Source organism: Camellia sinensis, chromosome 10 (genome assembly GCF_055761805.1).
Source record: "Camellia sinensis isolate YWXY chromosome 10, ASM5576180v1, whole genome shotgun sequence".
NCBI lineage: Eukaryota > Viridiplantae > Streptophyta > Magnoliopsida > Ericales > Theaceae > Camellia > Camellia sinensis.
The window spans coordinates 19,188,838-19,311,601 of NC_138970.1; the positions used below are offsets into that span (position 1 = coordinate 19,188,838).

Sequence of the window (122,764 nt, forward strand, 5' to 3'; positions counted from 1 at the left end):
CAAGGGCAAAGGCAATTAAAATGGTATTCGGTGATTGGGATGAATCATATAGGCAGTTGCCTAAATTCATGCATGCATTACAGACATCAAATCCTGGCACCATCGTGACATGGAAGCACAGATATACCGAGCATACAACCATTATGCCCGTCTTCCACTTTGTTTTCTGGTCTTTCAAACCCGTCATCGATGGCTTTAGATATTGTAGGCCTGTTATAACTATAGATGGTACATTCTTATACGGTAAATACACTGGTGTGTTGCTTGTAGCAAAGATTGTCACTGCCAATGGCAAAATATTACCGCTTGCATTCGCTGTTGTCGACAGGGAAAGTTTGGAGTCTTGGTCGTTCTTCATTCAAAATATCAAGGAACATATTGTCATGGACCAACAGGGAGTGACTTTGATATCTGATCGAGCTGAGAGTATTTTAGCTACTGTGAGGCGGCATTGGCTGAATCTGTCGCTCCAATTTGTTGGATATCATCGGCACTGCCTTCGACATGTTTGCAGTAACTGTAACACACATTTCAGAAATAAGGAGCTCAAATAACTTCTGTGGAAAGCAGGGAGTGCTAATCAACGACGAAAGTGTAATGGTTACTTAGATCAGATACAGGTTATTAACCAAGAAGCCATCAATTGGGTCCACAAGATGAATCCTGAGGACTGGGCCCTTGCATATGACGGTGGATATCGCTGGGGGGTATTGACTAGTAATGATGCAGAGTGCTTCAACAGCGTCTTGAAAGGTCCAAGGAACTTACCTATTTCAGATATGGTTGAATTTACATTTCGACGACTCGTCAAATATTTTGACGAGATGGGAGCCCAAGCTGAAACAGATGTACGCAATGAGTTCCAATACCCTAGAGAGATGCAAAGAACTATGGAGGAGGGTATCGCAAGGGGAAATACTTTCAAGTTGATATCGTATGACAGGTTAGTTTGTAATGTGAAAAAATTGTTATTATTATGTTGTTAAGTTAATTACACCTAAAAACATGAACTTGATTAGTTTGTATCAATATTGTCTTATAGGCCCCGCCATGTATTTGAGGTACAAACATCTTTTCGCCGTGGACGAGGTCGCAATAGACAGATTGTGCGGATGAATCAACCCACATGCAGTTGTAGGAAATATGAGATAAGGCACTATCCATGTTCCCATATGCTCGTTGTAATGTCTGAATGCGGTGACAATCCATTCCAGTACATTGATCCAATATATAGGCTTCCTGTATACATGAGGGTTTGGGAAACTAAATTCAACCCAATACCGCATCAAGATTATTGGGATGATCCGCAGTGGACCTTATTGCCTAATGAAGTTCGTCTGCGAGAAGTAAAACGGTGTCGTACATCTATGGCTCGTATTCCGAATGAGATGGATATATCAGACAGGCGTTTGACAGCTCGTTGCAGTGAGTGCCACCAGACAGGTCATGACAGGCGAACATGTCCGGCGCGACTTGGTCGATGAAGACTATGTAATACTTACATGTTGTAATATATCATTTTGAAATTCTTCATTTGTAATAGATCATTTAATTATGTATTTTTAAATTCTGTATTTGTAAACGAGGTCGTACATTTAAAATGTGTATTACAAAATGTGTACTTGATTCAAAAATGTGTAATGCAAAATTGAAAATATGTATAATTTATTCAAAATGTGTACTAGTTTTTCACCGTGTACTTGATTGAAAATGTGTATTACATGATTCTATACTTAATCACGTAGTTCTTCTACCATTTCAAAATTTCATATTTTTGAATAAATTAAATATCGAATGCTTCAATCGTTGTTCACATTTTATAACTTAAAAAAAATTACAAATTTTAAAAAAATTAACCTATTATAAATTAAAATTTTAAAAATTGGAATGCTGCAGTCATTGTTCACAATTGCAAAATTGTATATGTATTTTGCAAAATTTATAATTTATTAAAACTTTTAGCATTACAAAATCAATATTTAAGTTTTGTCAAATATGCCATAAATGTAATCATTAATTTCGAATTGCTTCCGTGTAAGTGGCACATAAATTTGTCTTTTCTCGAACCCATAACATTTACTTCATTGTATTTTACATCGTTAAGTACAAAATCAATAATTACAGTTTTCTCTGTTATTATGTTATGATTAAATGAGATTTTGATATGGATGATCTAATATTTCAGTTGTACAGGCTTCATGGCACATGTACCTGAGAAGGTTCCACTGCTCAGACAGGCACATCGGGCTGATAGTATGTGGGACCGTCCGGTATGCAATAACGTTTGTTGGACTTTACGCCTACAATTAAAATACATTGTATTCTGTTGTATATTTCGTGATAATGTTATTACTTAAATTGGTCATTCTGTTGTGCAGGATGAGGCACGCACCGTGTTGACATGTCGTCAAGCAGATTCTGGATTGTGGGAGCATCCGTTGGACCATAGAGTCTTGCAGTATCTATTACGCGCGGGATTCTATGGTGTGTATCGTATCGGGCATATTCAACTGGACCACACACTCATCACTGCTCTCGTCGAGAGGTGGCGCACAGAGACTCATACATTTCATTTCCCGATCGGGGAGGCCACCGTCACGTTGCAGGACATATCCGTCCTATATGGTCTTCGGATTGATGGCTGAGCAGTTACTGGAGTTGACCCATCTGTCGCGACGGAGCAGTAGGTAGCCCTATGTGCTGAGCTATTAGGAGTAGCACCTACACCAGCAGATTTACAGGCAGGTAGAGTGAGGGTGAGGTGGCTGGCCGAGCACTTTGCTCATCTTCTAGATCATGCTCCATATGAGTTGGTACAGCAGCATACCCGAGCATATATTATGTGGCTTATTGGGGGGGTACTTCTCCCTAATAGGTCACAGAACCTGCTCAAGCTGATGTACTTGCCATTGCTGAGAGACATTGAGGAGATTGGGCAGTACAGCTGGGGTAGCGAAGCTCTGGCATGGTTGTATAGGATGCTATGTCGAGCAGCTCAGGTGGGTACGAGGGAGATTGGAGGACCACTTGTGTTGCTACAGGTTAGTAACAATTTTATTACATGTCAATTCATATTGTATGTCATATATCAGTATTGTAATTGTGTTCAAACTATTGCAGATTTGGGCATTGGAGAGATTGATTCGCATTGCCCCGTCTAGGCGGCAACTAGTTGGTCCTGGTGAGCTGCCTATGGGTGAGGGGGACATGCAGTTGCCCACCGGACCGCGAGGTAGCCGGTGGAGGGTTGACATGGGCCACGAGGTCGTCTCGACCCACGTAGTGGTAGTTTATAGAGACCAGCTGGACCGGATGATCGAGGGCGAGGTATGAAATTTTTTGATTGCGTCTTAGTTGTCTTCTTCATTGTATATGTTTTCAGTTCACGAGCAAAATTTAATTTATTTGTCATCATTGTAGTTTATCTGGCAGCCTTACGTTGGGGTCCTCGGTACGCTCCCCGACTACTGCCGACTAGGTCAGGAGATATGGATGGCGAGAGTGCCACTTATTTGTTTTGACGTGGTTGAGTGGCATCTCCCCCATCGTGTCCTCCGACAGTTTGGTCGGGTGCAGTCCGTGCCGGATCGGTTCGACACTTAGTGGCAGTTGGACGTCACTGATAGGCGTGGCCGAGCTGGCACTGACTGGCATCTGTTTTATATGCGATATATACAGTTATGGGATGCCTGCCGGGATAGTATTGTACAGGCTGACTACAGCAATGAGGTGATCTCCTCTTCCGACCCTTACATGTTGTGGTATCGGCGACATACACACCTACTAGTCGGGAATCCGAGCCACATGTCTGAGTCTGGATATCAGGGAGTTGGCCCTTATCTTGAGGCATTGGTGAGTATCATATTATGTGTCAGATAATTATTAAAATCATACTTTATTTACTTTCAGTCAACTGTAGCCTAATAATACGTCTGAATGTTTGTTCAGGTGGCTGGAGCTGGGAGGTCGTTTCACTTGGCTGAGGACGCCCATTTGAGACGTGATGCGCAGCATGCCTTGCAGGTCGTTGTAGAGATCCGGGAGTTATTATACCAGGCATTCCATCTTGCCCATCGGGAAGATCGTTTGCATTACGACCACTACGGTGTACACACTTCAGCAGCTGCTCCAGACACATCAGCGCCGTCCACGTCAGCGCCGTCCACGTCAGCGCCTTCCACTTTAGCGCCTGCCACATCAGCTCCTTCGACATCAGTCACCCCACCACATACTACCCCATACATATCTGCAGATTACCTCGACGTACTTCCTACGCAGCATACTGGCATACCTTATGTGCCTGACCCTGATTGGATACCGCCCCGATACATGCATGGCGTTGTTACCCCACCCACCCAGTTACCACCACCAAACAGTTCGACCGCGACCATGAGTACACATGATGCAGTTCTCACTGACATCTCCCACGTTGACGCTGAGGCCCATATTGAGCCCCCACCCAGAGCGCGCTGGAGAGGCCGAGGTATTGGTCGTGGCAGACGTCGCGGCCGAGGTCGGGGTGCGGGCAGAGGCAGAGGTCGAGCTCCAGCTGCAGATCGTGATACAGTTGCACGAGATAATGGAGTTTCACAGCTCACAACAGTATCCGATCTTCCGCCACAGACAGGATCAGGGGCAGCACATGCAGTAAAGGGGGGGTCACACTCACAGGCTCCACAGGATACACATTTACGATTAGGGGAGCCACATATTCAGAGAGTCTACCGCAGAAGACCGAGGAGGGAGGTCCACGGTCGGGATTGTGGGACTGGGGGTAGGTTAGGGCATTAGCGGGTGTGATGTGGAGTGTATAGTTTATTTTATTTATAGTTTTTGTTATAGTTTTTGTAAATCAAACTTGTACAGATGATGTAAATGTGTCATACTTATTTATTCGAAAAATATAATTTTACAATTTTTTATTCTTACTTGTTTTGATGATTTCCATAAAAATGAAAAGCAAAACAGGAAAAAAAGGATAAGAATTGATAGGATTTTATTATTGAGCGAGATTGGAGGACCACTTGTGTTGCTACAGGTTACTAAAAATTTTATACAAAAAAAAAATGGGAAAAAAATGTAAACATTGCATAATGGATAGTTGTGGGGAAAAATATGAGTAAACAGGAAACAAAACAAATATCTAAACAAACACATAATTTTGTTTTCCCTTTTGTTTCACTTTTCTGAATAATTGCATTCACTGTCTTCTTTTCATGTACAAACCAATGATAACCAAACAAAATGTAGACATATATATTTGTTGTTCATATAGCTTAAACGTGTATTTCAACTATTTGTTATATGAACATGTACTTCATAAAGTATCATTATTATATTCCACATCAATAATGCATGAAATCATGAAAGTTTAGTTGAAGTAGCGTTCTTCAAAATAACAATAACGGAGAGAAAGTAAACGTAGAATTACAAGAACTATTCGAAAGCAATTGAAATATCTCCCTTCATTGATAAGTCGTGGATAAGCATTAAAAACTGCATGCATTACAGAAATGGTTTGGGCGTTCATCCAAACAATTTCATTCATTATCATCATCATCTGACATCTCAATATCAGATTCATACATAACATCCATGCTCCAGGCGTAGTACTGGTGTGCATCATCCATTAACCCATCTTCGGCACGCTCATTTGCGGTCTTCATTAGTCCGAACCTTTGCAAACGTTGGGTCATGCGATTAACCTCGTCGCGGATACGATGCAATGCCCTTTGCAATAACTGTGGAGTGTCAGTTGGCATACGCATGGCTAACCGGCGAGGAAATTTAAGATTAACTTCACGACATAGCTCAACGAGAACATTTGCTCGAGTTTTGCGAAATTCCCACTCAGCTCTCATGGTATTGACGGTGGCACGTGAGTAACGCAAATTTGGATTTATTGGGTATTCAAATTCATCTCCATCTGCAACCCAATACCGATACATTGCTGAATACAGATCAACCACCGTATATCTCATGATGATATCGCTCGAAATAGCTGTAAAACTTTTGTTGTGGTATGATGCGATATTTATACCATATATACACATGGTAGCTGTATGTATGAAATTATTATAAACAACTATGCATCAGAGTTGTCACGTCAACTTTTATGACCTGAACAACTATGCATCAACTTGATAGGAGTTGTCACTTCGACTTTTATGAATTGCATAATTTACTGTTATTCCAAAACAAAAAGTAAAAACATAAAAAAATAATAATAAAATAAAAACCAAGCTGATCAACCGACTAAACGTCTGAATTAGTCAAATTTCTTTGCCTGAAATTTTTTTAAAAAATAAATGTGAACTCACAATTTAAAAATCTTTAAAATATTTTTAAATTTTTGGAAATATTTATTCACAAATTTGTTTTACTTTTTAGGTGTATTGACACATTTATTAATTTAATGTTATTTTGTTATGACACCCCCTCAAAATTTTAATGGATTGTATAATTCACAAGGGCACAGTAGGTATGGTACGATAATAAATTGTAGCTCGGCGCAGTGATACGTCCAACATTTGTCAGTGATGCTTGCCAATGACTTGAATAGATGTAATAATTTGGATGCTTTGTTTTTTCCTCAGATGCTATGTGACTTTGTGCAGCGATGCAGTGCTGCATGTGACTTTGTGCAACGATGCAGTGATGCATGTGACTTTGTGCAGTAATGCAGTGATGCAGTAATGCATGTGACTTTCTGACTTTGCGACCACATGGCACATCAATACGACCACATGGCAATAGTGCTGACAAACAATTATGTGATGGACTGAAAGAGTAAAGTGTAATTTACCAAATATAAAAATAAGCAAAAAATGCAAAGATGAGAAAATGGGATGACTGTGAAGTTCACGAAGTGAAAATAAGATAAAATATAGGCTGTTTACGAATAATATTACTTTAAAACAAAGAAAATTTAAGCATTTAATTTCATTTATAATTTGTTGAAAACACCAATTTGTACTGAAATCGTCAATTCCAAGTGACTACTTATGTATTAAAAAAGTAAGCATGAAAAAATAGTTTCATGTGGCGATGTGACAACTCACTGCATATTGTTTTATTTGACAACTCACTGCTTTGTTTTATTTGACAACTCACTGCTCCAATATGAAGGGATTGCATTGTCATCCTCTGGCCTACAATTATGATTTTATCTGACAACCACGTCCGTGACTACATCACAGGTACACAAAGTCACGGGTACTCAGGATTGCATGAAATGAAAAGCTAAAAAATAATATCACGGGTATCACTTATTCCATAGTGCCCCTGCATGCATTATCGTCACTAGATCATCTCTAGTTAACCCTCAATATGATGTCTATAAATAGCGACACCCCCAGTATGATGTTTGTTCAAGGCATAACAATAGTCATATATCTACAATTACTATTATTATTTGTTTGTTTATTTTATGAACAATGTCTTCAAGAGGTGTAGGAAGTTCACGCCAGTAAAGAAATCCGAAAGTGTGGCTGCTACCTCCATTTACTTATGACTACAAGAGCGAAAAGTACTCGAGTCCGAAGGATTATTATGCTGGTATCCGAGCAGAATGGGCGTTCAGGGTAACGAAGCAAGAAGGATTGTTTAATGATCTACGTAACTTTGGGGCACCGGTACCTCATCGTCGTTTATTGACCATGGCTAGACGAAATGTGAGTGACTATGAAAAAGCAGTTAGCAGAATTAAGAAGGAGAACAATAGAATGTTGATGCGGAGATGTCGACATTTCATGCTTCAGCTAGCCACCGAAATGGCAGAAGCAAGCAACAGAGATTTGGCAGTGATTGAGCGAAATAATGTCTTAAACAATGAAAAATATCTCTCTGACTACTACATGTCAGATGAGGAATGAGAAATCAAACACCTTTATCTGTCATATATGTTTGTATGTTGTCTCATATCTTCGCTACTGGAGTGTAAGACAATGTTGTTGTTCATCTAACGTACGGATGTATTTCAAGTATTTGTTTTATGAACTTGAAGTTTATGAAATAACTACATTTATAACTGCACATTTATTAGTTCATAACTTTCTTTATTGAATTGCAATGAGTTAATGAATGTTCTGGATTAATGAATGGATTAATGTATGGATTAATGTATGTTGAATGATGTAAATACTTAAAACACATAAAACAGAACAGGTAGCTCGGTGAAAAGTTTCCCTTAACTGGGGCTCGTGAAATAGGGATTCTGTACGTAAAGAATTTCAATATCCATTGGGAAAGAAGAAAGAGTCGCCTTCCAATTCCTGGAAGTCCAGTCAAAATGATGACTGTGGTAAGGAATGGGGGGTTGACAGATAACTAAACTTGGGGGGCTGGACAAACAAGCTCAAAGACAAGTGGTTGGTCCAGTTGGGGAACTAAATAAAGTTCATATAAACGAACTACCGCCTTGAACAACACATAAAACAGAACAGGTAGCTCAGTGAAAAGCTTCCCTTAACTGGGGCTCGTGAAATAGGGATCCTGTACGTAAAGAATTTCAATCTCCATTGGGAAAGAAGAAAGAGTCGCCTTCCAATTCATGGAAGTCCAGTTAAAATGATGACTGTGGTAAGGAATGGGAGGTTGACAGATAACTAAACTTGGGGGGCTGGACAAACAAGCTCAAAGCCAAGTGGTTGGTCCAGTTGGGGAACTAAATTTAAAACCCAATTGGTTTTACTTGATTTGCTTGTCAAAATCACTATTTACAATTAATTATACACAAACAGATTTACCTCAACACCAATTTGATATATGTGGGATTCTCAATTCAAAAAGTCACATGGAAACAGTGAATTCACTGATTTACCTTACAGTGAGCATGCCCTTATTTTGTCGGTATATGCAGATGGATTGTCAAGTCATGTGACTTGGTGCATAGGCTTTGGTTTTCTTAATTTTTTGCTCGATTTTTTTATTACAGTGACAACTCATTTGTAATTAATATATTTGGGATTCTCAATGCAGAAAGTCACATGGCAACAATGAATTCACTGATTTACCTTACAATGAGCATGCCCTTATTTTGTCCGTATATGCAAATGGATTGTCAAGTCATGTGACTTGGTGCACATGCTTTGGTTTTCTCAATTTTTTGCTCGATTTTTTTATTACAGTGACAACTCATTTGTAATTAATATATGTGGGATTCTTAATGCAGAAAGTCACATGGCAACAGTGAATTCACTGATTTACCTTACAGTGAGCATGCCCTTATTTTGTCGGTATATGCAGATGGATTGTCAAGTCATGTGACTTGGTGCACATACTTTGGTTTTCTCGATTTTTTGCTCGATTTTTTTTATTACAGTGACAACTCATTTGTAATTAATATATGTGGGATTCTCAATGCAGAAAGTCACATGGCAACAGTGAATTCACTGATTTACCTTACAGTGAGCATGCCCTTATTTTGTCCGTATATGCAGATGGATTGTCAAGTCATGTGACTTGGTGCACATGCTTTGGTTTTCTCAATTTTTTGCTCGATTTTTTTTTATTACAGTGACAACTCATTTGTAATTAATATATGTGGGATTCTCAATGCAGAAAGTCACATGCCAACAGTGAATTCACTGATTTACCTTACAGTGAGCATGCCCTTACTTTGTCAGTATATGCAGATGGATTGTCAAGTCACGTGACTTGGTACACAGTATTTGCTTTACTCTGTTTTTTCATTCTAGTGACAACTCATACCTTGTTCGTATATGTGAGATTGTCATGCAAAGGCATCTTTCTAAAGCCATTCATAACCAACTATATAAACAACTAAAGGTGAAGATACAACCTTACAACTCATTTCGCCCTACGAAATTATCATTCATTTGTTTTAAAAAATTAGCATGGCTACATGGCTCATGGGAGGGAGTGGGAATCGCAGAGGTAGTAGGAACTTGCAAAGGGGTGACATTTCACGACGAGGAGGGGGAAGACGAAGTGGCGATGCTGAAGATGAAACACCATTTCCTTTGTTAGACGCCTCTTGTGCTTATCATGATAGGTTTGGGAAGCAACATTTTGTCATGCCCAAGTACTATCGAGATCCATGTGGTTTGGTGGAGGATCCATCAGATAATCAAACAGGATATGGTTTAGCAAACGCTAGACTTCTGAAGTGGCCCGCACTATTTATAGAGCGAGTGCAAATGGAAAGATTATGTCGGGAAAATCGACTGAAGGTGCCAAAAGCACGTTCTGTTGAGATCCAAAAGGAAGATCCTGATAATGTTGATCGACTATGTGAAAGATTACAACGTGAGATTTCTCAAATGGGCCGTAGGTTAGCCCGCGATGTGCAGCTACACATAGTTAAGATGGATGCCCAGAAGAACAGAACAGAACCAAATGTTGCGGCTATCAAGGGTATCATGGAGGATCCTGAACTTGTCTCTGACGCTAAGCTTTCGGATTATTCAGACTCTGAGCCACCTGCCGATTTAAGCGCAAATTAGATGTTAATGTCTACACTTCGGCAATATTAGGTCATGCATTAATATGTAATGTCTGTGTTAGAGTAAGTGTTTCCGTAATGAGTTTGTTAGATTGTCTAACTAATATTTGTCTGTCTAACTGTTATGTTTATCTATGTATTGTGTGTTCAGTTCATGGTGTCCACAATGTATTGTTGCCCGAGACTTATGTCTGTACTACCTATGTATTTTTGTGGGAGACTTATGTGTTTTTTCCTCAAGGTTTTATGAATTACATTATCACCTTCTAACCCAAAACAAAGACAACAGAAAAAAAAAATTTATTTAAATGAAAACGGCTTTAGTAAAGCCAAAACAAATTTCTGAATAACACATTCTAACCCAAAACAAAGACAAGAGAAAAAAATAAAAAATAAAAAACTTTACATGAAAACGGCTTTAGTAAAGCGAAAAGAAATTTATGAATTACATTATCACCTTCTAACCCAAAACAAAGACAACAGGAAAAAAAAATTATTTACATGAAAACGGCTTTAGTAAAGCCAAAACAAATTTCTGAATAACACATTCTAACCCAAAACAAAGACAAGAGAAAAAAATAAAAAATAAAAAATGAAAAACTTCACATGAAAATGGCTTTAGTAAAGCGAAAAGAAATTTATGAATTACATTATTACCTTCTAACCCAAAACAAATACAAGAAAAAACAAAATAAATCTACTTTAGTCAAGCCAAAAAAAAATGTTGAATTACACATTCTAACCCAAAATAAAAACAAAAGAAAAGAAAAAAAATTAACATGAGAACGGTTTTAGTAAAACAATTGTAACCCAAAAAATTATTCTGAAATACATTATCACCAAAACAATGACAACAGAAACAAACAAAAAAAACCAAAAAAAAAAATTTACGCTAAAAGCGTGGTTCATAATTACGATTTTAGAAGAAAATAATTTTCGCCAAAAAAGCGTGGTTCGAAATAGCGAGTTTAGAAGAAAAATGTTTTTTGATAAAATCGTGGTTAGGAAAAGCGAGTTCAGAAGAAAAATGTTTTTTGATAAAATCGTGGTTATAAACACCAAATTTAGAACAAAAATTTTTTTGGATAAAATCGTGGTTTGTAACAGCGAGTTCAAAGGGAAAAAAAATTAATTAAAAGCGCGTTTTGTAACCGCGATTTATTAATCAAAAGCGTGTTTTGTAACCACGATTTTAAGATTTCCCCACTTTCACGCGGGACAGGCGGAAAAATGTTGAAATCGCGATTATGAACCGTGAGTTAGCTTATTTTGGAAATTCTTTGAAAACTAGGCTTAGTTTAGGAATTGACTTACAATTTTGGCTCATTTAGGGAAATGCCCAAAGAGAGTGATGGACTGAAACAATGGAAGCACAGAGAGACAGCTTGTATGGTTAATTTTTTAAATTGTTTTCTCAAATTTTTTTTGAGGCATTTTGGATTATTTCAAGCAGAGAGAGAATTTTTGACTATTTAATTATTTTAATAAATTATTTTAATTTTTATATTTAAAAAGATGAGTTGAGTTTGTATAAATTGTTGTATTGGAAAACGTATTTGAAATGATGTTAAACAACGAAATGACAAAAATGTTCCTAAGAAGAGTATGACCTTGTTGAATGCCATGGCATTGCCACTTGAGAAATGTACTTGGGTTCCATCAATTGGCGTGAATCTCAATCTTCACAATGGACAATTTAGACATTTGACGACCTGGGCTAACAACAGGGTCATTTTTTCTTTTTCTTTTTTGTATTTGCTTTTCTATTATTTCAGCTGCGAGGTTAAAGTAGCCTCCTCAACCTACTTTCCAAACACTAGCTAAATGTGTTGCACTTAGACTATTTTAAAAAGAAGGTTAAAAGTTAATTTATTATTTTTTTTTATTTTTTTTTAAATATATAAAAAAGTAAAGAGATAATGTGACTCAAAAAAGTTAAAAAATCATTATTTTAATTGAAGTTGCACTTAAATATGAATTTGATTATTATATTTGGATTCACGGCCTCGTCACGATTTTCATTTCGATAATTTAAATCGTTGATATGATTCATCACCTGAAATTGTCGATGACTTTTTTAATAATTTTTTCAGTGATCTTTCTAGTGATGGTCGGCAACTGCAGCAATGGTTATAATGATATGGGTATATAGGTAAATAATAATGGGATGATACATGAACAATGTGAACAAACAAATAATATATGAACGAATAGTGAAATGATACATGAACAAATAGATGACATGGACATACAAATTGTCCAGTAGTCGAGGTACAATTGAAAAGGAGAAATTTAAATTTCGTTTATCACCAAAGAAAGATCAAACTGTAAATCATAATATACAGCCTTATGCTTGTAAACTTTTCACCAATTATTCATTGATTTTGTAGTATGAGTTGAAAATTTGTTGACTTTTTAATTATTTTTTTAGAGATTTTTTTTAACTAAAATATGCAATTGTCAAACAAACCATTAAGCATTGGAACCATGACTTAAATTAATTAAGGAAAAATTATAATTAAAAAAATCATAATTTGAACTTTGTAACAAAATAATTTTGAATTTTTTATTTTGTTAATTTAAACTTTATTCTTTCGATTTTTTTTCAATTTAAACTATCTATATATTTTTATTAAGTAAAATTGTAGAGAAAAAAAAAAAGTGCATTTTTATCATGTAAATCCATAAAAATGGGTATTTTAGATATTTTTTGTATATTTACATTGAATTTAATAATTAAAATATAATTTTTTCGACAACTGTACTTGACAAAAATAAATAGATGGTTTCAATATAAAACAAATCAAAAGATCGTGATTCAAATTGACAAAATTAAAAATTATTTCATAAGGCTCAAACCTTTATAAAATAAAATAAAAACACAAAACACAAAACACAAAACAAAACAAAACAAAACAAAATTGTAATTTCTCCATTATTCGATTCTTGGTCTAGTCTTTTAAATTAAAATTTTGTAATTTTAAAGAATTATTCATTTCAACACCAAAAAACTAAAATTGTAAAATTTTACAGTTTTCATCGCCTATAATTAAAATACGAAAATAACTTATTCAGAACTTGAAAATTTTCTCCATTAAAACAAAAAAATAGAAGTGCGTAGAAGAGAAAATGTAGAAAAATTGAGAGATCGAATGAGAGAAACAAATATAGATAGAAGATTGTACTTCGGCAATTATTTTGGTTTAGATATAATCAGATCTGATATAAATCTACTCATCTTATTCGCCGAAAACTCATCTCCTTCGTTGTTGGTGAGGGTGAAGTAAGGAGTACGGTGGTTGCCGATGAACCCTAATTAATGATGGTCGTCGGTCACCAATGACTATTTATCAAATAAAGAAAGAGAAGAAGCAAGGTGTGATCGCTAGTCGCCAATTGCCGAAAATTAGGAAGAGAAAGAGGCAAAGAAGAATGAAGGCGCAGAGAAGAACGAAGAAGAAAAATACGTAGTGGACTTTTGAGAGTATCCAAAAGATTGTGAGACTAAATAGACTTCTCTTATTTCAAATAGGACTTCCAAGTAATTTTTCCTTTTTGTATTTGACAAAAATCCGATTAGGCCCATTATTATTACTTTGATGTTAAGTTACATATAAAAACAATAAGAAATTTGGTTAATTACTCACCTATTCTGTTATGAAGACCTATGCACCATTAAGTCCTACAAGTGTTTGTGTGAACCAAAAAGACTTTTTGCATATTAAAAGACTCCTTCATTTTTCTCTTTCTTTTTCTCATTTTTGACAAGGAAATAATCGACAACCACGGACCACCGAAAGCTTGCCATAGCCACTCCTCCACCTCACTGGCTTTGTCCTCACTTGCTTCGCCATCAGCGAACCCCTCTTTATGTCCTCTTATACTCCCCCCGTCTTTCTTTACTGCCATTATCAATTGGAGCTCCATCATCATCATTCTCTGTCAAATTTAGACCAGATCTGACTAGATCTATATTAGATCTGGCCAAATCTAAACAAAAAATAGTCTTTAGAGTACATTCCTCTCTCTATGTATTTCTCCTTCATTTGATCTTGCTTTTTCTTATTTTTATCTACTGCACACTTCTTCTTTTTTTCTATTTTAATGGGAAAAAAATTTCAAGTTTAGAACAAATATTTTTTCAATTTTAGTTATAGGTCATGAAAAGTAGAAAATTGTACAGTTGAAGATACATTTATGCTATCCTCTATGACTCTAGTTTTTTTCCCTTTTGTTAAAACAACAAAAAAATAGTAAATATTGACAACCTAAAAAATTACAAACCATTAGAAACTACTTATCTGAGATCTTCACGATCACTGCAACGTGAAATTGTGTTTTGATAAATTGTAAATGAGCAAATTGATAATTTTTATAGTTTTAAAACTGCAAATTTATGCAGTTTGATAAATAATAAATTCAAACTCCAAATTTTTACAATTTTGTGAACTAAAAATTATGTGCTCTGTATGATAAAGAGTTTTTTGTTTTTGTTTTGTGTGCGTGTGTGTGTGTTTTTTGTGATATTGAAGAGGATGTGATTAAATGTTGTTATGTTTTCACTCTAATTTCTCCCTTTAGTTTTTTTGCCAGCAATGTTTTGGACATTCCAGTAAGTCTCCGGTGATATTCTCGACGTCTGGCGATTCTCAGTGACATTCAAAACATTTTAGAGATTCTCCAATGACTTTTCGACAATGTTATGAATATTCTGTTGAGTCGCCGGTGATTGTCTGGATTAAGTCAGGTGATGATTTGACGATGGTAAATGTGGCAGCGACATGACAGTGGAATATAAAGATTTATTGGTAATAATTAAAAATGAACAGGACTTTTTGGTGTACTAAAAAATCATGAGAACTTATTGGTACACCTATTTCCCTCACAAGACTTTTCAATCAGCCTACCAAAAAAGAGAAATTATACTTACACAACATATTTACCTATTTACACCCTCCATTTGAGATTTTTTTTTTTCCAATTTTACCCATGTGTGAAATTACTTTTAAGGACAAAAGACAAAAATTAAATAGATTTGATGATCTCTTTACACCAATTACACTTCAATCACTACTTCTTTTCTTCCTTTCTCATTTCTTCTTCTTTGCTATACATCTACTTTTAAAAAGTAAGAATCATAGTGTTTTGATCATAAAAAAAGTAATGGATGAAGTAATGGTGGTAAAGGACCAACAAAAAAGTGAAATTGTGAGTTTTTATGTTTTCGTTTCATTTTTAAAGAGAGTTGTTTGACTTTGTTCAAAGTTCAAAACTGAACGAAATCAAATAGTTCGGAATTACACTGCCGAACAAAATATATATATCCAGTAACCCAATACCAAACATGAAATACTTGTTCAGTAACCTATTGTTGAATACAAAGTACATGTCTAGTATCTCACTGTCAAATATTTTCAATTTTATTTTTTTGACATTTTTTATTTTGAAGAATTATGCTTCTACTCATTATAATGAGGCTAGTAGCGCATTGTTAATGGACTATAGATGTTTGTACACTTCATATTTTTATGGATGCTTGATATTTTAAGGAGAGTGAATCTGTAAACATGCGGCAACAAATGGTTGGACAAATTTAGTTTGTTCGGTAACATGACACTAGAATAATCCAAATTATTTGGCAATGTATAACCAAACAAGCCCATCTTAAATTTTTTTTAAAAAAAATGATACTTTAAGAAAAGTGAATCTGTAAACGTGCGGTAATAAATGACTGGACAAATATAGTTTGTTAGGTAACATGACACCAGAATAATTCAAAAGGAATAGGTGTAATGAGAAAAATCTATAGGAATTTTAAAAAGGATTTTAATTTAGGGTTAGTTTTAGTATTAGAAAATGTGTAATGAAAATTTTAATTTTTTTTAAGGAAAATTTAGCCAAAACCCTCCATTAGACCCTTGTTTGGTGAAAATGACAGCTTAATTTATTTTGATTCATAAACCCCCCAGGAAGGAAGCGCATAATTGAGTAAAGACATAATAAAATTTCTTTTTTTTTTCTTGAATAATATTGCCCATGCATATATATATATATATATATATATATATATATATATATATATTCACAGAACTCTTTTGACTAGAAACACTTTTATTTTATTTTATACAAATTTTAAAATATTGTGTATGTATATTTTTTGTTGATTCATCTAGTATGTACTTTGTTTTTTGTAACAACAAATTTTAACATATTACTGTTTACATCAATTTCAATAGTAATTTTTTTTTATTATTTTTTTAAAAAAAAATTTCATAGTCAATATGGATCGTATTTGATAGATTTTGATGAGAGGATTCTAAAAATACTAATTTTATTAAAAATCGTTATTTAGATCAAAACATTTATTATTTTAAAATTTAAAATATTAAGGCCTCGTTTGGGAACAGGCTAATTTAGTAACTTTTTGGCTATTTGGCTAAAAAGGTAGGTAAAAAAAACTTGTATGTTTGGGATGACTTTTTGGCTAATTACGAAAAGATGTGCAAAAAGTAGAGAGAAAAGAGAATCTTTGACTTTTTGGTATGGGTTGTTAGCTTTTTGACTAATTTAGTAACTTTTTGGCTAATTGGCTAAAATAGCCTCTTGCCAAACGAGGCCTAAGTATTGTAGACATCCCATTTTTGACCGACCTTAAGATTCATACGTCATTGATTGAGCTCTCGGTGATAACGCATGTTGTGCTCGTTCTGAGGTTATAGAGTCTCGGCTGAGAGCCTTGCCTCCGGACCTCGGGACTCTTTTGTGCTTTGCCTCGGTTTGTGAACCAGGTTCTGTTTTCTCTTCCCGAAGGGAGGGAGAGGTCTCGTAGACCATCTCTCAGTGGCCGTAGGCTAGTTTTCGTGGTCGTAGACCACTGTTCCTGTTTGGAGACCAGTTTCCGATTTTCGGAGCCGTCGGCCGTGCGCCTCGGTTCGGGACCGCTTAACTTTCTCCGTTTGGCACGGTTTTTGGAGAGCTTGAACATTTTGAACCTTCGTTTTAGCTTCTTGAGGAAGCTTGAACCTTTTGAACCTTCGTTTTAGCTTCTTGAGGAAGCTTGAACCTTTTGAACCCTTGTTTTAGCTTCTTGAGGAAGCTTGAACCTTTTGAACCTTTGTTTTAGCTTCTTGAAGAAGCTTGAACCTTTTGCTCTAACTTCTCCAAGAAGCTTGAACCCTCTTGTTTCTCTATAAGAGAGGGCCTCCCTCTCCTTTAGAGAGGTTGAAAAAAAAATTGTCTAAGGAAAAGCACATATATCTCTCTATATATCTACATTCTACGCTTAGAAAGAGTGTTTGTTCTTGGCCTTTAACACCACACCTCATAGCCATACACCTTCACCATTGATCTAAGGTTCTTGGAGGGTCTTGAGAGGTCTCAAAAAGCTGGTTTTGCTGAAACTACAAGGGTAACACACTATTCCCTCTTTTAAGCTTTATTTTGCTCCATCTTTTATCCATACTTGCAAGCATATTTGAGTTTTGGTGTAAACTGAAAAAAGTCTTATTTTGAGGTCCTTTTCGTGTTTGTTTAAGGTCACTTTGTTGTTGGGGGTCATCTACCTCCTTGCATGCTTCATTTTGCCTTGTTTTGAGCCATGCATGAAGGCCTTTGTATTGATCTTTGTTTGGCCTTTTGACCCCTGAAATCCAGAGGATTTTCAGTGGTTAATATGCTGTTTTGAGAGCCAAAATCAGAGAGGGGTGACCCACTCTCTCCTTGTCTTGTTTTCTAGCATATTTGGCCTAACAAAGGAGCCTATACTTGCATGCCTCCAAGCCTTGTTTTAGGCCTTTTTTGGTGTTTTTTAGGACCTGCAGAAGCTCTTTCCAGAGCTGATTTTGTCATATTGGATGTCCACCTTGCATGTGTAGAACAATCCTCTTCATAGCTTATCAAAGGAGCATGTCATTCTTGCATGCATTGACCATGTTTCAGTGGATTTTTGGGCTTTATTTGGCATGTCATACCTCTATCTTATGCTGGTTTAGTGGCCTCTTGAATGCTTCACATGCTTGTAGTGTAAATCCTCTTCACTAGCTTGTAATGCATGTTGTTTTGGCCTTTGATTCTAGCATATTTTGGTCATGTTCTAAATTGATTTTATGCATGTTTTGGATTGCCTCAGCTCTGGTTTTAGGCCTCATGGTCGAATGATGTTTGCTATGCATGGTTGTAGTGCAATACCCTTAACTAGCTTTGAGTTTTGAAGCCTATTGCATGCTTATATTGAGGTGTTTGCAAGTTTTGGGGTCATTGTGCATGGTATTTCAGAGCATGTAAGGTTGTCATATTCCCATGTTTTTCACTCCTTATATGCATTTGAGGGTTGTGCTTGTATGCCTCATTTATGGACCATTGCATGAGCTTCATTTCCGTGCCTTTTGAACCACCATTTTAGTCCATTTTCCTACTATTTTGGGCCAGCATAGGGACTGTTTGGGGCTGGTTTGGTCATTTGTGCATCGCTTTGCATACCTCTAGTGTAATGCACTTCACTAATTTCGGTACTTGAGTCATCCAACATGCATCGGGTGAGTTGTTTGCATGATTTGGGACCGCCTTGTATGCTATTTCAGAGCTGGAACTTGTGTCATTGTATGCCATATTTCATGCTTGCCATGCTTTGGTAGAGTTGCACTTTGTGCCTTAGGTTTGGTCCCTTGCATTTGTGCATGTTTGCACATATTTTTGTTGTCTCATTTTCGTCCTATTAGCCACTGATTTGGATATGGCTGAGGTCCATCCATCTTGGTTTAAGTCCATCTTGCATTGCATATGCCATATAGTCCATGTTGTTGCATGATTGACCATTGCATTGTGTATGCCTTGATCATCTCATTAGTAGTCTTGATATGTACATTGCGTATGCCATGTAGCGTCATGTGCATTGAGTATGCCATTCTTAGTTCATAGCATTGCGTATGCTAGTCGCACCCTTGTATGTCATCCCTTGCATGTTTGCATCATTTAGTCGCATTGCATTTAGGTTGCATGCTAGAATTGCATTGGTGTGTGCATTGTGTGTTGCATCGTGTTTGGAATAGGAGTTAGTCCAAACACGGGAAACGAGGGACGTTTCGTACTCAAAGTGACGAAACGTGCTTCAATTCCCAATCGCCGACACTCTTGACTACCCATGATGGAGTTTAGGCCTTATTATGTTCATATATGCATTCATTTCATATCGAGTCGTGCAATTCGATTCCTCGGCCATCGTGCATCGAGATGCATGATTGGTGGCCCAAGGATCGAGGACTACCCTCCCTAGAGCTTATGCAATAATGGGGAGAGTGGTCGTGCACACATATGTTGAAAATACTTTGCCATGCCCCTTTCTTGCTCTCTGTTGCAGCAAACCAGAAACCAACAGCAAAAACTGGTCAGCAGTATTCCTACAGGTTCCCATGGTGGAGTTTCAGCCTTCTGGAGCTTTGTACAGTATTCTGGGACCAGTTACAAACAGAGGCAAATTGGGTACCGCGATGGATTTCCCGACGAGGCGACTCGAGCATGCATGCATCCCTTATCATTCAAAGCAGAGCTGAGGTGGTCCATCATATGTAGTTTGCATACTAGTTCATTTGCTTATTTAGTTAATTTGTTAATTAGCTAATGTTGTGTAATAATTAGCTTGATTAGCTTAGATTAGCTAGTTGGTTGTGTATTATTCATTCGGACCCTCTGAGGAGGGCAATGTTGTAATAAGTGTGCGTGTGTGTGATGTATGTCTTCTAACCCCACGTCTTTCTCCCTTTTATTTACCAACTTATGATGGTTAGTCTTAGGGCACGTTTCAATTAGCATCCTTATGCTCATATGTTTGCATCCATTCATCTGTTTTGCATGCACCGGGCTCGGCGCATCATACTAACTGCATCGTATTTCAATTCCAAGTTGGATACATGTTACCTGTAGCATCTCATATGCCATCTTAGAATAGCCGAGCCTATCTTAGTTGCATTCTTCCATGTGTTGCATTAGGAATCTCAGCATAGCTAGGATTCATGCATGTTTTCTAATTAGCTTCTTTCTTTGGCTCGGAGTACTCGGTAAGTGTTTATGCTTTAGCATCCTTGCATGCATGTGAGTAACTGCCATGATAGCATGCTTACCATAAGGCTATGTGCTTATATGATATAATTGTCTGAATGCCTGTGGGTGAAGGTTGGCTTGCTTGAATTGGAATAATTCGTCGAAACTCGTGTTTTAGCCTACTTGCGAGTAGCAAACTTCAATCCATTTTCAAAACAAACGGATATGTGATGCTTTGTTCTAACTTAGGCAATCTAGTCTATACTTGTATGCTGTGCGCATCACATAGTTATTCTAGGTTAATAACCGGAATAAGAGCACATGTGTTTTCAAAAACAAGATATCATGCTTAGTAGTGGCCGATCTTTGATCGGGCGAGCGGGGATACTCATGAAATGACCTTCCCTAATCGTACCCAAGTTCCCGAGTCGAGGCAGCTTTGGTGATGACGGACACGTGGTCTTAGGCACGAGTCAGGGTTTCCTAAATTCCCCCAAAATAAAATATTTAGGTGGCGACTCTGTATCTGGCAAAGCAGTCCATGTTTGGCATTTCTTTTTAAAAATCAATTTTTTCAAAACGATTTGCCAGATTTGGACTCTTTGGTGATCTATCGGCCTCGCATTGCACTTTGCGAGATTAGATTCAGAACCGTGACATTTGAGTCCAAACTGTAGTAAGCCCAATGAACAAAACGGGATTTTCCCAAGACGTTCGGGCGCATCTACAAGTATATTTTAAAAATAGTAGTATGTGTTAGACTTTTAAAGAAATTTTTTTTGTGCTTATCCTTAATGCATTAAATTTTTATTATGAGGGACTTTTGACTAAATCTCATTTTTTTTTTAAATGATATTGTGAGAAAATATGTATGAAAAGATAAAATTATGGTGTAGATAGAATTTTCCACCAAAAAATTCCTTTTCTAGCCTCGTTTGGCATCCAATGATTTTAGTTTAAAAGTCAAAAAGTCACCCAAAACAATTAAAAAATCTACCATTTTATCCTACAACCTATCTACAATTCGAAATCATGTGGTGTTTGACAAAAGCCTATCATCCCATAATTTTATCCTAAAAGTCTAATAGTACTAATGAGAATTTTTTCAGAATAAAAAAATGGTCAAGCCCCACAATGCATCTTTATGCTTTCCCAATAACCCACTAACTCTCACAGCCAAACGGAAGGCTGTCACATCATCAGCATCATTTCACCTGACAAACGGTTCAGTCAGTACAAATTCACGACCAAAACTATCAATTTACCTATTTCTTTGTTTTATAAATTATTTTATTTCACATTTTTTTGTAAAAAATTAAAAGATTATTCTAAATATACATATTTTTTTTACTTTACCTTTTAACTAAAAAACTAAAAATTTAGTAAAATAGACGTTCAAAACGAGGCTAGTGTCTCAAGAAATTTCCTTCCCATTTCTTATCCTTACACTACATGTGACTTGATCTTTGTCTTGTGCAAGACAACTAGATATAGGTGAATGAGATTTATCTGAGTCATAGCTTAGCAAAGGCCCATTGAAGGTTGGGGCTAAAATTTTCAAAAATGTATCATGAAATTTAGTGAGAAGTTTCTCAGAATTACAGGTGAAAGACTGAAAAATATAAAATTGCAAATGCGTGAAAATTTAGGATGAAAATATGAAGAATTTACCTAATTGATCCAGACTCGTGCCAACAACCTAACCTCCTCTCCCCTGCAGCCAATTTTAAGTAGAATATGTGCAAGGTACAAGTATCAAGTTCGCATAATTGCACATAGTTTATACTCGCACCGTGTACATATTCCCAAAAGAAATAGGGAAATTTACGTATAAGTTCTAATAACTGGATTTATTGTCCAAAGACAATAACATCAAGTAGTAAACAAATACAAATACTAACAAACACCAGTGATACGTTAATATTATCTTTTAATATTATATTTTATTTAGGTTGATTATTATTAATTAGTTAGAAATTAGGGGTCTTAGTATTAGTGAGTTAGTGGGTTAGTGGGGTTATATGTGATGTGGGGTTAGTGGGTTTATAGGTAATTATCTAGTTGTGTATTTAAAGAAGTTGTATTCAATGAAAAAGTATGCCGAATGTTTCTAATTACTTCTTGTGAAGTTTATGGAAATCAGATTCACCTCGAATTGAACTAACAAGAGGTTTCCCCCCTCGAAGTGGGTCTCTACTGCTTTATTTCTTCTCGCCTTCCAGCTGGTTGTAGACGTCCCCGAACGTCCCGGGAGGGAATCGCCCCCCGTTTTGTTCATTTGGGTTCACTACAGTTCAGGACTCAGAGTCACGGTCCTGTATCTAATCTCGCAGAGTGCAATGCAAGACCAATGAGTCATCAAAGAGTCCAAATCCGACAAATCGTTTTTGAAAACAGATTTTTTAAAAGAAGTGCCAAACATGGACTGCCTTGCCAGATACAAAGTCGCCACCTAAATATTTTATTTTGGGAAATTTAGGAAACCCTGACTCGTTGCCTAAGGCCACGTGTCCGTCATCACCAAAGTTGCCTCGGCTCGGGAACTTGGGTACGATTGGGGAAGGTCACTTCGTGAGCACCCCCGCTCGCCCGATCAAAGATCAACCTCTACTAACCATGATATCGAGTTTTGAAAACATTATGCGTTCTTATTCTGATTAATTAGCTAGAATTACTATGTGATGCGCACAACATACAAGTATAGACTAGATCACCTAATTTGGAACAAAGCATTGCATATCCGTTTGTTTGGAAATGTTTGAAGTTTGCTACTCGCAAGTAGGCTAAAATGCGGATTTCAATGAATTATCCCAATTCAAGTAATCCAACCTTCACCCACAGGCATTCAGGCGGGTATATCACATAAGCATATAGCCACATGGTAAGCATGCTATCATGTAAACAATCACACTCATGTGAGATGCTAAAGCATAAATACTTACATCGTACTCCGTGCCAAAACAGAGAACTCGTTAGCAATCATGCATGATCCAAGTCCATGTTAAGTGCCTAATGTATCGCATACAGAATGCAGTCTAGAATAGGCTCGGCTAATCCTAGGACGGCATGTGAAATGCAACAGATAACACGTATTCAAGTTAGATTTGAAATACTATGCAGTTAGTATGATGCGCCGAGCCCGGTGCATGCAATACAGATGAATGAATGCACGCATGCATAGCATAAGGTATGCTAATTGAAATATGCCCTAAATCTAACCATTATAAGCGACTAAATAAAAGGGAGAAAGAAATGGGGTTGGAAGACATGCACACACGCACCCACACTTATTACAAATTTGCCCTCACTCGGATGGACCAAATAAATAATACAAGCCACCTAATTAACTAACTCACAAGCTAATTAATTATTACAGAACCAAATTAAATAACTAGCTACAACTAATTATTACACAACTTAATTAATTAACGAATCAATTAACTAATTAATGAATGACAACAAGCAGGTAGGGAAAGCAGTAAACGGTGCTATTCCAACTCTGTTTGAAGAAGGGAGGCATGCATGCTCGCTTCGGTTCTTCGCCTCGAAACACCTTCCGGTTGCTCTTTAGAGGCTCTGCTTGCAGGGTGTCTTCCAGCGCTTGTTGCTGGACCTTACCAAAACACTGCAGGGGAAGTCACCAGTGGCCTGCCGGCCATGGAAGGATCACTGCCGACCAAAGGTGGTCCATTGCTGGCCAAGGGTGGCACACTGCCGGCCATCAGTGGCAGGCTGTCGGCCACTAGTGTGCTGTGACACCAAACTGCAACGAAACACAAAATAGAGAAAATGAAGGGTTTCCCAAGGATATGTACGCACCGTGGCACTCCAAATCACCTCAAGACATCAAGGGAGAGGCCTAGTCGGATCCACGACCATCAATCACGCATCCTGATGCATGATGGCCAAAGATCCAACTTATGCCAATCAATATGAAAATGAATGCACAAATAAAGCAAGTAAAGCCTAGAACTCTATCATGAATCATCAAGAGCTTCAGCAACCGAGAATTGAGACACGTTCCATCACTTGAAGTATGAAACGTCCCTCGTTCCTCGTGCTCGGATTAACACTTAATCCAGGCAATGCAACACATAAGCATGACAAACATGCAACATGACCTAAATGTGCAAACATGCAACTAAACCACGTATGCAACAAGCATATAAGCATGACGTGAGGTGATGACCTTGGACAACATGACAAAATGCAACATGAACATGTGAGCATGCAAGGTATGCAAAGCTAAACAAGTATGTGACAACATACGAAATGAAACAAGCATGCGACAACATGGTAAGATGGGCTTACACCAAAGATGGACGGCTCTCAACTAGGTCCAAATCAGTAGCCAAAGCGATGAATTAAGCCATACAACACACTCAAGCATGCGAAATGCGAAAGGTTCATCAAAGAGGCCTAAAAGGGCAACTCTCAAAGTGCCTAAGAAGTGACAAATGTGCAAGTGTAACAACACTATATGCACTGAAATGAGATGATAAAGGATGCCAAATCATTTAAATAGCTCAAGGATAGCATGCGCGAATCACTGAAACACGAAGCTTGCAAGGCCAATTACACTACAGCTATACGAAGCATGAAGAATATGGCAAGGGCAACCCAAAATAATCCTAGTACATACTGATATGAGACTAAAACGTGCATGGAAGTAAGCCAAAGCAAGCTAGCATACAATGCTAAAACATAGGACATGATGCACTACACCTATGAGAACCAATCATTGCATGACTTGGACAACCAAAAACAGAGTTACATCATGGTATATTAGGACCCAAAATGTACTGAAATGATGAGCCAAAGGCTTAGGCTAAGCGACATGCGCAAAAATCCATTCTTGAAGCATAAAGCACAAGCTATACAAAGCATTCAAGGCATGTCAAATGCAAGTGTATGACAACATTTCATGGACTGAAATAGCATGTGGAATGAGGGCAAGGCATGCAAACATCACATGTATGGCATGGTAGGGGCCTCAAAACCTAAGACTAGCCTAAGCATTTGCACTATAGCTATACAAAGCATGAGTGATATGGCCATGGCAGCCCAAAACAGTCCTAGAACACTTCAAAATAAGCATAAAATCAAGCTTGAGTAAAGCCAAAATATGCTAGGAGGATGAGTCAAAACACCATGCACAAAAGGTTAGTAAACAAGATTTGTTCTACACCTATATGGAGCATGCAAAGGATGATCGAACCAACTATGGATAGGGTCATAACATGCCAAATGATGACCAAATATATGCTGAAATGTAAACCAAACAAGCTAAAATGACATGGCATGGCATGGATCATATGAAGCTAGTTTAGGGGATTTACACTACAAGTGCATCATGCAAGCATGGGGTAACAAAACCAACCCAAAACAGGTTCATGGCATGGTAAAACATCACCAAAAATGGACTAAAATGGACTCAACAAAAGCCAAGCACACATGCGACTTTGATGAGCTATGGATGGAGTTACACTACACATGCTAGATGCAAGCAAGACATGACCAAACCAGCCATGGACAAGGCCAAGGCAGGTCCTAAAAGTCACAAAAATAGGCCTGAACCAAGCCTCAAAAATGCATAGAGGGATGGTCCTTTGGAACAAAACCAACCCAAAACAGGTTCATGGCATGGTAAAACATCACCAAAAATGGACTAAAATGGACTCAACAAAAGCCAAGCGCACATGCGACTTTGATGAGCTATGGATACAGTTACACTACACATGCTAGATGCAAGCAAGACATGACCAAACCAGCCATGGACAAGGCCAAGGCAGGTCCTAAAAGTCACAAAAATAGGCCTGAACCAAGCCTCAAAAATGCATAGAGGGATGGTCCTTTGGAAGGCCAAAAATGCAAGCAAGGAGGAACACAAAGAGAGGGGAGTACCCCCTCTGATTTAAGACCTCAAAACCACACCTTTATCACTGAAAATCCACTGGATTTCAGTGGTAGAAAGGCCAAACCAAGGCTAGCTCGGGGGCTCCAAGATATGGCTTAAAACAAAGCTAAACAAAGCAAGGAAATGGGTTACATACCCTTAATAGCAAAGTGACCTTAACCAAACTTAAAAAGCACTTAAAAAAAAGACTTTTTCCAGTTATAAGCAAAGCCTAAATCAATATGCAAAGAGGGCTAAAGCAAGGTGCAAGAAAGTGCAAAAATGGGAGAAATGCTCGTCCTTGAAGACCCTCTTTGAAACTAGCAATTTCAGGGGATGGAAGCTTGCTTTTAGACCTCAAGAAGACCTCCCAAGAAGCTTGGTTCAATGGTGGTGGTGTATATCTATGTGTTGTAGTGTAAAAGTGCAAGGAAATCCAATCTCTAAGCACAAAACTCAAGCAATATAAAGAGAAAGAGAGGTTTTGCCTTTCCAAAACTCAGAACCTTGATATAGAGGGTGGCCTCTTGCTTATATAGAAGAAAATCAATTCAAAGCTTCTTGAACAAGCTTGGCAAGAGCTTCATCCCTCCATACACGTGTATGGAGAGGAAATTAAAGGATTCCAGCTGGCTCAAAAGATCTGCCGTGAAACCTGCTGAGAGAGGGGTACTACCGGCCATTAGTGATGGTAGGTAGTGGCTCATTGATGGCCGGCAGGGGTCACTTTTGGCCGTCATTGGCCAATCATGGCCGGCACACTCCCATAGAGGCCGGCAACAAAAATCAGTCCTAGTCCTTGTTTTGAAGAAAGCCTAAATACTTCATATGGATGCCTTTTCAGGTCATTCTTGAGCCTAAACTGTAGCCCCGGAAGTCTTCTTTCCAAATTTGGCAGCCTCACCTCAAAATTCCATGTGTGCTAAGAGATATCCCTCTTTTAGTGAAGACTGCTCAGTTTCGGTCCAACCGGATTGATGTCCGAATTCCAACAACCATATCTCTCCCATCTGAACTTGGCTCGAGGAGATTCTTGAATGAAAATTGAAGCCCTGGAAGTAAGCTTTCCAACGGTGGTGGCCTCATAGCTGAAATCCAAGTATTCAAATGGATAGGCCTGATTTAGCGAGGGCTGCTCAGCTTTTTCTTAAAGGTTCATGCCCAACTCCTTCCCCAACTGGGTTTCTTCTCTCCTCTCCTCTTTTCTTCAACTCCAAACCCCTAGACAAGGTGTTTTGAAAGATTTTTCAAAAGATTTCATCTCTCCTTCATTCATTTCCACTTTATCCTTGCTCGGTTTACCGAAAGGCGCGACATTTAACAAAATGTGAGCGTCGGGACATCGTAAGAACCTATTTTCAAAAAGGTTTTGAAAGAGAGGGTTTTAAGGTCTAAAAACCATTCAAAATAGCTTTGGTCCAAAAGGGGGTGTGAGGTTAGGATTTGACTCTCCTCTTGCCAAAGAAATCGAACTTTTGCCCTGCACACCTTTCACCACCAAGTAAACCATCAGTAGTGCCCAAGTCTTAAGGGTGGTCAAAAATGGGGTGTCTACACTGGTTCACTTAGAGGTGACCCTGACCTTCATAAACTTCACAAGAAGTAATTAGAAAACATCCAAAATAATTTTTCATTGAATGCAACTTCTTTAAATACATGACTAGATAACTACCTATAAACCCACTAACCCCACATCACATATAATCCCACTAACTCACTAATGTTAAGACTCCTACTTACTAACTAATTAATAATAATCCATATAAATAAAATACAATATTAAAAGATAGTGAAATCTCTCTTCCGAGAGGGTTGGGTCAATGCTATCTACTATCTGCTACTATTATAAAAGTGTGAAGAGCCTGCATGTTTTCTACTTTTTTTTAGAAATTATTTCATTTTTATCCCTATACTTTTACACGATTTTCAATGAGCCCCCTAGACTATTCTTATTTTCACGCGTACCCCCATACTATTTAAGTTACTATCAATTTTACCCCAGTCGTCACATTTGAAACGAAAAAAGTTAAAAGAATTATATTTTGGCCCCAAATTTCAAAAGAAAGATGCAGACACACCCTTTTCTACCAGCAAACCACCACCACCAACCACCACTTCAAGCCTTTCTATCTCCCTCATCATAACTCCGTTTCGCCTCATTTTTACGTCGTTAGATTCAACTCACGGTCTAGTTTTCGTATCACATCTCACACGTCTCATTCTTCCTTTTTTGCATGCTATCGGAGCTCCAAAAGTTGATAAAAAAAAATAAATAAATAAGACTTTTCATCTCATTTTCAACTTTTCTTCGAGCCATCTTTCAAACTTCATATTTTTCTCGATTCTTGACGATTCTACTTCATTCTTTCGTCATTCGCTTCACCTCACTTCCTACTTCGCCCTACATTACTTGCTTTCTCACTTCTTCGTGTAATGAGTGATTTTGGTATGCCAAAAGTTGTCTAAAAGCTAATTTTGAAAATTTCAAAATATTCATCTTTTGTTTCTTTCTTCTCTATCTTCCTCATTCTTCTTCTTCTTCTTCACTTATAACATGATATGGAACATGGTTCTAGGTGGTAACAGAACTGGTAATAGTGGTGGTGGCGGTCCGACGATAGCGGTGGGTTTGGTGTTGTACAGTGGTGGTGATAGAACTGCTCATAGTGGTGGTAATGGAGTTCGGTGGCGGTGAAGTTGGTTGTTCGGATGGTGATGTTGATGAAGGTGATGAAATTAATAAAGAGATATATATATCTTTCTATATATATATATATATATACATACATATCAATAATCTATCTCCATAACAACCTTGTTGAAATTGAATAGCTCTATGATTTTCTTCTTCTTCTCTTCTTCCCCAAAATTCTTTATTGTTATCACCCATCATCATCATGTAGCCTTCTCCGATTACGAACCAAGACAAATACAATAGAAAACAAGTTGATTGCTTGATCACTTTCAAACCCATTTTCATTTTGTCTTGATTTCTTCACCTTTCCCTTATACTCCTCTTCAACCAACATAGCAATATCCGCCATCTCTCTTTCTCTCTCTCTCTAGATCTCTTTGTGGTGGAAAATATGATATTATGATTATTCAATTGTGTTTTCTCTTATATTTCTCACTAAAATAAAGAAAAAGCTTAAATGGATAATTGAAGAAGAAGATCACTACCCAAACCACCAATTTCACCACCACCAAACTATATTACCGCGACCACTACCATCACCAGTTTTGTTACCACCTAGAACCATGTTCCACATCATGTTATAAGTGAAGAAAAAGAAGAAGAAGAATGAGGAGAAAGAAACAAACAATAAATGTTTTAAAATTTTCAAATTAATTTTCGGATAACTTTCGGTATACCAAAATCGCCCATTACACAAAGAAGTGAGAAAGCGAGGTAGTGTAGAACGAAGTAGGAAGTGAGGTGAAGAGAATAGTAAAAGAATGAAGTAGAACCGTCAAGAATCGAGAAATGTATGAAGTCCGAAAGATGGCTTGAAGAAAAGTCAAAAACGAAAAGAAAAGTCTTATTTTTTTATCAACTTTCGAAGCTCCGATAGCATGTAGAAAAAGGAAGAACAAGACGTGAATTGAATCCAATGACATAAAAATGAGGTGAAACGGAGTTATGACAAAGGAGATAGAAAGGCTTGAAGTGGTGGTTGGTAGTGGTGATTTGCTAGTAGGAAAGAGTGGCTCTGCCTCTTTTTTTTTTTTTTAAATTTGGGGCCAAAATGTAACTTTTTTTAACTTTTTCCGTTTCAAATGTGACGGCAAGGGCAAAATTGATAGTAACTTAAATAGTATGGCGGTACGCATGAAAATAAGAATAGTCTGGGGGGTCATTGAAAATTGTGTAAAAGTATAGGGGTATAAATGAAATAATCTCTTTTTTTAATTTTAATTTTACCCTCTCAAATCTACTATATTTCTAAAAGTGATGAAGAATCCTACATAAACTATCTCTTTATTTTTTGAGTTGAACATTTGTGACAACCCTCACTTCTAATTAGCGTTAAATTGTGATTAAGCATAATAAGTAATTGATTAAGACGAAATCCTAAATTGATTACATGAGAGTGTTGTTTTAAATGCGATTCTATCTGTTTGTTACTGAATGATCTGTTCATGTTTTAATTTAGAACTGCGAATTGAAAGCCTTATCGGCGACCGATTCAGAAATTGTTTAGTGTTATATGTTAATTAGGAATTATATGATTTTATGGTAGGTTTAATCAAAATTCAATTTGGAATGATTAAATTAAAATAAATAATGTTAAATTACATTAACTTGAGTTATTATATTTTTGTCATTGAGTGGGCCACCTTTACAAACCTTGTTTGGGGCTTAATTCACACATTTGACACACCATTCTTCATCTATTTTCTTGAGCAAACCGTGAGTGAGAGAGAGTAGGAGAAAATTGAATTCATCTAGAGATTGGCTTGGAAAATTAGAGGAATTGAAGGAGAATTGCATATTTGAGCTACCACATTTGGAATTCAAGACTTAAGGTAGGAAATTCACTCCCTTAATTATGAATTTAAGTTGTTCTTGCTTGGTTCATGGAAAAATTGATGATTAGAGTCAAGAATTAGCTTAAAGTGTTGATTTGAGAGTCCATTCATACATACATGTCCATATTATGGAGTTTTGAAGTTGTTTTGCATGAAATTCTTCCATGCATGTCTAGATTATAGTTGTAACTAAGAATTCATCATGTTTTTGGAAAGAATGGCTCATTTGATCATGTGTTAGAAGCTTTGAATTCAATTAAACACATGCATGGCATATTTACATCATGTTCTTTTATTTGAAATTGGATTGGTGTTCAATTGTCTTACCTTTGGGCTTTGATTTTATGAAATGATCTTTAAAACATGTTGTATTATGGGTTTCTAAGTGTTTTCTAGAAAATTGGCCCAAAATGATGAGTTTTGGTATGTTTGATTCTTGATTTGAGCTTTGGGAGCAAATCTGAAAAACCCAGATTTTGGCTTTCACGCTCAAGCGAAGGATTACACGCTCGAGCGACCACCTTTGTTCTCAAACTCTCACTCGAGCGACGGAATGCTGGCTCGAGCGTAGATTGCAAGCTCTCAGGTTTTTGCGTGTGCAGACGCACGCTCGAGCGACGAGACCTACGCTCGAGCAAGGAACTGTGTCTCACGCTCGAGCGAGTATCGAGCGGAGAATTTCAGCAACCAGTACTTTTTGCATTTTTACAGACCGCTCGAGCAAGGGAGTCTATGCTCGAGCGACCTCTCTGTTTTGGTAAGCTCGCTCGAGCAGAGAAAGCCACGCTCGAGCAAGACCCCTGTTTTCAGCAAAATTTGAAAAGTGTTTTAAAGTACATTTTTGCATCCTCATTCCATCCTAGGCATTCCTAGGCCATGTTTAAGGCAACTTAATGAGGATAATATTATAGAACCACATGAAGTCAAGTTAGGGGCTAAGTTATTAATCCCAAGTGTGTAACTTAGTGTGCGTTCGTTCTGCAACTGTGTAGGGTTGGCACCCGAGGACGCTGATTAGCCTGCCATAGCCCAGTAATTTGTGAGTAACAATGTTGTAAAGATATGTTCGATTATAATTATTTTCTGAACGATCGATCGTACTGCTTCCTGAAATGATATTGTTTACTGAATGAATGTTTGTCCTATTTTATGAACTGTACTCGTGGTAGGGGTGCAACTCGGGCGGGCTCAACCCGAGCAACCCGAGCCCAGCCCGAGTTTTTTTAGGGCTTGGGCAACTATTTCTTGTAATCTGGACGGGCTTGGGCAGATTTTTGATGCCCGAATTGCAATTCGGGCCGGGCTTGGGCAGAGCCAATGGCCAACCCGAGCAACCCGAACCCAAATTGAATTTAATATATTATATAAATTATATAATATATATAAATTAAGTAAAAGAGTTAGTCTTAATTTTTATTTTTTATTTTTTTTTGGTTAGTCTTCTATTAAGTAAAAGAGTTAGTCTTAATTTTTATTTTTTATTTTTTTTTGGTTAGTCTTCTACCATTAGATTAGCATCTTTTATGTCTACCCTTAGATCTACCTACAGGTTTCTGGACTCGGACAATTCGGGCAATTCGGGCTAACCCGAGTTCAAGATACAAAGCTTGGGCCGGGCTTGGGCAGCAATGCTCGGGTTCATGGTCGGGCTTGGGCGGGCTTGGGCACTGCCAAATACAATTCGGGTCGGGCTTGGGCAGACTCCCAACCCAACCGAACCCGCCCGAGTTGCACCCCTAACTCGTGGCATCCATAGCAACTGACTGTTATTGTTACTGCTACTACTACTGTTACTGTTACTGCTACTGTTACAGAGATCTCTGTCAGTTCCAATGTTTGGAACTACTACTGTTTACTATTTTGATGGCCATCAACTGACTGTTCGGTCTATTAAGACCTACTGTACTATTTTGCTATCGGATGTACCACGTATGACTGTTATGATTTCTAATCGACTGATATGGCATGAAATATGAGCCACTGGTTGAATAACTGATCTACTGATGCAAATGATTGTTTTAATTACTAAAAGGACATTCATTCTTAACCCCTTTACACAGTTGTTATTCACTGGGCTTTAGCTCACAGTTTATATATGTGTGTAGATGGCCAGGCACCGGACCGAAGCTAGAAGTGTCAAGTTAAGCTCATGTTTTGTCAAGCCAACTATTGTGCCTCACTTCGAGGTTCCGAGTCCGTTCAAGCCAAGGCTGTTTTAGGGTGTTCCAAATTCACCCTTTTGTCTCTGTTATGTAATAAATGTTTCAGACTCTTGATTGTACAGTTATGGTAGAGGAATTGGATCCCTAACCTGTATGTTATGTGTATCCGATATGTATATATGTTTATGGTTATGAATGTGGACTAGTCCATAAAAGTCTTTTCCATCTAGATTTTCACAGCTCATTGGATATCTTTTATTTACTGTTTGGCTTCCGCCATCCCCTTACTCTATATTATTGTCATTACTGTTAAGCAGGCCTTTGGTAATCGCGGATTACTGGCCGGTTACGATGCTAAACCCTTAGGGGCGGGTTTGGGTCGTGACAAAATTCAAAAATGATACATCTATTTCGAAGAGTCTTATATAAATATAAACAAACCCTCTTTTTTCTTATATATATATATATATATAATCGTCTCTCTATTTTTTACATTGATGATGATTGAAAAACAAAAAACAATTACTCTTTCTTATTTTTGTATCTGCCTTTATGTTGATATACATAATATTTATAATTGTTTATCATAGATCAAATCACTATGAGTGATTTTGGTTGAATATTAAAGTTGCATGCATTCGTTCGAATCTAGACAGAAAAAAATGCATGCGTTTTTAAATTAGAGATTTGTGCTACATCTCAAAAATTTGCAGGTTATCTTCATACACTTTCTTTTTGTTTAAATTATATTTTATGAACTATAATATTTTACATGATACTTTAATAACCAAGGTATTAAAAAAGTATTAAATTAAGTAAATCTAAAAAGAAAATAAAAGCATTATTAAAAAAAAACAGTGTCAAAGACAAAAAAACATAAAACCAAAAAAATTCAAAACAAAAGTTTAAAAAAAAAAAAAAAACAAACAAACAAACCAAACCAAGCCAAACCAAACCAAACCAAACACTATGAATTTCTCTTCTTCTTTTTTTCTTTTTTTTTAAAAATTTTCTTTACTAATTTTTAATTTTACATAAATTATTCACAAATTCCTTTCAATTTTTATGTAAATTTAATAATCTAATTAAAAAATGGTACATACACACAAAAATGTAACACTAAATATCACCATTATGAACAACTATTTAATTATAAATAATTAACTTCTCATTGTTACCTGTATTATATTGTTACAAAATATTTTACATATTATTTTTAGGATATCTTATATATGTCAATATTTACATATATAAATGTAAATTTATATATGTTATTATATTTATACACTGTCAATCTGTAATGCTATATTACTACCAGATACTTTAATTTTTTGACATTTATTGCTTTAATAATATAATTATATTTGCTAGGAAAAAACTGCAGAATTGTGTATTGTTCTCCTATCAACTTATATTCAATACATATATATATATGTGTGTGTGTGTGTGTGTGTGTGTTTGTGTGTGTGACATACAAATAAGTGTCAATAACAAACACTTTCAATAACAAATCAAAATTTTGCAAAACACCTCCATCACGATAATAATTGTACTTTTTTTCCTTCACAAAAAAAATCACATTATTAAGGAAAAATGAATTTTGAAATTCATAACAATATGATATCACCTCAAACTCTTAATCATCAAAATATTTTAATTACAATGAGTTATAATGGTGAGCAAGAAGAAAAACAAGAAGATGGTGAAACAAAAATTATAGAAGATCTATTGCAGAATTCTCTCCAAGCAAAGTTAGACGAGTAGCAAGAATTGTCCTATCTGTTGTGAAGTTCAAGAAAAATAATGTACCTTATGCACACATTTTAGTCAAATTATAAGAAAAAAAATCAAATGATGCCCAAACATTATCGCAACAACTCAATGATGCAGAAAGTAAGTATATCAAATAAAAAGTTTCGATTAATTTTTGTCATATGCTGATTATTTACATATGACATAATAAATTATGTAATTTGACAGTTTCACGAAAGTGACCCCACAAGCAGTTATAAGTATGGATCTATAAATATCGTGAAAACAATTATGAAATCCATATATCAATCGAAATATTAAAATATAATATCATTTCATTTTCTTAAAAAAAATTATTCCACATTTTCTACATAAATAAAAATATACTAATAACTAATGTTATATTTTTAATCATACAAAATATTTGTGGTACAGGAAATAAGATTCAACAACTCTTAATGTATAAAAATATATTACATATTGATATTAATTCATTCTTACATCAATAGTATGCAAATAATATATAATAGTGAGTTTAATGAATTTGTATTATGAGATGAACTATTAAACAAATTGATATTAATTCATTCTAACATCAATAGTATACAAATAATATACAATAGTGGGTTCAATGAATTTCTATTATGAGATGAACCATTAAACAAAATTGTGTAATTAATTTCATACCTTCAATTGTATTACATGTACAGATTATGAAAATTTGAAGTGGGAAGTTTATAGAAATTTTTTTTTGTAATATTATATATTTAAAAGACCTGTTTATTACTTATTGGAGAAAATATCATTTCGCCACCCAAACTTTCACGCATTTTTTAATTTGACCCCCATATTTCGATTAATATCAATTTCACACCCAAACTTTCCAAATTTTAATCAATTTGACCCATACCGTCACATTCTGTTTACAATTGGACAAAATATGCTGACGTGGGGGCAAATTGATTTTTAAAGTATAGTTTGGGAGATAAACATTGATTTTTAATTTGGAAGGCAAATTAATTTTTAAGGTATAGTTTGAGGGGTAAAATAAAATTTCAAATGAACATTGTTACCATGTCAGCACATTCTGTCCAATAACAAAATGTGATGATAGGGGCCAAATTGATCAAAATTTTGAAAATTTGGTTGTAAAATTGATATTAATCGAAATCTGGGGGTCAAATTGAAAAACGCATGAAAGTTTGGGGGACAAAATGATATTTCCTCTATTTATTGTTTAAGATAAGATTATGGTCTCAACAATCTAGTTATAAATTAATGTTTATATTTATAAAATTTCTTATTTATCATTTAAATTTTTCAACCGTATATGTATTCATTTATTACTTAGTTATATTTTAATATAAATCAATTTATCCATACAAGTTTACATACTTTGTATACATCAGCTTTGTTAGAGAGCTCCAGTAGAGCTGCTGTAACAGTAGCTCTACTGAGCTAGCACACTTCCCAAAAAAAAAGAGAAAAAAGACAAAACAGAAAGAGGAAGAAGACAAATTAATGCTACTTTAGAGCTCTTTTTTTAGAGCTCTAAAATATTTTTGTTGTATACATATCACATATCAATTTAAAAAATACGTATAATTACAATATTAATAATTGATAAAAAATTACGTGTCACATGAAATAGTTAAACTAAAAATCCATCATAATAGTGATTATATATATGTAGCACACATTTGTTTTCTTCTAACCAAATCAAACATGAAAATAAATATCTTAACAGAATTATTATTCTATTTCAATATTCATTTTAATGAATCAGATATATATATATATTGATATTGTGGAAATTGCTTGTAGCTCACTTTATGTTTGTTTAGTGACGACAAAAAACAAAAAAAAAAAAAAATTTCTCAATCATACATTAAAAATATTGTTGACATTTTTCTGTGTACGTAGAATTCCGCGTGTAAAAATGGAAATGAGGTGGTGGTTGCGTTGCAAATTGCAACGGTGGATGGGGCATTTATGGTTGTCGGTTAGCCTCAGGCTAATATATAAATGAATTCGCTAATTTATAATAAAACATGAAAATAAGTAGACGTATCCAAGTTGTAATATCACAGGATGTACATAAGTGTTGAGATCAAAACTCAAATTAGGTAGAATAATTGATATATAAAGCCAGACTTGTTATAAAAGTTTTTAAGCAACTAATTCGTGTAGACTTTTTTTATATTTTTTTTCTATGATTACAAGATCTATATCTATTACATTATCAATTATAGTGGTTAAAATTTTCGTTATTTCAAAATTCAGCAAGTTAAAACACCTTTTGGTATCAAGCACTTCGAGTGTTTGGGAGCTTAGTTAAGAAAGTGTGTAACTTAACGAAGTCTCTTTGTGGCTTAAAGCATACTCTTAAATGATGGCATGAAAATTTTAATTCTTACATAAGTGAGAATAGTTGTAAAACAATAAATATGATAAATTTATTTATTGTAATTTTTTTTAATAAAAAATTGTAGTTTGTTTATTCTCTATGTGGAAGATTTGCTGATATTTAACTCAAATTTGCTTATTATAAATGAAAAATGCTTGGGAGCACTAAAAGGGGATCACTAAAGGGAGCACTAATGATGTGGCAGTGGGCCCCGCCCACTTTCTATGCCTTGTTTTTATTTTTTTATTATTTTTTTTGTCATTTCCAATGTATATTTAGTAATCATTTTGATGTGAAAAAATTAGGGAAGTTTATTTGGGGGGAAAAAGTGATAATTTTTTTTTTTTTTTTTTTTTTTGGATAAGTTACATCATGATGAGAAATTTTTTAGAAAAATCATCAAATGACTTTTGTTGTGTAGAAAAAACATGCAAGATAATGATGTGATACTCATTTGTGCAATTAAAAATATCTAAATAGATTCATTGTACTATAACCATAGGCTCAAAATTTAGCCAAATCATTACGTGAGAGGGAAATTTGTGTATAAATTGAGTCGAGTTAGGACAAGTCTTCTTTGAAAGTTGGGTCATGCAATGGGCCAAGGAAATATTTTGTATTTCGGCTTTGGGCCGAGGTAGGTACCAAGACGGTTGAATGTATTGCTGGAATTGGGACCTATCTGGGGACAAACCTTGGTCTGACCGATATGATAACAGGGCGATGGGCCGAACTGGGTGTAGCTTGGTAGGATGCCAACTGGTGGCAGGGTCATCACGGCTCGCCCATGTTGAGCACGGAGCCGAAGTAACTTTGTTGACCGCAGTGTCAGTCGAGGTAAAGGGTTCAGCCATCTCAATTGGCTTGCAGTAATGGGAGTGTTTTAAGGATAAGCATTATCATTGGGATTGAGACTTCTAGGAGGACTCTGCTAAGGAGAGTAGAGTCCTGCTAAGATTATGCAAACCATCTCACTTGGTTGGTAGTGAATAGAGTGTTATCAGGATAGGCACTCTTCACTGGAAGTGTGATTCCCAAGAGGACTCTTATAAGAAGAGTTGGAATCCTACTAGGATTGTGCCAGGCAGAATCTATAAAAGCTCATAGCAGGACCTATGTACAGGTATTCCAATTCTTACTCTAGAATACACAAAACTTATTGTCCAGTGGCTGACTTAAGCATCGGAGGGGTTTCCGGCACACACCCGCCGGTTAGCTCACGTTTGTGACTGACTTAAGCATCGGAGGGGTTTCCGGCACACACCCGCCGGTTAGCTCACGTTTGTGTTTTCAGGTGGCAACGAGTGCAAACTTGATCAATAAGATTATACGAGAAGATTATTTTATGCTCGTACATTATGTATAAGATTTTTGTATAATTTTTTTTTATATCTCACCATTCAATGAGGAAAGGAGCTGCCAAATGAAAGAAAAAATAAATACATAGATGTATTAAAGTCAAAAAAGAAGAAAGACAAAGGTGTGTCAAAGTCAAGAAGATAACAATGAAGAAAACAAGCGAAACTATAACCGTTAGGAAAGTAAAATTTTTAATTAAAAAGTCATTATAAATTATTATATTGCACTTTTTATTTTTTTATATATCTATTCATTAAAAATTATAAATTTAACTAAAATAACCAATTCCTATAGACATCTTAATTCGTGGTTAAAGTTTAAAGTACGAAAGGGTTAGTGGGTTGTTCTCTGCTCATCACATGAATAATTCATTAAATCAATTAATGCATATGTATTCTTTTTTTCCCTAGCAAGTCATATGCACAAACGATAGTTATATAATTAACAAATAAATAAAATGGCTAATATTAAGCAATGGGATCCAACTAGCCTATACTAATATGTAAGAAAAATTATATGAAAAAAATTCAAAAACAAATCTTAAGTTTTTAATGTTATCAATTTAAATCTTAATTTTTTGATTTGTTATCAATCTAAATTATTTGTCTATCTTGTAAACATAAATTTCAGAACATGAAACTTCATGTTTCGGATCATCTACCATGTATATCATCAAGAAATCAAGACAAAATGACATACCTGAATCCATTGATGAACGGTTAAACGGAAGCGTCTGATTGTCAATAAAACCTTTAATATTGACTTTGTTAGAGCCTTCTAATCCTTTCCCTTTGGTGCCTTATGTTTCTCCTTGAGAGGATTTAGAAAAACAAACAGTGTTCTTATTTTTTTCTTTTTTACCTGGGAAGGAATAGGGACCATAACCTTTTAAAGGTTATAATTGGTTTTCAAAACTGAAAGGTAATGAAAACTAATAAATTAACCATTATTGGTTTTAAAACTGAAAGGTAATGAAAACCAATAAATTAACCATTATTGGTTTTAAAACTGAAAACCAACTTTAACCAATATGTTTTAATTTCTATTTCTGCCCCTCATAGAAATAGAAATTATACAACTAGTATCTACACATTAGGTCCATAACATATATACCCTTAAGCTTATTAACTAAATTGAATCACTTAAATTGTAGGCTTCTTATAAATGATAACACCACATTTAATTATGTGGTCCCATTGAGACATTATCTAACAATCTCCCACTGGACCACATATGTATCCTGAAAAATGTACTTAACTTTAGTGAGCTCAGAAATTTGTTATCATAACTTGAGGGTATTCAAACAATCTTGTCCATTAACTATAGTAATATAGGATCAAAGCGGTCTTCGTTACATCAATCATAACTCGACCCACCAATGGTCACGTATACTAATACAGCTAAATGACATAGATCAATCATGGATGCGTAGCATGGAAATTACATGTGATGTGATCCATACACGCCTATTTCCAACTGGTCCTACTTAACTTTATTGAGATCAATACTTCACAATACGTAACAGAGCGTAATAAACTGAATATTTCATTTCTGCAGAAATTAATCTAATTACATAGATAAAACTCAAAGCTGACATGAAGCAGTAATATAAATACAAACTCCTACTAAACCAGAATGTTATCAAATAGAACAACACCCATCTGAGCAGTGTGCTCATGAAAAACCTTGGGTGGTAGTCCCTTCGTAAGTGGATCCGCTATCATGGAGTTTGTCCCAATGTGCTCTATGGAAATCTGTCCACTCTGCACTCTTTCTTTTACAACTAGGAACTTGATATCAATATGCTTTGATTTTGTCGAGCTCATGTTGTTACTGGAATATAAAACTGCAGACTTATTGTCACAATATAACTTAAGTGGTCTTGCAGTGCTTATATTCTTCATTCATGGCTTCTATCCACTTATGAGAGTTGGAACTTTCCATGGTTTGACGAAAGTTGATTGGATCATCTTTCGACATTCCATTTTCTACCTCATGTTCCTGGAGATATACAATATAATCATCTGAAAATGCAAATCTCCTTTCTCTGGTGGATCGCCTTAATGGCACAGATTCTTGAGGTTGAGGTTGTAGAGTTTGTTCCTCAGGAACAATTACCTCATCTTGAATAATCTCTAAATAAATTAATTTAATGACAACATCTCAAGATACCTAGCACAACATTAATACCAAGCCTTTGGGTAGTGATATTAACTGTAAGTGGTATTCTTGTTGTAATGATCAAACATTGACAATAAGTTATGTCAAATAACAAATCTATCTTTTGATGGATTTATTATTCACATTAGATTTTCTTGACAATTGGCACATGTTTATCACCACAAAATGTGTGTGTAATTCTGTCAAGTCTTAATCATGTCTTTGGACCGATAAATACCCGCATGAGATACACAGACATGAACTTCAAAACATTCCATATAAAACAATCTAGACAAGAGAGATCACTTTTGTGACATCTTGTTTGAATTGACTTATATTGAGAATGTTAGAAAATTAAATTTCTGTAGACGTTGTATGAAATTACATTAAATTTAAAGATTTCTAAATTTGTGACCTCGTATATTTTATATAATCTGAATCCATTTGAAAAATGAACCGCTCATCCGAATTATGTTCCATTTCCAGAAAACAAAACAGAATTTGCAGCAGAGAAAAACAAACAGAAAAACAAAAAACAGAATCTGATTCCAGGAAACTAAATAGGATGAATAAAAGCATATCTATTCTGATAATACACATGATATAACCGCTCTGATACCACTTGTAAACATAAATTTCAGAACATGAAACTTCATGTTTCGGATCATCTACCATGTATATCATCAAGAAATCAAGACAAAATGACATACCTGAATCCATTGATGAACGGTTAAACGGAAGCGTCTGATTGTCAATAAAACCTTTGATATTGACTTTGTTAGAACCTTCTAATCCTTTCCCTTTGGTGCCTTATGTTTCTCCTTGAGAGGATTTAGAAAAACAAACAGTGTTCTTATTTTTTTCTTTTTTACCTGGAAATGAATAGGGACCATAACCTTTTAAAGGTTGTAATTGGTTTTCAAAACTGAAAGGTAATGAAAACCAATAAATTAACCATTATTGGTTTTAAAACTGAAAGGTAATGAAAACCAATAAATTAACCATTATTGGTTTTAAAACTGAAAGGTAATGAAAACCAATAAATTAACTATTATTGGTTTTAAAACTGAAAACCAACTTTAACCAATATGTTTTAATTTCTATTTCTGCCCCTCATAGAAATAGAAATTATACAACTAGTATCTACACATTAGGTCCATAACACATATACCCTTAAGCCTATTAACTAAATTGAATCACTAAAATTGTAGGCTTCTTATAAATGATAACACCACATTTAATTATGTGGTCCCATTGAGACATTATCTAACATATCTCCATTAAGTAAAACTTATATAAAAAAATAATATTTTAGTCATTAAACTCAATATACATCAAATGTCTAAAATATTATTTTTCATTGAGTTTAATAACTAAGAAAATTTTCTTCCATTGATTTTAGTTAACGAAAATAGGTAAATGATTTAAATTGAAAACAAAAAAAAAAATTAGAATTTAAATTGACAAAATTAAAAATATAGAGGATTTTTTTACAAGGTTAAACCCTTAATATATAGGGAATTTTTTTTTAAGGTCTCTCGTATTAAGATTTTATAACATAAAAGACATCTAATATTTTCATAATGTCTAAGATCCCTCACACATTGATCTAGAGAAATTTCAATCTAGAGAAATTCTCTGAACTTTCCAGAGAAATTCTCTCCAAATTTCGTTGGATTTTCTCTGGATTTCCCTTGCCCATTTTATTGTCAATAAGCAACATTTTAATAGATTTGAAAAACTACTTGCCAAGCTTAACATGTAAGGTTAGAATTGAATGGCTCATTATGGTATGACAGAGGCAGCTACCAATGACAATCAACCACATATAAAAGACAAATGCATATGCAAAAAGATTAGATATGGAAAAGTCTTAGGTCAGCTAGAAACATGTTCTTTGCATTGGACTCTATTAAGAGACATTTAATTCTGATGCCTTAAATACATTACTGCCACACACTGTTTACCAATAATAGTTTTATCATATCCAGAGAAATTCTCTCTAAATTTTTCTAGACTTCCAACTCTCTAGAGAAATTCTCTCCAAATTTCTCTGAACTTTCTCTGGACTTTCAACTCTCTAGAGAAATTCTCTCTAAATTTCTCTAGACTTTCTTTGGATTTTTCCATTCTCTAGAGAAATTCTCCAAATATTTCTAGACTTTCTCTAGATTTCCCACTCTGCAGAGAAATTTTAGACTTCCAACTCTCCAAAAAAATTCTCTCCAAATTTCTCTGGACTTTCTCTGAATTTTCCTTGCCCATTTTATTGTCATAAGCAACATTTTGATATATTTTGAAAAACTAGAACCTGATTTTGCACTTGCCAAGCTTAACATGTAAGTTTAGAATTGAATGGCTCATTACGGTATAATAGAGGCAGCTACCAATGACAATCAACCACATATAAAAGGCAAATGCATATGCAAAAAGATTAGATATGGAAAAGCCTTGGGTCAACTAGAAACATGTTCATTGCATTGGACTCTATTAAGGGACATTTAATTTTGATGCCTTAAATATTTTACTGCTACACACTATTCACCAGTAACAGTTTATACTACTATTTTAAGATCATCCCATTCACCACTATTGCTTTTACCATATCCAGAGAAATTCTCTCTAAATTTTTTTGGACTTCCAACTCTCCAAAGAAATTCTCTCCAAATTTCTCTGGACTTTCCAACTCTCCAGAGAAATTCTCTCTAAATTTCTCTGGACTTTCTAGATTTCCCACTATCCAGAGAAATTCTCTCCAAATTTCTCTGGACTTCTAACTCCCCAAAGAAATTCTCTCTAAATTTCTCTAGACTTTCTAGATTTCTCACTCTCTAGAGAAATTCTCTCTAAATTTCTCTAGATTCCCACTCTCCATTGGCATCGAACTTGAGCAATGGGCAAAGAGATTTCTTGAGTGGTGCCTGAGCAAAAGTAAGTTCAAACAAGAACCAAATGGGTGGTTCAGTAGTAGAATTATCAAAAGCTAACAAGGACATAAAACAAAATTCTAATCAATTCCTCATAAAATTCAGTGTATTGAACTCTAAAAAAGTGTTAGTTATCTTTATGAACATAGAAGAGTACCTGGAAATCAGTTTGAATACTGATAATTAGGGTTCAATGATTGATAGTCAAAGAGGTTTCTTGAGTAGTGCCTGAGCAGACGATGAGTAGCTCTACAAAGTCCTAATCTCACGCTCCACCGTAATCTCTCTCTCTCTCTCTCTATATATATATATATATATATACACACACATACATATATTCTAGGGTTTGCTAATGTTGTATATCAACGATGCGTTCCAAGTTCTTATGGAAATTCATAAATTCATTACTTCGCCTTCAAGACTCTGCTGGTAACAAAATTTCTCTATGATATACGGGTGTGGGATTGAGGGACTTTAGACATCATACAATAATATTGTGGGTCTCTTCCATTACTAAAAATGTGAGAGGGACCTTAGACTAATTTTTCCTAATATATATATATATTGTAATTTTCCCTAACATATAAGTAATTTAATTCTCTTATTATTTAAATAAATAATAAATCATCTTAAAAATCAGATTTGAGATCGTTTATTTACTTAACGAACCGAATTCCTGACTAGCCGAAACTTGTCAAATAATTCAATCATTTATAATCCTGTACAGCCCTATCCTATAGTAACCTGACACTGTTTTATTATGAAAAGACAAATATATCTCAAAATAAAGATATAAAATAGAAAGGAAAAGAAAAACAAACAAAATAAAAAGCTACGCAGCTTCACTGATTTTCCACACCATTTTCTCTCTAGAATCAATGTTAGTGAATTCAATTTATTATTTAAATATATTATTTAGAAAAAATAATTGAAAACTTTATTTTCTCAAAAATTAATATTACAATCATCCCAATTAGTTAAACATTTCTCTCCAACTTTTATTAATAAGAGAAGTAAAATATGTTTTTTTTTATTAGCTAAAATCTCTTAATAAAATTTCACTGTGATCATAATAGAGAAATTTCAAAATTTCTTTGAGAAATTTCTCTGTAAAAATATTGAAGAATCCTAACTACTATGAAAATATTGTATGTTTTCTTTTGTCTTTTTATCTTGTAAAATATTAATATCAGAGATCTTAAAAAAAAAAAAAAATTCCTTTTATCAATTATCATCAATAAATAGTAAATACTATTTAATAATTTATGTTATCTTCTACTTTGCTAGCTTCTTTAAAATGTGCTCAAGGAATGTGACTTTTGAAAAAAGGTCTTTACATTTGTTTCACCAAACACCAAAAATTTCCATAAAAGGCCTTCTATTGCCAGAAAGCACTTTGAAAAGTGCTGCCAAACGCTACCCAAATATATCTTCTTGTTTTTTAATGATTTTAAAATTCTTTAACGTACATTAGTCTTATTAATAATCTTTCACCTTATTGTGTATTTATTGAAAGTAAAATCTAACAGTTCTCTATTAAAGAATTGGGCAACGTTGTTTATTTTCTTGGCATCTCAGTCCATCATACATTTACTCACTCTTTCCTTTCTCAGGAAAAACATGCCGAAAATCCTTGTATAGGGCAGGCATAAGAGGATTTACAAATTGCAAACAATACTAACCTCATGTGAAAGTAAAATTTTCCAGAGTAACTTGTTATATGTATATATAACAATTATGATACACAAATTACAACACAGTTCACCCAAGTGCAAGACTCGCACAAACAGAGACAGGGAAAGAAAATTAGAGATCAAGATCGAGGCTTTCAGATTTGGCTATGCTCATCCTGAATAAAAGTAGAAAAATTTAAGAAAATACCATACAAACAAGCCATGAAAATGTATTACAAAACAAAAAAACCTCTTCAGGCCTAAAAATTGACAATATCACAGCTACCTAGAATTTACAGTTTTCCACACCATCGCTATACAGGACACTTGATTGCTTTTCAATGAAGTGATCAAAGTCTCAGTCACCAAGTAATAAGATGATTACGAAATTTCAGTCACCTGCAAACCGCTCCAATTAATGAGTAAGATTTTCCATCATAGAAACTATCCCTGCTCTGGCCATGATCGATGTGGTTGAAACTTCGTAGTTATATATAACTGCACTTTGTGTATTGTGTGGTGCTGTTCTTCTATGCAGACTGCAAAGTCACCGTCCCAGAAGTAGTTTTCTCATACTCTGCACAAGCCTCGGGGGTGTCTTCTTCACTAGGTGGAACCAACTGCCAGAATAGCGGTAGATATTTGTCCCACTCCTTCAAAATAGAAGAGCCTATGCCACTCCCAGTTTTTTCCTTCATCAAAAGCAAAACAAGCCGTTCATTGAACTAAGAAACGAATACACATACCAAATGCTTCTTTCTACACTAACATATATAAAATCTTAAAATCCGAGGGAGCCACACAAAAAAATATCGACGCAAAGGCAATCTAGAACTCTACTCATTGCAGGCAATAGGCATAAGATTGGAACTTGGTAAAAGAACACAAGATTACAAGATCATGGCAAATATTTTCCAAAAAACTAAAGGAGAACTTACGTGTAGGTCCTAATATGTGGACTTATAGTTCAATGGGTCCTATGATAATTAAAGGTGTTTTTCATCAAATACTATTAAAAAATGTCGCTAATTGTTAATTTTCAGCGACAGTTTGAAAATTGTCACAAAAAATGCCAGTAATTATAAGTTTAAGCAACAATTTTAAAAAATCATCACAAAAAGTCGCTAATTTTCAAATTTTAACGATAGTTTGAAAAATTCGTCACAAAAAAAATCCGTAATTGTAAGTTTCAGCGACAATTTATAAAAACCGTGACAAAAAAGTCACTAATTGTCAATTTTTAGCAACACGCAAAAAATTGTCACAATTATTTTTAGCGACGATTTTACTAGGATTTATTTTCAATAAGAGTTGATGAGAATTAAGTCTAACTATTAGGACCAATTGGTGGTTTATCCAAAACAAACTAAAAAGCTCTGACACCTAACAAGAATTTCATAAATAATTTAGCAATTAAACTTGCATTTTTTACTTTTGAATACCTAGTAACTTACAGAAAACAATGTAAAAGGCATTTTATGGAGAATTTGAATGTGTTACAAGGCATGTAATTGCATTTTGGTGTTGTGTACGTGTGGTCATGATCGTGCAGTTTGTTTAGCACACTTACAACATGGGCTTCGATCAGGCACTTTAGCTGCATCTGCCCCACAGGGGCAACCACTCTCTGGATCTTTACAATTTCCTTATTTACCTGGTCCACAATTATACAAGCCATGACTAGAGAATCAACAGACTAAAAACTAATATTACTTGGTGGAAAATAAAGCAGTGAGGACAAAGCAAGTGCTCAAACTAGTTGTACAAAAATCAAGATTTTGTATACTAGCTTCTGTTTCATGCGTAATTATTAAGTAGTCCAGGAGCACCATGTGGAATTGCCTATGTGGTGCTCCAAACCAATCACATGTTGACCCACTTAGTGTGGATTGTGGTTTTTCTTTTGACAGAAGTACCAAATAAACAATACCATGTGGTTACTCCAGGAGTATTTAATAAGTTTCCACTGTTTCATAGGGGTGAGAAAGGTATTTGACACAAACCTTCTGGATAAGAGTATCATTGTCATCAAGAATGTATGCCAAACCTCCAGTCATACCAGCAGCAACATTTCTACCCACTCTGCAAAAAGAACATTGAATATGCATGTCAATTAATAGGAAAATTCTGAATACAGAAATCGATCACAGAACATGACACAATTCTCACATGAGGTGGATCCCACCTTTTTGTGGGTCTCACAACCATGTGAGAGAGTTGCGTCCAGTTCTGTGATTGGTTTCTGTGGAAGTAGAAGAACAGCAAGTAATATGGCAGATGAGGAGACAATACTTACTTTCCAAGAACAACCACACAACCCCCTGTCATGTATTCACAACAATGGTCGCCGGTACCTTCCACTACAGCTTCAGCAAGTGAGTTTCTCACTGCAAAACGCTCCCCGGCTTTCCCTCTGACAAAGACTTGGCCACCTGTTGCCCCATATAAGCAGGTGTTTCCCACTATAGTGGCTTCCTCAGGGCAGAACCCAGTATTCTCAACGGGAGTTACAACCAATTCCCCTCCAGCCATACCCTGGAAATTAACTGCTAGTGTCAGATTTTACAAAATGATTTTTTTCTTTTAACAAAATGATATAGAAGGTGGAAAAGGTAATGACCGTTCAAACCTAAAGAAATCAAACTCCACTAAAATGGTAAGGTAGCTTGACCGAAAATAACCAAATTTACACTTCATTAGCATAAATGTATAGTTGTATCAATATGAACTAGTTGAATTGAACTTGATTGATTGATCATTTTCATACTACAATACAGTGTCAACCCAACAACACTCCACTTTTGAGTGAAATAAGATTACCTTTCCCACATAGTCATTAGCTTCTCCCACCAGCCGAATGTTCATTCCAGGTGTCAGAAAACAAGCAAATGACTGTCCAGCACTCCCTAAGAATCTAATACATAAGAGAATTTCTGATTATTAATGGGATTGCACTAAACTGAACAGACAATGCCAATCCCACACACCGAATACCACAAAGCAAAAACCTACGTTATATTCAGCTGCCCAGCAAAACCAGTGTCACCGTATTTCTTTGCAACTACACCTGCTATACGCCCACAAACTGCACGGTCCACATTGTATATCCTTATGCTTTTATTGACAACTTTCTCATTCTCAATTGCATCTGATATCTGCATGAAAAATGAAAATTTCCTTAGATTGTGACCAGTGACCACAATAAGCAAAATAGAATAATGATGCTAAAAGAAACTAACAAAACAAGAAACTACTTTGGAAGCAAAACTCTCAAAAACAACTTTCAAGAACTATTGCCACCAACAATTACTTATACATTCAACTCTTAAAAATTAATCTTAGTCATTAAAAAAATTCAACAACCACGCTATCACGGTGATAGAACTTCACATCAAGCTTTTCAGTTAGAAGTTCCAGTTGCACACATGCTTATTAGTTGGTAGAATTAGTTTTTTTAGCAATGGCCCTGTAATTCAAAAGGAAAAAAAAAAAATTTGATTGAAAGCGCAGAAATTCTTTTATGTTCATTGCTCAATTACAAACTGTAATCAAATAATTGTTTACCTCTGGATCTGAGAGTACAATATCATCCAAAACGGGGCCATTACTATGAACATCCTGAAGCCTGATTCGAGTACTGCTCCACTTTGGTAATCCAACACACTGTCAAAAAATGAAATGTAAAAAGGAATATTTTATATACATAATAAGGCAAGAACAAGTGAATGTTGAGATGATAGGGAAAACACACAGCTTTCTGGATACATACAGAGAGAATATAACTGAGATCAAGATGCTGTGTTTTCATCAACGATACATCTCGTGGTCCTAGTAGATCTGTTCGGCCAATTATGTCATCCAGCTTCTCATAGCCCAGTTGTGCCAAGATGCCCCGTACCTGACCCAAAAACATATCGATGACCATTGGTGAATAGATAGTGGACAGAGAAAAACTAAAGATATCAAAATTTGTGGAGAGAATAACACGCGGCACACCTACAGGCCTAGACAGATTCACAAAAATAGAGTGGAAAATTGAGCCAAGAACAGAATTGGCTTATGATGCTCTTTTTTTTTTGGGGTGAATTAATTGATCTTAGGATTTGACACAATCATAATCAAAATTTGAATTTTATTATCAATTATGAAAAAATTGGATTCACTTAATTAAGAATGAAGATCAAATTGTTTGCGGTCCACATTTCAAAATTCAAAATCTTACATGCTTGGAATTTTTAAGATAGCTGATCCTCTGTAATACAAAAAACAACACGTCCCCCAAAGTTTAGCACTTCTGTTCTCATCCTCACAGTACCTTACAAACTTATATTCGCCCTTTCCACAAAAGCAACTTTTTTCCCTAAATTCCACCAACTGCATAATGCAATATGGGAAACTTGAAAGTAATTTCAAACCCATCTATATTTGTATTAATTCTAGTTTTCCAGTACCCTCGAACCTCATCTGGTTAGATTTCTTTCTCCAGCCCCCATTGTTTATGCGGTGATCCTTATTACAAATAGTGGATTTGATCCTTATTGTTTCCATTGTACTGTCTAGCTTTAGCAGGTGAGGAATCTTTGTTTTTATTATTATTATTTTTTTTTTAATGTACATATAACATTGAAACATCCAATTTAAATCACCATCAAACTCTCTCTTTTTTCGCTTTTTTCCCAATCTTAGCCCCAATCCCATTTTAGAAAGAATTTCATGAACCTTGAGTGGAGATGAACAAATTTTGATTTGCTGCAATGCCAAGAGTTTCTTTATTGGATGAGTACTGCGATATGGTCTATCACCAGCAATGAGTTTTTATTCAGTGCCATGTTGTGTATTTGAATAAAAGACAGGTCCATATTTAATCAGGAATCTAGTGTCAAAATATAAGACACATGTAGAAAGTTCACCCAATTATACATGACATTATTGACAACACAGTTTGGAATTTATCAAATCATTTCATAATCCAAACATCATCCCAAATTTCAAATTCTACATTAGGTAAATTTTCAATGAACTCAAACAAAAATTATTATTACTTCAATTTTATTCTGGTAGAACTAGAACTAAAATGCAACCAAAAACTCAAATTCCAATTCCATGGACCATTTATAGAACCTAGTAATGTCACAAATTGAACATAACTCAAGAATTTGGTTATATAAATCAAGTGAACAGTCAATTGACATAAAATAAAACTAGGAAGGTGCCATCTGTTATGCACATTGTTCATGAAATGTTTTTCAAGTGCAGCTATACCCCCATTACCTCTGCCGCTTTTTTTTATCACACATTATAAGAGATTTTTCCAAGTGGCAGCATTTGGCTTTTAGCCTCCTGTCAGACCATAATTTCTCCCATGCCAAACTGCTGGTCAGACAACCTCCAGTGTTGTTTTATATAACATAATAGATGAAAAGGTCAAACTGGAGACTCTAGGCATGGAAGCGCTAAATCCATCAAACATCCAAAAAGACAGCATATAGTTACCTCTTCAGCAACATATAGAAAGAAGTTTACAAGATCGCCAGGCAAGCCAGGGAAACGAGCTCGTAGTTCTTCCCTCTGAAATATGCAATTAGTCATTAGACAAGGGAAATGAGCAGACATCCAGGTATCTTAGAAAGAGCGTAGGAATTTGGACACAATATATTGTTGTAAACCTTAATACCTGACTGGCAACACCAACTGGACAATTATTTGTGTGACAGATGCGAGCCATAACACATCCAGTAGCAATCATTGCTACAGAACCAAACCCATACTCATCAGCACCCATTGCTGCAGCCATTAGGACATCAAAACCACTTTTGAAGCCTCCGTCAACTCTAAGAATGACCCTCTCTCTCAGTCCATTTTCAATGAGTGTCTGTACAGAAGTCATCTCTAAACATTTAGAACCTGAAGTAATTCAGGAGAAATAAAAGGAAGAAATCTGAACCATTTATTTAATGTTGTAAGCAAACCTGATGCGTTTCTGTAAGCCCAAGTTCCCAAGGACCACCAGCATGCTTGATGGAACTTATAGGGCTGGCTCCGGTTCCCCCATCATGCCCTGATATCTGCAAACCAAATTACATGTATCAGTCAATTGATAATATTCCTACCTTCTCTAATACATCACAGAATTTTGGTTACTGTGTTGGAATGAGAGCAAAAAATGTTACTTTTACAAGATGTGTTCTCGTATGTCCAACTGATACTATATATAGTTATGAAGAAGTTATGTAGATGACAGTATCTAATAAACAAAACTTTTCGAGTTTAATTGGTTCAAAAGCTGCACATGTTCTAATTATGTGAAGTCATTAACAAATGAAAATGAAGTTCCAAAGAAAAAAAAAAGAACTACATGTTTAGAGCGCAATTACCAAGTAAAGGCAAAGCCTATGATGTATCAAGTTTGAGTTGAAAAGTTTACCCTCTAATGTCGAGTTCACATTGAGATCAAGTTATCTCTACCAACCATCAAATATTCCCATTTTCTGCTTTGATTGGTAAGATTTACACTATATAAAAATCTTGAGACCTAAGTAGCCTTGTAGTTAATCAAATAAATCCAAATTTGCAACCGCCTAAGAAAAGGTAAATCACCTTACTAGCACAACTACAAATATTAAAGAAACAAACTTATAATATTATGCACAACTAAGAAAACACGGGCACGGGCACAGGTTACATGGGACACAATGAATTTCAAAAAATAAGGATACGGACACAATGAGCATACAGCATTATATATTTTTATTTTCTATGTATATCAACATAAAATCCAAAAATAATAGAAATTAACACCAGTTCAACGAGAAAAATAATGAAATGCATTTAAGTTCCATAATATATGGATCATCCATAAAAATGCATAAATCATAAGTCAAAGAAGATATCATCTAATACATCAAAGAAAAATTGATGACCTAATGGTTGGCTAACGAAGGGGGTGTTTGTTATGCGATTTACACCACAGGGGGTGGGATGTATTTTCTAGAACATTGAGAAAGTTAAATGTATTTTGTCAAGGGGTGGGGCGTGTTTGTAATTTACACAAAAATTAACTTTGTGAAAAAGCTTTAGCAAAAGGTGGTTTATGATTCTATTGAATTCCTTACAGCCACCTGACATTGCATTTGCTCTGGCACAAATTGCTAAGCACAGAAACAATTTATCCAAAAACTTTGTGACTTTTATATTCCATTTTTATGGATTTTTTTTTTAAAATTATGTAGCAACAAGAATCCATTGAAACAATTTGCCTAATTACAGACATTGATGCGTATCATTATGTTCTCAACCAAAAAAATATATATTATGTTCGTAAGAAACTCATGCAGTAACAATGTGAAAGAGAGTTATTCATCCTCTGCCAGTCAACCATTTGTCTTTTTCTATTTTTTTTTCTTTCTTTTTTTCGAACAAACATGGTGTCCAGGCCTCATAGAGGACATGCCCAACGCATGGCACACGCAGATCCCCCCATCGTACACACAAACCATGGAATTATTTTAACCAAATAATTTTCTTGTACTTCTGAAAGTTCATCATTACCTGAAAGTTAACAATATTGACAAATCTGTTAAAAAAATGTACATGGGAAAATTTTCAAAAATTTTAATTGCATTACTTCTAGATGACAAGCCGCTCATAATACCTGTATAACATCAGCGTTACCCTTTGCAACCCCAGAAGCAACAGTACCTATTCCAGCTTCTGCCACTAGCTTTACAGATACCTTGGCCTTAGGGTTGACCTGTCCATTGATCAGAACATAGAGATCATTACTATCATGGTTTCTAGAATCACATTTCTAATTATGATAATAATCAGATCCAATATGACAGAATTTTCACCTGATGGAGGTCAAAAATCAGTTGGGCAAGATCCTCGATAGAATAAATATCATGATGTGGAGGTGGGGATATAAGGGGAACCCCAGGCTTAGAATTTCTTAATCTTGCAATATATGCACTAACTTTTTTCCCAGGCAACTGTCCGCCTTCACCAGGCTTTGCACCTTGGGCAATTTTGATCTCCAATTGATCAGCATTGACCAAGAATGTTGGAGTGACACCAAAACGTCCTGAAGCAACCTGAAGAAGATGCAACAATTATTTTGTGAAGTATTATTGGTGTACTAAAAGCATAACAGAAGATGCACCCTATCTGGGTATTTTAAAGACAGAGTAATGTCCTATGATGGAAACATCATTACTTTTCGCAATGCACTTTCTGTCCGTTTTTAATTCTATATATATATATACACACATCTAAACAAGCACAGTAACAAAATTCTAAAACAATGGATGTTAGAACGCATAATGAAGTTGACCAAAAAGAAAATATTAAACACTTTTGACCTGCTTGATAGCACTTGTAGCAGTATCCCCGTTTTGAAGACCTTTGAGATGAGGCAGTGTTGGAGAGTAGCCATCAACAACATCAGTAAGTGGGCTCCACCGAATTGGGTCCTGGATTAAAATAAATATTGCATATAACATAACACCCATATACAGTTCATGGTGGAAGGAATAAATCTAAGAGTGGATAAAAAAAAAAAAAAAACTTCTCGAGTTGGAAGGATGAAAAAAAAGAGACGGAATATGATTGTGCAATGCGCTTAAAATAAGTACTGAATACTACCTCACCACCTTCTCCTGAATTAGACTTTCCACCCAATCTATTCATTGCAATAGCAATTGCTTCATGAGTTTCCCTAGATATAGCTCCAAGTGACATGCCACCAGTGCAAAACCGTTGAACAATAGATACAGCAGGTTCAACCTTTCCAACTGGAATTGGGGCACGATCACTTCTAAACTCAAGAAGATCACGAAGAACCTACATTGAAAAAGAACAAAATAAATGTTGCATGAGATTCTTTCCAAAATATTGGTTTTTAATTATCTAAGAAAAATCAGAAAGGTCACACAACAAAGAAAAAGAAATGACTACAACAATTTACATTGACAGGTCGATTAGCCAAATGCTGCTGATACACTGAATAAGCACTTTCACTCTTTTGGCGAACAGCTTTGTGAAGCAGCTTTGACATCTCTGGGTTGTTTCCATGATATTCCCCTTTACATAATGTATGACAGTACGAGAAATAAAGCTTCAGCGTCATTAACAAGAAAAAAAAATATACTAAGTTTTAATAATTATAAATCATTAAGTTATGCTGCAGGCAGAAAGGTAGTGCAGCAGGGAAATATGATCCAAGAACCATAACATCAAAGAAGCATGTTACTATCCAGGATCCTTGAAACAAAGGCAGGATTCTGATATCTTTATTGTAAAAATAAATGTATTATTGATTGATTGATTACAAGATTGTTGTGTATATATTTTGTACAAGAATGCCTATTATATAGGAGATGATTCTGGAGTAGGTGAGGAGTGAGTAGTGGAGAGTAGGTGAAGTGGAGGTGGTAGTGGTGTAGTGGGTTAGGTTTAGTGGAGTAGGTGAGGTGGTAGTGGTGGTAGGTTTATGGTAAATTCTAACAGCCCCCCGCAAACTCAAGGAGGATAGAAACTAACCAACTTGAGTTTGAAGAGAGGAACAAAACAAGAAAAATACATAAAAATAAAAAAGGATAGGAGACACTGTATGGTCGTGTCAGACCATTGGTGAAGACACTGAAAGGTGGTGTCATAACGTTGTAGAGGACACTGTATGGGGGTGTCATAACTTTGTAGAGGACACTGTATGGGGGTGTCATAACGTTGTAGAGGACACTGTATGGTGGTGTCAGACCGATGTAGAAGACAGTTTATGGGGTCATGTCGGACCGTTGTAGAAGACAGTTTATGGGGTCATGTCGGACCGTTGTAGCAGACAATGTTGTGACAGTTGTTGTGACAGTTTACGGAGTCTTGCTGGACCCTTGTAGAAACTAACCGGAATCAATGTCGGGACAGTTTACAGAGTCTTGTCGGACCCATGAAGGAGCTAACCGGAATTAATGTCGGGACAGTTTACAGAGTCTTGTCGGACCCATAAAGGAGCTAACCGGAATCAATGTCGGGACAGTTTACAGAGTCTTGTCGGACCCTTAAAAAGTCGCACCCTCAAAAGGTGTGCCCAATTTTTTAAAAGGCGTGCCATCAAAAGGCGTGCCCATTGTATCAAAAGGTGTACCGGACATGATGGCGAGGCGCGTGACTTGACTTGCGCGCCCAGGTTGTCGTCTAGCGCCGAGCGGCGCATGATACGCGTGGCTACTTTGGCTATATAACCAAGACGAAGGCAGAGGCTGAGGCAGAGAAAAACTGAGAGAAACCTCTGAAAAAATCCTTCGTGTTGCTGAGAAAGAGAGTTCCTTGTGCTGAGAGAGATAGTCTGTAACACTTTGTTGCCCAGAAAATGGCCTCGTCTTCCCGTGGACTGCTCACCCTCTTTCCCGACCTCAACGAGTCAACAAGAGAGAGAACTGGAGCGGTGGCACTGGAACCTCAACCGAGTGCCCCGGAGTTTGCTCCGTTGAACTTTCCGATGCGGTCGGTGGAGCAAAAAATGGCAGTGCAAACGGATGTGGAGGCTAATCAGTATACTTTGAAGGCATGTGTGGAGTCCATGACGGCGGTCACAAACTTGTCGCACCGGCTGCAGAGTAGGACAAATGAGGTGCAGCAATTAAACGCCCAGCTGGCTTTGCTCCAACGCATGTATAAGGATGCGCGAGCAGAGATAAGCGTGCTAAGGGCAGAAAACAAGGAGCTGAAGCGGAAGGCCACCGTGATGTTCCGATTTGGAGGGCCACCATATGCTGTAGTGGAGGAGCAGGGAGGAGGCAACTTGCTTGGGGGTCTAGGAAGCACGGAGGCAACACCGTCAAGGGCCGCACAGGACGGAGGCAAGAAGAAGAGACCGGCGGCAGAGTAGATAAGAAAAACTCCCGCCTGTGGATGTGGTGTTTGTTTTTGTTGTTGTTGTTGTTGTTGTTTTTTTTTTTTTTTTTTTTTTTTTTTTTATGTAAAAATGTGATCGGGGTTGATCCCTGAGATGAATAAAATGTGGTTTGTTGTGCAAATTTGTAAATTGTTTTTTTTTTTTTTTTTTTTTTTTTTTTTTTTTTTGAATGGAAAAATTATGTGTCAAAATAATATATTATAACAAACATATATATATATATAGTGTTAAAATTTATCACCTACTTCACCCACTTGAACCTACTCCACTAAACCTAACCCACTACACCCACTTAAACCTACTCCACTAAACCTAACCCACTACACCACTACCACCTCACCTACTCCACTAAACCTAACCCACTACACCACTACCACCTCCTCTCCACCTACTACTTCTTACCTACTACATACCTACCTCCTTTAAATCTTCTATATATAGAACTCATTGTAAACACAAAAAACAACAATCAATAATACAATCAATATCTATACAATTCTCTATTTCTCTTTATACATTAAATTTTTCTACATGGTATCAGAGCAGGTTTAGAACCTAGTATTTTCGCTTCCCCGGCGGGCGGCAACCTCACCTTAGCCGCCCGCCGGACCTCAACCTATTCCGCTGTCATCTCTATCAATACATATAGCTTCCAGTTCGCCGCCACCAGAGGCGACTTCTCTACATACAAAGATCAACCACCTTCTCAACCTTTTAGTTCTACTACTGTGACCCTCTCTATGATGGTTTTGGTGTCTCTGCAATGTGGGCTGTTCTTACTATTGTTGTTGTCTTTGACTTCTCTGTGGGTGCAACACTTGGAAGGGGTGTAAATAGGGGTTTTGCAACACTGCTTGCTAGTACTCTTGGCGTTGGAGCTCATCGAATTGCTAGTTTTTCTGGAGAAATATGTGAGCCCATACTACTTGGGCTTTTTCGTCTTCATACTAGCTGCAGTAGTGACATTCATAAGATTTTTTCCAAGAATGAAAGCAAGATACGATTATGGGCTGTTGATATTTATATTAACATTCTGTTTAATATCAGTATCTGGTTATAGAGATGATGAGGTGTTAGAGATGGCCCACAGGAGGCTATCCACCATACTCATCGGTGGTGCCAGCGCTGTGATTGTGTGTGTATGCATTTGTCCATATGTGGTGCTGGTGTTGTCAAGGGCTTCCAACCATCTATCTATCAGGCAAATAATGGTGGGGCCAATTTTGTGGCACATGGTTAGAACCTTTTCAGAGGACTACAATGATTTGAATGTTGAGCCTTCGTTTGGAGAGACCAATCTCGACTTTGAAGGCAGAGAGAGGAGCACTAAGGAAAGCACACTCATTCTTCTTTTATTTATTTAATCACACTCACCAAGTTTGTTTCACTCTCATTATCACATCCATACACACCGGTATCATGTTGTCTTCAACTTTCTTTTATTTATCATTTTAAAATACACCCTTATCATGTTGTTCCCCACCTTCTTTACTTTATATATATATATATATATATATATCTTTTTATTATATTCTATTACTCAAACTCTCCTCCATTTGATTTTAAAATCACTTATTTTTTATTTATTTTTTCCAAATCACTTTTCCTCCTTTTTACATACCCCCACTTTATTTTTGAAACAATCACCCTGATATTTTTCATATAATCCATCTATACATATTTTTTTTATCTATTTTCTTTCTCCCTTGTTTTCTTTCATTTTATTTTTATTTTTTCAACACAACACTCCCAAAAAAAAAAAAAAAAAAAAAACATTTTACAAACTTGTCATTTCTTCATGCCGGGGATCAACCCCGATCAGCATTTTACACCAAAAAAAAAAAAAACAAAACAAAACAAAAAAAAAAAAAAAAAAAAACACACACACACACAAAACAACCACATCCACAGGCGGGATTTTACTTCTCTACTCTGCTGCGGGTCGCTTTTTCTTGCCTCCGTCCTGGGCGGCCCTTGCCGGTGCTGCCTCTGTGTTTCCCGCACCCACTCCACTGGGCACGATCACTACTCCCTGCTCCTCCACTGCAGCATATGGCGGACCTCCAAATCGGAACATAACGGTGGCCTTCCGCTTCAGTTCCTTATTTTCCGCCTTTAGCACACTTATCTCTGCTCGCGCATCCTTATACATGCGTTGGAGCAGAGCTAGTTGGGCGTTTAACTGCTGCACCTCATTTGTCCTACTCTGCAGCCGGTGCGACAAGTTTGTGACCGCAGTCATGGTTTCCACACATGACTTCAAAGTATACTGATTCGCCTCAATATCTGATTGCGCTGCCATTCTTTGCTCCACAGACCGCATAGGAAAGGTCAACGGAGCAAACTCAGGGGCGTTTGGTTGAGGTTCAAGGGCAACCGCACCGGTTATCTCTCTTGTGGACTCGTTGAGGTCGGGAAAGAGAGTAAGCAGACCACGGGAAGAAGAGGCCATGTTCTGGGTAGCTGGACGGGAAGAAGAGGCCATGTTTTTGGGTTGCTAAGTGTTTCAGAGAAGCAGCGATTACCGATTGGTACTGTCAGACAAGGTTGGTTACAGAGTGTTTCAAGATTTGCAGCTCTTCGAGACAAGCTCTCTGAGAATGCAGAGGTTTCAACTGGTTTGTTATGCTTCCAAGCCTCAGCCTCCGCTTCGGTTTATAAAGACCCTGACGAAGAGGCCGACACGCGTTCTGTCGGTCACGTGCATCGCCGCGTGTCTGGCGCGCCTTTTGATGGCTCGCCGCTCGATGATTTCTGTCGGGCACATCTTTTGATAAAGTGGGCGCGCCTTTTGAGGGCGCGACTTTTGCGGGCTCGATATATATATCTACATGTATATCTTTTGGGCAGCCTATATACACACTCATAGAGTGTCTTCTACATCGGTCCGACTTGACCCTATAAACTGTCCCGACATTAATTCCGGTTAGCTCCTTTATGGGTCCGACAAGACTCTGTAAACTGTCCCGACATAGATTCCGGTTAGTTTCTACAAGGGTCTGACAAGACTCTGTAAACTGTCCCGACATAGATTCCGGTTAGTTTCTACAAGGGTCCGACAAGACTCTGTAAACTGTCCCGACATTGATTCCGGTTAGTTTCTACAAGGGTCCGACAAGACTCTGTAAACTGTCCCGACATTGATTCCGGTTAGTTTCTACAAGGGTCCAGCAAGACTCCGTAAACTGTCACAACAACTGTCACCACATTGTCTGCTACAACGGTCCGACATGACCCCATAAACTGTCTTCTACAACGGTCCGACATGACCCCATAAACTGTCTTCTACAGCGGTCTGACACCGCCATCCAGTGTCCTCTACACCATTATGACACCACCATACAGTGTCCTCTACAACGTTATGACACCACCATCCAGTGTCTTCACCAATGGTCTGACACGACCATACAGTGTCACCTATCCTCTTTTATTTTTATGTATTTTCTTGTTTTGTAACTCTCTCCAAACTCAAGTTGGCTAGTTCCTATCCCCCTTGAGTTTGCGGGGGGCTGTTAAAATTTATCACCTACTTCACCCACTTGAACCTACTCCACTAAACCTAACCCACTACACCCACTTAAACCTACTCCACTAAACCTAACCCACTACACCACTACCACCTCACCTACTCCACTAAACCTAACCCACTACACCACTACCACCTCCTCTCCACCTACTACTTCTTACCTACTACATACCTACCTCCTTTAAATCTTCTATATATAGGACTCATTGTAAACACAAAAAACAACAATCAATAATACAATCAATATCTATACAATTCTCTATTTCTCTTTATACATTAAATTTTTCTACAGTTAAATATAAAAGAAAGTGCGCTGGATTATGGCTCCAGGCCTTCTTTTTTTTTTTTTTTTTTTTTTGTAATGAAAAAAAAATAAAATAAATAAATAAATAAAAGAAAAGAAAGAAAGGAGAGTGTAAAAGGGGGACACTGCCAGCGGAAAACATGTGCTTCCGGGTGAGGTCGGCAGGTTTGTTTGTTTGTTTTTTTTTTTTTTTTTTTTTTTTTTTTTTAATGACGAAAAATAAAATAAAATAAAGAAAAGGAAAGTGGGGTGTGGATGAGTGGGGATAATATTTGATAATGATTACGAAAAATAAAATAAAAAAAGGAAAAGGAAAGTGGGGTGGTGGATGAGAGAGAAAGAGGCTTGAAAACATAGCAGAGGAAGAGGTTCAAGTGAGCTGGCTTCCTGCGGCGGCGGCATGTCCACCGCCAGAAACGCCGACGGAGTCGATGGAGTTCCTGGCTAGGTCATGGAGTCTGTCAGCCATGGAACTCTCTAAAGCTCTTTCTCATACTTGTATACCATTGGTCTCTAATCATCATCATCCAGCAGAGAAGTCACCACCACCACCACCTGTGAGTTCTGTTGGTGCTGTTGATGATCAACCACACCTCCTAATCTCCACAGCTCCAAAGGAACCTCAACTTCAACCTTTACCAAGTGCAGATAGCCCTCCAACATCTCCAAGAGGAAGTGATGATACTAAGGAATTGTTCCTACTCCATCAAGCTCTCAACCCAGATTTCCTCACTATTCAGCAGCTGCTAAAAAATGGGCTATGCAGGAACATCATGAGGGGAAGAAAAGTGGGAAGATGGCTGAAAGATCAGAAGGAGAGGAAGAAGCAGGAGCTTAGAACCCACAATGCTCAACTTCACGCATGACAATAGGAGCCCTGGTCATAGCATCCCTCAACACGACGCTGCTTGCCCCACCGGAGACGTAAATGGCTTTACAACCCCTGTTAGTACTGGCCACCAAACAACCCTCTGTTGTGGCCATCGGAACAGAATACTCCTTGCCGTCCAGCAAGAGAGGACCCGCTATACCCACCGGGATCTGAACATATCCTAGGAGAATCTGGTCAACGTCTTGTTCTTGAAGGTCGAGGTCGTCATCGGAGCCCCAGACGTCGTTGTGGGAAGAGCGGAGAAACAAAGACTGGACAAAGCCGATGCCAAAGAAGCCGAGGAGGTAGATGAAGGAAGCAACGAAGGCAACGATGGCGGCGATCTCGGAGAGGGTGATGAGGTAGAGAGATAAACATGAGGAGCTCCGGTGATGTAGAGTACGAGGAAGACTTGGAAGAGGATGACGAGGAAGAAGAATGTGCGGTGGCGTAGGGAAATGTTGGATAGGGCAGAGTTGAATGTGGGTTTGAGTTCTGGGGTGGTTTGAGTTGGTTGAGATCCGGCGGGCGGTCAAGGCAAGGTTGCCGCCCGCCGGAAGGCGAAGAACACCAAGATTTTTAACCTTGCTCTGATACCATGTAAAAATAAATGTATTATTGATTGATTGATTACAAGATTGTTGTGTATATATTTTGTACAAGAATGCCTATTATATAGGAGATGATTCTGGAGTAGGTGAGGAGTGAGTAGTGGAGAGTAGGTGAAGTGGAGGTGGTAGTGGTGTAGTGGGTTAGGTTTAGTGGAGTAGGTGAGGTGGTAGTGGTGGTAGGTTTATGGTAAATTCTAACATTTATGTAGTTATAAATAAATATGATCAATAATGGATTTTCAGTGATATTCTGCTGAGTCAGTCGTAATTAGAACTTGGTGAGTGTTCTCTTTCCTTTCTCTAGTTATGAACAGTAGTAAGAATTTCCTCTCTCTAAATAGAACTTGATGAGTTTGTATTCTTTATTTGATAAATAAAAATTATTTCATAAAAATAAGGAAGGACAGCAAGGCACCCTAAAGGAACCCACAAAACAAGTTATATACCCTCACCAAAATGTGCCTCCCCCAGAAAATCTATTTTTTTAAGAAAATAAGGTGGGGAAAACTCAAACTTTCCCTTCATCCAAAAATGAGAAGCCCTCAACATATTCAATTACACCTATGTATCAGCAACTGTACACCTTCCAAAGAAAAGAAAAGAAAAACATAAAAGAAAGTTGCAAAGCTTTATTATTTAGAGAGCTCCATTATCCCCACTTCAGCAAATATTTACAACTCCTAAACATTCCCCTTGAGAAAATTAATTTTTACCAGATCCAACGTTATATAGAATGGGCCAAAAGCACTACATTCCTCCAAAAGTCAAACGGAGAGCACACTACTGCAGGCTGCAGCTATACTCCACCGCCATTTGGAATACACTATCATAGGAATACAAATGCTATACTCCACCACCACTTGGAATGCCCCACTACTTGTAAAAGTTAATTCCCATATTTACTAAGGTTTGGGAGGACGAAGGCTCGGCCTGGGAGTGAAAATAAAACACAGGATTTCTCAGTTGATCCATGAAAGACATCACCTATGTTGGTAAAAAGTATGCGTCTGCAACCAGTGTTCTCCTTTTGGCTCACAAAAGGGAAGAGGGTGGTTGTTTTAAAATGAATAACATCAAATCTTACCCTTAAAAAGGCACTCAGATTATTTTGCTCTATTTTTTACGTGATCTTTGGAAATTTAAGAACAAGATTGAATCATTTGAATCATGTATGAAATAATTTAAACCAATGAAACTAAAGTAATTTACTATTTCCCTTGTCCTAACTATCTGTCCTACAATTTCAACAAGGTCTCAGTACCCAGAAAAAGAGAAGTAATTTGAACACAATTTAACTATGCATATTCCCAACAGAAATTAGTCGAAAATACTAGATGTTTAATAACAAAAGTTCACCTCCTGGTCTGAATTGTATAAACCCAAAATTTTCTAGTCTTTTAGCTGTATCCTCGGAGAAAGCCCTCACCCAAAATGATAAAGTCTCCCTTGCCAGCTGCAGGACATAAATATTTCACGAACCTAAAATTAATGAGGGGCTCAAATATCCACAATGCAATACCAGCATAGTAAATGCATTAAATGTTCCAAAGTTATCACCAAAAACTTTCAGGAAAGAAACCATTGGATATAGACCTACTACAATTGGTCATATAGTTAGGTTTAAACGCTGATATATTGCTTATCCACGGGAAATATACATGCAAGTCTGTGCAGGCAACAAAGTTTTGACTAGTTAAATTTGGAAGCTTTATGTATTTGCTGAACAGAGCATAAACCATTGGTTTCTCAAATTAGACATCTCCATCCAAACTATATTCCAGGTGATTAAAATAATTACCAGGAAGATGCTAAAATAGTGATCTCTAGCATCCAAAGTTATATTGCAAGCATTGTTGTCAAATCGCAAATTGAATCGTGAATCGTAAGATTCGTTTTATTTAGCATAATATCCAAAAAAAATTATATGTATATACATATAAAAATATACACGGTGTTTAAAATAAAATAAATATCAATATAACGAAATTGTATATATACATATAAAATCATGTATATCAATAATTGATAGACCACTTTTTTATTTTTGCAAAAACGACTTTGTTTCATGCATTATGCAAACAAAACTAAATCGCAGTGAATCACAATTGAATCATACGATTCACTCAATTTAAGATTTAACGACACACATCAAATAATTTTGGTTGAAAATCATATCAAATCGTCTGATGAATAGATCTGTAAATTGTAAGATTCTAAATACCATGATTGCAGGTGATCAAAATAGCAACACAAAGGTATTAAATTTCTACATTTAAAAGATATAAGTGATAAGAAGACATGGAAGATCAATATTCTGGCCTCCTAGTTCACCAGCTAAAATAAGTAATCTCCGTGCATTTAATACTAAGTAGAATACAAAACATGTAGATCCGTGCTAAGCTATATACTTCTGGTATAATTAGATAAATAATTCCACTTTTTATAATAACATCCACTTGACCATAACAAAATGTCTGCGCTGCCATGTCCAAAAGTAAATAAATGGATACAGCAGGACAGATCAATGAGTTCTAAAAGAGTAATTTTTTTTATTGATAAATGAGTTCTGAAGGAGTAAATTGGAACACATCAATTAACCACATGTTTGTGAAACATCATACTCTTAAATAGAGAACTACTCCTCCTGTCGGATCGAATGAGTTCAGACATGAAATTTTTAAATAGCAATACACATTGTGTTTGTTAAAAATGAACGTAGAGTTAAACTAAACCAAGAAGTTGTAGAGGTCATGATCCTTTTTGTTACATTTCTTACCTCATCAAGAGTTAATCCACCAATACTAGATACACTGCCACAAAATGCAAGATCAACAACCTCCTTTCCTAATCCATAAATTTCAAATATCTGTGCACCACAATAACTAAATCCAAGAAACTTGTCAATGAGATCTATCGTTGGAACCAAACGAGAATAATTACGGTTGTATAAGGTCACTATTCAAAAGAAATAAGAATTTGGACACGTACCTTGAAAGTAATGAGATGCCCATTTTGGAGAGAATTTTCTGTAGGCCAGATTTGACAGCCTGTAATGTTGTTTACAATCATCATATTCTCTTCAAGATGATGAGTTAAAAATCATTTACTTTCACTAAAGTAAGGTAAAGTAAACAATCAGACAACAATCCATACTAACAGAAATCATTAACCAAAGTCATGACTAAAAATAATAAAAAAATAAGGATTTTATTTTTTATTTTTTATTTTTTAAAAAAGCTGAACGCAGATAAGTACAATTTTGCCCAAAATTTGAAGTCACAATGTTCATCGAAATGCGGATAATTAAAAGTAGCTTGATATCTGAATGCTGTTCCCAACTTTGTAACTGCACTTGTTCAATGATTATTGAACTTCATTTGGATGTTAAAACAAGAACTGATAAGACTTGTATATGTATTTATTATTACTCCTCTTTTTTTTTCCCCATTTTATGTCAAAAACCCCTACAGTCAATCATAAACATCTGAACACAAGAAGTTGGAGCCACCCAATTCATATCTACCAACTGAAACAATTTGTGCCATACAGCCATAGCTATTGGGCAATGAAAAATAACATGGAAAATAACAAATCAGTGGGAAAAAGGGACAACTTATTACAAATAAGTGGGAACCTTTTGACAGCCTGATTTGTAATAAATGCCCCTTTCCGCACCGATTTGAAATAAATTGGCCCTGTTCCCACTGATTTGTTATTTTTTCAATAAATTATCAATAATATCTTTCTTACTGAATATGAAAAAGAAAAAACATAACCATAGCGGAATCAAAAGACAATTAGTCCTCCTTTACTAAATATGAAGTAGTTGATCATCATGTTGGTCCAAATTGCTAAAATCCCACCAAGCATGAAGCATGGATACAAAAGTTTTCTTGACAAACAGCACTCAAAACCCACTTTATATTCTTTTTATGCTCCATGGTCCCTAATCCCCAGTCACAATAAGCAGTGGTTTGGCTAAAAAAAGTGGAGGAAAGAAATTGAGACTATACAAGGGAACTAAAAGGGATTGGTTAGGAAAAAATACTTGGCTAGTGAGATGTAATATATAACCATAGGTGATGTCGTGTAGATACATGGTTGTCATTTGGATGATAAATCACAGGAATTTGATTGATACATCACAAAATTCCTGTATCAGGCATATAAAAACACATCTTACATTTCCTATAACAAAAAGAAAGTTAGGAGCACTTCTAATAAGGTATATCATCAAAGTCAATCTAGAATTCCATTACATTGTACCGCATTGCATTCAACTCCAATCCTGTATATTAGTGGCTGAAGTCACTAGATGGTAACAAGATCTTTGTCACAAGTTCACTGCTCCCACAAAAATGTCTTTGATGAATTTATTAATCCACATCACTATGGTTGACACTATCTATGGATTGCAATAGCTGTCAAACTACAGATTATAACGAGCAAAGCTACCCCACATGCAAGCTATTAAGAAGGACATCTAGCTCCAATAGTTTATCATCTCCAAGTACTCACGTCAAAGTAATGAAATAGAAGCAATAAGGGAATAAACAAGTAAGTGACACCTAAATATCAAGAACCAAAAGTTAAACAATGCTTGATTAATTCACCACCTAAGGTGTACAAAATCAATCAAAGTCTGCCCAGATACTTAAATTGACATAATTAATGGATGCTTCAGTACTTATGTACAACACAAAAACATTCCAGACACAATGCACAGACCTTGCAGAAGTTCTTTTGAGCTTGCTCAATTGTAACAGTTGGCATCTTGCCATTGCGCATTAGGTTTACAGTTTTATTGCTTAAACGCCATTGCCTGCATGTCTCCAATGCCAAGTATGGACACACGGCACTGAAAAGAAAATTATAAAGAAAAATTAAATGCATTGTCAGGATGATAAAGACATGCAATGATTTTAATGTGTGCACTGTGATCATTCCTGCTGGTGCAAGAAACAAGCTGAAAGAATGGAAACAACAGAAGATATAAAGGATCCTTTCCATTCAAATTTCTGAAAAAGTTTGGAAGAAGAATATAAAAGGATTCACAATTGTTATTAGCAGGATTAGGTTTCTGCCACTGTCACGTGATGAGCCTGGCAGAGAATCCTTCGACTACTAGCACTGGCAAAACAAAATTGGACCAAGGTGGGAAAAATTGAAAGTTCCGATTTTACAGCTTATTTCTGAAATTTCTAGCAAGAAAGGCTTGAATTCCGCACACAACAGATCTCTGAGACAATCCCTAGGAAGGAAGACTTGAAATCTGAATCTTATTCTTCAAATCATTTTCCCTAAACCCTAAAACCTCTTTCATTAAGCAGATTAGACTTTGGCTTAGGTGAGGCACTCGCTGCAGAATTGTTATCAATCCACATGCAACCCATTAATTTAGACCATTACCAGACAAAACTCATCAACATCAATTGGTTGACTACTCAACCTAGCAATGAGATGGACATATGTCTGGTCAAGAGAGTGCAGTATCTTTGAGTTAAGGAACAACTTGACTTATGGAGCATATGAGAAAACTGAACAGAAATAAAGATCTGAGATAAGTTATAAATAAATAAATAGGACTAAGGAAATGGACATGAATCAAGAAACCAGTATCAAAACCACCTTATTTTTATCTTTTGAATAGACTTAATCTAAGTTTGAAGATAATGCACATAAGAATACATAATTTCTCCAACATATACAGCGAAAGAACTAATATTATATCAGCATTAAGGGAAAATGCTGGAAGCGCCATAGTCAAAGAGAAGCAAAATAACCTTGCACCATATCCTATCAAACAAGCAAACTGATGAGTACTGAAGCACTGAGCAGTTTCTGCTACAATGGAAGCAGACATTCGCAAGCCACTTTGAATCAAGTGTTGGTGCACAGCACCTACAGCAAGAAGTATTGGAATGGCAGGCCGAGTCGGTTCCTGAAAAAAAATAAAATCAATAAATTAATAATAATAGAAAAATGTAAATATTTGTCCAGGCATAAAAGAACAAAAAAAGGTATAAAGCTGCTTGGCATGAAATAAGCCTACTATCCATATCTAATCAATAAGAAATGACTGATAAGAGCTCAATAAAGTGGTCGCACTCAACAAACTACAAAAACTTGGCAGATTACAACATCGAGGAATGCAACATTTTTTTATGCTACTCAATTAAAAGAACTGCCTTGATCCCAATTACTTAGGGTCTGCTACATGGATCCAATTCCTTCAATTGACTTTGTTAAAAGCAACGTCCTCATTTAACAGACTTCTACCCTATTATTTGAAGACATGAACCAAACCCTTCAATGAGGATTTAAAAAGGATGTTATGAAATAGTGCTCCTAATGTTAAGTCACCAATTTTCCCAAAAACTTAAGCTATTAAAAAATGGGCCCTATAATGTATATCAAGCTATTCAACAGCTAACAGAATTCATAAAACTTAGTACAACAACAAAATTGGAATACATAATGATATTGAAAACAAATATACAGAAAAATTATTAAAAGAAACTGGAGATTACCGAGAGAGAGAGAGAGACACAAAGAGAGAGGCATAAATGATCTCCATATTTAAAAGGCATATTATAGCATAGACAACATTGAAGGGTACTCACCAACTCATCAGACCTGTCAGAGAGAATAAGTAATTGACAACCATTTCTTACAGCTTCATCAGCAGCTTTACAAAGTTTATTAAGTGTCTTTTCCAAGGAACCTTCAAGCCCTTTTCTTATATCAAAAAAAGTTTGTAGGACTTGGGGCTTCAGGTAGGGATCTTTCAGCAACAACTCAAGCTCCCCTTCATTCAATACAGGACTAGACAAAATAACCTGGTACAAAGAATAATTAAGTTCTACAAAAAAAAATTAAAAAAAACTAAAAGAGAGTTGAATGAAAGAGAATTGAGCATTATACAAAGCCAATATTAGCAGACATGTCCGGGTGCTGCAAATAATAAAAAGCCATGACAATTGAAATGCTAACAGACCTGAGAGGCATTCTCAGGCCCGACCTCCAATAGGTTTCCACGCTTCCCAATGTTGACTTCAAGTGACATTACCAATCCTTCTCTTAGAGGATCAATAGCTGGATTTGTAACCTGGTATATATACGAAAGAAATAATCGGAAGGACGTAAGATTCAATAAATATAGTCAAAAGCCAAGTCCATTATAGAATCTACAAAATATGATGCCAAAAGAACTACATTCAAAGTGAACTTTTTCTTAAAACGTCACTCAAACATACTAATTTAACACATTGGCCAGTGGCAGATAGCATGCTAGAAGAGAGATGTAATAATTATTTTGTTTTCATAAGTAAATAAAAAAATAAAAAGTAACTATTAGTGTTTTATAGCATAATGATACAACAATTATTATATGATTCATGATGCAAAACACTAATTTCTGGGTGGAAATTTTTTTTCTTAGGTCCCCTCCTGCAAAGCAACTCACATGTAACACAAAACTCAGTAATGGTGCTTCCAATTAAAAGGAAAAACATATTTCCAAGTTGAATATGGATTAGTTGCCAATCCAACCAGTGCAATTAATTGGCAAGAAGCTGGAACATGACGGCAGAGAATCCCTACCTTCTGATTCTCTAAGCTCATAATGCTAGATAAAGATAAGCATTGTGTTACTAGAGACATGTTTGGGAATAACCAAGAAACAAAGTATCGATAAAAAGGAAACAATGCAGTATTAAAAATAGAAAATAATACAATCATATATCTGTATAATTGTTTTTCAGGTGAAAAGAGGAAACGAAAAAAAAAAGAGAGAAGAAAAAAGTATATACTGTAATAGCATATAGGGTAAGTTTTACATGAAGTTTTCTAAAGCATCACTCCAGATAACAATGCATAATTTGGATAATACACCACATTTTTAAGCATGTCAACATCAAATTCAGGTCAAATACAAGCATAACTATCAAATAAAATTCAAGCGTAAATATATAAATTGCATAAACATAAATGTAGATAATAAGGCAGGTCTTTTCTGCACCTTGACTAAAAGCATGCAACTTTGGAACCTAGGCTCATACCTTGTTAATAGTTCCACACTTGGACCCAAGCAAAGCTCAAAACCCAAACATCAATGCACCTTGTCCCTTTAACGATTATGGACTATGTAGATATCTTAATTAATAAGCTTAGACGTTTAGGAAGTTCTCCAAGTGCTGAATCAATTTTTTTCTAGTAGGGTGCCAATCATTAGAGTTACTTAAGCTAACCTTCCCTGCGACCATTAAGACTGTTTTGTGAGTCAGGTGAGGTAACTTCCATTAGTATGATATGAGACCATACTATTGGCCAAGGGGGGATCAGGTGGGGGCAACTTCCATTGGAAGTGGGGCTTGGTATTAACGGTTGCTTGTGCCACAACTGCCCACTGCTACCACTATCCAACTTGTAAATTACACCTTTGACAAATTAACCAACAATTAAATCACCTATTGTTGTCACGTCAAGAATAATTCCTAACCATGACCCCGAGACATTATTTTACTACCATCACAATTCAGTCAAATATTGTTATCGTAACAAACAACTAGCCACACCATTAGAATATTCAGGCTCATCTAAAACCAAAAAAAAAAAAAAAAAAATTAAAAACAATTGGCAAACCTGAGCAAACCGCTGCTTGAAATAATCATAAAGCATATGTGACTTCTGAGACAATATCGCCAGTGGAATATCATCCCCCATGCAAAATGTAGGCTCCTTTCCTTGTGCAGCCATAGTTTCAATGACCATTTGGACATCCTCACTGGAGTAGCCATAAGCCCTGTTTCCATCAAGTATAAGAACGAGTACCTTTAATACCTTCTAAGATGGTTAAAGTTGCAATAATCAAACACAAAGTAAACCTTTCATCAAAATCAAACTACAAAGACACAGTTGACTTTTCCTTGTCAAAAAAAAAAACTTAGGATACTTCAACCAGGATGGATAAATCAAAAAAATCACTCAAATCAATTGATACAGACCCAATATGATATTTTTACGTAGAATCTCTTTAAAATCATGACCTTCTGGATATAATGCTGTCAATATTTTTCTTGCACTACACCATTAATAGTTAGTAGACAAACCATATAATTATTTCGCTCCAAGTGTTAGTGAAGCACATCTTAAAACATGACATCCATTTATGCAGATACTAGGAACTGGTAACACACATCATGTGCATACTCTCTCCTCCCTTCTCAATTCTTCCCCAAAAACATTTTGAGGAACCAACTCTATTTTCAATCCAGGTTAACCCAATTACAAATTTAATGTAACATTTCAATTCATGATAATGTAGGAAGGCTTTTAAAGAAAAGAAAGGGTAAAAATTAGAGAAAGCCCCAAAAGGTAGGATTTATCTTTTTATAATATGGAAACACTATGGTTTACCCCTATATTATTATAAATGTTATTCGCCATTTAGGCATCATTCTTACTGCAAGTCTGCAAATATATTTCAAGGCATAAGACCGGTGCTCTGATGTTTGGTTGGAAAAATAAGTTATAAACACTGACAACACATGTGTTTTAGAGTGCTGCCATGTTCCAACATACGAGGTATTCTTGTGAACTTCCAGATTCGCTTTATGATATATATATATATATATATATATATTTAGCAACCAAATTCCAGCAATCTGTCCTATGTCTAAGGGGATTTTTTTCTGTATCCTCGTATTATGATGTGTGTTCATGAGGAGGCTGCGGTTTTCCCTTGGAAGTGTGTTTGGGTGCCAGATACCCCATCCAAGGTGGCCTTTTTTGTGTGGATGGTCATGTTCGGGAGTATCTTGACTATTGAAAACTTAATTCGTCGTGGCCATATATGGGTCAATTGGTGATGCTTGTGTTGTGGTAATGCGGAGTCGGTGGATCATTTGCTTGTTCATTGTCCGGTTACTTCTCAACTTTGGATGCTTCTTGTTGCAACGTTTGGGTTGGTTTGGGTGCAGCCAGTTTCGGTAAAGGCAGTTTTGCAAAGTTGGGTTGGGGATTGGGTTGGGAGGAGGCGTCGGAAGGCATGGATGCTTGCTTCTCATTGTATTATGTGGTTGATTTGGTTGGAGCGTAATAGGCATGTTTTTCAAGGGGTGTCTCATCCGGTCTCTTGGTTAGAAAGACAGCTTCTTACGGTCTTACATAGTTGGGTGACAAGTTCAGTTGATCCTGATGTTCTGGCTTTTGTAGATTTTGTGGAGGATTTGATTTATTAGTTTTGTTGAGTCTTTGTGGCTCCCATTTTTATATTCTTTGCATCATCTGGATACTTTTTAATAAAGTTTGGTTATTTATCCAAAAAAAAAGAAAGAAATTTGTCCTATGACAACGACCCCTTCTTTTGTTTTTTGATAAACAAAATTAATTTTATTGAAGAAGCATCAAGATGATGCAAAGAATACAAAATTGCTCAAACATCGAGCGAAGACTAAAAAACTCGTAACAAACTCCGAAGGAATAAACACCAACTCCTAATCAAGAATGTCATCTAAAAAATCTAAAAAAACAAACAAATCCGAATCAAACTTCTATTCCATCCAACTATACAAAACTATAAGAAGACGACTCTCAAGCCAAGAAACGCTATGATGAACCTCTTTACAAGTTCGCTTATTACGCTCTAACCAAACTAACCACATCAAACAAAAAGGCACCAATGACCACACTTGCTGCCGCCGGTGACCAACCCAAGCTCGATGCTAACTCCACAGCATATCCATCACCCTCCGCGGCTGAACCCAAACAATCCCAAAAAGAGAGCAAATAAAACCCCACAAATGGCTAGCCACAGGACAATGCAAAAACAAATGATCTATGGACTCCCCATCTGCACAACACATATAGCACCGATTCGCTAGAATATGACCACGCTGCACCAAGTTGATTGTAAGATTCCGACTTAAGGCCGCCATCCACGTGGAGAAGGCCACCTTTGAAGAAACCCCCAGCACCCAAATGCTCCTCCCGAGAAAAATCCTCCATCACCACCCCTACCAAACTCCTGTAGTAGGACGAAACAGAAAAATGCCCCTTAGCCCCCACCACATTCCGCCCCAAGACATCCACTCCCTCCCTAGTCAGACCCAACACATACAAATAACCCCATAACTCCAGCAGTTAATCAAACTCTCAATCCTAAACCAGGCACCACAAGTGAATATCTCATACCACCACATCCCCACCCCCCAAATAAGATGCCACCATAGCTTCTTGATCCCCCGCAATGCCAAATATCAAAGGAAAACAATCCTCCAGCAAAGCCTCACTACACCACCTATCCTTCTAGAAGCGCACCCTCATCCTATCACCCACCCGAAACCCAACCCTCTCCCAAAACTTCACCCTCCCCAACCATATTCCTTTCGATAGACCACAACCATGAGAACTAGTCACATTCCCTAACCCCTAACCCCCCCCCCCCCCCCCAATCCAGCCCATACTTACCAACCACCACCCGTCTGCATAGCCGCTCCAGCTCCCAAGCAAAGCGTCACAGCCACTTGCCCAACAAAGCTCTGTTGAAAGTCACTAAACTCTGAACCCCCAACCCCCCAGTGTTGACAGATCTGCCCCCAATCCACCAAATGGTATCAAAAATCATCCCCCCCACTATCCCACGGAAAATTCCTTTGAAGTTTCTCCATCCGTCACACCACCGATACCGGAATAACATGCAAATTCATTAAAATTGAAAACCAAATAATAGCAATGACCCCTTTATATTGCATTCAAAATAATAGCAATACAAACAATTCGCAAGCTTGTATTCTAGCCAACTTTAGTTTACTTAACTAATCAACTTGAGAAGTATTGTGTCCATCTTCTTTCTCTGGTTTCCCTTTTTTCATGTAAAACAGGTATGTCAGACAAAGTTCAAAGATTCTACTCTCTGACAGAACTTTAACAGCTTAGAAAAATTACTTGACTGATTTAGACCAATTATGCAAGAGCCAAATATTTAGAATGGAGTTCCAGAAATACTTATAGATCTAAATATGGAAAAAAGAGGGTGTTTGAAGCTGTTTGAAACACGTAAAGAAATTAAAATGCTTACTGTTGGCGTCTTAATATTGCTTCGTTCTCCAAAATTGTCACAGAGAGGAAGTTCACAGGCTTCAAGGATCGCAAGTTTTCATTCACCCACTTTCCATAAGGATATGATGAGGCAACTCGTTTCTTTACTTCCGTATTCTCATAAACCTGCATTTCATATTGTTTAAGGTGTGAATTAACCTTTCCAAAGCAGCATCTCCTTCAAATCAGGTGCACACTTTCCTCAACAAAGTTGATTGAAAAATAAAGAAGACTTATCATAAGTCTCCATATTCTGATGAACCCACAATTTCACACATATAGGCTGGACAAAAGTGAAGTATTTAGAATTCTAGATAAAGAATCACATTTCTATCTCATACTAAAAATCTTGAGAAAACTACGTGTTCTGTCAGATGCACATGGCTTTAGGACCAGATTTGACACAATTAACTCTTAATGCATCACAGTTCTTCTATAAGAAGTGGTCCAAGGATCTAAACCCTTATTTCGATTTTATTTTATTTTTTTGAGTGTGTGCACGCATGCATGTGTGTGTTGGGGGATAGATAAAGTAACGAACCGAACCAAGCCGAGCCGAGCTTAGTATGTTTGGGCTTGTTTACTAAGATTTTAACAAGTTCGAGCTCAAGAGCTCAATAAAAATTTAACGAACTGAGCTCGAGCCGAGTTGGCTTAGGCTTGGCTCGAGCTCGAGCTCGAGCTCGAGCCTGTTCACAAGCCTTAATGGGCCAAAAAATTTATAAATTCATACTTACATATGTGACTAAAGTTACAATTAAAACTTTGATTATGTAATTATATATACAATATATATATATATAAACATACCAAAAAAAAGTCAATATTTTACTAAAATAATAATATCTACCACCACTATTATATAAATGTACTATCTATAGTTAACTATTATTTAAATTTATATTTTTTAAATATATAAATAACATATTTATCTTATTTTTTATTCATATTTTTATATTATTTAACATAAAAATAATAAATGTTAAATGAGCTAGCTAACGAGCCGAGCTTACGAGCCGAATTTTAGTATGTTTGGACTTATTTATTAAAAATTTAACGAGCTTGAGCTAGAGCTTGAGGTAGAGCTCGAACGCAAAAAAAAAATTAACGAACCAAGTTCGAACAAGCTCTTGCCGAGTCGAGCTCGAACATGTTCACAAACGGCTCGGTTCCTTTGCAGCCCTATGTATGAGTATAACAAAAGCCCCTAAGTGGTGCATTATGTGCAAGGGGTATGAGAAGAGCATCAACCATCTTTTTTGCATTGTCCTGTTCCCTTTGAGTTATGGTAGAGGCTCTTTCTTGAGATACAAAAGGATTGGGTGACTCTACATTCTTTTACTCAAATGCTTACCCTCAAATTTTGGGGTTTTGATTCGAGTAAGAAGCCACGTATTCTTTGGAAGTGTCTGACTTGTGCTATGTTTTGGTTACTGTAATTAGAAAGGAATACAAGAGTATTTGAAGATAAAGTTAAGGGTCTTAACAGGATTAGAGATAAGGTTCACTTCGTGGCATTTTTTTGAGCTCCAGCTTCCCTTTAAGGAGATCTATTTGTACTTGATTAATCATGATTGGAGAGCGGTGTGTAATTTGTAACTAGTCTTTTTCTTCTTATAGAGGATTGCTTGTCCTCATTTGTAGTCTTTTGATTTTCATGAGGGGGAAAAAAAAATTTGTTTTCTTGCTGAACAAAAAATACATGTCGGTTTACTTGTAAGTTTGCATAAATAAAAGGAATCTGTCACACCACAATTTACCTAACAGCAAGCACAAACATGGAAAAGCAATTGCTATATTGCTGCATGGTGGCTCATAATAAATATATTACTTCTACTTATTAGTTTCTTGGTTTTTTCAGTCGTACACTTTCTTTGTTATAGTAGCATTTTAATGTTCTTATAAATTCTTAGTGTTGAACATTTTAGCATAGTGATTCAAAAAGATTTGAAAGCGCTCTTATTGCACAGAAAATGTATGCAAAGATAAATGGGATCAACATAGATAAAACAGAATGGCACACAATTATAAAAGCAACAGTAAGGAAAAAAAAAAAGGAAGAAGAAGAAGAAAAAAAGAGTGTTAGATGTGCATCACTTATCCCCTTTTCTTTATCAGCAACAAAGAAAAAACTGTAATACAGAACATGCCGAGGGGGCATGTTCATAATTTTTTATGATAAATGACATATATCCTTCATATTTTTTATGATTAGTGGCATATATTCTTCATAAAATGAATAAATTGATATTTTGCAAAGGAAATCTGTCTAGAAGCTTTTAAATGAAAAACCAGTAACAAGTCAAAGTGGATATTGAAAGCTGAACAGCAAAGTCGACAAAAAACCTCTACTGTGTGGATGCAAACATAATCATCAAAAGGCAATACCATCTTGCAATTTATGCACCAAGTCATTAACAAATTACTGTACAAACCTGACCACTAAGTAGATCAACCGTTATCATCATTCCTGGACCAAGACGACCTTTTGCGATAACTTTTGATTCATCCATAGGAAGAACACCAACCTAGATAAAAGTATGTTACCACTTGATTAGTGTCATGAGTTACTGTTGTTGTAAGCCATTGTCAAAAGCAAAATGTGATAAAACTCATGAACAGGAGATAATATAAGCCAAACCAAACCAAGCCTTTTTATTATATTAACCATTATTCTGGTAACACTGCTCTGGAGGGTTGGTTTGTTACTTTGGGTCATCTCCTAAGAAGCACAAACACTTCTAATTTCTAAATATAACAAACCAACCACGTATGACTGACCTAAAGCTCTCCAGATAGTTAACTTCACATCATATCAGCATGATAAATGGCAGAAAAACTATTGAGAAAACTACAGGTGTTCTCAACCAACAACATGAGCAACTGCCTAGCACTTAAATCACACAAACTTCCAGAGTCCCTCTTTAGGACAACTGCATTCTGTGCAATAAGAGCAAGAAAATTATATATAATCATACAACTGCACTCTTAAAGCCTACCCTTTGAAGTTCAACATAGGATCACGTTAGAATAGGCAACAAGTTAGAATAGGAAATATGTGATTGTATTTTCTTCTTATTTATTCCTTGATTGGTGTAATGGGCTATGAAGCACGGACACGGACACGCATACGGACACGGACACGGACACGGACACGGGACACAAAAATTTCTAAAAAATAAGGACACGGACACGGCTGGGGACACGGCAAATCTTTTTATTTTTTTATAAATATTTTTATTTTAATATACATTAATTATTTTATTTATTTATTATATTTTTTAAATAATTAATTTTTTTATTTTATTTTACATACATGTGTTTATTTATTTTTTATTAATATGTATGAGTATATATTATCTTACAATATGTATTATATATTATCTTATAAATATATTATATGTTATATAATAACTATTATATAATAATAATAATAATAACGATTATATAATATATAATAATATGTTATATAATAACTATTATATAATATATAATAATAATAGTTAGACCCTCAGATAAAACGACAGAAGCAAGGGAGAGAGAGAAGGAGAGAGAGAGAGGGAGACAGGTCGAGGTCGCGATCGAGAGAGAGAGAGAGAGAGAGAGAGAGAGAGAGAGAGAGAGAGAGAGAGAGAGAGACAGATTATGAAGGCGAGAGAGAGAGACAGATCGCGATCGTCTGGGGTGTTTGATTGTTCGATCGATTGATGGAGCTTGGAGCTTCGATCTTCGACTGGATTCATGGAGCTTCGATCTTCGATCTTCAACTGGATTCATGGAGCTTCGATCTTCAATCTTCGACAGGTTTGTCTCTCTTCACTCTCTTCCTTCACACTCTCTCCTTTGTCTCTCCCTCCTTGTCGTGTCTCACGCCGTGTCCAGATCTGGACACGCGTGTCCCCTACAAGAAAAACAATTAAATTAAAGGGACACGGCAGATGATGTGTCCCGTACGTGTCCCCGGCGTATCCCCGTGTCCCCGTGTTCGACACCACCACGACGTTAATTTTGCCGTGTCTATGCTTCATAGGTAATGGGCTGGCCCATGTATTATGCCTTATGGCACTCCAGTAATTACTTAGTATTATTAATATAAAAGGGAATGAAGTCAAACTCACTCTCTAACTTTTTCTCTTCCCTAAACCTTCTTGGTATCAGAGTCAACTCTCCTTCTCTGTTACCCATCACTACAGGTGATCTCCTCTCTCCTATAGACCAGACGATTGCCCCAAACAAGTCACCCAGCCTCGTCTAACCCCAACAGACTCTACCCAGGTCTCCCAGTCTCTTCTCTTCCTTTGACAGTCATCACCTAGGCTTCTCTCTCCCTTGGTAGGCCTCTCCAGCCACTACCGAGGGTTCCCAGGAGGGCGACCAGCCTTCTTGCTGGTCTTACATTCTTTTAACATGCTTCACAATTTAAAATAAAAAATAAAAGACACTCATTTTGGCTTTTTGTCCTTTTTGCAGGCTGTTCACTTAACCATATAAACATGTTTTCATCAAAAATAAACACTTTGAAAGGTAATTAAAATTATTTAAAAAACACTAACTAAATGAAAAAATTAGTAATCATGCCATTGATTTCATTTTACCATATAAAGTATAAACCCAAGTCTTGCTAGAATTTTTGACATTGTTAGAGGTTGTGTAGATTTCAGAAATCTTTTCTTGGATTATATCAGCACTGAATATTTCTGAATAGGTTACTCTCTAGGTTGGACTTGTATAGTTTGTATAATTAATTTACAATTCACAACACACTGAGCAAAATCTGATTGGTATTGCTTTGTGTGAAAATTAAAAATTGCAAAAAAAATGAATTGAAAAAAAATTATGCATTATATAATGTATGGTTTTATACTTAATCACATTCATCTATATGTTCAATTCTTCTTAAGGGGAAGTTTAATTAAGGAGGCAAGCATTTAGTACTTTGCAAGAGTGGAAATGTCTAACTTCTATAAGTATTAATCTAATAATTAACAACTGACTTTTGTCAATCAATAAATAAATAAATAAATGTCTTGGCTTGACCTAGGTGTTGTTTAGCTGTACAAGTCATTTTGCATTCATGAATTGTGCCATCGCAGCATTGGAAAAAAAAAAAAAAAAGATTTGCCAATTCATGTGCAATATATTTTACATGAAAAATTAACTCAATTTGGTCAACTTGAATGCTTTTCTTCAAAAGCATTGCAGGTTCTGAAATCAATAAGAAAAATTTATACAAGTCCGTGATTATTCAAAAACTTTTTTTTAGCCTTTCAAACTATAATCAAATGATTAAGGAGTTTTGATATTCTAAAGAAACTTTTAGAATGATTTCTCAGAATGCATAAAGAATGCAACAGGTAATTGTGAGAAAAGAGTATTCAATAAATCGTCATTTTTTCCTTCAATAAACCTTGTTGGTACATAAAAAGTAAACTTTACGTAAGTAATTAGTCCCATATGAAATTCATAAAACATTCATATTTGACACTTTAGAAAGGTCATATTTCTTTAATCTCCTCATACAATCCATAAAAAAATATATATATAAATAAATGACAAAAAAAATGAAACTGTATATATTTTTGTTAGAATTTACCATCACCTACCACACACTTACCATCACCTACCACACACTCACCTTCTACACTCACCTACTCCTCACCTACCACCACCTAACCTACATCTATATAATCAATCAATTGTAACAGAATTAGAAATCAATCAATAAATCAATCATCAATACATATATTTTTACATGGTATCAGAGCTATAGGTTAGCTCTTGGTGAGCTTCACCTTCCGGCGGGCGGCAACCTTGCCTTCACCGCCCGCCGGACCCTAACCTGTTACATAATCAAATCTCAAACAGACCTGATTCACACCTCCCAAAACATCTCATTTCATTCATCTGTTTCGTACCCTGTTGGCCTTCTTCCTTACCTTGCCGATCGGCGCCACCGCGCTACTTGCCTTGCTGTCACCGCCGTTAGACTTTCCGGCGTTGGTTCTCTACTCGCCGCCAGTGCTCTTCGCTTGTCATTTCTCTCCGGCGCAACCCCCCAGAACCGTCGCCCAGCGTCTCGCCGGCCTACTCCTCTTCACTGCCGCCAACTCATCTCAAGCTCTCACAGTTTTCAAAGACTCATACACACGCCATCGCGATCTGCCAGAGTTGCACCATCTCACATCCACACTCTCTCTTGCAATGGGTTCGTTGATTATGCTGATTTCGTGGGCTACAAGGATTGTTAAGGCTCCAAAGACTGATCCTGAGTTTTGGAAGAGTTTGTCACTTGTGCCAATCATTGGTGGTAGTGCTCATTCTGCTGCCACAGAGCTCAATTTCAACATGACTGGGTTTATGGGGGCTATGATATCGAATTTGGCATTTGTGTTCCGTAATATATTCTCGCAGAGAGGAATGAAGGGGAAGGCTGTAAGTGGGATGGATTACTACGCATGTTTGTCTATCATGTCTCTATTGATCCTCACACCTTTTGCAATTGCTGTGGAGGGCCCTGAAATGTGGGCAGCTAGCTGGCAGACTGCTCTCTCTCTCTCTTTTTCACTTTCCAACCCATGTGCATTTTGTTTTCTACTTTTTTGACAACCCAGCAACACACCACAACCCAAAGTCTCTTTTCCTTTCTTTTATTTTATTTAAACAATTGCTGTCAACCACTCACTTCACTCTTTTTTTTATTTTATTTAAAAAAAAAAAAAAAAACAATTGCTGTCACCCCTCTTTTCCTTTCTTTTATTTTATTTAAACACAATGCCTCTCACCTGTTTTCATCCACCGCCCACATCCTCACTTTCTTTAATATATATTTTTTTATTATAATATATTTTTTTTTATCCCTATTTTTATTTTATTTTATTTTATTCTATTTTTTTTTTATCTTTTGTATAATACTGAAACATTGATTAAAAAAAAAAAAAAAAAAAAAAAAACAAACAGACAGAAGAAGCAGAACTGCACACCACACTCATTTTATTCATGTTGGGGCTCACCCCGATCACCATTTTACAAACACAAAAAAAAAAAAAAAAAAAAAAAAAAAAAAAAAAAACACAAACCAAAACAAAACACCCACACCCACAGTGGGATTTTTCTTCTCTACTCTGCTGCAGGTCTCTTCTTCTTGCCTCCGTCCTGGACGGCCCTTGCCGGTGTTGCCTCCGTGTTTCCTTGTCCACCGAGCACGTTCACTCCCCCATACTCCTCCACTGCAGCATATGGCGGCCCTCCAAATCAGAACATCACGGTGGCCTTCCGCTTCAGCTCCTTGTTTTCTGCCCTTAGCACGCTTATCTCTGCTCGCGCATCCTTATACATGCGTTGGAGCAGAGCCAGCTGGGAGTTTAAATGCTGCACCTCATTTGTCCTACTCTGCAGCCGGTTCGACAAATTTGTGACCGCCGTCATGCTTTCCACACATGCCTTCAGAGTATACTGATTGGCCTCCACATCCGACTGCACTGCCATTCTTTGCTCCACCGACCGCATCGGAAAGTTCAACGGAGCAAACTCCGGGGCGCTTGGTTGAGTTTCCAGTGCCACCGCACCAGTTCTCTCTCTTGTTGACTCGTTGAGGTCGGGAAAGAGGGTGAGCAGTCCACGGGAAGACGAGGACGAGGCCATTTTCTGGGCCACAGAGTGTTACAGAGTATCTCTCTCAGAAATCTCTCTCAGACAACAGAGTATTACAGAATATCTCTCTCAGAAATCTCTCTCAGCAACACGAAGAATTTTTCAGAGGTTTCTCTCAGTTTTTCTCTGCCTCAGCCTCTGCCTTCGTCTTGGTTATATAGCCAAGGCAGCCACGCGCATCGCGCGCCTCTTGACGCCCGACAAACTGGCACGCCTTTTCATGGCACATCTTTTGATAAAGTGGACACGCCTTTTGATGGCACGACTTTTGATGAATTGGGCACGCCTTTTGATGGCACGCCTTTTAACAAAATTGGGCACACCTTTTGAGGGTGCGACTTTTTATGGGTCCGACAAGACTCTGTAAACTGTCCCGACATTGATTCCGGTTAGTTTCTACAAGGGTCCGACAAGACTCTGTAAACTGTCCCGACATTGATTCCGGTTAGTTTCTACAAGGGTCCAGCAAGACTCCGTAAACTGTCACAACAACTGTCACAACATTGTCTGCTACAACGGTCCGACATGACCCCATAAACTGTCTTCTCCACCGGTCCGACATGACCCCATAAACTGTCTTCTACATCGGTCTGACACCGCCATCCAGTGTCCTCTACACCGTTATGACACCACCATACAGTGTCCTCTACAACGTTATGACACCACCATCCAGTGTCTTCACCAATGGTCTGACACGACCATCCAATGTCTCCTATCCTTTTTTATTTTTATGTATTTTCTTGTTTTGTTCCTCTCTTCAAACTCAAGTTGGTTAGTTTCTATCCTCCTTGAGTTTGCGGGGGGCTGTTAGAATTTACCATCACCTACCACACACTTACCATCACCTACCACACACTCACCTTCTACACTCACCTACTCCTCACCTACCACCACCTAACCTACATCTATATAATCAATCAATTGTAACAGAATCAGAAATCAATCAATAAATCAATCATCAATACATATATTTTTACAATTTTCTATGAATTATTTTTTAATACATCAAATGACTTGATTTCCACAAAGTTTCTCACAAATTAAATACCTCAATGTCAAACTATCTCTCACATTAAATTCTCCATTCATTTTATTAGGAACGCATTCAAGTTCATTTCCCGCTTTGAAATCGTAATGACTTTACAAATAAAACTTCATGAAATTTGAGATTCATTACCCCTTTTTTTCAGCCCTGCGCGGCGATAAGTTTATCATTGAAAATAAAACATAACAAAAACTCAACTATGTATATGTTGGATTGATCAAATCACAAATCCATATATGTCTTTAACACATTGGCATTGGTTCCTTGCATATTGAGTGTTCATCTCCATTAAAAAAAAAGTCAAATACACCTAGCAAAATAATAAATAAACAAATAAATGCAGATTTTTTTTTACTGAATGCGTTATCTTCCTATCTGTCATTCAGTCCTCTACTGTAAATATTATGTGGAGTTTGGATAGTATCAGTATTCACAAATGACAGATCAATACACTTCATCATTTTAAATTGAAGAACCATTAATCTTAACAATAATTAGAGAAATTTCACTGTTGCTTTGTGTTAGAATTTACCATAAACCTACCACCACTACCACCTCACCTACTCCACTAAACCTAACCCACTACACCACTACCACCTCCACTTCACCTACACCACTACCACCTCCACTTCACCTACTACACCTATATCTCCTATATAAGGAGCCTCTCACATTTGTACTAAAAACATCAATCTTGTATCTATCAATCAATCAATAAATACATCAATTTCAACATGGTATCAGAGCAAGGTTAAGACCTTCGTATTTCTCGCTTCACCGGCGGGCGACAACCTTGCCTTGGCCGCCCGCCGGACCTCAACCTAATCCGCTAGAATTTTCACACACACGGCATACATTGGGAGATGTATACATACACACCTGTATCTGCTCTCGGGTTCTCTCACTATGGAACCACCACCCCCACTGCCGCCGCCGCCATGTCTTCCTCTGGCCGACGCCGCCGAATTATGGTCTCTCCTTGGTTCACGAACGGCACTGTCATAAGCATCCCCACAGGCCCTGCTCCGAATTCAGAATACGCGCTTTCTTCGATCCCTGCGCCGATCAAGACAATGTTCAACCTGTCCTCTAAATTCTTGACTCACAGAGATGCCTGGGCTGGCACGTTCGAGCCGGTTGTTGACGACTTAGCCTTTCCCCGACCTGCTTGCCCAGAGGTTCTGCCCGATGTGGCTCCATTGAGACGAACAGAAGCAGATGTACATCGTGGGTTGTCCGCGTTTCAGACCGCGGTAGTCCAACTGGCTGCTGTTCTTAATGGCGACCACTTTCTGCGCAGTTTTCCAGCTGCGATGCGCAAGAAAATGGCTGTCACGGACGCTCATGCGTATGTGAGGGGTGCTGTGTCGCGGTTTATAAGGGCAAGCCAAGAGGCCATCCAGTTGGGTGCAGACCAATCTGCCATTGTCGACATGAGGTCCTCCCTCACCACCAGATCTCATTATCTCGGCAGTTTTAGTTTAGCACATTCCCCCTCCACTTTCTTTTTTCTTTTCTATTATTTTGGTTTAGCACTTTCCCACTCCACTTTCTTTTTCTTCTCTATTATTTTACTCCTTCTTTGCACAGCACACGACACCCTGTTTTCTCTATGGTCTAAATTTTTATTTTTTTATTACTATTTATATCAAATCATCATGCTGCCTTTTACTCTCTCTCTGCCCATCCACCGCCCAATTTTATTTTTTCTTTATTTCCTTTACACCAAGACACCCATACACACACACCACTCACGGTTTATCTCTCTCTAAAGACCCACACCACTCACTTTCTTTATTTGTTCTTTTATTTCCTTTACACCACGATACCCATGTGCCTTGTCCCCTCTCTCCTCCGTTTTTGATTCCCAATTTCTTATTTTTATTTATTTTTTCTTTATTTCTTTAAAAAAAAAAAAAAAAAAAAAAACAGAAGAAGAAGACGAACTGCAAACTCATTTTATTCATATCGGGCCTCACCCCGATCATCATTTTACACAAAAAAAAAAAAAAAAAAAAAAATACAAACAAACCATCCACACCCACAGTGGACTTTTTCTTTTCCCTTCTCTATTCTACTGCAGGTCTCTTCTTCTTACTTTTATCTTGGGTGTCCCGTGCCAGTCCGGTTTCCGTGTTTCCTTGTCCACTGAGCACGTTCACTCCCCCATACTCCTCCACTGCAGCATATGGAGGACCTCCAAATCGGAACATCACGGTGGCCTTCCGCTTCAGTTCCTTATTTTCTGCCTTTAGCACACTGATCTCTGCTCGCGCATCCTTATACATGCGTTGGAGCAGAGCCAGCTGGGAATTTAAATGCTGCACCTCATTTGTCCTACTCTGCAGCCGGTTCGACAAGTTTGTGACCGCCGTCATGCTTTCCACACATGCCTTCAAAGTATACTGATTGGCCTCCACATCTGACTGCACTGCCATTCTTTGCTCCACCGACCGCATCGGAAAGTTCAATGGAGCAAAACCGGAGGTGTTTGGTTGCGGTTCACTGGCCACCGCACCAGTTATTTCTCCTGTGGGCTCGTTCAGTTCTGGAAAGAGCGTGAGCAGGTTCTGGGTTGCTGGACGGGAAGACGAGGCCATGTTTTTGGGTTGCCAAGTGTTTCAGAGAAGGGTTGGTTTCCGGGTGTTTCAAGATTTGCAGAGACAAGCTCTCCGAGCGTTCCGAGGTTTCAGACTAGTATGCACAGCCTCAGCCTCAGCCTCTGTCTTATAGCCGAGGCAGCCACGCGCATCGCGCGCCTCTTACCACCAGCCGACAAACAGGCACGCAAGCCAAGGCGCCCACGTGCCTCGCCATCATGTCCGGCACACCTTTTGATGAATTGGGCACGCCTTTTGATGGCACGCCTTTTTTGAGAAATTGGGCGCACCTTTTGAGGGTGCGATTTTTTAAGGGGTCCGACAAGACTCTGCAAACTGTCCCGACATTGATTCCGGTTAGCTCCTTTATGGGTCCGACAAGACTCTGTAAACTGTCCCGACATAGATTCCGGTTAGTTTCTACAAGGGTCCGACAAGACTCTGTAAACTGTCCCGACATAGATTCCGGTTAGTTTCTACAAGGGTCCGACAAGACTCCGTAAACTGTCTTCTACAACGGTCCGACATGACCCCATAAACTGTCTTCTACAACGGTCCGACATGACCCCATAAACTGTCTTCTACAACGGTCCGACATGACCCCATAAACTGTCTTCTACAACGGTCCGACATGACCCCATAAACTGTCTTCTACATCGGTCTGACACCACCATCCAGTGTCCTCTACACCGTTATGACACCCCCATATAGTGTCCTCTACAACGTTATGACACCACCTTTCAGTGTCTTCACCAATGGTCTGACACGACCATACAGTGTCTCCTATCCTTTTTTATTTTTATGTATTTTTCTTGTTTTGTTCCTCTCTTCAAACTCAAGTTGGTTAGTTTCTATCCTCCTTGAGTTTGCGGGGGGCTGTTAGAATTTACCATAAACCTACCACCACTACCACCTCACCTACTCCACTAAACCTAACCCACTACACCACTACCACCTCCACTTCACCTACACCACTACCACCTCCACTTCACCTACTACACCTATATCTCCTATATAAGGAGCCTCTCACATTTGTACTAAAAACATCAATCTTGTATCTATCAATCAATCAATAAATACATCAATTTCAACACTTTGCTGTGGATGGGTTCTTGATGAAATCCATTTTGTTTCTTTCATCTCTTTGTTCTAACCCAAACATTGGGATATAAAAATAAGATTAAAAGACAAAAAAAAAAAAACAAGAGAGATAATTTGAAAGCAATGCTAGATGGCTAAGATAATTTTTCCTTCTCAAATTAAAGGTGTGTTTCATTAGAATGAAAATTATAGAAAGTGAAGAGAAAAGAAAATTTATTTTCTTGTACTTATTTGGTTAAGATAGATTTTGTCTGAGAAAGTAATAAGAAAATTGATAAATAAGATAACAATTAATTACTTTCAGGAGGCAAAAATCATATAATATTTTCCAAGAAATTGAAAGTAAACTCACAACGACCATATGAATCACACACATAAAAGTACCAATTTATTCCAATATAGGGTTCAACATCACCAACGACAAAAAAAGGAAAAAGAAAAACTGTGTACAATGTAAAAACCATTAATATTAATCAGCCATATAAGCTTCTAGTAAAAACCACGACCATAGCCATGGTTAAATCTATAAGGAGCCTTCGAACCACCGGCGTTTGGAACCCTACCATCAAATGGAACAATGCCATTGTTGTCGCTGCCACCACCATCTGCTCCAAAAGAACCCGGCCCTGCACCAAATAGTAAAGCACCAATACCACCACCTCTAGCAAAACTCGGGCCCGCCTGAAATGGCAAGCCAATACCACCTCCAGCAAAACTGGGGCCCGCTTGAAATGACGAGCCACCAGCACCACCACCAAAAGAACTCTACCCATCAAAAAATCCACCACCACCAAGCCCAGCAAAAAATCCACCACCACCAGCAGCAGTGTTACCACCACCACTACCAAAAGAACTCAGCCCAGCAAGAAATCCAGCACCTCCAAAAGAACTCGGCCCTGGATGAAATTCAGCACCTCCAACACCACCACCACCAAAAGAAGTCTGGCCCACCCCATATCCAAAGGGATTGGGCTGCTATGATGGAACTTAGGACTAAGATTGGAATCCGCGCTGATAGGATTGTGCATGAACAGCCTGCCAATCCCTTTGGATATGGGGTGGGCCAGACTTCTTTTGGTGGTGGTGCTGGATTTCATCCAGGGCTGAGTTCTTATTTTTATATCCCAATGTTTGGGTCAGAACAAAGAGATGAAAGAAACAAAATGGATTTCATCAAGAACCCATCCACAGCAAAGCAACAGTGAAATTTCTCCAATTATTGTTAAGATTAATGGTTCTTCAATTTGAAATGATGACATATAAGGAAACACTTGAGTCAGATATATCTAAGGGTAGTTTGGTCAATTTGCGAGAACTTGTCCCTATGGACATGATATTCTAGCACCTAGACTAACGACGTAAAGAGAGGGTGAGAGGAGAGAGGAAGAGTCGGGGTTCGAGCAAGGATTGAGAGAGAAAAACGAGTGATGTCAGGTGGCGGCGAATCTACCATTGAGCAGATTTGGTCTCTCTGCCTTCAGCGATGGCAATGGCGACGGCTACAAATGGTCTCTCTGCATTCGTCACCGGCGATGGATCTCTAGAATTTGACTCAGATCTCAAATTAGTGGAGGAGGAAAGTAGAGAGAGAGAGAAGCAATGTTGATGGATTTGTGGATTTTGACAACTGTGCACTCATTTGTGAATACTGATACTATCCAAACTCCACATAATATTTATAGTAGAGGACTGAATGACAGATAGGAAGATAATGCATTCAATAAAAAAAAATCTGCATTTATTTGTTTATTTATTATTTTGCTATCCAATGAAATGTATGTCTAGATTTTTTATTTAAAATACTTGGATGCCATTAATCTAGACAACAAATACAAATTAAAAACAATATGTAAAATAAAAGCTTGACAATAATGCAAAATCTAGAAAACTCATCAATATATGTAATTTGCTTAGTTGTAGTAATTAAAATCCTATTGACCATTATTATCCTTTGAAGAGAAGATGAAAATTTGTGTCCTTTGGCACAGTAGTGACTGTTGTGCCTTATTTTGAGGTGCATTATGGGCTTATTTTTATGATTTGAACCATTCATTTTGTAAGATTTGTTGAGTACTTCATGCCTACTAAAAATCATATTAATCGGATATCAATAACTATATGATCGAATTGCATATTTTTATACTGTTTTTCAAAAGAAAAACTTCTTGTTTATTTTTTTGGTTATCAATCATATAGTTATTGATATCCGATTAATATGATTTTTGATAGGCATGAAGTACTCAACAAACCCTACAAATGAACGGTTCAGATTATAAAAATAAATCCATAATGCACCTCAAAATGAGGCACAACAGTCACTGATGCCCCAATCCCATAAATTTCATAAAGAGGAATATTATATAAATTAATAAATTTATTAACTTTTTTTATTCATTGGAGTTTGTTAAAAGCTACTGAGATTTATTAATTTGTATGATATTTTTTTTGAATTATTTAAACCAAATCAATCACATCATTCTATATAAAATTTTATAATTTGAGTAAATTACACTATTATTCTCTATAGTTTAAACAAAGTGTCACTCTGTGTATTAAATTTAAATCCTATACTTTCCGTTTTGTAGCAATGTAGTCCATTCGTCATTAACTATTATAATTTTGAACTTAAACAGATCACATGCAACTTACATGGGATTTTTAGTAATTTTCAAACAAGAAAAACAAATTAATAAATTATATTAGTGGTCTCTATAGTTTATTTTGAATTTTATGTAGTCACTCCAGTCATGACAGAGGAATAATATTATAACAAAACTAAAAATATGATATTCAAATTGATAATACAATGACTAAAGTGATACTTTGCTTAACATTTTGGATAGAAAAACAACACATGCAAAGCTAGAGTAAGCAAAATATAAAAAAAAAAAATTAAAAAAAAAAAAAAACTATAGGAACCACAAGTAAAAAAATAAATAAATAAATAAATTCTTGTGTGGAAATTGTTAAAAATACCATATACAACTCACATGGGATTACTAACAATTTCACATAAGTCCTAGGGTGGTCGCTGCTCCTCTGCTGCTTTTCAAAGTCCTCTGGTGCTCTTCAAAGTCCTCTGGTGATGTAATACGAAGTTGTCTCTTATATAGTGGACTGGTGAAGATTATATACAGTCTTCTGGTAAGGTAAAACAGTATGGAAGCAGTCCAAAAAAAAAACTCTGCTGATGTAAAAATAGTCCAAACACAAAGCCCCACTGGATTCTCCCTCCTTTATGCTTTTATAGTTACTGTTGTGCTTGTAACTCCACTCTCATCTTCCGAGTTTGTGATTTGCCTCGTGTTTGAGGAATAATTAGTAGAGTCTCCATGTCGGATTTGACCGATGAATCTACTACCTCTCAGCCATCTGAGGGCGAGAGTTTTGTTATCCCTTCCACTATGACTGATAACCTCCACATTGGCCTCAGAATCACCACCTCTCTATTCAATAGTCAGAATTACCCAGCTTGGTCGCAGAGTCAGACAATTTTCTTGAAAAGCAAAGGGAGGATGGAATATGTTGATGGGAGAGTTCAGGCACCCAATATCACCGACCCTCGTTATGACTAGTGGGAGATTACTAATTCTCTGATTATGGGCTGGTTGATCCATTCTATGGTTTTGGAGATTGGAGAGGGCTACTCGTCTATAGACACTGCCCAGAATATTTGGGAGGCCGTAGCAACTACTTACTCTAGGAAGGGAAACTTCTCACAGGCTTTCAAGTTACGTCGCTCCATTGAACGGTCAGTACAAGGTGAGCAAACTATCCTTCAGTATTTTACCTTCCTTAGCAATGGGTAGAAGCGGCTTGATCACCTTCAAGATTACAAGCATGTCTGTCCCACTAATTCTGCTGGTTACCGGAAGCAGTGTTGTGAAAAACGCGCCTAGGCGCCAGGCGAGGCGAGGCACACCCTTTGCGCCTGTACAGGTCCCACGCAAGGCGACTTGAGCTAGGCGAGCGCCTTAGCCGCGACTTGAGCCAGGCAAGCGAGGCGCAAGGCGCACGACTAGGCGCGCTTGATGTATTAGCAGCTTGATCTGATCTAACGGCTACGGAAGGTGTGTTCGAATGGCTCTTAACCACAGAGGATAACAACTCATGCAGAATATCACCAAATACGACTGAAATGAATCCTAATCTATGTCGTTTTTCCTCTCTGCCTCGCCTTGGACTTCGACTTCGACTGTGGACCTCGATTCGACTTCGACTTCACAACGACTTCGACTGTGGACCTCGATTCGACTTCGCACAGGTATGCTTCGCCTCGCCATCTTCTTCTTCTCCTCCTCTTCTGGTCTTCGACCTCTTCTGGTCTCCTCGATTCGACTTCGTTTTTTTTTTTTTTTTTTTGGCTTCGACCTCTTTTGGTCTTCTTCTGATCTCACTCTCTCTCTCTCTCCCCTTCTTCTTCTTCTTATGGCTTCCATTCGCCTTTGTTTTATTTTTATTTTTTATTTTTTTTATTATTTTTTTTCAATTATGTTAGGAAAATAAATAAATAAATAAATAAATACAAATACAAAATAAATAAATATAAATACAAATACAAAATAATAAATAAATAAATACAATGCTACTGGTCATTTTTTCCCCTTTATCCGTTAGGGGAAAAAAATAAATTCTGTATTTATTAAATTCTATATTTATCTATATTTAATAAATTCTGTATTTATCTGTATTTATTAAATTATGTATTTAATAAATTCTGTATTTATCTGTTAGGGGAAAAAAAAAATTATGTATTTATTAAATTCTATAGTTATCTGTTTTTAATAAATTATGTATTTATCTGTTAGGGGAAAAAAATAAATTCTGTATTTATTAAATTTTGTATTTATCTGTATTTAATAAATTCTGTATTTATCTGTTGGGGGAGAAAAATAAATTATGTTAGGTGCTACTGGTTTGAGTCTCTGATTCTATATTTATTTATTAAATTTGTTGTGTAGACTGTAGAAAATAACATCTGAAAGTAATAGAAAAGATCCGGCGTGGCAATATGCCCATTTGGTAGAGGAGAATAATTTAAACAAGTTTGAGTGTAATTTTTGTGGTAAAGTATCAAATGGAGGTGTTTATCGGGTGAAATAACACCTCACGGGAGGTTATAGGAATGTCACTGCTTGCCCGAAGTGCCTAGCTCATGTAAGAGAAGAGATTAGAGAGTTCATGTCAAAAAAGAAGACACAAAAAGAAGAAATGAACATGTTGCCTGATTTCGATGACATGGACATGGAAGATAAAGATGAAGATGATGATGTTGTTGAGATCAATGCCAATCAAAGCCGTAAGTTGACAAGTAGCAGCTAAAGTTCATCCAAATCAAAATCAAAAATGCCAAAGAGAAAAGGGCCTATGGATGTTTACTTCACACCCAATCCTGAATCAGTAGTGAAAAATCGAAGAGACCAAACAAAAGGGAAGCAAACCAAAATTGATGCAAATGACCCTTACAAAAAGAAATGAGAGCTCGGGCAGTGCAAAGATTTGCAAGGTGGATGTATGATGCTGGTATCCCTTTTAATGCAGTAAATTATGAGAGTTTTGGACCAATGATTGAAGCCATTAGGCAATATGGTCCTGGTATGAAGCCACCAACTTACCATGAAGTGCGGGTTACCCAACTCAAAAAAGAAGTGAAACATACTGAAGATTTGATGAAGAATCATAAAGAGGATTGTGCAAAATACGGGTGTTCCATAATAGCTGATGGCTGGACTGATAGGAGAGGAAGGACATTGATTAGCTTTTTAGTTTATTGTCCAAGAGGAACCATGTTTGTTGAGTCGGTTGATACTTCTAGCTATTCAAAGGATGGGCAAAAGCTATTTGAATTACTAGACAAGTTTGTGGAGAAAGTTGGAAAAGAGGATGTAGTGCAAGTTATCACTGATAGTGCTGCAGCTAATGTGTTGGCGAGTAAGAATATTTGCTTACATCAAAATTGTTTACTCATAATTTGTTTTGTATTTGAAATTTAAAAACTTGAAAAAAATAATTCTTCGTTATTGTTACATTATAGGGAGGTTTTTAGAAACCAAGTATGAACACTTGCATTGGACACCATGTGCTGCTCATTGCTTGGACTTGATGTTAGAAGACATTTTCAAGATACTTAGACTGAAAAAGACATTTGAAAGGGGTATTGCAGTACATGACTACATTTACAACCGACCTACGTTGCTAAACATGATGAGGCACTATACAAATTTGAAGAATTTGATCAAGCTTGCAAAAACTAGATTTGCAACCGCCTTTCTGACTTTGTCTAGGATGCATCAACAAAAAAACAATTTGAGAAAGATGGTCACCTCTGAAGACTGGACCTCAAGCAAATGGGCAAAAGAGCCACACGGTAAAAGAATGGCACAAACTTTGTTGATACCTTCATTTTGGAATACTGTTGTACTTGCCCTTAAGGTCTCGGGTCCTTTCGTCAAAGTGCTTAGATTGGTTGATACCGAGAAGAAACCTCCCATGGGATACATTTATGAGGCAATGGATAGGGCAAAAGAATGCATTGCAAATTCATTTGATCATAAAGAAGAGAAGTATAATGAAATCTTCGAAATCATCGACAAAAGATGGGATGTCCAATTGCATCGGCCTTTACATGCAACTGCACACTTTCTTGACCCAGAATTCTTTTACCCAAAAGCGTTAAAGGTGCAAAAAGATCATGAAGTGATGAATGGGTTTTATGAATGCATGCAAAGGTTGGTCCCGGATGTCACTATTCAAGATTTGATCACTAATGAGATGAGTATTTATATGAAGGCTGAGAGTCTTTTTGGCAAGTCTGTTGCGATTAGACAAAGAAATACAAGGACACCAGGTAATATATTATAGCCTTATAGAGTTTATTTTTAGTAATACTTTTAGTAAAACTCACTACTTGGTAACAATTATTTCTAACTAGTGATTAACGCAGCTGATTGGTGGGCATCATATGGTTCTAAAAACTTGCAAACTTTTGCCATAAAAGTGTTTAGCCTAACATGTAGTTCATCGGATTATGAACGAAATTGGAGTGTATTTGAACATGTGAGTATTTAACATTCTAACTAATTTTTTGTTCAATTCAAATATTTTTATTCTCATTATATAGAATTTAATATCGTTTTAATACTTGCAGCTTCATAGCAAGAAAAGAAATAGATTAGAACAACAACGTCTCAATGATTTAGTATTTGTCAAATATAATAGAACACTGAGATTTAGGTATGACATGCGCAACACTCTTGATCCCATATCTTTGCAAAATATTGATGAAAGCAATGAGTGGTTGCTTGGGAGGATGGATGGAGAATCAGATGAAGATAATGAGCCTGTGTTTGATGATGATGATGGCTTGACGTGAGCCACTGTTGCTAGAGCTTCTGGAGTAGAAGAAAGTAGCCATGCAAGTAGAGCAACAAGTTCACGCTCAAAGGCACAACTGAGGATATCTAAATCATCAATATTAGCACGACTTCAATTAATAGATGAAGAGGAAGCGGGCTCAGATGACACAAAGGAGGAAGATGTTGAGGGACACAAATCAACTGATGGAGAAGAAGATGATAGTTTGCTTGCCATTGATGTTGAGGATGATGATTGACTGACCGACCTAACCTACCCTTTCCTTTGATATTGATGTTTTTAAGTGTTAAGACATATATTAGTATTTGTTGGATATTTATGTTTTGGATATTTGGTGTTTATGTTTTTATTTTTATTTTTATTTTATTGAATGTGGATTATTTTATATTTGAAAATTGAAATGTTATGTAATATGCACTTTCATGGCTTTGAAAATTATTCTATATTTTGCCTTGAATCTTGATTATTTTTTATTTTTAAAAAAATTGTCTTAGTACTATGAATGATTAGTCTATGTTAATTTTTCTATTTTTTACTAAAACTGTACGCCTCACTTCAATAAAGTCCGCGCCTCGCCTTGCGCCTTGGCCCCGAGAGACCTTCAGCGCCTTAGTGCGCCTTGAGCCTTTAAAAACACTGGCCGGAAGTTTGTGGCGCAAGAGCGGGTCTTCAAGTTCTTGGAAGGCCTAAATGTGGAGTATGATCCAGTTCGGAGCAAAGTACTTGGCATGGATGTGCTTCCTTCTCTCCAAGAAACCTTTGCTTTTGTACAGAATGAGAAGAGTCGCCATTCTGCGATACGTCCTTTTGCTACTACTGATAGCTCGGCCTTGGTTTCTGCACCCTCTCGCGATGGCGATCGTGTGACTCGTGGTTCTCGTCCTTCCTTTGAGAAGGATCATCTTTACTGTGACTATTGTCGTCGACCTCGCCACACACGTAAGACTTGTTGGAAGCTGTATGGAACTCCCTCTGGTGGCCGAGGAGACCGTCCTGGTACTCGAGGGGTTGGTCTGGTACTAGAGGCCACGAGGCCAATGCACAAGCCCATCTTTCAGACACTGTTAAGCCACCATCTTCATCTCCAGTTGTCTCCTCCGCTACTGATGTCTCGGGATTATCTGCCTCAGATTTTGAGATTGTTCTTCGCCACTTGCTAGACCATCGAGCCTCCACTTCTACTACAGGTGCACTTTCTTTTCCTTTGCTAATTGAGGTAACTTGGCTTCCTCCCCATGTGCATTGCTATCTCATACGACTATAACATGGATTATTGATTCTGGTGCTTCCGACCATATGTCTGGCTCCTCTAATTTATTTTCCGAGTATAACCCCTCCTCAAGTCAGGAAAAAGTACGTATTATTGATGGTACCATTTCGTCTGTGTCAGGGAAAGGTTTAATTCATGCCATCTCTTCCCTTCCTTTGTCTTTTGTCCTTTATGTTCCTAATTTCAGCGTTAATCTTTTATCTTTGAATCGTATTACTCGTGACTTAAATTATAGCATGACGTTTTTTCCTGATCATTGTCTTTTTCAGGACCTTATCACGAGGAAGAGGATTGGCAGTGGTAGAGAGGAAAATGGGCTCTACATTATGGATCAAACAGACAAGCTGGCTCATTCATCTATTCAGTTATCATCTACCAAGGAAGACATTTGGTTGTGGCACCGTCGCTTAGGACATCCCTTGTAAAAATATTGAAGTATATTATTGATTGATGTATTACAAGATTGATAAATTACAATTCCTATACAATCTATATATAGAAGAAAATGTGGTAGTAGGTGTAGTGGAGGTGATAGTGGGTTAGGTGAAGTGGAGTGTGTGGTGAAGTGGAGGTAGGTGAAGTGGAGTGTGTAGTGGAGTAGGTGAAGGTAAAGATGGGAAATTCTAACAGCCCCCCGCAAACTCAAGGAGGAGAGAAACTAACCAACTTGAGTTTGGAGAGAGTAACAAAACAAGAAAATACATAAAAATAAAAAAGGATAGGAGACACTGTATGGTCGTGTCAGACCGTTGTAGAAGACAGTTTATGGGGTCATGTCGGACCGTTGTAGAAGACAGTTTATGGGGTCATGTCGGACCGTTGTAGAAGACAGTTTATGGGGTCATGTCGGACCGTTGTAGAAGACAATGTTGTGACAGTTTACGGAGTCTTGCTGGACCCTTGTAGAAACTAACCGGAATCAATGTCGGGACAGTTTACAGAGTCTTGTCGGACCCCTGAAAAAGTTGCACCCTCAAAAGGTGTGCCCAAAGTTGTCAAAAAGTGTGCCATCAAAAGGCGTGTCCATTTTATCAAAAGATGTGCCATGAAAAGGCGTGCCAGTGTATCGGGCGGCAAGAGGCGCGCGATGCGCGTGGCTGCCTCGGCTATTTAACCATGACAGAGCCTGAGGCCGAGGCAGAAGCAAAAAAACTGCGAAATCCTCTGTAAAACTCTTCGTTGTGCTGAGAGAGAGAGGCTGTAACACTGTTGTGCTGAGAGAGAAACTCTGTAATACGCTGTAACACTCTGTTGCCCAGAAAAATGGCCTCGTCCTCGTCTTCCCGTGGACTGCTCACCCTCTTTCCCGACCTCAACGAGTCAACGAGAGAGAGAACTGGTGCGGTGGCACTGGAACCTCAACCAAACACCGCTGGGTATACTCCGTTGAACTTTCCGATGCGGTCTGTGGAGCAAAGAATGGCAGTGCTGTCGGATGTGGAGGCCAATCAGTATACTTTGAAGGTATGTGTGGAAAGCATGACGGCGGTCACAAACCTGTCGAACCGGCTGCAGAGTAGGACAAATGAGGTGCAGCAGTTAAACTCCCAACTGGCTCTGCTCCAACGCATGTATAAGGATGCGCGAGCAGAGATAAGTGTGCTGAAGGCGGAAAATAAGGAACTGAAGCGGAAGGCCACCGTGATGTTCCGATTTGGAGGACCGCCAGATGCTGCAGTGGAGGAGCAGACTGGAGGCAAAAAGAAGAGGCCGGCGGCAGAGTAGAGAAGAAAAATCCCACTGTGGGTGTGGATGTTTTGTGTTGGTTTGTTTTTTTTTTTTTTTTTTTTTTTTTTTAATTTTATTTTTGAATAAAATAAATAAATAAATAAAATAAAATAAAAGGAAAAAAAAAGTTGAGTGGAATGGGAGGTGGTGGGAGAGTGGAGTGTGTGCCCATGTGAAACCGTGTGAATGGTTCACATGGGCTATCTCCCGTGTGTGATAAAATAATAAAAAGAAAGTTGTGAGTGTTGTGTAGCTCCAAAAAAGGGCTGGCTGTCATCGCCTTCTGGGTATGATAGGAGAGAGAGAGAGAGAGTCCAAGACCAAGAAAGGGAAGGGAAGCATCTCTGGTAGTGGAAATTACTACATAATGGATTAAAAGGCTATGTTTCCGGCAGTGGAGAACAGTGGTCCACGCCGGTAGATTCTGTTTCTTGGCGACCGATCTGTCGAGTTTGAGGAGGTGTCGGTGGAGACGCCTGGCGGTCGAGGTGTGTCGCGGACGAGGGGGGTGGCGCCGGCGCCGGAGGTGGCGAGGCAGACGCTGAGGAGGCCGGAGTGAATCAGCCGCAGTGATGGGCGATGTCGCCGTTGGTGACGCTGGGTTTTGATGTGGCAGCGAGGTCGATCTCGTCGTTTGTGTCGGCGTCGCAGCCGGTGGGTGGTGGGGTGGAAATTAGGCCCCTGTCGCCGGCGGTGTCGGGAGCGACGTTTGGGACGAAGAAGTCGAGTATGGCTCCGGCGAGCAAAGACGACGATTTCTGCAGATCGTTGCTGCTACTGGGGCCTCCGGCGAACCATGCTTGGGCAGTTTTCTGCATATTTGTAGAATTTTGAAGGACGGAATGGAGAGAGACGACTGTGATGATCGAGAGTGAGAGACTGCCGAGAAAGACTGAGAAACAAGCTTTGATGTCTGATCTGTCTGATTGGCGAGGAAGAGGAGGAAGACGCTGGCGACTATACATGACGCTACGTTTGTACGGCTTCTGCTTCTTCGAGATCTCAGGTAATGAGGTTGAGGTTTGTGCACTGGTATGTGGGTGGAGGAAGGAGAGAGAAAATTTGAAAATTTGGGTTTGTCCGGCGGACGGCCAAGGTGAGGCTGCCGCCCGCCGGTGAAGCGGAATCACTAATTTCTTAACCTTGCTCTGATACCATGTAAAAATATTGAAGTATATTATTGATTGATATATTACAAGATTGATAAATTACAATTCCTATACAATCTATATATAGAAGAAAATGTGGTAGTAGGTGTAGTGGAGGTGATAGTGGGTTAGGTGAAGTGGAGTGTGTGGTGAAGTGGAGTGTGTAGTGGAGTAGGTGAAGGTAAAGATGGGAAATTCTAACATCCCTCTTTTTTATAACTTAAGCATTTATTTCCTTCTGTTTTTGAGAAAAATAATGTGTGGATTTTCAATGTGAGTCTTGTCAACTTGGAAAACAACAGAGAGCCTCTTTTGCTCCTTCTATTAATAAAAGTTTAGTTGTATTTTCTTTGATTCATTCTGATGTATGAGGTCCATCCCGTTTTGTGTCTTTAACCGGTCAAAAATGGTTTATTACCTTCATAGATGATTGTTCCAGGGCCACTTGAGTCTATTTGATGAAAGATAAAAATAAGGTATTTTTTGTGTTTCAAAACTACCATAAAATAGTTTGTACTCAATTTGGGGAGATTGTCAAAATTCTACGTTCTGATAATGGGAAGGAATATATTGACTCTGGTCTTACCACTTACTTCGCCACTCATGGCATTATTCACCAGATTTCATGCACTAATACCCCTCAACAAAATGGTATTGCAGAACGCAAAAATCACCATCTTCTTGATATCGCCCGTTGTCTATCCTTTGAGATACGGGTTCCTCGATCCTATTGGGGGGAAGCAATTCTCACTGCTGCTTATTTGATTAATCGTCTTTCTACCCAAGTCCTTCAAAAACAAACACATCTTCAAGTTTTGTTCGGGTCTACCCCTTTCGAGTGCTCCATTCCTCCTAAGACTTTTGGCTACGTTTGCTTTGTCCATAATCATTCACCCACTCGTGATAAATTAGATCCTAGGTCTCTTAAGTGTGTTTTTCTGAGTTATTCTGCCACCAAAAAGGGTTATAAGTGTTATCATCCTCCCACTCGCAAATAGTTTGTCTCCATAGATGTCACTTTCTTTGAGTCTCAACCTTACTTTCCGACCCCCCCCCCCCGGGTCTCACAGTCATTCCTTCAGGAAGCGCCTTGGTGTGAAGAGATTCTTATTCCACTTCCGCCAGTGATTGAACAGATAAAGGATGATGAGCCAGCAGTTGTTGAGGAAAAGGAAGCAGGCAAAGTTTATATCAGGGACAAGGACAGACAGCAAGTCACCTGGATGCAAGAGACTACTTTCCTTCCTCTACTGCCACCGGATGAGTGTCCAGAGTCACCCCCCTCTCCTGAGAGTTCAGATAATTCTGATTCTAGTGCTTATATTCCTGCTTTTTCAAATCTAGATGTTCTCATTGCTAATAAAAAGGGGGTTAGGTCATGTACTCAGCATCCTATTACTAATCATGTCTCTTATTCTCATCTGTCTTCCTCATATAAAGTTTTTCTGTCTAAAGTGCCTTCTGTAAGTCTACCTACCAATTTTCAGGATGTTCTCTCTATTCCTGAATGGAAACATGCCATGATGGAAGAGATAAGAACTCTCAGCAAGAGTGGCAGTTGGGAGTTAGTGGAGTTACCTAGAGGCAAAAATCCAGTTGGGTGTAAGTGGGTGTACACAGTAAAACACAAAGCAGATGGTTCTATAGAACGGTACAAAGCGAGACTGGTTGCTAAGGGTTTCACTCAAACTTCTAGGGTGGATTACCAGAGACATTTGCACCGGTTGCTAAGATGAATTCTATGAGAATCTTGCTCTCTCTTGCTGCAAATTTGGATTGGCCACTTTATCAGTTTGATGTGAAGAATGCATTCATTTATGGAGACCTAGCAGAAGAGGTATATATGGATATTCCCCTAGTTTTGCGAATGCTCAATCTAACGGTAAAGTATGCAGGCTCCGAAAGCCACTTTATAAGTTAAAGCAATCTCCTAGGGCTTGGTTTGAAAGGTTTGCTCAAGCTACGCTGAAATATGGGTTCAAGAAAAGTCAAGCTAATCACACCTTGTTTGTGAAACACTCCTCACATGGTAAGACCATAGCTCTTATTGTCTATGTTGATGATATTGTTCTGACAGGAGATGATATTGAGGAGATTTCTCGTTTGAAAGAATACTTAGCCAAAGAGTTTGAAATCAAAGACTTAGGCTATTTGAAGTATTTTTTGGGTATTGAAGTAGCTCGGTCCAAGGATGGCATCTTCATATGTCAGAGGAAATATGTATTTGACTTGCAAAAGGAAACTAGCATACTTGGAAGTAGACCATGTGATACGCCTCTAGAACCGGGCCAGAAACTGAGTGAGAATCAAGAGGGAGATCCAGTGGACAGGAGGAGATACCAGAGACTAGTGGGCAAGCTCATATACTTATCCCACTCACGTCCCAACATTGCCATTACTGTGAGCATGGTGAGCCAGTTTATGCATACTCCTAGAACTTCCCACTTGGAGGCAGTTATGAGAATCCTGAGATACCTGAAGTCTTCTCTTGGAAAGGGTCTCTATTTCTCAAAACATGGCCATCTCAGTGTGGAGGCATTTGCTGATGCAGATTGGGCTAGATCAGTCACTGACAAACGATCAACTTCTGAATACTGCACATTTGTGGGTGGCAACCTAGTCACATGGCGAAGTAAGAAACAGAATGTGGTGGCTAGATCTAGTACTGCAGCAGAATTCAGGACTATGGCTCAGGATGTATGTGAGTTACTATGGATTAAACTACTATTGGGAGACCTGGTAATCCATCAGACTGACTCCATGCAACTATACTGTGACAACAAGGTCGTAATCAACATAACTCATAATCCAGTTCAACATGATAAAACTAAGCATATGGAGATTGATACGCACTTCATCAAAGAAAAACTCACTAGTGGCATCATATGTATTCTATTTGTGAAGACTGGAGACCAACTAGCCGATATTCTCACCAAAGAGCTAGGGAGCAAACCATTTCATGACATTCTCAACAAACTGAGCAAGAGAGATATCTTTGCACCAACTTGAGGGGGAGTGTTAGAATAGGCAACGAGTTAGAATAGGAAATATGTGATTGTATTTTCTTCTTATTTATTCCTTGATTGGTGTAATAAGTTGGCCCATATATTATGCCTTATGGCACTCCTATAATTACTCAGTATTATTAATATAAAAGGGAATGAGGTCTAACTCACTCTCTAACTTTTTCTCTTCTCTAAACCTTCGGATCACATATGCAGGGAAAGTGGCATTCAAGCTCAGTTCCTCAAGCTCCTAAGAATTGCAAGTTAAGCCAAGCCTCAGGGAAAAAACCTAAACCAGAGTTATGCATGATCTTATCCAACTCTTGTAAGTGTCTACAGTTTAAGACAAAAAAAATGTTGTGATAAAGAAAACAGAACACACCTCAGATGCAACATAGACAACATTGTCTATGGTACGCCAATATCTAGCAGGGCGAAGTCCATTCCGATCAAGACAAGCTCCAACCGTTTTTCCATCACTGTGGCATCACAAACAAAGAAAGAAAAGACAAAAATGCAGTGGTGTAAAAAAAATTATCCAAAAATTAACAAGCGAAAAATGCAACCACACATTAAGATTGTTCACATAGGAAATCCATCTTCCGGATAATTTTTACAGAAAAGAAGAAAAACTAGCCATCAAACATTATATATATATATATATAAAAAAGGTGACCCAATGCAAGAGACTTTCGCTAAAGCGGAGTTTGGGGAGGCGAGATGTATGTAGTCTTACCCCCATTTCTAGAGAAATTGTTTCCGTGACCCAAAGATGTTAATGGCAAACATTTAGCATTAGGCCAAGCAGCCTCTAAAATAGCTAACTGACATCGATGAAACAAAAAACCAAAGCATTTGGATACCATAATTACGTATAAAACTGGGCCCACTTTCAAGGTTATATCATATATGAGGGAACCTGTAGATTACCCACAGCATCAGTTACAATACTGTATATCAAGCCATCTAGAAGTTGAAGTATTACCTAACTAAAATTTTCACTATCTCCAGTGTGATCTAGTATGCTAGCCATTCCCCAACACCCCATAACTCTGAGAACTTATCAATTGCCAATTTCATATTGATTATTGCAACTCCAATTCCCTTTAAAACACTTGGAATTAGCCCATATCATCATTATTTAATTTGCATTAGGATTTTGAAATTTTCAGTTATTTGCTTTTCTTAGTCACAGAATTCAGTAATACAATCACTGTGTAACCATAAAATGGCAATAAGTGACCTTGGAAGTATTACCTAAATAAGAGTAAAGCAGGTCCGTCCCAAGCCTCCATCTGACCCTTGTAATAGTTATAAAAATCAACAACCTAAGAACAGAGAAATACTGAGTATCCTTCGCAAGGAATATCAAATGAATTTCAATAAGGTCACAGTAACTAAACAGTTCAGAAGTCAGACATAATAGATGGATTCAGGTTGAGAATAACAATACATCCTATGAACTTAAATTACAAAGTAGTACACTTAAGAATAGCCATGTTTAAGCCCCAAAAAAAAATCTCAATGCACTAAAGCAAAGGACCTTTGCCAAAAGCAAATATTGATTGATGCTTTTTAATTTTGAATTGCTAACATAAATTACCTCAGGATACTTAATCGACAAAGTTGGATGATTCTTGTAAGCCTCTGGGACAAGAATCATTAGAGCTTCCTCAGGACTACGGCCACTTTTTATTAAAAACTGAAAAGTACAAAAGGGAAGGACTAGTCAGACAAACAAGCTGTGTCAAACATTCAAATAATGAATCAGAACATTAAATGGATGGACCGTCTGAAGCAGTCTCATATTAATGAACAAAAAAGTACAAATAGATAAATGAGTTGCAGCATACATAACCCCCTACCCACCCAAAGCAAACTGAGACAGTGATGACGAGCATGGAAAGAATAAAAAGAACAAATCTGCAATTTCACATGAAGCACGTTTAAGATATCATGGAGTGAAGTTTTGGAATGATTTAGAGTTCTTATTTGTGCTTATTTTAATTTAGTATCTAGATAAATTTTATGTCATTATATTAGGTTTTAGTGGTTAGGGGTATTTTGGTAATTTTATAATTGTTGGGCATGAGTAGAAGCAGAGTCGCACTATGACTATGAGTCTACTACAGCTGAGCTTGACAGAATATATATCTCCTCAAATACATTGGACTCAAAAAATCATAAAAACCCAACAAAAACACAGTATTATGATCGGATGTGGGTGAATAAGAGGGAGGAAGAAAGAAGGTTGATAAACAAGAAATCACAACACAGAGAAGAGTAGGAAAAAAGCATAGCTCTATAATAGTCAATAGCTACACCCCATCTTCCAAAATAATATTTATACTTGCACTCTTCTAAATCATTAATTACATCCACAAATTCTAACCTCATCAAAAATCAAAGGACTCTCACTACTGCCAACTTTATCAAAAACACAAAAGGGCGACATTCGTTCAAAACATAACCTATTAGACAATCATAAATGAAAAAGATGCTTCCAATTTATGCCGAGTCGAAGAGACTCTTTGACCGCCCACAGTGGCAGACGCAATGGCTGGCTAGGGGTGGCCACTGCAACTGTCACTGCCCCTGCCCCTGCATCCATTTCCATTACCTTCCATAGCATCGTATATATTCTTGTTGAACCCATAATTTCTTAAGAGTTGGCCCCCCCAACCCTCAGTACTTTTTTCTTTTATTCCCTCATAAGAGCCTGTTTTTCTTTGATAACTGGGTGTTCGGGCCAACTTACATGCACCTTGACTAATCCAAGTGGACCAATCCCACCACCCACTTGCAGGGCCCCATTTAAAACCAAAGAAAATGCCCTGCATAGACTGGCCCCAAGAAGCTTATTGCAACTAGTGAGTATTGAACCTGAGACCTGGAGGGAGCACGTCCCCCAAGCCCCAAGTCATGCCCACTAGGCCAACCACTTGAGGTTCTCGAAAGAGCCAATTTATTTGAACCATTACTAGAGTCATGCTATTACATAAATTGTAGTCTAAATTGATATTTTTTATCAATTGATATTGTTTTGGTTATAAGTGTGTAGCTTGAAAACTATTAAATTAAAACTAATTACATCTCATTATGATTTTGATTATGTCTCAAAGTGGTATTCGTTGCAACTCATTGTAGTGACTTTGATTATAACCCAAATGACCTTCTATTATAGCTGTAATTGGTTTTGGTTTATGACCCAATGTGACTATGATTAATGTAAAAAATTACTTGTATGTTTTTCTTTTTTTGGTCTTATGTTTTGTACAATGTGTAAATGAAGTTTATAATCTTGTTTCCAATCTTTTTGTTTTGTAAATGTCTATTGACTAAAAATATTATTTGTAAAGATAATGATAATATTAATTTTTATACTTATAAAAAGTAAATATTTTAGTACAATATATGTTTTAAAAAAAAAAAAAACCCTTTTGTAAGAATGTGATAAAATAAAATTTATAATCAATTTATGATTATATAAATGTTGGCCCCTTCTTAACAAGATTTCTGGGTCCACCACTGACTGCCCACTATACCAACATGGCATCCACGCAAGAGTGACATGGCTGCCATGTAAGCACTACTTCATGATCTAAACAAGACATAAAATAGGGCCAAACTATAACAGAAGGCTTGATTAGTAGAAACCCCAAGTAGGCCATACCTTGTATTTTAACTTATTTTTAAGATTTTTCTCACCAAATCTGCTCCTTCAGCCTCTTATCGACTGCATCAGTTCCCATCACTAAAAGACCATAGCAAACAAGGATTTCTTCTTTGTTTTTTTCCCATGAAATCTATTCACTCTATTTGGTTTCATTTTCAGAATATGTTCTCTGAAAAATAATAAAAACTAGTTTGATGAAAACAAATACCGAAAAGATGTATTTGAATTTTCAAAGACTATTTTGTGCAAACATGCACGCAAGCGCACACACACAGACACATAAAAACAAAAAAGGAAAGAAAACAATTAAGAAAATTATGAGTGTTTTTGAAGTTTTCATCATTTTTTCACCAAACTAGATTTTAGTGTTATTCAGAAAACAAATTCTGAATTGCTTCAAGGATCTCAAAAGCCATTTAGCAGCCAGCCATACTAGAAACAAATCTCACAATAGAGATTTGTGTGTGAAATCCAGACCTGGATACTTCAGTTAAGCATAAGATTTGTATGTGAAATCCAATTAAATTTTTTCTTCATTATTTTCAGTGAGTCGATTTATAAGAAGCATTCCAGAAAACACGTAGCAGCAGCAAATATGCAGATTATATGAATAAAGAAGCAATAGCCCATACTTCCGCTGCACTGTCAAGATTTGCAGAATCAGATGCTTTTGAGTTTCCATAAGGACGAATTTCATTTTCCCGACCACACCAAACAGGAGATTTCAATGAGGTCTCTCGAGATTGCATCCAATTCAAGTTTCCCTGCATAAAGGCTTCGGCATCAAAACAAAGGAATACGAAGTAACACTCTATTAGGCAAGCTACAGCATATGAATAGAGAAACTGTAACCTGTATGGTATTGATCTCTCCATTATGACCAAGTAACCTCATTGGTTGAGCAAGAGGCCACCTAGGACTAGTATTTGTGCTGTACCTCCGATGATAAATAGCAAAAGGAGATTTATAGAGATCACTTTGGAGGTCAAAGTAGAATCTACCAAGAACTTCTGAACGAAGCATTCCCTTGTAAACGATTGTTTGATTGGACAAAGAACAGAAATAAAGCTGATTTCCCCAAGCTTCTGAGCTGGCTGCTCTTTCAATCAATTTCCGGCAAATATACAATTCTCTCTCAAAATCATCTACATTTTCATCTTTAACAACTCTAACAAAAACCTGCTGTATGTTGGGCATGGTTTCTCTTGCATAGTAACCAACGACAGAAGTATCTACAGGAACAGGCCTCCATCCAAGCACCTCAAGACCCTCTTGTCTAAAGATGCTAATAATAGCTACATAAACAATTATTTCCACATTTAGAAAACTGAATACAAGTACAAAAAAATAAACAGGAATGACTAGAACTAGAACTAAGAGATCATCAAACAAAAAAAGAGGATGAAAGTATTCTGACAAAATGTAGCACAATAGGACCACAAGTGATATAAAAATCCAAAAAAAACAAATTCAAACATATGCCAACATATATACGTCCATAAAAATAATCACATGGAGATTGATAACTGATAAAGCAAAAGAAAATTACAGAATTATAATCACATAAAACCATATATCTGCCACTTCTTTATTTTGATACTTATATAGCAGCACTTACTGACCGTAACATGTGTATCCAGCCCAAGCCTTGTGAAGCAGGTTCAAGTCACAGGAATGGTTTACAAAAATCCAGAAAGACGGCCTGGTTTTTAATTTTAATTTTTACAATCTGCAGCAGGGGACTAGGGAAGCAAAACTGCATTCGCAGCAGTAAGACTCGAATCCAAGGGCCAACCCCTTGGTCTTAAAGAACCTAGGCATTACACTTGGTAAGGGAGCACGTCATCAAACTCAGGCATCACGCCTGGAAATTTTCAACTTTGTTCTTTCCCCTACTAAAGGAGTATTGAATCCACCACTAGCCTCTAATCTATCCAATTCTTCAATCCTTCTAGTAATCTCACTTTTTATCTTCGTCAAATTCAACAAAAACCTCCCTATTCCAAACTTACAACTTTCCCTTGACTAAATCAAGTTTCTTCATAAATTTGAAACCTTCCCACTCTTGAACCCTACCATTTTCCCACCACTCTTGAAAACACATTTTAAACAAATGATGATCTAACCACGCATTTTCAAATCTAAATGAAGTAGGCTCCTATTTAAAAGGACAACTTTCCATAACCACCGCACAATGAAACAAAAGTACTCTAGGAAGTACCTCCTATTTCAATTCGGAAATTTTTCTTCCAACACCAAAGAAAATAGAAATTTATCCAAGTTTTCCTAAAAATTTGACCTAGTAAAATAAACATCAAACAAAAGAGGACCAATTAAGTCGCAATCACTAATAAAAGCATCAAAATCTTTCACATGTCTTGAGACTTTCCTGCCATTAGGTTTTTTTTGAAATCACTCTTATTAACATTAAAATCAATGCCCAAACACCAGTTAGGATAGCATAACCCAAAAAAAGGCTACTAAACTCATCCCACAAAGACTTTCTCAACATCTATTGGGTCCATACACTCCCAATGACCATCATTCACTTCCATCATTATTGCAAACCTAACTGAAACCATAAAAGCTCCTACTAATACTACAGCCTCAGTCAACACCCTATCATCCCACATAATTAAAACACCCCTGACATTCCACAAGAAGGGAACACAACCCAACTCCTATGCCTAACCCCCTAAATACTCTTAATTAATTTCCTACCAAAAGTTTCAATTTTTGTAAATAGTAAATTTACAATGTCCAGGCTATTGTTATGCCAGCTAGGTGCATCAATAGTAAGTTTGAATCATGCTCCTTATCATCCATTATGTTTCACTCAGTCAGGCATTTAACCTTCTTACAAAATAAAAACAAAATAAATAAAATTCTCCCAATAATATCATTTATTCACTTTAAATGCAAGTCTATACTTACACATGGATGTGGATAACATAATAGTACCAATTATATCCTTTCAAAAGAAGTATCTTTAAAAATATCATAAATGCTATTGTTCATCATGCACGAACAACTATTTAAAGAATTGTACACATTCTATTATTTTCATAAACGAAAGAAAAATTGCAAGATTTGAATTGCACAAAGCTCTTTAAAGCTACCTGATTTGGCTTCTTTCATAAGGTTGTCATCTTTGGGAAGAAAAACCATTCCAATACCAGTGTGCAACTTATCGAAGGAAGCAATCCCTTGCTTGTTGGCCCAATTGTTAAAAAGATCCCATGGAATTGACGTCATCAATCCTGAACCGTCACCAGAATCATTATCTGCTCCACAACCACCACGATGTTCCATGCAACCAAGAGCAGTAAGAGCATCCTTAATAATCTGATGTGAGGCTTTATTTTCCAAATTGGCAATAAATCCAACTCCACAGGCCCCCCTCTCTGATATTATATCATCCAAGATTGCAACCTGAAAAGCATACAACCCAGTTCATCAAAGCACGTAGAAACTCATAGATAGAACACTCATATCACAATCGAAACATGCATAATAGAGAAATGAAAAGAACAGACATTTAAAATCATAGCAGAAAACAACATCCCATAAAAGAGAAAAAAAAAATAGTGACATTACTGTAAGGAGGTCGACAACAATACAATACTGATGGACCTTTTAAATAATGATAAAGCCATCATTGGACGTCGACGGATAGAATGTCTTGGGGGGGAAGGGATGCATGCAACACTTTCTTTTGATTGGCAAGGGATGCATGAAACACTTAATGGCATCACATAATTTTTATCACAATTAATCCATTTATGTTTTGGGATGAATGGTTTTCAATATTGACCAATACTTAGATGTGCCGCCAAATATGCATTTGAACTAACATGGAAAATTTTGAATAAAAGTTGCTTACCAAAATAACAAAGTATCACGTAATTTAATCAAGTATCAAATGATATCTCGACAAATTGCCTTAAATCTAACTACCACTAGTTGTGTGTCAGTGATGCATGACATAACCAAACTAAGTCCTCTGTCCCAATCAATTGTCTAGACATGAATCATTTTTTGCTATTTTGCGCTGTCAAGGGATATATGCTTAGTTAAATTAAATAAATTCATGTTCTTTTTTCATTAGCGCATCCCATGCCAATTTAGGTCTTTCCCTTTCCCCAACATTTCTATTTATGGTGATCATAACACTTTTCCTTACCGTTGCATCTATAGATCTTCGTTGTACATGGCCAACCCATTTTAGGTGTGTTTTCCCTCAAGTTATCTTCAATTAGTGCTACTCTTACTATTTCACGAATATATTCGTTTCTAATTCTATCTTTTTCAATCTTGCCACACATCCATCCAAGCATTTTCATCTTAACTACGCTTTTTTTTATAAATGTGTTGTTTTTTTAGTTGCCTAACATTTTGTCTTGTAAAGCACTGTGTTGTTTTTTTAGTTGCCTAACATTTTGTCTTGTAAAGCACTATTAGCCTTATAGTTGTTTTGTTTTATAAAAAATTTCATTCAATTTGTTAGTATTCATCGATCAGACAATACGCCAAATGTACTCCTCCAGTTGACCCAACCAACTTTGATTCTATGGATCACATCATCTCCATCCTCACTGCCCTTATTAATAACCGAACCTATATAACGAAAAATTCACTATTTGTTATCAATCTTCACTTGTCCATTATTTCTACTTCTACAGTCAAGAAATTTACATTCCCTTTTTATTTCTACAAATTTTAAATCCTTTCAACTCGAGTGCTTCTCTCCAAATTTTTAATTTTTTGTTAATTCCTTCCTTAGTTTCATTTAATAGAACAATATCAGATGCAACCAATATACATCATGGGACATCATCCTAATCGTGTTTAGTTAATTCATCCATGACTAAAGTAAATATGTATGGAATCAAAAGTGACCCTTGATGCAATACTTGCAAATGATTTAATTGTAGTCACAACCTTATCACATGACATAAATGGACAAAAATAATAGCCTAAAAGCACTAAAATAGAAAGTAAACAAATCAAAGATAACCTTCTTTTTTTCTTTTTGATAAGTAACAAAACAAAGAAAACAATCAATAGCAAGTTGCTAAAGCAATGCTAACAAAATTAGTATATTCTCTCATTTTGAGGTATCACATCAGGTTAAATGTTAGGCTATATAGTGTATCTTCTAATTAAAGAAAGTGTTTTCGATATGCCTTTTGTGTCAATAGTGTAGGTTACTTTATGTAGAGCACAATGCGTGTGCAAAGGGCATCTCCTTTCTTTTGGTTCTTTAAATAAAATAAATAATCTTGGCAGTGAAGAAGACCAAGAGGGAGTGGAGGAGGAAACGCCTGTCTTCAACAACAACAGTGTTCTAGATAATAAAAGGTTGCACAAACAAATAGCAGTCTTTTGGGGACCACCAGCCTGTAGCAACCCACCCAACTCCAGCAAAAGTCAACCCATAATAGAGTTAGAATTGCTTTGGCAGTTCCACTACATCAAATTCTAGTCAATAGCTACAGCTCTATAACAATTTAAACACGATGCTACTATGCTAGTTCAGTACATATACAGTCTATTTGTATTAATCCTTAACGATTGACGAAAAAAAAAATTGCAGACTCAAATTGCTCATCTTTATATTTAAAATAAATAAATTAAAAATAAATTAAAAAAAAAAAAACTATCCTTATAATTGGAACAATCAACTCCCTTCAAAATCAAAATCCAGCCCGCAGTGAACTCGAATCTTGGTCCATTTACATTATAAGAGAGAAAAATAAAAAAATAAAATAAAAAATTGAAACTATACTCCTGCCAAACAGCATCACAATTTCACAAAGCATTCGATAGTTCACAAATGCAAAATACCAAAATAAATTTCCAAAATCAAGCAAATTATTTCAAAATGCAACATACTTAAAACTTAGCTACAAAATAAACAGTCATTTAAAACAAACAAACAAAAAAAAAAAACAGTAAATTCACACACAAATTCATTGCAGCACAATTACTAGTAAATAAATGAACAAGACCTTTGGTCTGGAATCCGAGGACTGTTCCGATGAATTATGGAGGCGTTGAAGATCGAGAACAGCTCTGATTGAAGACCAGTTCTTAGCTGGTAAACCGTGAAACCTCTGAGTAGTCGAAGAAGCTCCGAGTCTCTTCCGTGGAGTTTGCCTGGAGGAGCTGCAGCAGAGACCGACGAAATCGACGAACAAGAGGCCGCCTCTGTTAGAAGCGAAGGCTGAAGAAGAAGAAAAAGGAGGTTTGAGAGACTGGCCATTGGAGTAGAGAAGTTGAGGCACTGACTGCACAGACATAGTTGTTGATCAATGAATGCCACAACACAACACAACACAACACAACACAATCTCTCTCTAGAGAGAGAGAGTTTTAGAGAGAGAGAGAGAGGATCGTGTGGAGAGGGGAGGAAATGGATGTGGAGATAAAAAAGAGAGAGGTCCGGAACCACCCGCCTCTCCTCTGGCATCTACTATTTCCTCCTCTCGTCTCGCCTTCGTTGTTGATGTTTATGTGCTGATGTGTAGTTTTTTAACATACGCTTACGCACCACTCAGCCCTACTTCCTGTTTCGCGGTACAGTTTTTTCATTCTGCGTCCGGCGTCGTTTTGCCCTTCATTTTTAGTCAACTCTCTTTTCACCACTTTCAATCAACATGTAAAGGAGAATTCCATTATATACCTCTCAATCATTTGCATTTTTAGTTATGATTAATTCTTTTTTAATTATAATTAATTTTTTTTAATTATAATATTATTTTAAGATATTTGATTATGAATTTTTTGTGTTTAGTTATTCTTTTTTTTTTTACTTATAGTTTAGTAAATATGAAATTATATTATTTTTTTCTATAATTATAAGGTATATATAGTACATACCTTTTAAAAGGTGTGTACAATAGTCTTTCCTGTATGTAAAATTCACGCTGCATTAATTCAACATCAATTAGATATTCACATTTTTTAATACAAATTTAGACATGTTTTTTGGATAGAAATATGTGATTTTTGCAAATAGGCCTTTTAATTTTTTGAAGAAAAATGTGATTTAATTATATAATCTTCAATGTCTAGTCAATTTAATTTTTCACTAGAATAATTTTATTAATAAATTTTACAAAATGAATGAATTTTTCATGTCAATAGACTGGAAGTTAGGCTCTCTGAACCATAATAGGCACTTCAAACTCAAATAAATTTTAAAAATATAGTTTGGACAATGATAATAATTTAAATTAAAATATTAAAAAAAATTAGAGAGAGAAAAAATTGATGGAAAATGTAGGATTAAAAAATAAATAAATAAATAAATCACAAAAATATAATGGAGGAGGTCGACATTCCTAAGATTTGGATAAGGTGTGTAATTCATGAAGGTAAGTTTTTGTTGCACTAATTAGAATGTTGATTAATAAATTAGTAAGTTAAACTATTACAACTTAATATTCAATATTTATAATTAATTCTAAAATATTGTTCTAAAAATTTAAAAAGCAGTTATAAGCTAAATAACCCATGGATGTTTCGATTGTTTAGCTATTTAACCTCCTTTTTTTTTTCTTTTTTTTTTTTTTTTTGGTTACCTATCTATCTATCTATCTATATTATTATTAAGTGAAAGTCTAAATTAGTTTTATAAAACTTTCTTCTCCTCACGATCAAAAAATTATTATACAAAGAATAAGGAAGTTTTGAATCCAACACCTTGAATTTCATTAAGAACATACTTATCATTTAAGCAGTATACATATTATGATACTAAGGAGCTGTTTGTGATGTCCTAAATAAGTGCACTTTTTATCTTTTTAGACTGAAAAATTAAGAAAAAAAATATAGATATTTGGGTTAACTTTTTGACTTTTTATAGAAAAATGTATATTAAAAAATTGTATAAATTAATGTGTAGGAAAAAATTAAGATTGAGAATTGTGCAGCCGTAATTTTTGACTTTTGGTGAATAGTAATAACTTTTTTAGCTTTTTGAATAACTTTTTGAATAACTTTTTGATTTTTTGACTTTTTTTCAACTTACCAAACTTGACCTAAATTCTTTATTATTTATTTATTATTATTAATTATTTAAATTACACTAGTTAAATTAAATTAGGATTTGAGTGGGTTGCCAAAGGAGATTACTTGATTATTTCATAATTTAGTGAATTTTAATTATTACCCACAAATATGGAAATAAAATGAGGACGGTCACGGTGACGTTAACAAATTCACAATAATATAAAATATTAGATTCAACTCTCACAAATATTTGTCACTTTTGTCATCAAAGTATTAAATCATCATTAAAAAATGAAGAGAGAGAGATGGATTTGATCAGACTGCGGGCCATACCGACAATATATCTTGGAAGAGTTTAAAATAATCACAAAAAAAAATCAAATTCTAAAAATTTTATGAATTTTAATGCAATCAAAAAAAAAAGTTATTTTCAAACATATTAAAGTTTTTTTCGCTTCATAGAAAAGTTTTAAAAAAACTATTTTAAAAAATTAATTTTCGAACGAGACCTTAATTTAGTACAAAATTTATGAAATTAAAATTCTAATAAATTATAAGTAAAAGTTCTATCAAACAGACTTTTAATTTAAAAAATAAATAAATAAATTATAAACAACTTCAATAAATTACACTAAACATGTTAATATTTTTGGAACAAATACATGCAGTGTTACAACTAGATTTTGTTAGTTGAAATAATGAAATTCAACGCTTTTATGCAGGAAGAAATATAACAAAAATCACATGATAAATAATATAAAATATTGCTCATAAATGGCGAAATAACCACTCTCACAAAAACATATACTTTTTAAAAGTGCCAAATTGTCTTTTCTTCTTTTTCCTTTTTTTTTAATATTTATTTGAGAAGATTGGGTCGTGAGACTTTTAAAAAACCACAAATGGCCACAATATGTCAGGTTTTGTCAACTTTACCAAACTTATGTGTAATTGGTTTGATAGAATTATTAAATCAAATGTATCTTAAAATATTATATTAATAGAATCGATAATTTTACACTCATCGAATAAACAATTTTAAATTCTGATTATCTTTTATCCTTGCCCAACAACAAAAATTAATTATATTTTTTATTATTATTATTATAATCAAATATATTACAATAATTCTATGATACATATCCGATAAAGTTTAACCATGAGACCCATTACCAATTTTACTCTTATGATCACATTCCAAGCCACTAAAACTTATGCAGCATTCCAATCTAATCCATTACTGGTCAACTTTTACACCACACAACTAATTGGATTTTGCCTTTTGCAGATACAATCAAACTCAACATTGATTGGTGCTCAAAAGGTAACCCTGAACCAGCTTGTTATCTTAGGCAACTCAAGAGGAGAGTGAATTGGGTTATTAAAAATTTCACAATATTAAAAAAAACACAATATTCAGAATTTGAATAAATAAAAAAAAACAGAATAATAATTATCAATATAAAAGTAGGAGAGATAGGGAGAGAAAATCAAACACTGCGATTTATAGTGGTTCGGCACGCCAGGCCTACGTCCACTCTCTAAGGAACCTCTTTGACAATTTCTTTACTATCAATTGAATAAATACACCACCAAGCTTGTGGATTTGGCACAGGACTTACTCTTATCTATTGAGCCTCACTCAACAATAAATGTCTTACCCTTACAAAATCTCCCACAAAAATAAGGAATAAGAATAAGTGGTACTTGAACCCACTTTTACAATAATTCTCTCACAAAGAGTAGATATGAAAGTGTAAGAATAAAAGCTAGACTTAGATCTGAAAGTGAAAGAACAGAATACTCAGAATTTTGGAGCTCACAGAAAATTTTTCTCTTCAAGTTCTTGATATTTTTCTCCACACACAACACTTCTATTTATACACAAAAATATACCCGTTGGACGCTCCTTGCTGACGTCATGGCTTACATAAGCACGCTCCTGATGTCATGGCTTACATAAGCACGCTCTTGATGTCATGGCTTACATAAGCACACTCCTTGATTTGAAATAGTCAGCAAATGTTAATAATTAAAAAGATAAAAGTAAGACTAATTTTTTCTTTTCCTTTTGTTTATTTTATTTTATTTTTTAAACATGGAGCCACCGTTTTTGTAGATAATTTAATACAAAGTTCACAACTTTTAAACAAACAAATGATTTGCTCCATCTATATATATATATATATATATATAACTCCATCTTTTTCTTCTTGTTTAATTATAATATGATATAATCAATTTAGTGTAGTGTGATATGATATAATCAATGTAGTGTAAAAAATTTAATAACGCACATGATGTATTCTATTTATATTACATGCATTATATATATAATGTTCTAATCAAATATTTGCATACAAAAAAAATCTTTTTAATAATATTTATAATGGATCTGAAAATATATGCCCTCTTTAAAATATTGTATAAGTTGTAGAGATTTTAAACTAAATATATCCTACTACTACACATTTGGATATATCACTTTTGTCAAAAGAAGACAACTCATTAATATCATATTTGTCAAGATAATACAACCAATCAATCATTTTAATCAATTTTAATTTTGTCAAAAAGTGAATAGTGATTAGCCTAAATTTTCAAAAAGTGAATAGTAAAGTTTTCAAAAATATTTTTATTTTAATTTTGTCAAAAAGTGAATAGTGATCAACCTAAATTTTCAAAAAGTGAATAGCAAAGTTTTTAAAAATATTTTTATTATAATATTTAACAAATATATATATTTTTAAAAAGATAATATTTTGTGTCAAATAATATGTATATTAAACAAATCCAAATTGTTACAAATAATATTTTAGACATCATCAAAATTAAATAATATGATTAACACAGCTGGTTATGCAGGCCTATTTTGAGATGAGAGAGGAACTTCGGTACATGGCTACCATGGGAGGCTGGAGGAAGCCACTAGCTTGGACGCAGAGTTGTGGGGAGCGTATAGGGGCCTCACTATCATACTAGAGAAAAGAATGAGAGACATTACTATTGAGATTGATTCTATGCAAGTGGTTAAACTCATCCAAGAAGATTCTAGCCCAACTTTTTAGCATAGGCTTGTTGGCTTTTTTGGCTTTCGAAGGTTATTATTGTAATTGCGAGCGTGCCAGCAAGGATCAATCAGTCCTTACAAAAAATTAATTGCCAACTAATTATCAGACGATTGTGTTCTAGTTCTTTCAGCCTCAATGAAGAGGACTTTTACTGATGGCTTGATTTAGGAGAATTAAGCAAAATAACAATTAAATGAAGAACAGTTTAAGTATTTCATTAAAATGAAAGACTTACAATGATCCAAACTTAGCCTCGTAGAGGTTTACAGCAACAATCAACTTGAAACTACTCCTATGAACGAAGTGTAGTGCAGAAATTTAAAGTACGGGAAATGTAAGACTGGAAATGTAAAACTGGAAAGGAAGATAAGTATAATAAGACTGATTTTTTTTATCTGAGTCTGGGGGGCTTTTTTGAGGCCTTCTCTGCTATTTATACTGCTCAAGGATGACCATCGAATTGCATTTATAACCGTCGAACTGCTCCTCCATGATCGCTGATCATGTTGCCTCAAGATTAGCTCCATTACGCCATTACTTGGAGTTACGCTTCATTCCTAAATTTGAATTTGAAATGTGAGTAACCGTTGAAGCCACATCACCTTGCATCTCTTTGTTAATCCACTGCTACTTAGATCTCGTAATAACCAATACTAACTGCCACGTGTACAATCAGGATCGAAGACTTGAATAGTCTTCCTATATGATCCTTATTTTGCCACACGTCGAATTGTAATTGGCTTATACAAAATATGTAGCCAACATTACCCCCTGTACTAATATACCCAATACTTGGTGACATTAGTGGATCAAGGTCTTTTTCCCACGTCTTAGAACGTGCATGGGTTTTGCATTCTCCAAAAAATGCAACTGTCATTCATCATCTGCATTAAACTCTTCTTCAATCTTTTGAACACCCCCACCACCTTAGTATTCAAACAGACTGATACATTTTATATGGCCGAATCAATTTTCCCCTCCATTGATCGAGCACATGAAGAGTCATATAATGATGTTGTTCTTCCTCGAAAGAACCTCCATGCATTAATTAGCCACCTTTACCCACCTTTACCCACCTTTCTATATTCAGGTCATAGATGCCTTTGCAAATTATCAACCCTTGGACTTCGAACATATTGCCCTTAATCCTTCCATTCAGAAACTTACAAATATGGACATGGAAAGTTCTTCTTCTGACTCACCCTTGGACTACGAACAAACTACTCTCAATCCTTTGATTCAGAAAGTTGCAAATATGGACATAGGAAGTTATTCTTCACAACCCTTTGCATGGGATAAGGCTGCAACTTCTTCCTCTTCTAGGACTTCTAACTGGACAAGCTGGTCAAAACCTGAGGCCTGTGATTTGAAGGAACGAATTAACCATCACTTTGTCGAGTTTACTGACCCTTTAGAGTTCCCTTCTTATGTGCGAAGCTCGGTGGTCTATCCCTACGTGTCCATTGACTATCAACGCAGTTTGGAGGAGAATCTGCTTGTGGCATGGTATACATCCTCTATACCTACAAAGATAGTGCAAGTCGTCCCGACGCCTAGAAGAGACACAAGGGTACAATCCATCATTCTTAGCCCAGAAGGCGAAGATTTGTTCTTCTGACTGGCTCGATTATATTAATGCCCTTGTTCCTTCTACCCTTGCTCCATCTCCTGAAATAGGAGCATCCACACCTTCCCCTCCGCCAAAACCTTACTGGACAGAGAGACTGAGGCTTGCCCTCTCCGCGGATAAGGTCTTTCCACCTTACAAGCCTCCATCTTCCCCTAATCCAGCTGAGTGGAAGCAAGCTTAACTTCTGCTCGCGGCTTTCTCTCACTTGCCCTTCAATGTTCTCGAGAACGAAGTCCCTCTCAAAAACCTTCGATGGGCTTGTGATATTCTGACTCGGGGTCATGTCCTCAATCCCCTCGCCTAAGCAGAGCTTCACATGTTTTTGAACCAACTTCCATTGCTTCTCCACTGGCATCGGACCTCTTTGGCCATCACACAATCTTTAGACCAACTCTCGTCCCTTCGAGTTCATGCCCAGTACAAAGCAGAGAACTTCATTAAAGAATTCTGTGATTTCAATAATAAAGATTTTGCGTACTGGGATGACTTGGATATAGACAAATTAGAACAAGGATTGAGAGAAACAGCATTCGAAATAAAGGCTGAAGAGCTCTTTTACGAAGTGAGAGCACATCAACTCATGCAGCCAATGTTAGAAGAAATAGAGGACAGAAGAAAGAAAGAACAGAAATCCATTGATCATAGTTGGACTAAATTTCATGATCTTGTTATTTATTCCATTCCCTATTTTTATGAGCTTGAGTTTGTACCCAACTAGGGTCATTCGATGTAATTGCTTTTGTTTTAATACCACTAAGACTTTTTCTTTGTTTGGTATGGTTTGATCTTGTCCCCATTTGTCTTCAAAGCAAATTCAGGGCTTCAAACTGGACAATCTCATCCTTCGAATTTGGACTCAATCGTCTTAAATGAAATACTAAAAGAACCAACAATGAACCTTTCCAATTTATGGAATATAGTTAACAATTTTTGCTGATTTTCATTTAGAATTAGTGCTTCGAATTTAACAATCTTACCCCTTAAAGCTTGTTTTAATCATAACCAACATATGGTCATGGTTAGTATGATCCACCAATTTTAAATTAACCATTTTTGCTTCAAAGAACAGTCCATGTTGTTTTTAGTTAATCTTTGTCCGTATGTATACAAACCAACTATTGGTTTTGATATTTCGAATACCAATTCCCATCCTTAAGGGGTCTCAAGTTTTACTTCGAAAGACATTACTTTTATTGAGAAACCTAAAACAGGTCTTCAATCATTTTGAAGCAAACAAATACTTGAATATTCTTATATCTTTAGGTATGGAATGTGCTTCGAAGCTGGCTTGGTAATTTCGAAGCCGTTGTTATTTGATTTTTGGCGCCAAAATCTAGTTTCGAAGCTGGCATCAACATCTGGGCTGTGTTTTTCCCTCCAAAACTATCAATATTGAAGGAGACTCTTCGTATTCGTACTTTTAGTACTTAACGAATTTACGTGATATATTTTCCAGACACAAAGGCTTTTAAAACCCTTTTATTTCGTGCTCTGAAATCACTTGCTCACTTAACACACAAACCCTTTATCTCTACCGATCTTCCACTTCTCTCTACTCTCTTTCCCAACTTCGTCTTTTGAGAAAGTGTTCGATCAATGGCTTCTTCTTCATTAAAAGTACCAGTCGTAGAACGTGCGAGCTCGTCTGTAGTCCTAAAAAGGATCATTGATGCAGAATGTGAAAAGTACAAGGCTGGGGAGAAAAGCGCCATCGACAGACGCATCTTCATCCTTCGTCGTCATGAGCAACAAGACTATGTGCTTGGGCCTATATTCAAGGAGATTCTTACTGAGCTTCCAGCTCTATATCCTCGTCTAGAAGACCATTGTCTCCTTTACGAAGGTGGCCTTAATTGGAGGAACTGGAGGACGAATCGCCCCCACCGATACTGGCCCACAGTGAGACCGGAGTGACAAGAATGGTACGATCGGGTTGTCCCTGATAGGACTCTAGACCTTCAAGAACTCTGCCTTCTCGATGCCCTCCGATTATCCAGGTCAACTATCTCAGAGGACCCCTTCTTAATTCCTACTTCCCTGTGCTATTGGAATTCTGTTTTTAATTTCTTTCAATTCAGATGTGGGATGATGGCCCCTACTGTTCTTGACATTTGTCATCTATTAGGATTATCTACCATTGGAACCCCCATTGGACCAGATTATCCTGACCTAACAGTCCATTTTTCCCTTTCCTCTCTTAACTCATCCTATAATGACTTTGTCAAGGCTGAGAATAGAAGGGAGGGTCCTATGACCGATAAGGAATTCTTTTCTCTCTTATTATATTGGCTTTGCAAGTTCCTTTTCTGCACCTCCTCTCAAAGAATCATGCCTGAATTTGCCCCTCCTGCCAAAGCCCTTGTTTTACAAAAGAGGGTGGCTTTAGCTCCATACGCTCTAGGTCACGTATATAAAGCCTGTTCTCTTTTCTGTGAGAAACCCTTAGATGCCAATCAAGAGGGGCCATTTTGGATTCTTTAACTTTAGCTTTTTTACTTATTTCACTGAGTTGCAATCCAAATGCCTTAAATTTTTCGAGCCAAACCCTCCTACTCATGGCATGAGGCTAGCCAATGCTCACTTTATCCATCTACTTTTGCTTTTTACTTCTCTTTCTTCCACCAACTTCCAGCTTCTCCTCCTTCCTACTGCTTTCGTCCCTTCGAACCCATGACTATTGGCCCATATTGGTTGAAGAATTTCTTAAGTGATAGGCTTTGTGCTTCACCTGCTCACAAAGACATATGGGTCTCTATTTTAATCCTTAGAGAATTATTCATTGGGATCATGAACCCCAAAGCTTACAAATGCATTGATGAGCCCTACTGTCCTGCTCAATTTGCTAGACAATTTGGCTTCTCACAAGGGGTCTCAATACCTCTCTGCAGTAACACCAATCTAAGTCTTACCACCAGGGATTTAAAAGTTCGACAATCCAGACTAGAAGAGGCAACTTCTAAGTTTATATAGGACTTGATCGATTTTGAGTATACCCCTTTTCTTCCTTGAGGTAACATGTTGAAGAGGTACCACAACTGGTGGGTGACCAATATGGAAGTATACTTGGCCATTTCTCCTCAAGACCTACTAATGGTGTTGGATGTGCCCAAGCCCAAAGGAGCTAGAGTTGTTACTTCTTCCACTGTCCTTACCACTTCAGTTCCTGTGCCTGCTACCATACAGTCTGCTCTTGCTGCCTCGACTCCTCCTAAAGTTACTCGGGTTGCCTCGAAGAAAGGTATATACCCTTGTCTCTTCTCCTTTTGCCTTCTTTATAATGCTTTTAGCCTTATCTTTAGTTCTTATTTTGTGAAGGTGGTGTGGGTGCCTCACAGGGAGACTCTCCTCAGAAGACCCAAGCTCTAAATCTTCTCAAAAGTAAACGGCAACAAAAGAAAAGGAGACTTTTACTTAAGCCTGAAAAGGAAGTACCTGAGGTCCAAGCAGAAGAAGAAGAAGAAGAAGAGGTAACTCAAGAGCAAGAGTCACCCTTGAAAAGAAGGAAAAGAGTGACCGTCCCTTCTTCTGACTTGGTTCAAGATCCCACTCATGAGACAACTGCCAGAGTAGTGGAAGAGGAACTCACTTCTGTAGAATCTGAATCCCAAATTGGAGAGAAAGAAATTGAGAAGGAACAGGCAATACCAGTACAAAGAAAAAAGAGAAGGAAGATGACTGTCTCTCCTTCTAATTTGGTCGAAGACCCTATTCATGAAGCAGCTGCTAAGGCAGTAGAACAAGAGCATTCTAAGGCCATAATTGTCTTTGAGAGAGCTGAGAAGAGACGGCAGCAGCAATTCTTAAAAGATGAAGCAGTTGCTGCTAATGCAATCCAAAGGAAAACTGCAAGAAGGCAACATATTGCTGAGCACTATTCCCTTCAAAGCTCTCCTATTGCTGCTATCACTTCTGAAACAAGTAATTTCTTTCATGCTTCTACTGTTTCTCCCTTATCAAATTTTTGGTATTGAAACTTGACATTACTTTACATCTCTTCTTTTATAGCAACAACTATTGAGCCTATTCTTCCAATAAGGACTCTCTCAGTTTCAGTTTCAGTTGATCAGATGCAAAATGCGAGGACTATTCAGATAATACTCCTACTTCCTAAGCCTACATTCAATGTACCCTCCTTTAGGCCAAGCATTCCTGCATCTCTTTCCTTTGGATTAAATCTGTATCTTCCTTACTTATCTTTGGATCTACCTCAATTCAGTTCTCCTTCGAGCCTTGCTCTTTCCCTTCTTCCTAAGGAAATTCCAACTGCTGCTCCATCTCTGATGGTAGCTGATTCCCCTACAGAGGGTGCTAGCAGCTCTCCAACCCATGGTTTATTACCTTTACCTACTTCCAGCCCTTCTTCCCTTGACCTATTGGTGGCTAGGACCATAGAGACTGCTGAAGATGCTCCACCCATTTCTCCTATCCCTATGCAGTCCTCTGTGCCTTCCACCACTGCTCTTTCTTCACCCCTCATGTCCTCGAATAAGGTAGATATCTTCAACACAAGACTAGTCAGTCTCTTTGACATGCCCTCTACCTCTCCAATAGCTAATGATGAGGCTAAGCCATTAGTTCTAGCTGATTCCTTGTTAGCAATTCTTGAGAGCTCCTCTTCCTCCAGTAGTAAGTCTTCTGCACCTCTGATAGACTTAGACAGTTGTCTGGAGTTATTGACATCCTTTTCAAGGATTCCTTTCGAGACTTTACAAAGGCCTATAATAAGAAATGGTTTCCTTCAGTGCTGAAAAGTTATTGAGCAATCCAGTATAACTGTATCAAGTCATCTATCTCAGGCAGCAGCTACTATGGACTTTTACATCAACATTTGTCATGCTGCCAAGGCTACAGAGGAGAAATTAGTGAGAAACCAGAGCTTTGTTTCCACAGTACATGTTGAAGTCTCCGAGCTAAAGTAACAACATTCCTCTGTCTCCCATTTTCGAACTCAACTACTGGAGAAAAAAGCTCAACTTGAGAAGGAGCTATTTGCAGTGAACCAGACCTTAATCCGAACTGACACCAGACTACAGATCACCAACCAAGGATTAGCTGACTGAAAGCACGAAATGACCACAGCCATTCAGTTGTTTTCATCTTTTAATAATAGAGCATCCATTGTAAAAGAACAACTGAGGCATTGTAATGATTTTTGGGCTAATTTATGGCAAAATGTATTTAACTCTTTATGAAAGACAAATTCTTATTTATCATTTGAGTATTTTTGTGTTCTTATACTTGGCATTTATTTTACTCCTTGTGTTTTCCATATAGTTGGAAAATAAGGTTTCAAATACCTGTCATTAATCTTTTTGGGAAGTACATATCCATTCAAATTTCTCAAATGGTATGCTCCAAAAGGAAGGACTCTATAGACTTGGTATGGTCCCTCCCAGTTAGGTGACCATTTGCCAAACTTATGGCTTTTAATCCTTATTGGGAGTATGGTTTTCCACACCAAATCACCTTCATCAAAGCCAATGTGTTTAATTTTTTTATTATAATTTTTGGCTGTTTTCTTTTTTTGAAAAAGAATGCTATTTAATGCCAGAATTCTAGCTTCATCTATGCTTTCTATTTCCAAGCACATACTCTGATGGTATTGCTCAGGATTTAATTGGTCTTGGCATTTTACCCTAAAGGACTTAACATTAATTTCCACAAGTAACACTGCATCATGCCCATATACTAAGGCATAAGGAGCGACTCATGTGCTTGACCTTGGGGAAGTTCTATTAGCCCACAGTACATCCAACAACAAGTT

General features: G+C 36.8%; 2 protein-coding genes across 3 annotated transcripts; both read right to left on the reverse strand.

Annotated features, from left to right (window-relative positions):
• Positions 1 to 45,381: 45,381 nt before the first annotated feature.
• On the reverse strand, positions 45,382 to 110,914 carry LOC114293314 (ferredoxin-dependent glutamate synthase, chloroplastic). 2 transcript variants are annotated; one of them, XR_014341736.1, is made up of 33 exons: positions 110,295 to 110,914; positions 107,403 to 107,715; positions 105,136 to 105,578; positions 104,916 to 105,047; positions 102,211 to 102,309; positions 101,865 to 101,935; positions 100,990 to 101,086; positions 76,122 to 76,214; positions 73,667 to 73,812; positions 70,231 to 70,390; positions 68,585 to 68,695; positions 68,211 to 68,426; positions 67,371 to 67,528; positions 66,316 to 66,445; positions 64,576 to 64,634; positions 64,364 to 64,469; positions 62,944 to 63,040; positions 54,329 to 54,444; positions 54,007 to 54,204; positions 53,724 to 53,834; positions 53,217 to 53,456; positions 53,018 to 53,116; positions 51,336 to 51,431; positions 51,041 to 51,238; positions 50,638 to 50,934; positions 49,136 to 49,264; positions 48,931 to 49,029; positions 48,379 to 48,521; positions 48,187 to 48,280; positions 47,663 to 47,901; positions 47,370 to 47,448; positions 46,937 to 47,020; positions 45,382 to 46,058 (listed from the first exon to the last, which is right to left on the reverse strand). XR_014341736.1 is itself a non-coding variant. In XM_082890944.1 (33 exons), exons 1-33 carry the CDS (start codon positions 110,583 to 110,585, stop codon positions 45,897 to 45,899), a joined length of 4,884 nt encoding a protein of 1,627 aa, XP_082747070.1. In that variant the 5' UTR covers positions 110,586 to 110,914; the 3' UTR covers positions 45,382 to 45,896. The 2 variants fall into 2 exon arrangements, 1 of the variants encoding a protein (XP_082747070.1); XM_082890944.1 differs by having other exon boundaries at positions 50,860 to 50,934.
• LOC145800990 (3-hydroxy-3-methylglutaryl-coenzyme A reductase-like) lies at positions 60,669 to 61,629 on the reverse strand (the record flags this gene model as incomplete). The annotated part of the gene is made up of 1 exon (XM_082890945.1): positions 60,669 to 61,629. A coding segment is annotated over one exon (690 nt), but the record flags the coding sequence as incomplete, so codon positions are not given.
• Positions 110,915 to 122,764: the final 11,850 nt, after the last annotated feature.

Coding starts and splice junctions, on each gene's coding strand:
- LOC114293314 (XM_082890944.1), bottom strand. CDS start 110,585: ATGTCTGTGCAGTCAGTGCCTCAACTTCTCTACTCCAATGGCCAGTCT. Junction 63,041..64,363: donor GTGGATTAACTCTTGATGAG/GTAAGAAATGTA, acceptor TATGTCCTGCAG/CTGGCAAGGGAGACTTTATC. Junction 53,835..54,006: donor ATTCAGGAGAAGGTGGTGAG/GTAGTATTCAGT, acceptor ATTTTAATCCAG/GACCCAATTCGGTGGAGCCC.